This window comes from Anomalospiza imberbis, chromosome 8 (genome assembly GCF_031753505.1).
Source record: "Anomalospiza imberbis isolate Cuckoo-Finch-1a 21T00152 chromosome 8, ASM3175350v1, whole genome shotgun sequence".
Taxonomy (NCBI): Eukaryota; Metazoa; Chordata; class Aves; order Passeriformes; family Viduidae; genus Anomalospiza; species Anomalospiza imberbis.
The window spans coordinates 5,686,612-5,830,790 of record NC_089688.1 but is presented as its reverse complement, the minus strand read 5'-3'; the positions used below and the strand labels follow the sequence as shown (position 1 = coordinate 5,830,790).

At 42.3% G+C, this 144,179-nt stretch overlaps 3 protein-coding genes and 3 long non-coding RNA genes across 11 annotated transcripts; 3 read left to right on the top strand and 3 right to left on the bottom strand.

Moving 5' to 3' along the window:
• Window positions 1–45,747: 45,747 nt before the first annotated feature.
• Window positions 45,748–59,002, bottom strand: LOC137477848 (uncharacterized). Its single transcript, XR_011001214.1, has 3 exons — window positions 58,722–59,002; window positions 55,363–58,510; window positions 45,748–45,902 (listed from the first exon to the last, which is right to left on the bottom strand). It is a non-coding gene; the product is annotated as an uncharacterized lncRNA (long non-coding RNA).
• On the top strand, window positions 46,519–49,714 carry ADO (2-aminoethanethiol dioxygenase). Its single transcript, XM_068197105.1, has one exon. The coding sequence runs from the start codon at window positions 46,624–46,626 to the stop codon at window positions 47,362–47,364; it is 741 nt and encodes a 246-aa protein (XP_068053206.1). The 5' UTR covers window positions 46,519–46,623; the 3' UTR covers window positions 47,365–49,714.
• EGR2 (early growth response 2) lies at window positions 48,875–54,129 on the bottom strand. The gene is made up of 2 exons (XM_068197102.1): window positions 53,572–54,129; window positions 48,875–53,227 (listed from the first exon to the last, which is right to left on the bottom strand). Exons 1-2 carry the CDS (start codon window positions 53,747–53,749, stop codon window positions 52,020–52,022), a joined length of 1,386 nt encoding a protein of 461 aa, XP_068053203.1. The 5' UTR covers window positions 53,750–54,129; the 3' UTR covers window positions 48,875–52,019.
• A 2,907-nt stretch (window positions 59,003–61,909) lies between the features above and the next one.
• Window positions 61,910–135,865, bottom strand: LOC137477836 (uncharacterized). Of its 4 annotated transcripts, none has more exons than XR_011001206.1 (3): window positions 135,217–135,865; window positions 123,492–123,603; window positions 61,910–62,419 (listed from the first exon to the last, which is right to left on the bottom strand). It is a non-coding gene; the product is annotated as an uncharacterized lncRNA (long non-coding RNA). The 4 variants fall into 4 exon arrangements; XR_011001208.1 differs by having other exon boundaries at window positions 135,560–135,865; XR_011001207.1 differs by lacking the exon at window positions 135,217–135,865 and adding an exon at window positions 126,253–126,773.
• Window positions 111,431–123,664, top strand: LOC137477837 (uncharacterized). The gene is made up of 3 exons (XR_011001210.1): window positions 111,431–112,323; window positions 114,273–114,420; window positions 123,513–123,664. It is a non-coding gene; the product is annotated as an uncharacterized lncRNA (long non-coding RNA).
• NRBF2 (nuclear receptor binding factor 2) lies at window positions 127,739–142,389 on the top strand. Of its 3 annotated transcripts, none has more exons than XM_068197077.1 (4): window positions 127,739–127,901; window positions 138,251–138,335; window positions 139,737–139,777; window positions 140,850–142,389. In XM_068197077.1, the coding sequence occupies exons 1-4, from the start codon at window positions 127,848–127,850 to the stop codon at window positions 141,564–141,566; spliced, it is 897 nt and encodes a 298-aa protein (XP_068053178.1). In that variant the 5' UTR covers window positions 127,739–127,847; the 3' UTR covers window positions 141,567–142,389. The 3 variants fall into 3 exon arrangements, with proteins under 3 accessions (XP_068053178.1, XP_068053179.1, XP_068053181.1); XM_068197078.1 differs by lacking the exon at window positions 127,739–127,901 and adding an exon at window positions 135,866–135,896; XM_068197080.1 differs by lacking the exons at window positions 127,739–127,901; window positions 139,737–139,777 and adding an exon at window positions 137,197–137,356.
• The last annotated feature ends 1,790 nt before the right edge of the window (window positions 142,390–144,179 follow it).

Sequence of the window (144,179 nt, the reverse complement as noted above, 5' to 3'; positions counted from 1 at the left end):
GGATTATGCACTATCATTTTGTATAGATCTCTGCTCTTCTCCACTCCCACACTTTTTTTTTTTTTTTTTAATAAATGAAAACATACAAGAAAAGCTCAGTGTCTTCTTTCAAGACTTCTCTATTTCACTAACTTGTTCCAACCTCCGTCACAGCTCTTCCCCTTGTCAGCAACTGTACCACTGCGCTATACCTCTGCCCACGCACAAATGCACTGGTTGAAGGTATGAACTGGAATCTCTCCGTTAAAGGAACAAGCAGGCATCCCAGAGACTGACACAGCTGCTATTTGCATGTAAAAGAGGAAAAGAGGTGCATGACTGAGCCCAGATTAGCATGAGCAAAGCCTCCCACCGAATTTGCAAACTATAGCTTACACAGTGGTGCTAATAGAGGTGCACACTTTCCTCACAAAGAAGGATTTCTACCTCAGCCATAAGGAAACTTGTATAACAGTGGTCCACAGAATTTAGCATGAAATTTTAAATCCCTATTTTTCTGAAATATACAGAGTGCTAGAAAAAGAGAAAAACAGTAGATGCAGCGAAGTGTGGCTATATCGAGGTTTAATGTCATCCCCGCTTCGAGCTTGATTCCTGAAGCTGGCTACCTCAGAGATGTGTTTTGTAAGGCCTCCATCACTTCTGTACCCCTAGATTTCTGAATGTCCAGAAATATTTACAGGGCTCAGTGCACCTAAAAATGAAAATCAAAGTAAGCAGGGCAAATGCAGATCTAATGCACCATTTCCATCTTTTGAAAAAGGAGAACCATTCCTTTTCAATATCAGCTCTTTCAAAGGGATGCTCTTGGGATTAATTTATGTCTGCAAAGCCTTGCTGAAGACACACATTTCATAAACCATAAGATTTCCAGATTTTAACATAGTCTTTGTCTCTTTGGCTGCATACAGACATATCTAAGCATCCGTGTCTGTGCCTATACCTACTGAGTCACAAGAAGAGGATTAGATGTCTCCAGTAAACTGTTCAAGAAGTACAGTTTTACTGGTCCTCCAAACCAAACTGCACTTTGAGGTGTTGCTGCAGAGAAGTTATAGACTCTTTTTACTTTATCCTCGTATTTTCAAGGAAGCTGTTGGAACAATTCAGTGCCTCCACTATTTCTGCAGTAGGTTTAGCTCATCTGAGAAACTAGAAATAACAGTAAATGCAGACATTAATGGTAATAAAAATCAAAGCTAAGCCCTACATGAAGAGAACAAATTCCAAAATGAAAAATTTGATTACACAGTACCTGTCTCCTGTCTTGACTTCCTCATTATATGTAGAAATTAACCCTGTCATTAAGTACTTTGATCAGGCTGTACATAAACAGCTTATAACGGCATGAAATCTACCACAGCAAGCAGCAAATGAACAAGTGGAGAAATACTGACATTTGGGGCTGCTGTCAGACATCAAGTGCTCCTACTCCCTCAGGGCCAAACTGCTAGCGTAAATGGGGTTACTCTGAGGATTAATTGTTCCCTCCTGGTTTGCACTACTTCCAGAAAGTTTCGGCAATAATATCCAAGAGGCTATCATTTGGAGATCAGCAGTACTGCTCTAGGATCTCTGAGAGATTTATAAACTGGGCTTTGTGACTGCCCTTTAGGTTAAAATTTGATATAGAAATTCCCAGCCCACAATTGACCTGAGGCAGTATCCCTCCTTTTTAAAGTGTTCTGAGGTCAAAAGAGGAAAAGCAGCATTTAAAGTACGAACAGTAACTACCATCTATCTACTTAGAATTAAGGCATGAGAGGAGAGGTGCCCGTGGCCAAACTGGTCCAGGCTTGCATTGCTCAGAAATGAGGTATGGCACCATTTCACACACTCCAACTCCAAATATCTATCACTTATATTTGGAGAATACCCATGCGCTAATGCCCATTATAAGCAAGGCTTTTGGGCAATTGAGAAGTTTTTCTGGTTAGTTTGCTTGTTTGTCAGGATTTTGGAGCAGAAGTTGCTTTCTTCTGGGATGCATTTAATGCAATGTAACTTTACTTAGTTGTGATCCTATGTAAATGCCTTGCACACACAGACTGCTATGTGATCTGAGGCGGTCAGGCCAATGGGGTCTCTGTCCAGCTGTGCCCTGGTTTGCCATCAGTCCCTTGCCATCTCTGAGCCTTCTTTTCAAGCAGCTATGTTCCCTGCTGGCTCTTCCCACCTCTTTGCTCAGAAGACCCTCAGCATGGAGACAAGCAATGGGAGTGCCCAGGTACAACATCAGCCCCTGAGCACTACCTCGGGGCACTGCACTGAATTTCCAAAGTACAGCTCAGACGCTCTCTGCTTTCCTAGGTTAGCTGTGATGGAGTTCTGGTGATTTACCAAGTACAGTAGGCACAGACATAAGGGAGGAACTCTGATCCAAAAGAGACAAAGGCAGTTTTCCACTGTATTCAAGATGACCCAGATTTTACCTTTAACAACGTAACAAAAGCTTGGAAAAACACTAAGCAACCCCACAGATTATTTGTTTCTGGATGTATTGCTAAACATTTGCAGAGCAGACATTTTATTACTCCTAAAAGCACCAAAGTCCAGTATTTCCTTCACTTATCACAATCCATTCTTTCATCCCATTGCTACAATCAGCCCCAGGATGTTATTTCAATCCATTGTCCAACATGGCTATAACCACAGTTCAGACAAACTCAGCCACGGACCAAAACAGCTGAGCCAAAACAGCACAGGCACCACTGAGCTTCCCAGAATACTACTCTCAGTCTACAAAGCTGCATAGCTGTGCTTACTCATGCCCCACATACCAGTTGGGTGTCCACAAAAACACTTCTTTTCAGATCCCCAAACTCCGGCTCTCCCTTCTGTAGAGTAAAGCAAAGAGTGCAACCATGTCACACCAACACGGGTATACACAGAAGACACCACAGTAAGACCGCGTGCAAGAGATGGAGTTATCTGAAGGCAGCATTTTTTCATCTGGCTCTAACAAACCAGCCCAACTGCAGCACACGTGTAGTCCCTAGTAATAAAGCAAATAAGCCATTTATTTTGACTTTGCAATTCCTGTTCCAAATAATTTACTTAAATATTGCTGGGTATTTTGCCTACATTAAAAGTTGCAGTAAGTGTGTACCTAAAATTTCTAGCAAACCTAGAAGCACGTAACAATCCAGGCTGAAAATGCACATTCTGTATATCAACTACCATAGCATTATTTGATATTTTTACAATATGCCAGCTTCCCTGCTAAAAACAATTCACTATTAATATCAATTTAATGTAACTAGCAGCATGCCAGGGATTTCTCCCAGATCCCGTCCCTCAATAATCCCCAGAATTCAGTAAGGTGATCAAATCTCATATGTCAAGTCTTCCAGTGATTACTCTCTTCAATTCACCTCTTCAGTGCTCTGGAGTTTGCTTCTGCTCCCTCAGAGCATCCAGCCTTCCTGGCAAACTGCAGGATGCAGAGCAGATTAAGGGCTCCACTCCTGACTGAGCAAGACATTTTTAAGCATATCTTACCTGTAAGTGGATGTGTTGCTTTAATAATCAATGGCATCACCTACAAGTATAGTCAATCAAGTTGTTACTCACCTGTCTGAATAGCTGATGCTATAAACTAGAAAAATCCACTGGCACAGCTTTGGAGCTGCTCTACAGAAACTCACAAGTAATGCACTTAGGCACTGAAACGTATCAGTCAGGAAAAGTACAAACGAGGAGCATGAGCAGCTACAGTGGCACTGCTTTTCGAAACACACATGGCTAGGGGAAGGCAAGGCTGAGCCTTCTTTTAGGTTTAAAATTGAACCTGGGAAGGAAGGCTGCTGCTTAGGGTTGCAGATGAGTCACAGAAGAGATGTGAGAAGCTAGTCTACCTAAAATCTTTCAGAGGATGGTGAGAACTCTGGTCAAGGTTTTATTAAAGGTTTGTTTTCACTAAATCTTTGTTCCTGGTTTTACGTGAGATTTAAAGCAGTGTGGTAATTTTAGTCTATCAGTGACAAATCCCAGCCAATGAGAACAGCACATATTCCTGTGGCCCCCTGGGAGGTGAGCAGATGTAACCAGGATGCTCAGCACCCGCAGTGGCTGTTGAAGTTAATGGGAATTGCTGGTACTCAGCACCATCGATGCTTGGTCTCCAGAAGAGGGATTTGTGATTTATCATGAGTTTAATGATTACAGATGGAGACTGTCACAAAGACACATCCTTGAAAGGAATTGAAGTTTTCAGCCCTTGTGTAGATGTGCACCCATGGGTTTCTGCCTATAAAGTGATGTTTGAATTCCAGCCACACATCTGAGAAGTCGGTATCGCAGCACACATGCTGTGCGCTCAGCAGGGAAAATCTCCTCAAACAGCTGCAGTTAAACTCAGGTCACACAAGAGGACAGCCTTGCTTTGGTATGTCTCCAAGCCCTCCTGACAGTGGGCTGGGGCTTATGGGTGGAAGAACACAGGCCTGTGAAAAAGCATGCTATATGCAATTGCCTTCAGGACATGGCAGACGTCAGGAAGGCAGTACACAAAGCATCTCCAGACCTGAGTCAGAGAACACAAATGTGAAGTACAAGGTCTAACTCCATTTCATACTAACTCCTTAGTACAAGGTCTAACTCCATTTCATATCCACAGGCCGCAGAGGTGCTGTCAGGTAAAGAGCATGAGTCATGGTACCTACAATATCCCTTCTCAGCAGTCTTTATCCATCACTGCCATTGCTCCTCTGCTAAACAGCCAGAAAGTCATGGAGAAATATTTTGTCCACATTTTACCAGTACACACTTTACAGAGACTTAAGTCTAAAGAAAACAGAAAGGAAAATATAGCCACTTGCAGATGCCTGTCCCTGGGACAGACGTCCCCACTGCGTCATGAAAAGCATCATGGTGCACCTGCCACAGCTGCTTATGGGAATGCTTTTCAAGTAGTTGTTGAAACAGAGGTGCTCACTATTTTCTGAGGAAATATGTCAAAGTTAATCAAATAATTCCAGGAGCAGAAGAACGCTGCAGCCAGGTTCCTTATTCATCTGTGTCCAAAGGTTGGACTCTTCCTTGGTATGAAGAAGGCACAAGCCATGGCTGACATTTCCCTGCACCTGAGACTGTCATGACATCTCTCTCCCAAGTGCCTCTCTCTACAGCCTCTCCTCAGCCCATCTGTGTTTTCTTCCCCTTCCCCACATATATAATTTAATTGAATTTAGTCAAGATATTTTCGACCACCGGTCAAATTTGGATTACACTAGTCAGGATATCCAAAGTTATACTGGAGGAAAGACACAGCTGCACAGAGGTCAGATTTTAGCGGCTTGCTAAAATGTTCAGTACCTGCATTGATGGAAGCCTGAAGAAGAGCTTCATTACTCCTAAACAGTACTAAGTGATCTGAAGTGGGATCCCACAGAAAGGAGCACAGTCCTGGCAAATCCTGTGCCCTAGAGACTGCCTGAGCCCCAGCCCAGCACTCCAGAGTAGCTGTATACTCCCAGCTGCAGTTGAGGACTAAACACCCCTGGAATGGAGGCCCACCTCTCACTGCAGCAATGGGCTGAAAGCGAGGCACAGGGCACATTCACACAGACAAAGGTGGGGAAGGCAGTATGCAGAACCCACCTACCTGTGAGAAGATTAAATCCTATCCAACAGGCCACTTACTTCCTTCTGACAGTCAAGCTTCCACCACACAGCCAGCACAGTAAATGAGATTTCAGTGTGGGCAAGCAGGAGGCCAGACACAAGTCTAGAAGTAAGGGGGTTTATTTCTTACTGAGGAGCTTGATAGCAGAAGGGCCATGGTCATTCTTTCTAATTTCAGGGACCTTTTAAATAAAGTTCCACTCCAGAAGCCAAGCATGAAAGGAGAGGAATGAAAACTCTTTGATAGATAAGATATTACAAGAGACTGTCAGAAGCTTGCTAGGAGAATGAAGTAACACTCTGGATACTGTCATTGAAAACAATAATGAAAGAGTACACCATTTTCTTAACTGAACTACTATCAAATCTATGTTACTGCCACACAACATATTTTTCGTCCAAAAGTGCCAATTTCAAGCTATGACTATTGATCTCTATCTAACACTCAAAATTAACTGCACTGCTAAAGAAAAGTGGCTCCAAATCGTTTGAGAACATCAAACAGTAAAAAGCCAATGGGGTCAAATCAAGGTCAGAATTTGATGAGTAGGGTGTCAGAAATTTAATCCATTTTGTCTAAGATAATGTATAGCACCCGTATTGGGGCTTTTTTTTCCCTTTCTTTTCTGTAATTTTTTTATGCTAGCTTCTCTCAAGAATATCAAAAAAACAGACCTCAACTTTTTTTTTTATGAACTTTTTTTCCATGACTGGAGAGAGAAAAGATTAAATGGACTGCAACACAGATGGCAATTATGCCTCTGTTTATTTCCTAATGAGTCACAAGATTATTTTTTGCCTTCTGCCACATCATTTCAGAATACAAGAAAACCTTATCTCGAAGAAGACTTGAGGAGACAAAATAACACTGTTAAAAGTTCCAGTCCAGCTGAAATGTATTTAAGTAAGACTGAAGTGTATTTTTAAACAACCAAACAACCAAAAAAAAACCAAAAAACCACCCCACAACTTTAACCACAAGTAAAGTCCCATCACTTGAACTCAGAAATGATGGGTAAATCTGTTCCACCAGCTGGTGAATGTGGTGGCTATCGAGTTCATTAGTGGTCTCACGACAAACTATTCAACAGCTCTCACAGTGACACGTTGCGTGTACAACTCAGCATTTGGAGAAAGTTAATTCCTTAACTGTGGCTAGAGAAGGCTTCTCCTCTGCCCCCCACCAGAGCCATCTGTGCCCTTTAACTGCTTCCCATATCATCCCGCCTGCCCCGGATATTCCCCAGCCTCGCACAGCTGACAGAACCCATTTCCAGCCCGAGAGCCAAGCCCAGAGAGCCCACACTGGAGGCAGCACAGCTGTGAGCACACTGACCCAGCACTGCTGGGGCTTCAAACTTGCTTTTGAAACCCAGGCTGAGTAACCAATTTGATAGTGGCAACACTGTCTGCTTCTCATATCACAGCCTAGTAATTAGCATGCTCTTGAAAAGAAGCATGAGATATGTATTCAGCAGTTCAAACCCTTGTCTCTCACCTTCTCAAGAAATGCCTTAACCACAGGGCTTAGGATAGGGGGACTCCCCTCTAAACAAAAATTCAGGCTTTGATCCTAAGAGGGCTGACTCCTCAGCCTAGTGATCAGAACACATGGCTGAAAGAGAAAGATCCTTTATCTCAGAACTTTTCATATGTTTTAGGCAGTAACTGGGGGTGGATAATATGAATTTGGATCTTGTCAGGAAGAGTCTGAGTGTGACCTCCCACCTCCTACCAGAATACAAAATATGCAAAAGAGGATCCATTTTAAAGGGAGAGCAAGACATACACTCCTTTCTGGAACAGCACTACCTCCGTGCTGGAACACACTTGCTTTCTGCAGTAGTAGGTAAAGACATCCCTACTCAGGAGATGGCTGGTGCTTCAGAAACACCCACATCCTCAGGACATTTCGGTTTCCTGGCTCTAGAGGTTCTCCTTCAGTGTCTGGAGATTCCTGCTGCCTGTGGTGAGCCTCAGGCTTGTCTATCCCAAGGAAGTTCAAAGACAACACAACTGGTGTGGTAAAGACAGAGCACAGTTAGGTTGAATAATTTGTTACCTAAAAATGCTTCTGACAGATGGCAAGGCTGTTCTGGAACACTGTGAACATAACAGATTTTGGGACAGGGTGCTGAAGAGAACTGATTTTAGTGAAAAGTTGGATTTTTATCAAAATGACCTTTTCCACTCCAAGTGCCTGCTTTGCATAGAAAATTGCAAAGAAAACTCCAAAATTTGATAAGAAATTAAACATCCCAGTGACTTAACTGGAGTTCTGGTTTGGATGTCATTATCCTTCATGGTCCATTGGCTGCAACTGGGCTCCATGTCCAACATATGTCCTTTCCAAATGTTCCCATGATGTATCACAACAGCACAAGACAACAGAAAACCATCAGTCTCACTAAAAAAGCTCAGAGTTTAAGGAAGAGAATGGAACCATTTGCCCCGAATACTTGCAAATTCCTTACTCTGACATGGAAACCAGTTGCTTCTACCTTGCTTTCCCCTCCCACCCCCCCAAAGAAAACCTGCGATATTCACAATCCATTCTAATTACCAAGGCATTTTCTGGCTGCATTCCTAGAGATGTGAGGCTTAGTTGTTGGCACTATTCTCCTTTTATCTGTGCAATGGTCAGTTCTGTGTCCCTTCCCTTCCTGTCTCCTCACCGCCTTCAGAAACTACCCGACAGACAGGGAAGGGGGAAGGAGCTGTGAGTGCTGGGTGGGAAGAGTAGATATAAAAATCCTGAGTTCTGTTTTGATACTTTGCAACCACAGCACAGATCCACACAGCAGATCAGCAAGTCTCTGAGGTTTGAGAGGAAACACTGCCAAAAGATGGTATTTCTTTCCCCCTTAAAAAAAAAAGTTGAAACAGTTTATTACTAGGTGTTGTATCGCATCTAAAGCTTTCAGTTTCGGTACTTATGTGACGTATATTCCAAGTGCAGCGGGATCTTACTAAAACCTTCCAGGATGAAAACCCTCACACAAGCCAGTCTAGACATTCTCCAGCAAATACAAAAGTGGGATTAGATGGTGCTGCTATTCTCACCCCAAATAAAAATTAATATAAATTAAATAATAAAAATTAATTAAAATTAAAAAACCAACAAAATCAGGTGAACATTAGCTAAAACAAAGCTTAGTTGAGATGGTAAAATGCTACAATATAGCTTCGTGAGGTAAATCCATTAAAATACCAATACTTTCTAAAGCATGTATTGAAGTATATTTTTGTGTTATGATTATGCAAAAACTTTTGTAAGAAAGAACTTGATTTTCTAAATTAGAGTGGAAACAAACTCATTGGCTTCTATTTGGTACTCAGCTTTCTACATATCTAGCTATTAAATTAAGAACTTACTGGATTTTTAGTGTCTACTTAATTTCATTTTATTTTAGACTCCTCTCCTAAAATGTTTCATTCAAGTGAGATGAAATGTGTTGATTTCTGATACTTTACTACATATCTACGAAACAGAAGCATGGAGCATCAGGAGAAACTTTTTTTAAATTATACACACCTGTATCTCCAAGAAAAGGTTTTCTATTAGTGTTGGAATGAACTTTTTTCCAATACCTGGTAATTCTCCTGGTTTCTACATACATATTCCACAGAAGAGGCAAAGGTTACTGGTGTATAGCACTACTTCTATACGAAGCTGTGTGTTTTCAATTAGGCACTCCCACAATGATTTCCATATCTAGCCACTTGCTCTTCTTATTTCTTGATAAGTGATGGCCTTATCAGGAAGACGGGGGCGAGTCTGTTACTGCTTTGAGTAAACAGCCTAAAGGTCATTTTAGCTGTTGGCTTTGACACTCTTGGTTCACTAGACACCCACCATAGCTGTCACCAGTATGCTGAAGTTACCCTCATGGAAAAACAGCCTTTCAGTGGGTCCTGTTGCCTCTTCAAAAGAGACCACCAGTGGGCACTTAAGGATGAAATGAGGAAAATTCTATCAAATTCCCCTCAAAGATACCTGACGGAGGCATTTGGTCTGAGGTCAGAATCCAAGTGCTGGAGGTCTTGCTGAGGTCTGCTAAGGATAGGGGAAAAGTCCTCGTGTTAATGGAGTCTCTGAGTCCCTGTGCGTCCCAATGGGTGCCACAGTTCTAGCCGGTGCTCAAGGACCTGCTAAAGGAGGTTTCCCCAAGAAGTGACAGCAGCAGAAGACATCCCAGCTACATGGGCATGTAGGGAGCGCGGGACTCCAGGACGGTTTGGATGGATGAGAGATCTCTCAAGTCAGGTCTTAGAAGATGTGGTTTATTAAAAGGGGGGAAAGGCCCTGCTTGGAGTTGCCAGGTGCAACTTGTGGCAGGCCCAGGGAGAGAGGGAGAGGGAGAGAGAGGGAGCAAGGGTTCCAGGTGAGGGTCCCAGGGGAAGGTCCAAGAGAGCGTCTGGTCCCTCGGGCACACCTTATCAGGGGGCTTCAAGGTGGGCTGGAACAGGACTTGGGCCAATGGGGTCCCAGATACCTGATACTTCAGGGGAGGGTCACAGGTGTGGGATGAACCATACATTGGGGGTGAGACAGAGCATTCCATCTGACCTTTGGACCTATCTGCAGGTACAGGGCGTTGTTTAATCAGAAAGGGGATTGCTTTCAACCTGGCTATACTATTGTTTTCTAGTCATTCAGTAGTCAAGGTTTGTTATTTCAAATCTAGTTCTCATCTCAATGTCTGTATTTTCCAAATCTTTTGCCAGGCAATCATATTTATAAGGTTTTCCTATTTCATCTTCCCCAACATGGGCACAACTGACTTTAGCAGGTGTGGCTATGTACACTAGAATGAGAGGGGTAAAACCCATGGCGCCCCCACTTGGGGTGTCCATCTGCACAGCTGTCACACACCCCACTGCCCTACAATCCAGTAGGTATTTCTGCAAGTACCATTTCTCTCCTGCTCCGCAAGCTTGAGCAGTAGAACAGTAGAAGGCACAGCTTTGCTGAAATAGATGCATCCACTGCCAGAGTGTGTTGGCAGCACACACCACCACTGTGCCTCCATCAGTAAAAGGTCGTTCCAACACTATACTCCTGGCCACCTTCTCCCACACACTCTTGAGCATGAAAGCAGGAAGAACCCAGCAGACAGATCTAAAGATACCAACATCCTGCAAAAGAAGAGTTGCATGACTAAAGCTAAGATCCAGAGCAAAGGCCAAAGCACCCACAGGGCTGATAGAACAATATGCCTTGTATTGACAACTCTACAGACTGAGCAACACATATTCCACAAGGGATACCACCACCCGAGGCAGAATCCAAAGTTCACTGCAGAATAACTCCTGAAGTCCTTTCAGGAAACTTCCCACTAATAAAAGTAACTTTCTTGTCAAAAATAGGTACTTCAGGCTCCTTGGCTCTCATTTTAGGCACCTGAAGATAAAGTATTTCAAAAGACTATGAAACAGACGACTGTCACTGAAGTCCCATGTAAAGAGTTACTGTGGATTCAGTCTCCCAGGATGCTATTCTGGTACTGCCTGGTGCTTCATTCTCTCCCCTCACACCAGCATGCAGACAGCTTAGTAGCAAGACATCTCAGACACTTCTTCTCCCCACACTGAACTCAACACCTCCAGTAAGTGAGGTACAGTGTCAAATCATTCATCCTGCTGGAACATACTATCTGTGTCCACTTTACAGAAATGGAAAGGTACAGCACAATCTAACCCTCCTTGTCCAGCCAGACACAGGTCTGAGACTCTCCTAAATAGTGAGGGAATAGGTTATACTGATACATTATCTCCATTTTTCTGTAAAGAGAGCTAAATGCTAATATATATGCTGTTAAATTTCTATAGGAAGTGCACCTTTTATCATCTTTGCCTCACTTCTGTGCAGCTAAAAAAGAGAAGTGAGAAACCAGAACCATGATGAAAAGCCACAGAAGACAGCAAATACATGTGTGTTCTTCCAAGATGATGCTATCTTTTCAGAGCCAGACACTCAGGTTTACTGCTTCTACCAGCCCTTTTGCTTCAAGACACATATGACAGTACCTACAAGAACATCTTGTTCTTCTTTTCCACCATGCCTTTTGAAATCCAGCTGTAGCCATTGTGACCTCTGGCACTGCCCTCACAACCAACACGGGCTGTTCTGCTGCCCTTAGAGATGAAACTTCTGGTTTTTAGAAGACATTCCAGCACTCTTCACTCTGAATGGCATTATCATGAAGCTGCTAATAGATAAAAACCACTGAGGACACATCCCATTGCTCTTTCTCCCTCCCTTCACTCCATAGCAAATAAGGCTTCAGAGCTCAAGGCTTCAGAGACCTCTGCAAAAGCAGTCAAGCCCAACTTCCAAAAAAGCCCTGTATGGTATTGTATAGGCACAGTCAGAGCTGCTTTCTCCAGACACGGGGCTCCATTTTCCAGTACATAATTTTCACTTTGTGCTAAACAGACAACAGAGTGTGAAAACTCCCTTTTTTTGGGTTTGACATTATCGTACAGGCAAGAAAACCATCTGCAGTTTTCAGCTTCAGCTTTTGCTCCAAGTTGAGATCTTTCTGTTACTTTTCCCAATACATTTTCAAGCCCAGACACTAATTCAGTCTGCTCCCTACTTCAGCTGCTCTCCTACTCTGTGAGCAATGTCTGCTTTTTAGCAGCATGCAGGAGTTACCAAACAGCACCTGAGTGCTGAGAGCACCTGAGCACCTTGAATGCAGTACTTACCCAAGAGAAGGGCATGAGCTTGCCAGCTGCACAGCCCAGCAGTGCTCACTCACGAAGGATAGAATAGCACCGGTGGAACTTCACTGCAGTCCGATATCACAACCTGTCATATCTTCCTTGCTAAAGGAATCTGGGTAAAGAAAACACAAGCTGTATTTAAGCAATAATACCTTCTGGGAATGTCTAGCAACAAGTGCTCTGAGGAACAAGCTGTGCCTCTGGCCCTTACCCTCACCACTCAACATTCTCAGGCTGACTGAGTTAAAATAGCTGAGTTAAAAGTCATAATTGCTATTCTCAACAGTAAAATACCTTTTTTTTAAATGTACCTTTTAACATGCTGCAAAGTTAAACATGGCTTGCATGTTGCCATGGATATGATTTCACGTTTGTAAGACTGGTCTTTCCTGGCAGCTAAATGCCAGCATGGGAACAAATAGAAGAACAGGGCTTTGTTTGGCATTTTACTTTGTTTAGGATAGCAGCTAACTACTTTTCTTATTAACAAGCTTTTGATTTTACTGGAGTTTCTCTAGGAACAGAGCTCATCTCATTGGCATGAAACATATCACAACAAATCCTCCAGTCTGTGTGAGCAGAGCCCTGACCTCTGTGGCACCACTCATGAGAATCAGGGTATAGGGTCAAGCCTGAGTATGTTTACACATCTGCCATTGCTGATATCGGACAGGATACAGTGCATGAAAACATCCTTTATCTCTGCTTGCTTCATCTCTCAACACAGAGAGCAGGGGTTGAGCTAGAACTAACTTTTATTCAAAGTAAAAACATTATCAATTCTGGCTAACATAAGGTACTGAAGTTAGGTTTTCATTTGAGGAGAGAAGCAGTTTCATTCCATAGGGTCCCAGGAAGAATGTCCAAAATGGAATTGCTAAATTTGTGTCAACTTCAAATCAGCTGCATTCATGCAGAAAGGCTAATGGAGCAAGAATAAAACCCAGACTGGCAGGGAAGTGTTACCAGTTCAGATTACCAAGTCTAAATGCCTCCTTCACATCCACACCTAATGACTCGTGCCCACATCTATTTCAAAGACTCTGTGTGTACCTCCAGCCCTGCTGGATGACTTCTGTGGCAAAAGTCACCTGGTCTTCAGTGGGACAGCATGCCACCCCTCAGTGAATGAACCCAGGGATAACTTTTGCCATCTGGTTGGTTACATGTAGGATTGTATCAACTCAGCTGCTATCACTAGGAAATCTAAAAATAAGATGTAATTGCACAGACAAATCGGGGGATTACACCATGTCCCTCCAAATCATGCAGCCAGAGTGTTTACCTCTGTCTGTGTGTTGCTGTCATGAAAAATTCTGTACCTATTTCAGTGTCAGAGATACATATCAGTCAAACCTGACTCCAGCTTTTGAAGTGGGTGGAGAGCAACACCGCCCCTCTCCTGTGCTGGAGCCTGCAACTAAACTGCATTTTACTCACAAACATATCTGTAGTTCTGCTGTGCTCTGACTTTTAAAAAAAATCTCATTGGACAGACACCACCAGCAAGTTTCTCCACTCTGTGGAGTGTCTTCACAGTCCTCCCACATAGTGAAAATGACTCAGACTAAACTACTAAATTTAGAGCATTGGTATTCTATGTGTTACGCTGGTGTTCATACAAGTAATGCCTTAAACAGTAAATTTCTGAATTAAGCATTCAGGCATCTTTTCTGTGCTGCATTTGCCACTGAAACAGAACGGCAATGAAGGTGGGCTGAGGAGGAGGTTATTTGGATCATGATTTGGCTTGTGTTTTGGCTAGAGCTATATGGGAATTTGAATGAGGTTTGCATGCACTTTTAGAAGTATCTAATGACCCAATATCATGATGTTTAATCTCAAATGATGAGATCATGCAAGATTAGCTGCCCTTGGGAGATTCCCCTCATCTCAGGCAAGAGACGGCAGGCTTTGACTCACAGCTGGGGAGGATTTCTCTTGGGATGAATAGACCAATTCCCACTCCTCAGCATCCAACTCACCCATCTTTGTGATGCTCCCCTCCTGGAAGGATGGTTCATGAAGCAGCTGCTGAGATGCTGGTTGCAAATCCATGTAGTCTACTCGATCAGTACTTCTGTAACTCAACATAAAATACAGAGAACTATTGAAAGTTTTTAATTTGCAAATCAGACCCTGCTTCATGAGCAACAATCATCCGTGTAGCAAGGACAAGGTAGCCTGGAAGAAACCCAGGATGGCCATAAGGTTATGTGGATATCACCAGCAAGCCAGGGCTTTGCAGAGAGATTGGCCATGTGGTCACTACCCGGAAAAAAGGACAGCAAGTCCCTGGCCCTACAAAGAGCAGAAGAAGCAATGAGAGGGATGGAATGAGAAGAGGAAGGGGAGAAAGAGGAGTGCTAATGAACCATGTCAGTTGAGGCACTCTTTCCTCTCTGTTTGCTTAAAATCAGCAACAAATCAGTGTGAGCCTGAAGTCAGGCCAGAACCTGGCCAAGAGACACACTCTCCTTTAGTCTGACCACACCACCTGCTGAAGCCAGTGAGAGTTTATGTGGGTATCTCAGGCAAGGACATAGAAGCAATGACTCATCTGTTAATGAACTTTGGTTCTTTATCTGGTTGCCACGTGCCTCCAGAAAGGCACAGCTTTCCTAAATATTTGTGGGTTTTGAAACTGCTGAATAATTTTTACAAATTCAGTTCACGATCTGTTACCCAATTAAAACCATGTAATTGCTAGGAGCAATGTGAGCTGTTCGCACTACACATTTCCATCACATGCCCTTCCTTTGTTCTTCATCATTGGAGCACAACTCTTCAATAAAAATTATGTTAATGCAAAAACATTTTAACACTTTCACATAATCTGTTGTAGCTTCCAGGAATGCTTATACTGTCTGATGCACTGGGCATTCTTGTCTGAAGTTCTGCAGAGCAGGTAAAGAATAATTATTTTCAGTAAAACCCACAACTTTTTCTTGTATGACCATCTGCCCTGAGGAAAACTTCCACAGTACAATGTCTATCCTTGTCCTGACCCCACCTGAGAAGCAGTGATCTTAAAAGACCCCAAAGTGCCCACTTAAGAGAATCTTAAAAAAAACATGCCTAGAAGTGATCTGGAGAGATTATTTAATCTCTTTCCTTGCTCTAAAACAGAATAAATAATTTAGACCATCTCTGAAAAACTTTCATTACACTTTTTCTTGCAAAAATTCAGACAAGAATATGCCACTTTCTCCCTAAGTAATCTATGCCATGATTTTACTAGTCGTGCAATTAGAGAATGTTTTCCTAACACTTGAGCTGTGTTTCTTCACTTTATCACCTCTTATTTGTCCAAGCAGGCAATTTTGACTGGGTCAAATTACCCCATTTTATCACCCAGATTTTGACTGGTAGCAGAGTCAGAGAATATAATGAAGGAAAGATGTTGAAAGCCAAGATCAAGAGATACACCAAGAACAGAATATCTATATGATATCTATTGCATACTAGTTGCCCTGTAAACGGAGAAATTACATTAGTTAAATATTAATTACTCTTGGAAATTACGTTTTAAAATCATTGTAAAATTTAGGTCCATACAAACTGTCTGACAAATCTGTCCCACTATCTGTCCAGAAATCCAAATCTCTTTCTTGAGTGGATTCCCAACTTCATTAACACTTCCTTCTTTAGAATACTTAAAGAGGATTTGTGAGGAAGATAGGGACAAACTTTTTAGCAAAGCCTGTAGGCTAGGACAAGGTGTGATGTTTTTAAACTAAAAGAAGTCGAAATAAGACTGTATGTAAAGAAGTAATTACAACGAAGGTGGTAGAACAATGATACAGGTTGCTCAGAGAGGTGGTGGATGCTCCATCCCTGGAAACATTCAGGGTCAGGCTGGACTGGGCTCTGAGCAACCTGATTTAGTTGCAGATGTCCCTGCTCACTGCAGGGGGCTTGGACTAGACGGCCTTTAAAGGTCCCTTTCAACCCAAACCATTCTGTGATGCTGTGAACAAGTAAATCTTCCCTGGTAAAACTCAGTTAAAATATCTCCCTAATAAGTTCTACTTTGTGAAACAGAGTTCCCTCAATATATCCCACCATGGTGATACATTAAGGGGGTTTTGCCATATTACCTTTCCCAGCAATATCTACATAAAGTGAACCTTTGCCACTAATACGTGCTTCCAAGAGTAGCTCAAAAGCATCTTTCCACTTGTCCCAGGCAAGTGGCTTACATGATACCCACCTGTCAAAGAGGCTCTGCTCTTTCTCTTTCTATCCTCTCCCAGACAAGTCTGTCCTTCATTATTCCCCAACTTCAGGACAAGCATGGATAACACTTCTCCATTTCTCCAAGCTGCCTGTACAGAATGAGCTGTATGAATGTTCCAGTCCTGTAACTGATCCCAGCAAATTTCTAACATATCTATGAAATATTTAATTCGACTCTATTGCTACAATGTCTGGTCCTTTTCCCATATTTGTACTGATGTTGTCTTCTTAACCTTCCAAAGATGCTGCTGTAATATTAATTCTTTTAAACTTTTGCACTGATCTCTTTCAAACTGAGCATAAGTCCTTTCCTCACTAGGCTGGTGAAGGTTGCACTGTGATAGAGCCCTATTTCTTCATCACCTAAGAGAAATTCACATCCCTGCCTTCAAAGTACGACATTAGCAAGTGCCAAATATGTTATTTCCACACTTTTGATTTAAAAATTAAGTGGTTTGGTATTTCTGAATTGAAACAATTTCTGTGAGCTGACACAAAGTAAAATATTTTGATCCGACCCAGTTTGCCTTCAGTTTGTCTCATCTGTCTAAAGTGAGCCTCTCTGTCCAAGCTTTTTCCCATGATCCAGCACTACAGTAGGTAAGAGGAGAAATTGCAACACACCCTTGGTTAGATAATGCAGAGATGGGAGTGGCTGTAAGAAATAATCAGGATACAATGCTTCCTGTCCCAAAAATATCACAGCATTTCACACAAATGGCTCAGACTCAATATTAAGTAACACACAGCAACCCAGCTCAACAAACTGTTTTGAAATGGATAAAACTGACTCAAAGCAAAGTATTTCAGTAGTACCCTCCTGGCAAGTCTTCCTTAAATTTCAATCTCACAGAATTTTTGCATAAAAGTCACTTGAACATCAAGTATTTTTTAACGTAATATAATTAGCAACTGTAGAAATAGATCAGTCATCATGACTTGCTGCACAGGAAGATCAGAATACTGATTCATACATACTTTATATACATTGAATTGCTTCAGAAACCCAGTACTTTTACAGCTTCTTCATGCCATAACAGTTCAAATGGAGGTCTTTGCTCTGCAATGGTTTGCACATGATGAGAAGTGATGCTAATCATAAGAACCACCAGAAAATTCTTTAGAGCCAATTAGATGGCAACAGTCACAATTATATTAGTCATCCACTCCTCACTCTGAGGAGAAGGAACCAAAAATTGTCATTCATCTACTCCTGAAGCTGTGGAAGACATGAGGGAAGTGTACTATTTCCCATTCTTTTTGCAATCATTGTTACACAAAGTGACACAAGCTGTTATTTTCTGTTCCTTTTCTAGGAGAATGGCGGTTACTCTCTGTGCAGGTTACAAGGGAGACTTTGATCTCATTTAACTGTTTCATACTCCCTCTGCTCTTTCTTGATCGCCACATGACCCAGAAAGAAAATGGGACCAGAAAATGTCGCCATTAGCCTGATGCCATCAGTCTCTGCAGCCTGTATGGGCAAGATGAGTGAGATGTGACTGCTGGTTAACAGTGACAGAGGACAGAGTTGTCATACGTGGTGCCATGACCCAGCACACCAGTGAGAATAATTAGAAAAGCATGAGAAGTGGTAATCAACATGTGGAAAAGTGGACACTCAAGGAAAATCTTCCAAAAAGCTGATAGTGAAGCATCAGAAGATGCAAATTGCAGAGGGTTCAAAGTGGAGGACTGTAAGAACAGATCGAGGAATAACACTGCAGCAAAGACAGACTGCCCTGGAGCAGCCAGCCCAACAAACCACACCACTGAGATCAGTAAGTACCACCGATCTCAGCAAGCTGTGAGGTCCAGGAAGTCCAGGAGCAACTGATATGAGCAGAGGCTGATCAAACCCTACTTTTCCACAGCAGGATGGTCTGGGAATCCCAGAGATGCTGGTGTAGCAATCTATCACTTTCACCCCAGCCAGGAGACCAGCCTACCCAGCGGCCCTGGTGAGCACAGAGATCTCTCTAAGTGATGTTGTTCCAATGGCAGAGGCATATTTGAAGCACTCAACAGCTGCAAACATCTCTAGGGCACAAGCTGGCCAGCTCTGGAAATATCAACTCTTGAAATCCCTCCAACATTTTGTTTTTGAAAGATGGAGGTAGTGAAAAAGAGGATGAAAAATCAGAAATATCAACCTTTCTAACAGAGGGGTAAATAGAGCAAGTTAATAGCAAAGTAATATCCTTCAGAAGGCAAATAAAGATCTGTGGCTGAGAAGTCAAGACGCACCTAGCACATCTGGGGAAACTCTGCCAAGGTTTTCATGGCATCTGGTCCTCTGGAATGACATTTTGGCTCACTGCCCAGTTAGAATTTGCCCTTGAAGGATTTTATGGGCTAGATCCTCAGCTAGAAAAAACTGTGCTGCTGCTTTTTAGAAGCAGGACGATTTTGAGCAGGATCTCAGATAGGATGGTTTTCTCAGGGGAGCTACATCTGACAGCTTCACAATGAAAGGAAATGTTATCCATAGCATGAAACTCCAATTCAACAATCAAATTGGAAAATTACTCTACAAGTCATGTTAACAGATGGTGCCAAATCCAAGTAGCAAAGATCACAATTACTTCTTCACATTTTGCATTTTGTCTTTTGTGTGTGTGTGCATGTGTGTGTGTGTGTGTGTGTTTCAGCACCAGAGAAACAGATTATGACTCAAGAAGTGGAGCTAATTAAATTATAACATACTGGAAGGAGATTTGGCTGTGTTATATCTGGAGTGTGGTACAGCAAGATATTCCTCTGTAAACACTGAGATACCTCCCCAAGATTTCTCATAATTATGAAATAATTCAGAGTATCTCCAGAAGAAGTCTTAGATTTGAATGCCAACCCTAAAAACTAAAACAAGCCTGAACTAGATAAATCAGATAATCTAAGACCATATTTACATATCTATAAAAAGAAGATGAAGAAGGACAACTGGAATAGTAACTGCTCCCTGCCGTTGTTGCTAGGCCTCAGCTTTCTACAACCAGCTGCACTGAATCCAGATTCATTCTCTTTAAGAGATGGTATCTAAGACTCTCTGATTTGTTTTTCACACTCTCCAGTAGAAATAACTTAATCACAGTGAAATAAGACTCAGAGCAGCCCTATTCTTCTCAGAGAGAGATCTTCCAGACACTGTAAAGATACAACTTTAATTATATTCCGATGCACAATTATAACAAAAGCCCTTTTTGCCCCATGCTAGCAACATAAAAGGTCTCTAACTCTGAGGTGGCCTCTGCTTTGCCTGGTGAATGAGTGAAGCAACGCTGACCTAAGAGGTGTTGATGTATCCCCGAGGGAGGGGAACAAACTTTCAGTGCAGAGCATCTTCACACCAGTACACTTCTCTCTTCTCCAGCCTCTACCTGACCTAGACATAGTGCTGGCAAAAGAAAACTAGGAGTGAGGTTTCTAATAGATGAACTTTATTAGCACCTTCCACTAGGCTTTAAGATATGTCCAACCCAGTTGTCTATGCACATACTGCCAGAAGCTACAACTGCCCCTGCAGAGTCAGCAAAAGGGCACATCTCTCTGTGTCTCATCATACAAGAGATGCTCACTGAAGACATGGCAAAGAGGAGCTCTGGGCATATGCAGTATGCTCAAGCATCTGCAGCAAATCGATCTGTCTGTGGGCAACAGATGCCTTTGCAGACATGCAGCACTCCAGGCTCTTTTTATGCTCATATGCACTTAAATACTGCTAATTGGAACTCATACTTCCCTGAGCAAGAAAAGCATACCCCTTTAGCCTAGAGTTAATGCCTAGGCTTAGCTAATTGTCCTGGCTCTCTCCACCACCACCAGAGCCAGGCAGTGCTGCCGTATGATTCACTCTCCTAAATCCATAATGGATCACTCTGGCCACCTTCACTGAAGAGGAAGACACACAAGAGTACCCAAACGTGTTGTTTGGAATACAGACCTGGCCTCAAGACAGCTCCAGAAGGATAAGATATAGCCTACCTGAATGGTCTTTTCTTTTGAATGTACCCAGTGGTCAAGGCAAATAAAAAAGGAACTCGGACTGTAGCTTTTTGACACAATTACTTACAGAGATATAATGAAAGCAGTAATCCAAACACACTAGTATTAATTACAGTAACACAAGCAGCAGTTTCTGTAGAAGTCACAGCTGCTCCACATGAAACTCAAGTGTGCCACAGCCCGTGTGTAGATGTGTATCACACATCTGCCCAATATGAAGGCTACTGCCAATTCACATGCTGTGTATGTTTTCAGTCAGAAAAGAAATTAAGTGATTGATACAAGGGTCTGGAAACCAGGTCATGAGATTCCTTCTGCATGATCCTGGTGTCCTACATGAAACTTCCTGTCCAAACACCTGCAACCTCATGCTTTCACCATAGCTTTGATTTATATCCTTTGCTTGGCTTCTGCAGTACTTTTAAACCTTCCAGAGAGGGTCTTCTTGGGCCCAAGTTGCGCTTCTGGGGAAGTGGCAGGGAAGAACAAGGCTCAGCCAGTGGGAAAGCAGATAGACTCTCCTGCTGGTTTCAAAGCTTCTGCAGGGCACACCAGGCAGGGCAGGCTGCCAGGCTTCTCTCAGCAAGAGTTGCATTGCCAGAAATGACCCAAAAGATCCACTACATCATACAGAAGCACAATATTTACATGCACAGACCTTGTGCTCCAGCGTTCCCAGAGCAGCTGCCATTTCTGCAGTGAGGGTCCTGCCATGCCCATGAGAGGACTGTTCAAGGCCCATTGGGACAGGCCCAGGCACTGGATCAAGTCTGACCAGCTCTGGAACATCCAGCTGCGTGGTGTGACATGTCCCTTTATCTCCTGGAGGGAATGGGATTTTATGCATTTCCATTCTAAACACACAAAGCAGGTAGCTAGATGAAATACAGCACAGTCAGGCTCTGAAAAAACTTCTTGTAGGTATGAAGATTGCAAGTGACATACATCATTCCTCATTTAATATTTTGCTGATCTCTGACTTGTGGATTGTTCTCCCTCTGAAAAACCCTAACTATTCTTTTCACATGGGATTTTTGACCAGAGTCATTGAGATGTCTTTACACATAGATTTGGTATAGAGATTGCAATGGCAGTGAGATATTGATCTGGCTGGGCACAGCTTGTAGCTACCCTGTGGCTGAGGCAGAAGAGCAAATGTCTATGTCAGCTACATCTGGAAAGAAAAAGGGATTCTGTTTGAGGCAGCACACAGCATCAGGTAGCCAGGAACTGACTGGGCTCCTGATGCTTATGACAACATTCCTCATCAACCAGCTTTTGAAAGATCACACTGAAGTGTATGCCACCAACTGAAATATGCTTCTCAGGCAATATAAGCTGAATGCTTTGAGAGCACTACTTTGTCCTGTACAACTCCTTGTAGGATCCTACTTCCAAGGCTTATAAGCTAACCAGACTGTCTAGACCAAGTTCTGTATGTGCCGTGGATAGATACATCACAAACTAAGAGTAGCAGGAGACCAGTTTCTTCCCTGCAAGTGTATCATAAATAATACAAATCAGTCTATGAACGATGGGAGAAGACTATCAAGAGTATGCAACAGTCGTGACTTACACCTACCAGAAATGTGTGCCAACACATCACATCAATTGACTTTCTTGTCACTTGGTCTGCATCTGACCTTGCCATGTTCATTCCAGTAATAGAACAGCTTCAACCTCAAAGTTATCTTTCAAATAACATTTTTCAACTGATAACATGCTCCTACATTTAAATTAACCAAACTTTTTACTACGCTTCAATCTATTTTCTTCATACAGGTTTAATGTCAGAATAGTTGGGAAAATGAAAGAGTATCTTTTTAACAAAAATATGTGTTTTAGCAATTGACAGCGCGTGTCAAAGTCAACAATCAAACAGCGCAGGCAATGCAAGGTAATGCATGTTTTCATTCCAATTATTGTTTTCTTAATTTAGCAAATAGGATTTTGACTGCATTTAAAGAGGAAATCAGCAAATCAGTACTAAATTTTCTGTAGAAGAATAATAAAATAACTCAGGTTACCACAGAAACAAATTTAAGCAAACTGGTGCTACAAATCAAGTAATTAGGCAGAAAGAATAATTTAATGTCTTCAAAAATTAATGATTTATGATACTATGTCATGTTTGGGACATAAATATTTATGATCTTGCATTTTCTATTCCTTCAACCCTTTCCAATAAAGGGCAACTCAGCCAAGACCAAGTAGTGAACAGTAAGACAATACAATGTTATATTTGCCTCACCCTTGAGAAGCAGAAAGCACATTTTATGTCAAATTACTCCATGCACAGGGAGCAGTGCAATACTGTGTACCTACAGCCATCCATGGATTACAGGATTAGACTCCTGTGTATAGCCAGAAGCAGTCTAATAAATTTAAATTAACCTGCCATCAAGTAGACAGGGGCAGTCTTTTTGGCCTTGCCATACAGTATAGCAAGAAATGTACTGTGCTATGTATTCGCCTTATTACTTAGCTCTTTCTGCCAAGAAGCAAGTTTACCTAAACACCAGAAGCAGAGAGAGAACTTTAAGATTTAAATCCTTATGTTCTTTCAGCTGGACATCAGTAATATCCATTTCTTCAACAACTCACAGTGCAAAGGGTTGTTATTTTCCCTGCAGGACTCTAATCTGATAAGGAGCCAAGACTCGAGTTAAATCTCAGTAAAAAGAGAAAGAAAAAATATTCTGTCTTCCTCTTTTTTTTTCCCCTTGCTCACAAAACATTTCCAAATTGGCCTTTAGTATAAGTTCAGCTCACAGAAGTAATTCTTGAAAGGCCATTGGTGGAGAGTGCATTTCCTTCTCCTTTCAGGTTGAAAAGGAAACTTTCTGTGAGTTTACTGTAATGGAGTATTTGTCTGTATCAAAAACACCCTGACCTCTCGAGCCACAAGATTAAATACCAGCAGCCCACTCTGTCACTAGTTCACTATTAGGAAATTACATGGGAGGAAAGACACAACATAAAATTCACAGGGAGAAAAATAGAAAAAAAGACATCGGTAGTGGTGGGAGTGAATGAACAAGCTTAATAATGAAGCCAGTAAAAAGGAAAATACCCTCTGGCCAATTGATAATAAAAGGTTACTTGAGGCAAAGGGTCAGATCCTGAGCAGCGCAAACTGGCCCAGCTTCTCCAACCTCAGCAAAGCAACAGTGATTTACAGCAGCTGCAAAAAGCCCCAGGAGACAGAAAAACCCAGCTATAAAAATGGAACTGGAGGCCCACATTTTGAAAAGCTTCCACTCACTTTTAGCACCAGACTGAGGTACAGAGGTGACTCTGAGGGTTTGTTTCTGCGGGGGAGCTCCTGTGAAGTAAGCTGAAGTGTGAATTTACACTGCATTTATTCTGGGTCTTAAGTAGGCTGTAAATTCACACCCAACCTATTTTACAGGGATTTCCCCAAGTAGATAAACCCTAAATTTGCCTCCTAATCATGGAGGTATACAAAATAAATAGATGCTTTCAAAACTGCAGACCCACATAGGAATCTCTCTCTTGCTTGTAGGGGCAAGTGGGTATGAATAGTATATATTGTATTGTAGTCCTGAGAGTGCCTGGTGCCTTTCTTTCAACCACTGACCCCAAGGCCCCCTCCAGTCAATTCTCTCAATATCTTTTTAAACCCCTGGATCTGTCCCAGCTCATGGCAGACTTGCATACCTGGCCCCTGGCTTCTCCCTTCCCCATGGCAGTTCCACATATGGAGGTCCACATTTCTTTACCTACTCACCCCTGACCCTCAGGGGGAGCAGGAACTCCTCATCCTGGTGCAGAGGTGTTGTCTCCTACCAGTTTCCTACCCCTCAGCCAACCTAACCATGCTCTGATCATTCATGCCTCACTCACCCCCAGAAGCACTGCATCCCTGGGTTAATGCATGTCCTTTGAAACCTCCTTCAGAGTCATAAGGTTAACTCCATGCCAAGAAATGCCAGAAGCTGGGCAAGATTATTCACACTTTCTTGGCTGCAAGATGCTTTTACACACAGCCAAACGGGCACCCAGAGGCCTTTGCCAGGAGCCAAGAGAAAGCAGCTGGTATGGTCACAGCTTCAGCAGGGTCCTCAGGATGGGGATTTGGTCCTCAGCAGGCTAGGGTGACCAGCTGGAATCACACAAGGCCTGGGCTCTTTCCCTGGGAGCAGCAGTGAGGCTGTAATGGAGCACAGCATTTATGCCTTGACTAATGTGGGACAATGCACTGCTTGAACAGCTGCCTGTGCTGGCTCAGGTGTCACTTAAGTCCCACCTGTGGCCATACCACTCTAACACAGTGACAGCACTGTATCCTGAAGGATCCTTTTCAATAAGTCAATTTAGTAATATTCTCTGTCACCTGAAGCAAACACCTGCTTTCTCAAAAGCAGCCTGGAATGATTTCCTTCAGTGCAATGCATGATTTTGCAAAGCATGAAAGTCTGAAAGTCAGTAAATACATAGAAGTTTGAATTTTCAGGGTATAATTTATTTTATTTGTAGCTTTCCCAGGCTAGAGAGTCCATGTCTATTACCTCTCTCTTGGTGTTTAAAACTCCACAGCCAAGCTATTCTAAGTCCTTACTGAGCCTACCACTTATAAGGTAACAGGGATAACGACCAGCATATTCCCTAAACAGGGCACTCCAGAGAATTCAGTTACCAAAACACATCCAGGAAGGCAAAGGAACAGGGCCCTCCATGTTATTTTAACAACCTACTATCCCCTGAAATCACTGGCAATACTAATCCATTTATCCTGCAAGTAGACAAATGTACCTGATTTTCCCATGCAATAACACACTGATTAAACTTAGAGCATTTCAGGCAGATCGTATTTCTCAAATAAAAATCAGACCTTATTAACCCTCAAAGGAAACTCCACCTAAAAACACAGCACCAAAAAGCCAGGAGCATGTAAGAATTCAGTCTGCGTTTCAGTCAAAATTCAGTGATTCCTTTTAACTGCTTCAGTTGCAAAGTTTTCAGATGAACAGTGAGCTGTCCTTTGACAGCTAGCCAGTAGAAGGACCATGGTTCTCCTTACTCTGTCACATAGTAGGGAGGCCTTTATTCCCTGCTAAATGTAAAATATTTTAGAAAAACAAAACCAGGAAACAAACTGGGATTTGGTCAAGAGTTCATGCTGGCTGAATCACTGTGGTGTGGAAACCACCAGCTCTAAAGATGGAAAGTCCAGAGCCATCCATTACCTCAAAGAAAAAATAAAAGAAAAAAAAAGAGAAAAAAGACCCTCAAGACCATTTAGCTTCCTCCAACACCTATAACATAAAAAAGGCTACCTATCAACAGATGCCTTGATCTTTTTCCTCTTCATCTCTCCCAGAGCACAGCCAGCAATTTGATCTGCACCATAGTTTTTCATACTGGGTGCAGTGAGAATTGTTTAAATGTCACTCCCTGACTCAACATGCAGAAATGCTGTAGGGTCAGGGCACTGCTTCTTCCCTCCACATCCTGCACCTATTGCCCTCTTCAGCCTTCCCCCAAGGGAAAAAAAATCTACATACTTTACAGATTGAATATGGCCAGTTTCTAAGTAGAGATCCATTCAGACTTGTCTGGATTGACTCTACTTATCTGAGAGGTTCCAAGGAAATACTGCTCAAAAGCAATTAAAGTCAACTTGTCTTGGACAGATAATGGGCACATTTAGGGAGGCATCACAGCCATTTTGGAAGAGGCCTGGAAAATCTTAACATTGTTAAAATGTGTATTCACAGCTGCTGATAAGATCTAGAAACGATGTCTGTGTTGTGCCGGTGCATTTCATCACCTTTCACAAGCCAAAATCTTACCAGCAAATCATTTTAGCAAACTTTAAAGGCAGTGCTGTGCTCAGTGCTTGTAGCAAGAACAGTTCTTGACAAGCTCACCATACATTTTTTATTTTCCTTGTTTCCAAAGTACTGGCATACAGAAACACACTATACTTAGGCACTAAATACATTTGTCTCAGCTAACCATCACATTATTTGACATAATGCTGTCACTAAAGCCAAGAATTATATCAGCTTCCAGACTCACCTGAATGCTGTGCAGCCTTTTTGTCCATGCTGGATGGGGTGACCAAGAGCTGCAGCACAAAGGGGATGAACCTGTGCTGCAGAACAAGAGAGCTGGTCCAAAGGCTAAATATTGTAACATGAGGAAATTTAGGATCAGCAGTTCTGCAACATATTTCCTTACACAGACTTATCTCCATCATTTATTCTCTCTGTGCCCCCGCTCTGTAAAATGGTACTTTTACATAACAGTCTCTGTGAGAATATGGTATGAAGTGGCACATTGACAGGGAACATGGAAATACCTCTGAATCTAACTCCACATTACCAATCAGTCATCTTAAACACCCAAAAATGAATGATTCCAGAGAATGTTACAGTGGAAGTGACTCACAAAAGACTCAAGAATCAACACTCTCCTGAACTGAATTCAGTTTTGTGAGTGTAAGCTTTAAAAGGTTCATTTACCATAGTGATTCCATTCGGAAAGCAGTCTTTGAAAATTATAAGCATCTTTCTACAGAGTAAACTGCCAGCTAGCAGCAATGTTATTTCATAGCACTGGTGTCAATGACCATGGAAGCCTTCCAACTCAGCAAAGCATGTTCCAGGATGTCTTGAGAAAAAGATATATAAAAACTGCACAATCAAAAGCCTGGGACTCTTATGCATTAGTTTTGCACACTTAATGGAGCTGGTGCTACAAAGTGCTTCTAGCCCTATCAAAATTTCCCAGGCAATATGTCAGAAGGCAATCCATCCTAAAATACTAAATCACAGTAGATTTCAGATATGCACCAACTTTACCTACAGAGGCTTGCATCAACCAATGAATCATTCTCCCTTTCTCTTTCCTGCAGGGCTTATAAGGCATGACAGCTCCTGGTGACCTCCACTGGTGCCCTAGTCCTTTGGACTTTCACTGCTCTCAGCTCCACATGCTGCCAGCACCTGTAACATGAAACACTGCATTTTGAGTACTCCCTCTGCCCCCTCTCATTACACCAGTGTTCAAGTTTGGAGTAGCAGTGTGCTTCTGAAGCCAAAATGCCCCACTTACTGTGCAGCCCCCAAGCACAGACCAGACTCCTTTCAGATGGAACTAAGCTGGAAGAGGTACCCCAGCAGCACAGGCAAAGCTCACACGCCCCACACGGTGTGCAGGCCAGGGGAGCTCAGCAGAGCTGCAGCTCTCCAGGCCCACTCCTAGCTCCTACTACCATCACTTGTGCAGAAATTGCCTTGGAGTATCAGACATTCTTTCTACTCCAGGCAAACCTAACAAACCTTTTCTACTCTGTACAACGACCCAAAACTTACTTTGCCCTCCTCCAGCCTCCCTAAAAAACAGCTTGATGCCTGTCTTTTCAGACATTTACCCAGCCAATACCTCCAGTGAATCATAACACTTGAACTGTTATATTTTTGGACTAGTCATTAAAATTGTTATCATTTAGGTCCTTGCCCATCTGCCAGTATTGTCAGTCACCTCTTCCCTTTTACCTACTTCTACTCTTCCTTTTAGACTCACTTGTCCTTTTATTATGATTTTAGCTATGAATAAATCTCAAACTCATCGCTAACACCAAATTAATCTGAAGTAACACAATCTTCTGTGATTTCTTAGACTTCATGTGACTGAATTTCTATGTGAGTTCCACCAGCACAGTCTGAACCTTCACATTACCTATAGAGAAATCATGTCCTTTTCTCTCTCCATTAACTGCAGCATCTCTTTGTGGGCTAACCCAGGACACACAGAACTGAATGGAAGGACCTCAGCTGACTGCAAGAGGCAGTCCCCTAAATGCACTTAATGAAGTCATTCAAACAACTGATGCTATTTATGTTGAATTTCATGACTATAGGACATTCAGAGATAACCATGTATGTTCTGTGTCTTTAGCAAATATATTTTTCCTATTATACAATCTGAAAAAAATACTGGTTTTGTTCTAATGTAATTGTAAGAATCAAATTTATATACAAGACCTTTAGAAAACAGAGACCCACCTCTAAATGCAAAGAACAAACATTTGCATTACCTATTTATATTAAAATATGCAGAAATTTCCAAAGTATTCAGTCAACTTATAAATTTTTATAACTTCTTCGAATTGTTAACATTTTTTTAACACACAGCATTATTTCAGCTTTGTGGAAGGCTCAATAACAATCTTTCTGGTCTGGAAAAAAGGAAAGAACATTATAATAAAGAATGCAGAATAAATAAAAACAAAACAGTACAAGCCGTACATCCACGCATACAAAGACAACTTTCATGGTGAGCTATAAGCAAGTATAATAACACAATGTGCTGCATGTTGATTTCACCAGTGAAAAGAATTTCTCCAGTTATTGAAGACTTTCCTGGCAGAATTTCAGAAAAAAAAATTCTGACATTCTCCCAATCTGACTTCTGTGCAATGCAAGTCATGCACATTTTAAATACCGATGAATAATACTGCCTTTCTTCTGAGAACTGTTAACAGCTGTAGAAACTATTATAGCCTGCTTAAAATCATGTCTCTGTAGTCAATACTCTCCAGACACTTAGCAATACTAAAGCTATTCCTGGGACTAAACTAGAATTGCTATGTGAGTACAAAGTTTGATTTATGTTGAAATGAAACAACAAACATCTGATCTTTCCTTTTTTAAAATAGCCATTCACATAAACACAAGAATCAGCTGCATAACTAGAAAGTGATGTACCAAATTTACAGAAATTGGACAAAGGAAGACCACCCACACTTACCTTCAAAAAGAAAAGATTAGTGAAAGGGTGAAAGATGGCTGGTTAAGATACTTTGTACAGCCACGGCCACCCTAACGGCTTCATGGTGAGGCTGTGGTGCACAAGTGTTGTTTCATGAAGCTAGTTTTTCAAGTTTTCCGAAATACACAAAATTATCAGCAGCCCAGTCCAATATCTTGGCAATGCTCATCACCAGCTGCTCTCAGGCAGATCACAGGCACAGTGGACTGCATAATAAAATCATCCAGATGCATTCAAGAGGAAGTCAAGATCTCTGTGTACAAATATTATTTTTTCACATCACAGAGCACAGGTGGGAACAGGAAAAATGCTCTGTTGTGGCTACGCTGAAGTTTTTGAAATCACAATTGGAAAAAGAGAAAAACACATGAGGAACAAGTGCAAACTTCAAAAGGCATAAGATTTCAGATTATGTTCTATAGATTCATGTATATTACTAAGATTCTAGCAAACTGCCACCAAAGTTCCTTTTTTTTTACATATCTTCACCTTTCAAGAATTAAAAACACCTAAGTAAATATTATCAGATTTTTGAGGGTTTATGGTCTCTGACAAAGACAGCAATTAATTTGACCAGTAACAATAGTAAAGTGAGGATTAAGCTAATTTCAAATAAGAGTCTCTTCCTCCAGAAGAGTACCATAAATCAATCAAGAAGCCTTAAGCAGCTTCAAATTAATTCTCCAGCTTCTTCTAGATTAATTCTAAATCTTTAGCTCTTAAAGTATCTAGAAAGGTGAAAGATAAGCTCATTGTTCATCTCATTATTAGTTTTTCTTCAGTCAGTAAGTTACCTTATTTATAGCATCACACTTCATCTTCTAATCAGAGCTTTCACTGCAGTTTTGTTGTATTACCAGTATGGCACAGGGACACCTCCACCTTCTCCAGTAGACATGCATGTAGCAGAATAACCTGTGTGCCCTTCTGCTGCCCCAGGTGCCATCGAACACAGCTCTCCACACACACAGCCCCTGTGCTTGGCTGGGGAAAACATGACTGTGGTATCAGTGCTGCTTTCCAAAAAGCCACTGTTAGTTCCACCAGTAACATTTACCAGGCATGACTGGTGCAGGTGCCCAAGGATGGAAACTCACTGTCACTGAAACCTGGCTTGCCCACCCCCTGCTCTAATGGGACTGAGCAAGACCAAGCACTCCAGAAGCAACACAAAGCTTGAAATTCCAAATGCAGACCTAACACAGAGCAGAAATGCTGTCATCCTCTCTATTTTCAGGTCAAATTCAAGTTCTTGGGCTCAAGGTTTGCCTTTACAAAGTCCTATCTCAGGCTGCTCCCGACTCCTCTGCTTTTCTTCCTCCCTACTCACTCACTCTGCTTTTCTCACTCCTTTTGTCCTTGCGTGTCTCCTTTTCTCTTCTGTGCTCTCAGCCTTATCCCGTGCTGGTCTCTGGGCTAAGATCTCCCCCCCAGGAAGGCTTTGGATGTTCTATCTCAATAAATTTGGGATAACACTCAAATTCATTGTGAGTAAAGTTGACCCACATCATTGGGACTCTCTTGCCAAGCATCCCCTGTCCTTCCTCATGCCTCATCCTGTCTTTATTTAGCTTCTGTAACTCTTCCCTTCTTCTCCTTAGCTGTTGGCCTACACTTCATATTTGCCAATTTTGCCATACTCAGACTGAGAGTTCCTACAGGCAGAGTACCAAGTTGTTAGATTTCCTCTTACTTTGTCTATAAAACGATGTCTATTCAATGTTTTCCCATAACAATGAAAAGAGATGATCAATTTACAACACCAAAGGAAGGAAAAAGTGTGCACATAAGTGGGAAGAGGATACACTATTTTCTTAAATTGTAATAGGCAACTAAGGAACTACTTTTTTCGACATCACTGATCATATACAAGGCAAAAAGGCATTGTTTAGAAAAAAGTATAAGAAAGGCACCAAGGCTACTGGAAACTATCCTTTGGTCTGGGAATTTCAGCTGGGCTCTGGCTCTTAATTCAGCACAGTTACAAGGTAATTCTGCAAGTACAATCCTCTAAGGACTGCAAATGAAAATAAAAGTCATGGTCAAATCAACTGATTTCAAGGTCACGTATTTAAATCGAGGCAGCAGGGAACCAAAAAGTCTTGCAAAACTTACAAAATAAGCAGAAATCATGTAACGAGGAAATTCTCACAGATATAACACCAACCTGGATCTGCTAAACTCAGTGGTCAGTAGTTCCACTGAATATACTATGAAAAAATAGGCTGTAAGTTAGAAGAGCAGATAATTTGTAATGGGAGGCTAAAAGTGGACCATATGGAAAATTAAGTGGCTTGGAATGCAGACAAGCTTAGAAATAGGGTGAAGCAATGGCTGTTTTGAGAACCCCTATCAGGCACTGCTATAGAGTGCTAATAACATGTCAAATGCACTAACAGCTGCAACACAGGCAGAAGGAGTCAAATGACCTTACATAATGATGTAAAGTGATTTCATCCATCATAAAAAAGAAATGCAACAGAAAAATCTCTAGCATGTAGGCATAAGTGTGAGAACAGATCTTCCCAGCAATGGATCAGGAAGATGTGATCTTTGGCACTATTTCCAGAATGACAAAACTTTTAGATAGGTTACCTCTTTACCTGTCTGTGGGTAGCAAAGTCACTGATAACTGAAAAACTCTTAGGCAACCTTCTGTGCTGTTTCCTATTGCAATAATTGTACGTTGACTGCTCAGAACTGAATGGTGCCTGGTTTCATTTTTCCAAAACATGTAACTATCCATCCAGATATTTACACTGCGTCTCTCCTACTGCAGAGAGACTACAAACACGAACACACAGGGGCAAACAATACTATTAACACTTCCTGCTTTGGCTGGTACTGCTGTGTTAGGGCAGTCCACGGGCAGGTGCTGTCGTTTCTGACAAGCCTGTTGGTAACAGTGACAGGAATCTGTCAGATGCAGCCCACACACAGGATGTGTCCCGCACAGCGTGCTGACCTCCTCCAAAAAAAGTTTCATTTTAGAATTCTACGGAACATGTTACAAATACCAGCTGGCAATGTGCAATGCATCAGAGAGAGAAGGAAAGGCGCGAGGGGCAGTCCAAATAACAAGGAAACACCTCCGAGGGCAGCGGTGGGCTGCAGCAGGCTGTGTGCTTGCCTGGAGAACAGGCGGGATCTGTGTGACACAGGGACGCCTGGCCCAGCAAACAAGGAATGCGCAAAGGCACTTCGGTGCTTCTCGTGCAACTCCCTGACTCTGCCGTCGCCAGAAGATTAGCGCTGCCTTAAAGACAACAAAGAAGCTTCGGGTTTGGCCAAGAATAAACGTAGTAATAAAACCAATAATAAAGAATAAGTGCCCTTACCTTCACGGGATCATATTGACACCACAGGCAACTCCTTTTTCCCCAGGAAAAGGCCCTCGCCAGTGCACAAGATATAAAAGGCCTTGCATATTTGCCTCAATCTCACCGCCTTCTTCTTCCATCTCTTCCACAGCCGCCTTCTGCCATCTCTTCTTCCCAGGACAACGCAATTCTGAGGACCTACTTACTCCTGATTTCCACCTTCTTTACACCACTCGAGGTGCAAAGCTGATGGAGATGAACAACCAGTCACACCTCCTAGGCAGACAATAAAATATCAGAGGCTCCCAACTAGAAAAGCCTTTGCACACCCACCCACGACAGCTCAGAGTGCTTTTGCTCCCATGCAAAGATCTACAGGAGAGCTCCAAACTTTAATTATCAGACCATCCACCTGAGCCTGTGAGACAAATATGTGTCCTCTGTCTCCCACCTTGTTGCAAGCATGCTTCCCCACTACTGGAGAGAGATAGGTGGAATACCTTGAGTTACACAAACATCTTTGGGAGAGCATTTCAGCAGCATGCTGAGAGCTTGGGTTCAGTATGGTATGCAACAAATAACAGCAGTATTGTCTTTTTAACAAAAGGTTTAAAAAAAATGTCCCTGACATGAATTTGCTTTTGAAAATTGTCTTAAGACCAGTGCAGAAACTATTACCAAAGAAGAGATTTGTGAACACCAACAAAATAATTCACCAGTCCCTCAGTAGGAAGTGGTATCATTGCATCACATCTCTATGAGAATGGCAGAAGAGATGCATTGTTTCACAAGAAAGTGAAGTGCTGTATTTTCCAAAATAAAAGTATTAAATCTGCGAGTGTGTATGACAAATGAGAGGAGAAAAATTGTCTGGGCAGTGATGATCAGGCTTGTAAACACTATTGAACATTTACTATCTAATCTGGCATAGCTGAAAGTATATTGTTCAAATTATACCACAGTCCAACCAGATTCTTTTCTATATGATCCATCACTTCTTGCTTAATCCCTCAAGCCAAAACCAGTTAAATCCTTTCCTGCTCCTTGTTTAGCAGCCATATAGTGAGTATGTTCTCACATTCTCTTACCTAACTCTGTCCCACGCTCTCTGACCCACATCTCTGCATCTCAGAACAGGCACTCAGTCTTGCCAGGCATTTATACACCTCAGCAGTACACCTGCTCCTACAATTTGCCATGCCCAGCATCATTACCCAGGTGCTCCAATGCTTCTTAGGTCAAAAGGCACAGGACTGCTGCACAGCCAGGTGGCCTAGGGAACCCCAAAGCTCTCCCAACCCCTGTGTTGCATGGATTCTCACCTTGTGGCTCACATTAGGAGAAGCTGGATATACATATGAGACTGCTAGGGAGGCAGAGAGTAAGGAAGTTTTAGGTTTCAGCATGTACGCTACATGTCTTCAAGGATGACACACTGGGTAACAGGTTTTTTAGTTCTTAGAACCATACCTCATGTTGGACATGCTCTCTGCAGTTCAGCTGAGCAGTATTAGCTTGTCAGCACCTCAAAGCACTAAGCATTCTGCACTCTGCCCTACCTTTTAATTAATGATCTGCTCCTTGCACAGCAAGCAGCAGGAGGCTTGCAGCTACATAACTACCAAACTGACAATGACAAGCTGACATCACCCAGATTAAGAGGATTTTCTTTCTTTTAATCTTATTCCTTCTCCTCAGCCTGCTCTATGCTCCAAGGGGTCAAAGTACTGTCCCTCCACTTCACTTAAAAGTGATGCTTCTCCCTCACCTACAACTCTTCTCTCAAAAACCTACACTTAAAGCGCCCAACATCAGCAGCCCCAAGCACTGGAAAGACAATAAAACTTGTGTTGCTTTCCTCCCCACCCTGCTGCCCACCTGTGCCAGAGACGAGGGACACTTTGAATCCAGGGAATTGCCACAGAAGAGAATGGCGAATTTTTGACTCGCTGATTTTCTCCAAAATTCCTTTAACTCTCTGCAGGAAGACTGGCGAGTCTGTTGCTATGCAGATCTGGTGGCCCACAGCATGCCAGAGGCTGCTGTCAAATCAAGGCTTTAGGAGCAATCACAGAGCAGCAGGCACATCCAAACAGCACTGGAGAAGTCATCTGCAAGGAACAGCAAGTCCCATGCCATGTAACATGAAAGCAAGTTATAAGTATTTATTCTGCTATCACTCCTAAACTCCTGGGGACTGGGACTTTTTTATGCAACTCATATCCTCCAATCTAGTAACCTCAGTTCCCTGGAGACTGGCGCTGTAGGACACACAGACAGGGCTGAGAACTGAGAAGCTCTGGGATTTCTGATGTATCTAGCCACAGTCAGCGCCAGCCAGAGCGACGCAGGAGTCCTCACGCAATCCATCTGCTTCCCTGGCTTCACCTAGAAAAGCAAACCACCAGCCCTCCAGCTCAGCCCTCAGCTACATGAAGCAGCAGTGTGGAAGGAAAGCTGCTCTCTTTATTTCAGCAGTGCCCACAGGCTCTGGTGAGCTGACCAACAGCTCCTGTCCCACAGAGCCGCATCTAAAATAACAAACAGCCAAAGGGAGGAGACACACACCAACAGGAAACTTGACTGAGTGATTTTTCTGTGTGGTGGAGAATGAGTGACTGTATTCTTGATACAGTTGCAGGCAAGACCTCAGGGGTCTTGAAAAGCAAAATGGAAATGCCACTTGCTCTAGACAAACACATAAAGCACTGGGCCTGATTTTCCACTCGTGACCCTTACATAACATCCACATAACCCATACAATTTTCACATTTACTCCTCATACAACTAAAAAAGAAGATCATCTAATTTTATGTTTGGTTTGGAGAAGCTACTGCTGTTGGCATACAGAAGTATAAGTAACCTGTTAGCAAGCATTCTAGAGAACACCTCAGTTTGGTGAACATATTCCCTCAAGTTATTTCTATGATCTAAGTGAGCAGCAAGTGCTCTACTCATCTCTTTCAAAATTATCCACTATCATCAGTTAATGAGTCCTGCATTACAAATTCCATCCAAAAAGCCTCCTTGTTGTGCATGCACGGCACTTCACTAAAGTCATGGAGACATTCCCCAGACAGAGCAGATTGAAATAGATGAGACACCCATTCTGTAACAATTACCTGGAAAAATGAAAGTTTCCTTTCTTCTGTGTACTGTAAAACCTCATGTACCACAGGAACAGAAGCTTAAAGGCCACACAGTACTTTCACTTCATGTGTGCATCTTCCACTGATGTCAGCTGGAATGAGTGTGAGCACTTGATTCTCAGCCAGTGTAACTTCTGCCAGGAACTATTTTCAAACATACCCCATCAACTCTGGGCTCACACTTGTAGCCCAATAAAATTTCACATCTCTCCACACCATCAACACTTGTACTTAAAAGTGGCAATATTTAGCTTGTGAAAGTAAAACTTACTTTATCAAATACTGGAGGCTCTTTGAAAGCTGAAAGAATTGCAGATCCTGGCTCCAGGAAAAACATTCTCTACTCTCCAGAGTTTAAAATGGGATGGCCACATTTCTAAGCATAAGGACAGCTGATAACTTATGGTGAGATTACCACAGTTTAAGAATTTAACAAAATGAAGATGGCTTAGGCCATCTTCACCACACGACTTCTGATATAGAGCAGAGTTCCTAGAGTTCAGCTGGTTCCTGAAGCACAGCTGAAGAGTGACAGAGTGCTACACTACAGCATCATGGCTGCTTCTAATTGTCTCATATTCTAAGAGCTAAACTATCCTTGTTCCAAGGCATGCGTCAAAATACTGCAAGAAATGCAGCTCATGGAGTAAAAGAAAGGTTATTTTGAACTTCTTAGATTTCTCACAAAATTTTCAGTTTCTGAGAGCTAAACTATCCTTGTTCCAAGGCATGTGTCAAAATACTGCAAGAAATGCAGGTCATGGAGTAAAAGAAAGGTTATTTTGAACTTCTTAGATTTCTCACAAAATTTTCAGTTTCTGAGAGATAAACTATCCTTGTTCCAAGGCATGTGTCAAAATACTGCAAGAAATGCAGGTCATGGAGTAAAAGAAAGGTTATTTTGAACTTCTTAGATTTCTCACAAAATTTTCAGTTTCTGAGAGATAAACTATCCTTGTTCCAAGGCATGTGTCAAAATACTGCAAGAAATGCAGGTCATGGAGTAAAAGAAAGGTTATTTTGAACTTCTTGGATTTCTCACAAAATTTTCAGTTTCTGCAGATAGATTTAACCAATTCCACCATTTTGGTTACACCAGAACATCTTTATATCAGAACAACCGACTTTCTGTTATCATGCCCCTTTTTTTAAATTCTAGTTATAGGCTATTCTCTTGAACTCAAGTAGCTCAGATTCACACATAAAGATTGAGATGAGATAATGGAAACAAAAGATAATGAATCAAGTGGTTTTGTACACAAAATAAGCATCTGTAATTACAAAGCAGTCAACACACTGACTCTGACTTGAGTTACGTTACACACTGGCTCCTCGGGATCCCAGGACTTAAAATCACCTCTGCTCTCTCTGTCACAGGTCAAGTATAGCTCAGCCAAACCAGGAGATTTGTGCCAAACAGTTTGTATTTCCAACAATTAAATACTGAATTCTTCTTTTAAGAGTCATTCAGAAGTTATGCTTACACAATTATTTGCATACACAGCCACTTTATTTCAGCCTCCAATACAAAAAGCCATTAACAAGTGGCCAGATTCTGCTCTCATTTGTCCCAGTGCAAAACCACATCATTTTCATTAAGATCAGTGGAGCCAGAGTTTCATACCGTACATGGGAGAGCACCACTCCTTTTTCACTCAGGCAGCTCACTTCGCCAGTGAGTGGTGTGCCTGTGGCACATGTGACCTGAAGGTTTCTGTTCTGTGCCACAGGCCACCAGTTCTGCTCGCTGTTCTTCTAACTCTTCTGCAGCCTTACCATATTCCCCATGGCCTTAATTTTAAATGGACTTTGTTTCACTGACAGAGCAGAGCATGTTACTTATTCCCCTTAATTCACTGATTTACCAGAAGCACGCTAGCTGAGTACCACTGAACAAAAGGCAAACTTGTTTCTACAGTATATTTACACACAATAAAATGAACCAATCAAGCAAACAAACTGTACACAATGTTCCCTATTATGAACTGAAACCAGAAGAAACTCTCCTCAGTACTTCCAGTACTTATAAGAGCATGCTTATGTCCTATGTAACCCAGGGCTTACATTAATTACTTGGTCCCGAAAGCTTTGAGCCAAGTTTTCTCCACAGTATTTACTCCCTGGAACCCAAAGGAGTCAACAGATAACTGGTCTCCAATATTATTTCTCCAGTGCCCTCCACACTGAGGGCAAATATTGCTCATTCTTCCTGACTGACAGATCACTGTGGTTTAACTTCCTGGACCCCCTTTGCTATACATGTGACAGCCATGGGAACACTCCTGGTGTAACACCTGGCCAGCGAGGGACAGGCAGCTGGGTGCCAGTGGGCACCAGGGCGAGTGCACTGAGAAAGAAGCATGCTGCTGCCAGTCAGTCAATTACAACGAACACAACAGCATGCACAGCCAGCCTGAGAGAACAGAAATCTTAATTGCACTGCTCTGCATGCCCACAACAGCTGGGTTAGGAGTCACTGCTCTGCCTTATACAGACACAGTGTTTGGACGTGCATAACCATTGCTTTGTGCTTCTATTTTCTTCTGGTAATGTAATAATGCAGTTCCCAGTTATAAGAAATGTGAGCATTTGTGGCCATGATGAGGTTAATGAAGGTGCAACCCTTGCTATGCAACACACACAGGGCTGTGGCTGAACAAGCTCTTGCTCCTCCCATCAGGCAGTCTGACCTCAGACTGGAGGCACACACCACCCCATGCAGCACAGTCCCACAGGATTATGTGCCCTGCAGACAGTGTTCTGCCACCTTGTGTGACCACACAGCCTGAGAGGCAAAACTCCCCCAAATACTTCCCCTCGCATAAAGGGGAAAGTAACTTATCTCACAAACACAAGGCACACTGAATCGCCCCAGCCTGACTACTGATCCATGGCAAATAAATAGTGCTAGTTTCAAGGAGCTCCTTCTGACACCCTTCCACTGAATAATTTAATTGAAGGGGAAAACTTGACATGTCACAGCACAGTATCTCTGATGCTAATTCATATGTCTTTCCATGTCTTCTACATGGAAACAGAAGGTTGTCACATTTTTCAAGAAAAAATGCTAATAAGTGGGTTTTAACTCTCTGGTAAGCCTGGAAAACAGGGCAAGGGGACAGCCAGCTCCTCTGTGCACAATCCCCCAGTGACTCAACCAGAGCATACCTACATGAGGAAGGAACCAAGAAGAGAATCAGATAATTGTGTTCCAAGTGTGTACAGCCAGGTTTGTAAACCAATATGGTCATTGTGTTTGAAATGGAGTATTATCATCTCAATAAAGCAGCAGTATGAGACTATGCATTCAGCATTTTAATTCCCAGGTAAAGCTAGGGTAAAAGCACAGCAAGTTTACAAAACAGCTCTTAACTGCTTGGAAAGGACATCAGTCAGGCTGCTTGGACAACCCTACTTGCACCTTCTTGCATAGGGAATGAGTGACTGGATACTGTAATACAGTATTTGCCTAGAGTGTAAGTCTAGTAACAGCTTCAGAGCCTTCTGCTTCAAATCCCCACATGCTGACACAGCATCTATGGGTTACACATATGTTCTCTTTAGCATTATGTATACACCAACAAATACAGATGCAGATAACCTTGATAAATCATGTACTCGCGTGATTTGTTTTTAATATTCTCCCAAATATTTGTCACTGTTACTGCAATCCTTTCCAAAGGGAGCAGCACCAGTACAAGTCCAAAAAGTTACATGAATGAGGACCTCAATCCCACTGCACACCAGGAAGAACTTACACTGTAAAATAAGGACAAAGCTTTTAGCATAACTCAAAAGCCTCAAGGACCTACAGCCTACTACAGGAACACAGCAGAAGAGATCAGAGATTTGTTAGCTGAAAAGAAAGCAAAGTGTGCAAAGTTATGCAATTGTTTTGTGGACTTAAAATTGTATTGGCATCCTCATACAGTGTTGAAAACTTAAGTACACACATGAAGATACAAATACAGTTACAACACTGTCATGAGTTACATGCAAATAGTTCTATATGAACCATGTCAACTCCTGTGTGCAAGGCTCTCTGCAGGATCAGGACTGTAACCTATGTACAGAAATGCTGGTAAAATGTGTTTATGTAATATGTAAATAGATAAAGAAAAGTACATTCACACCAACTACTGAGGAAAGAAAACTAATCATTTTTCTACTGCTAAAAGTACTGAATCACTTACCATCTGGTTTGTGAGGGGAAAAAACTCAGTCCAATTCAGCTATGAAGAAAATCCTGTCTAAAAAAAGTAATCACATGCTAGATCCCCCGAAGTTTAATTTCCAATCATTTTAACACAAAGACATGGAGAATTTTGTTTTCCTGGAGATTAAAAAAAAAAAAACCCAAACCAACAGTAAGAAGGATGTGTGGCTTGTTAGGCCCCAATCCTTCTATGGGAAATAGTGGCAGCTAGTTTTCAGGGAAAAGTGGAGTTTCTGCATCTGTTTCTACTGGAATTCATTCTAATTTTCCAAGAAAAATCTACCATACTTCTGTTACCATGCTGTGAAATGCAAAAGTAAAATAAAGATATTTAGTATCTGAACTAACGTGCCATTATACCTTGACGACTTTGTGGGTTTTTCCTCAATCATTCTAAGTTATAAATATGCAGAAGTGGCATGTTACTGACAGGTATATTATTCCACCCTAAAAAGGGCATGTGGTCACATAAATACTCTGAGCATTAAACCACAACCAGCAAAGGTCATGTTTATGGCTCTGGCAAAGATTTGTCATTTCCAAACTTGTGACTTGTCACTTCGTCCTCAAACACACCACTACTATCTTAATTTTTAAAGAAATTTAATTTTTTATATCATCATTTCAATCCACTCTTCAAAACCCAGCCTACACATTGCACGGATCTTCCAAAGTCCTTTCTATGTCCCCTTTGACAGCTGTTCATCTGCAGCTGTATGTCATGGAATCAAACTTCCCTGTTCCCTCCTTGCCTCATTCCCTGCACCACGCCAACTCACCTCTTGGTGCTGCTTCTCTGGAACATCCCCCTGGCCTCACTCACTGCCAGTTCACGCACGCTAGCATCTCTTCCTTCTCTTTTTCCTTTATATTTTTCTCTACTAATTGCCAATGATTTCTACTTGATGTTCTTTGATTTGGAAGTAGTCAGACACTGGCTGTTCTCTCAAAGAGAGATCAGTGCTATGCATGGGTGGCTGTAACAGTTCTGCAGGTCTTGGCCTTTTTCTTCGGGTCCCCTCAGTCCACTTCACTTGCTTCAACACTTGAATAAAATTTCCTTCCTCCTCACAGAGGCATGGAGTCTAACACAGACCATTTACCTATAGGACAGAGAACGATTTTATTGGATTTGCCAATGAACCAAAACCTTACAAACATCTGAAAACACAAAGAAATTTCCATCCCACTAAATACCTTAGACACTAAGTTTTACCATTAACCTCTTTTGCTGCTGAATACTAAGTCTTTCCATGAAAAAAATGTATATATTATTTATTTAAAATTGAAAAATATTCATTGGCTGTTCTTTCCTTCTTAAATTTGTCATTGTTGATTAGCCCTATATAGATCTCCACTGGGATAAACTTGATCCCAAGTCATTAAGAAATTAGGTAGTTCTCTCTCTTGCTGAAAAATTATTCTTAAAATAATGTGTTACATGTATAACCAAAGACAATTAAGTTACTATGGCTTGACCTGCTGATACCCAGTCCTCACTCGTGATTGTGAGAAAGAAAGGCTTAGCATCAAGATACTCTGTGCTGAAGCATTTTTGGCAGTGAGGGAAGGCTATGAGTGAGCAAGTGTGACTCAGTGGCACAGCAGTAACTCTTTAAGCTACTGAAACAGATTAGTTTGGACCTTGCTAGCAAGGCTGTTCCAGAGTTGGTGTGTGACCACTACTTAGCATAGCACAAGCAGTGGCAGTCCCGCAGCTCGCACCCTCTGGGGTCCCAGAGTTAGTGACCAACCTACTGCTACCTACTGCTAATTCTCGGGCTCTGAGAGAGTGGAATCACACCCCAGCTAGGACAACAGTGCTCTTTTACTGCACCTACCACACAGCAGGTAAAAGTAAATATGGCACTGAGGTCAGTGATAATGAGCGAGCAGACATGCAGAGAGACACAGGGCTTTCCCTGCAAGGGAGCAGCTGCCCTCCTCCTCACACCCAGGGTTGGCCCTAGACAGTCAGCAAGTTCAGAAGGAGTGTGGCATGGCTAACTCACAGCACCCACCACCACAGGCTAACCTGGGCAGCACCAGAGACACCAGCACAGTGCTGATTCGCACCAGTGGAAAGCATGAAGTCGGTAGAGCTGAACTCAGATAATCAGAATAAGGCTCATTATTCCTGCAAATTCTCACACAGGGAGCTGCATGTTGCACAGCCTTTCCTACTCTGAGTCACTCCATCTCCTGCTCTAGGCTGTTCCGTAGCAAACTGTCAATAAAACCCATTAATGATGTGCTTTACATAGAAACAGTGCATTTAACTGAGGAGCTACAACACATGAGGAGTCAGCAAGGGGTGAATTATGTGGTTCATAGAACCACAGAATGGCCTGAGTAGGGACTGACCCTAAAGATCATCTACATCGAGTTCTAACTCCCCTGCCATGGGCAGACACACCTTGCACTACACCAGGATGTTCAGAGCCACTTCAGCCTGGCCTTGAACACCACCAGGGACGGAGCAGCCACTCAGGGCAATCTCCCAGGGCAAGCTGTGCAGGGCCTCAACACACCCAGAGTAAACATGTTTTTCATAATATTTACTCTAAATCTACTCTCTTTCAAACCGAATCCATTAGCCCTTGTCCTGTCACTACATGCCTCAGTGAAAAGTCCATCTCCATCCTCTTGTAGCCTCTCTTCGGGTACTGGAAGGCCACAATTAGGTCACCTCTAAGCCATCCATTGTCCAGGCTGAACAAACCCAATTCTCACAGCCTTTCCTTGCAGGAGAGTTGCTCTGTCCCTCTAATCATCTTGGCCTCCTCCGGACTCTCTCCAGCAGTTAATGGAATGCAGGATGCGTCTCAGTAAAGAAGTGGTAGAGGTGGGTGGGAGTCTTAATGTTGCATAGATCTGCTTGATGTTTGGTATATATATGAACCTAATTCCCCTTTTGATTTCAGTACAGTTATATCTAGCACTCCCCTGTGTTTCTCCTGATACATAAATTCTCTGATGAATAATTGATAACCAACTTTCTTTTACGTAAGCCATTACTGGAGAGCCAGCAAATATTACAGACATGTTGTTTGCCTTCTCTCTTTTTAGTCCTGTTCTCATTTGAGTCACGTTTGGCTAGCATTCCTATCTAGTTCCTCAATTGGTGGCAGCTATTAAAACAAAACAACAAAACACACCTTTGAAGATCCAGTGGCAGGAATATTGCAAAAAGATGCTCTTTGACAGAGATTTTTGGGTTTTGTCCTATGTACTGCCTGTCCAAACTCTGACTCTTTAAATCATTCTGGCGTTGTGACACAACATTTAGCAACAGGTAACCACTGACTTTTGACACAAGCAGCTGACATTTTCATCCACTACAGATGGTTACAGGGAATTCTAACTTCTCAAAAGAAATTGGGAGAATACGGGGAGCAACCCCTAAAAGAAAGCAAGAATTAACCAGGGTTTTTCACAAACTTGGAGGGAGATGTAATATGTAATAGCAACAAAGAAGCAAGAAATTGTTCAGTTTGGAATCCAGGTAGAAAGGGGAGGAGATTCAAAGTAGTGGGGTTGGGCAGGAGAAAAAACCTGTGACACTTCTCATTCTCTTTCAGTGTGTGTAGAAACAAAACAAACACAGGAGGAGACCAAAACCATAACCCAAACCTGACCTCCTGCTCACTGGCTGTATCATAAAACCTCCAAGCTGAACTTTAGTCATTGCATGACCAAGACAATGCAGTCCCAAAGCCGAGCCAAGCAGCTACAACACGATTGTTTTTCTCACACATGTTCAAGATAGTAGAGGCCAGCTAAGAATATGGCCTGTCAGAAGAAAAAACATGTCAATTTAATTGCCAGTTAGCTGGACAGTTTGCTTTTCTGTTGAGGTTGGTTTGTGGGTTTATTTGAATATTACTGCACTGAAAAAATGTGGGTGTGATATAGGATTTAACTGGAACATTAATATATTTTTGTCTGTACCTGTTAGAAATGGCAATCAATACAGGAGTTAAAAACATTGGCAATCGTAAGGTGATCGATTACATAAAATATAAACCTCATCACAAGTTTAACATGGTACCAGGATTGTCCACGTAAAGGTGTTCTTAAAATCTTAATAAACATCCTTGTACGTAGAACTTATGATTCATGGTTTACAGAGTGATAAGTAGTGAAAGGGTCAAGGAACTGACCTAATACCACTCAGCAAGGCAAGAGCAAGCTGAGTTCAGACTCAGGATCCTGCTTTTCCATGCTGATCTTTCCTTCAACTGCAAGTTACTCCAAGCACACAATGTACAACACATACCAAGCATTTGTTTCCACAAAAGATCTGATTTTTGTGCTGCATAGAAAAAGAACCAGTGCGTCCAAAAGTGAGCATTCTAGCACTCACTCGCAAGCAAAGTGCAATCGTTGGGGCAGGACACAAATAGGTGGCCAATAAAGAATTTATCGTTACCACTGATAACGGTACTGCCAAAAATTCCAGTGCACATCTTCACAATTAAATTGACTGCCCCTGTGAAGGGGCTGAATAGAAGAGCACACTGGACATGGAGCCTTCCAATCCCTCTGCTTCTGACAAAATGCCAGCTGCCACCCAATGCAACAGCGATGAGAGCGTCCTCAGCAGCTCATTCCCACGCAGGAAGGCTCACTGACCTTTAAAGACTCTCCCTCTCCACCTGGGATAATGCCCCCTCATCCTAAGCATCCTGCCACACAGACCTGTTCCTGCCAGGTACAGAACTGGCACGGGCAGACTTAACAAATCACTTAGCACTTAACAGACAGCTGAAGATTGCAGTGCTTTGTAGCTGCAGATGGAACTTGAAAGCAGCAAGTCAAATGAACATCCTTCTCTGTGGAGAGAGATGCAACTATGCCGTGACCTGAATTTGCATTCTGTGCACCAAATTTATTTATAGAGGGCAGGAAATAGTTTTGGAAAAAAAGGTCCAAGACACATCTTTGTCTACAGCATCTGTATTTCATCCTCTACTGGGCCATCACATGTCACAACACTTGTATTTCTGATTGATGTAGAGTATTTATCATTCACGTGAGGGTGGTGAGACACTTCAACAGGTTGCCCAGAGATCCTGTGGATGCCCCATCCCTGGCAGTGTTGAAAGCCAGGTTTAATGGGGTCCTGAGCAACCTGATATAGCAGGTGGCATCCCTGCCCATGGTGCTATGTTCCAAGAATCAGACGGTCCTTAAGGTCCCTTCCAACACAAACCATTCTATGATAAGGTGTAAGAATACTATAAAGCCATGTGTATCTTTCTTAAGCTTAATGCATATCTTACAACTAGAGTTTGCCTTTAATCAAGAAAATACATTGGTTTACCTGCTTTTAAAATGCAATTTTTAACCTGGCAAACTGCAGCCCCTGGAGTCATATTTGATTACATAATATCATTCAGCTGTTTCTCAGAACCTAGACCTACAATGGCACTTAAATGCTGCACACCCATGCAAGTAATTGAACTCAAGGTGGAATGAATCTGTACATTTCTGTGACCAGAGCCTAACCTTGTTTAAAAAATCCCAGCACTAACAGGTTAACGTCTGACTTCAAAAGAAAGGATTTTTAGGCATGATCTGCTACATACAGCCACACAAATTAGAAAGAAGGTAATAGGATCGTTGCCACAAATACATAAATTAAATAAAACCCTGGCAGAATAAATGCAGGACCCTTTTTGTACATTAGCCTGAAACAACCACATGCAGGCTCCACCAGGCTGGAGCTGAGCCAAAAGATTAGCCATCCTTTCTGTTACACATGGATTCTCTGAGGATCGGCATCCGGAACTCTGTGTGCTCGTCGGTGTTCACCTGTGGTTAAAGACAACGAATTCAGACACAAGCACTCTCAAAAGTGACCGTAAGGAGATGCATGAAGGACAGCACATGCTGGACAGCACGACCTCGACCCAATGCCGAAATGAGAGAGGCAGTGCCACAAAACCCAAACCCGGTAAGTTTGCCCAAATGGCGTGGTTAGGGTCAAGCTGTTAGTGATAAAAGATGAATTGTCTTTGGGCAGTTCGTGACACCGCGCTCGCACTACGTGGCTCCGTTCTACACGGCTGAACTACAAGCCAAGCAACAAGTTGCTCCTGCGCTTCCTCCGCCCCCCACAGTGGTGGGGAGGAAACACGAGCCCCGGGCAATTTACTGCCAAGGCTTCCCCGGCCCCGGCGCAGCACCTCGGGAAGCTGTGCCAGAGCCTCGGGGAGCGGGACCCCTCAGCCCCGGGGCAGCGGCCGCTCCCGCCGGCCCGTCTCCCCTCACGCCCGTCTCCCCTCACGCCCGTCTCCCCTCAGCGCTCAATGGCAGCCGCCCCAAGCTCCGGGAGCGGGCCGGCCCCGCGGCCCCCCGCGGCCCCTCACCTCTGCCGCCCTCCTTCGCCTTCCTCCGCGCTCCCCGGCGGGGCCCCAGCGCGGACTACGAGCCCCGTGGTGCCCGGCGGCGGCGCGGCTGCGCGGCGGGCGGGGGCGGGGGCGGAAGCGGCGCCGGGCCCCGCCCGCCGCGGCCGGGCCGGGCCGCCGCCGCCATGCCCCGGGACAACATGGCCTCCCTGATCCAGCGGGTGGCGCGGCAGGCGCGCGTCACCTTCCGCAGCCCGGCGGGCCCAGCCTTCGGGGAGAACCTGCACCGCCTGCAGCAGCTGCTGGACGAGGTGCGCGCCGAGGACTTGCACTTGGTGCCGCGGGGGCCGTCGGCCGCGGCGGCGGCGGCGGGCGGCGGTCCGCCCTGGGCCGGCGTGGTGCCTCCCGTCAGCTACATGCACATCTGCGAGACGGAGAGCTTCAGCATGGGCGTGTTCCTGCTGCGGAGCGGCGCCTGCATCCCGCTGCACGACCACCCGGGCATGAACGGCATGCTGAAGGTGCTGTACGGCACGCTGCGCATCGCCTGCATGGACACGCTGCCCTCCGGGGCGGCCGCCGCCCCGCCGCCCCCCGCTGCTGGCGGCGGGCCGTGCCTGCGCGCCCTGTTCCGCTCCCGCCAGCACTACACGCCCGCCTCGCCGCCCTGCCTGCTCTCGCCGCACACCGACAACCTCCACCAAATCGACGCCGTGGACGGGCCTGCCGCTTTTCTCGACATCCTGGCGCCGCCCTACGACCCCCAGCACGGCCGGGACTGCCACTACTACCGGCTGCTGGAGGGGCCGCCGGCGGGCGCGGAGCCGCCTGCGCTGCCGCGGGAGGTGTGGCTGGTGGAGACCCCGCAGGCCGCCGACTTCTGGTGCGGGGGCGAGCCCTACCCTGGGCCTCGCGTCTGCCTCTGAGTCGCCGCCGGCGGCCCGTGCCGGGCGGCGGCCGCTAGGGACGATGTGCGCTCGCCCCGCCGAGAGGGGAACCCGCCGCCCCCCGCCCGGCCGGCCCCCCGAGCCCGCCGGACAGCGGCACCGCGGGGACGCGGTGTCCCGTGCTGGCTGGAGCTGCGCGGGAGCGCCGTGCGTCAGAGCCTTCCTCTGATCGCGGGCTTCGTGAGTCGGGGAAATAAAGCGCCAGAACGTGTTTATGCCCTCGGGGCCGATGTGCGGGAACAGCACGATAAGCTGCTCAGCTGAAGGGCAGGGGAAATATTCCAGCATCCTGTGTAAATACTTAGGGCCACGCATCAGGGAAGGGGGGGGTTCAGGCTCCAAAGGGAGAGTAAATGCAATAAGAATTGTCACAGCCCCGGCTTTTCCTAGTGGGGCTCCCACTGCCAGAGCCAGCTGGCGCCACGGGACCAGGGGACTGTGCCCACTGAGTTTGGGAAGGGGGGCTGGTCTGGCTACAGCCTTTGGGGACTGGCTCCAGAGTGATTCTCAAGAAGACTTGTACCCTGCTAGTAAAAAACAAATCCAGAAGAACTCCTGAGCCAGGACATGCTTCTTCAGTAAATGCCAGTGATCAGTCCCCAGGGCTGGAGTTAAGGAAATTACTGCTCCGAATGGACACTGTCAGGTTCAGAGTTACTTTTCAACAGTTCTTTAAAGTGTCATATACAAGATCCCACTGTTGCAACTGAGATTACTGAGTGCATCTATGCATACTTCCTTCAGCAAGAAGGAGACAGCTGCTGATTAACCTCACTTGGAACCTGTAACACAGCAGTAGCAGAAGGTGGCAGAAACTGGGCATCATAAGAGAAAAAACAACTAACCACTGTTATGGAAGCTATTCTAGAAACACGTATTTGCAAACCCTCAGTATACAGCAGCGCATACCCTAGGTACTGATAAGATTTGACCTGATGTCTTCTCTTTAAAGCGTGGTCTGTGTTTTTATATGTGAACGCTTTGGGCTTTTGAAGCCTTGCAGTTTCCCTCTTTATACTATTTATAAAGACTACTTTTTCATAAGGCTTTTAAATAAATGTAGAGTAGAAGAGACACCATGAATTTCGCCTTGCTATGATGGAAGCGGTCTGGAGATGCAGTTTGCCCACAGCAGGGGATGCAAACTTTCTAACATGGCAGCAAGTTTTTCTACAGGTGAAGTGCCCCATCTGTGCTGCAGGGACTGGTCTTGTGCCTGTGCATCCGAACGCACACTTTGTACCACAAACCCAGGCCAGGGCAGCCTTGGCCGTCTTAGTCGTGATGTGAGAATTTGAGTAAGAAAACACAACTTAGCAACCTCCTAAGTGATGTACCAGCCTGCTCCAGAAATCATTTCACAACTGGCTTTACTTTTCTGTGTATTTATAAAAGCAGACTTGTTTTTCCTGTACAGTGGCTTGTATGTGTGAATTTTTAATTGATTGTGATATGGCATTGCTGCTTTTTTTTTTTTTTCCCTGGCCTGCGAAAGAATGAATGTAATATACAGGCAGCATTATGCATGCATGGATTAATTCTTTTGCAAGGAAAAATTGGTAGAAATTATTTCAGGTGATTTACATTTATTCTTTGAGCACTTAAAGGTGTCTGATATTTCTGCAGCTGGCTTACCTGTTTTTCTTGGAATTCCCCTGCAGCTTAACATTAGTTAATGTTTAACAATTCTTGATCGAATGTAGTCATTAATTATAAGGCAATGCCTCCCTGTGTTACAGCCTGTTTCTACCTCTCTCCAAGCCTAATGAAGACAGTTACCCTTTTTCAGAAGTCCACAAAGAAGATAGCACGGTGCATGCAAACAGCTGTACTGGAAAAACAAACTGCGACAGTGAGCGTTGTTTATCCTATCTGCTCTGTCCTCCCCTTAGGTCTTTCTGCTGAGTTTTTTATTTTTTTCCTCCATGTGTAAAACCGAGTCAAGATGTTTTGTGGGACAGTATTTAATGCATCTTTCTGAAGAGGACAGGTGCTGTTAACCATGGCAAAACATTGGTTTTCTTTTTTTTTTCCTTTTTTTCTGTTTTTTTTCTTTTTTTTTTTTACTTAATGTGTTAGTATCAAAGTATTTAAAGCTGGAAAATAGCAAAGAAAACCTGAGATTAGCATTTTTTTTAAAGTCTCTTTGTGTAACTTCTTGCTTACTCACTAATTGAAACTTACTTCCCATGTTCTGGATATCTGTAAGCGGAAGGTTTAAACTGTAATGTCATTCCTTCTCTCTGCAGTTTGGTTATTGTGTTTTCACAACAGCAAAATAACTGTTATTGCTGAAATGTAGAATAAATACAGGATATCTCACCAGTGACCAGTCATTAATTTCCTTCACAAGTATGACAGCCTTGAGCCAAGTACGGTACAGAGGTCTAGTTTCTTTTGCCTGTCAATCTGAACAGTGTGACCAGCTTTTCCTTGGGAGGCAATGCTTAGAAGTGGATTCTTAGCCCTGATCCTGCAGGCAATTCCAGGCACATGCACTATTGCTGCTTTTGAAGCTGGCTCTCGATGTAAGGCACAGACAGGAGTGTAGGACCATTGATACTGTGCCGTGTCAGGTGCTCTTGTAGCTGTACACTAGTCACCAGGAGTTTCCTTAGTTCACCGCTTCTACAATTTTGGTGTTGTTTAGATCATTTTTGCTTTTGATTTGGGTTTTAATTTTGTAGCATGGCTGGAGACAGTAGAGTGCAGGGGAAGCTTTGGATTGTGTGTCCGAGTAGCTGAGATACCAATTTTGTTCAAGATGATCTGGCTATGATCGAGTTGTGGTTATCCAAAGCTGTGGTGGTACCTGCAGAAGCCCAGCAGTCGAGGAGGCTGCAGCTTCTGTATGACATCCCTCCAGCTGCAGGCTCTGGTCTTTTGGGGGTCAGGACCACGTGGAATCAAGTGGCAAAACTGCAAACCAGGATGTCAAGGTTTACTTGTGCTGCTAAAGTGGATGGCGGGGCAGTGAGTGCGGCTTCTCCTGCACTGGCTGGTCCATGCCCAACTTTAAAAGCTGTCTTGATTCAGAACCAGACGTGTCATTTCAGCTCCCACTGAACAGCAGCTGCCCCAAAAGCCGGCATGAGTTCCAGAAGATGGGGAGCAGGGATTTCTATCAGACAGAAAAGGCAGGTGCTGCTGGGGCTTTGCACTATGGGACCTAACACCTGGGCAAGCAGAAGCTGGGAACCACCGAGAAAGGGCTTAAGCCCTTCACCCCGCTGTGCTGGGCTGTGGTGTTAGTGCTGTCCATCCTGCACAGCTCACTTCTGCAGTGCGGGCCGCACCAGGGATCTGTGGCAGAGGGGCAAGCCCGCGGGGCGCTTACGGCCCTGCACCGATGGCAGCATCCGAGGGTGGGCCGAGGCTGGGATAGCATTTAAAAAAACATTAACCAAAATAAGTTTACAAAAAAAAAAAAAAAAACGGCACGATATTGCGGCCATGTGGATTCAGCAAAAACAGTCCAGCTGTGCCGCGGGAGTGAGCGCCGCCGCCCCGGGCCGCTGCGGAGCCCCCGAGCGCGGGCGCGGCGCCGCCCGCGCAGCTCCGCGCCGCCGGGAGCCGCTTCCCCCGAGCGGCGGCCGTCGGGGCGGCGGTACTCACTGTTCCGGAGCCCACTCGCGGAGGTTGCCTGGGGCGGATTGTAACCGCGGAACAAAACAGAATGAGTCAAGAAAAACCCACCCCGCTCCCTGGTTAATATTATCCCGTCTCTCGTCTCCGAGGGAAATTCCCGTGCCCAAAAGCGAGTGTTTGTACGCTGGGGCCGAGGCCGCAGGTTTTCCACGCCGAGGCTTTGCGGGGCAGTGCGGTGCGCCCATCGGACCCGGGCCGGGCTGCCCCGCAGCCCTCTGCCGCCGGGACCCGGCGCGGGTCGGGGACGAGTGGGGGACAACCCCTCCCTGGGTCAGGCCAGGGAACCTACGGAAATAAAGATGTCAATTTAGCATAATTAAGAGATTTATTTGTCGTCTTTTATAAACTTTGTAAGCACCTACCCTATTGTCGAAAAGTTTATTTACAGAGTGGCCAGAAAGATACCCCCCCTCTCCTTCCAGCCCCCGTTAGTGGTTGTGCATTATTCATGTTACCTGCGGCGCACTGGGTCCCGGCCGACCACGGGCGCCGGTCCCAGCCCGAGTATTTACATCCTGTTCCAAGTCCTACTACAAACGGAACACTTTTAAGTCACCAAAAAGAAAAACAAAACCAAAACCCCAAACCAGTGCGTACAAAAATATAGTCTCTAAAAAACAAAATCCCAATATTAATAGGCAGAAATGTACAGCCATACTAAAACCAGGGAGGGAAAAACTTTCCGGTCTCGGTGTCGCCGCTGTCGTCGGAGCGGATCGGTAAGGCACCCCCCACATGCAGACAGGGGACCGGGCTCTACACCACACAAGGCACCAAGGACACCTCACCACGACGGCACTGCATGCATCCATCCTCTCGCCGCAGCCCCTATGTACACCCGCCGCTCCGGCCCGCTCCGGCCCGCCCCGGCCCGGGGAGCCCCGCGGCGCCGCCAGGTGCTCGTCGCGCCCCGCCGGGCCCCGCTCCGCTCCGCGCCCGCCGCGCTGGGCGACGGCTCCGCGCTGGGTCCTGCGCGTCCCGCGCCGTCAGGGCGTCCGCGTCCGCGCCGCGCAGGGGGCCAGGGCGGCGGTGCCGCTCCCGCCGCCGGGTTGCGGGCACCCGCCGGCGGCGGCGGCGGCTCCTTTTCGTTCCTTCTGGCGCAGGTGAATCTTGGTGTGCCGCTTCCTTTCGTCGGAGCGGGCGAACTTCCTGCCGCAGAAATCGCAGGCGAAGGGTTTCTCGCCGGTGTGCGTGCGAATGTGGGTGGTGAGGTGGTCGCTGCGGCTGAAGTTCCGCATGCAGATACGGCACTGGAAGGGCTTGTGGCCCGTGTGGATGCGGATGTGCCGGGTGAGCTCGTCGGAGCGGGAGAAGCGGCGGTCGCAGCCCTCGGCGGGGCACGGGTAGGGCCGTTCGTGGACCGGCGTCTTGCTGGGCCGGTTGGGGTACTTGCGGGGCCGCAGAATGGGCCGCAGCGGCAGGTGGTGCGGGCTGTAGGCGCCGGCGGGCAGCCGGGCGCCCGCACCCTCGCCCCCGCCACTGCCGGGAGCGCTGCCGGGGGCGGTGCCCGCCGGGGGCGCCCCCATCGTGAAGTTGCGGATGGTGGAAAGCGGCGTGAGGGGCGGCGGGACGCGGAGCGAGTCGAGGGGGCAGGGGAAGGGCTTGCGGTCGGGGCCGGCGTGGAGCTCCCGCTGGCACTGAGGCGGCGGGAAGAAGCCGCCGTACTCGGGGATCATGGTGAAGAGCCCGCCGTCGGCCGCCGCCGCCTTCGGTGAGGGGTAGGAGGGCGGCGGGGGAAAAGGCAGTGCCCCGCCGCCGGCGGCGGGCAGGAAAGCCGAGGAGGGGTCTTGCGGGTACAGGTCACCGCAGCCCGAGTAGGGCGGCGGCGGAGGCGAGTAGAGATGCTCCAGGTCGGCTGGCTGGCCCTGTGCCATGGTGCAGCCGAGGGCCCCGGCCAGCGGGTTGGGGGAGGTGGCGGAGGCGGCGGTGGCCGAGGAGGCGGCGGAGGAGGCGGAGGAGGCGGCGGAGGAGGCGGCGGAGGAGGGCGTGCTGACCCCCTGCAGGATCCCCGCGCTCACGATGTTGATGATGCCCTCGGGGTAGCAACCGGCGCCAGGGTACTGCGGGTCGATGGAGAATTTGCCCATGTAGGTGAAGGTCTGATTGCGAGAAGCCGGGGCATTGGGCGCGAAGCCGCCGCCGTAGGGCAGGTCCAGGGCCCGCTTGTCGCCCATGTCCACGTTGATCATGCCGTCTGGGAGGACAAGGAACAGGTCAGCCCTCCGCGCCGCCACCCGCCGGACGACCGGCACCGGTCCCAGCCACCGCCCGCCCCGGCCCAGCGCGGGGCTGCGGCGCGCACATGTTGCGCTCCGGATGCAGGGGGGTTCCGCGCCGACTGCAACTTTCCCCCCTGAGCTGGGTGCGGAGGTAGGGCTGCCGCGAAGGGGCGGCGGGGACCCGGCCGGGTGGCGGGAGAGCCCTGGAGAGGGTCCCGGCGCCCCGTCCCAGTCCGACCCCCACCCGCCGCCCCGAGTCTCCGTCGCCCCGCCGCTCTCCGCGGGCGGCCTGGCTCGCACCTGCGAGGACTCCGCTTACCTCCTGCCACACCGCTCATCTGGTCGAACGGCCCTGCCAGGTCGGCATTGGGGAAGATCGCGACCGAAGTTGGCAGCGCGGCGGAGATGTCATCCGCGGGGTAAATGCCCTCGGGGAGCTGGTGCACGAACCCACCGAGGGTCACCGGGATCTTGTCCACCGCCTTGGCGGTCATCATGGGGGCAGCGGGGCGGCCGGGGGAGCGGTGCTCCCGGCCGGCGGTGGGCACTCGGGGCGGGGAGGGAGAGGAGGGGGCGCTTCCCCCTGCCTCCCACTACCAGCGCGGGGGGACCGCGGGGAGCCGGCGCGGCATGTGCGGGCGGGCGGCCGCCCCGTCGCGGCGGTGCGGTGCCCGCGGTGCCCCGGGAGCGCCGCGCTCCCGCCGCAGCTCGCGCTGGAGGACAAGTCTGGCTGTAACTATTTATGGGGGCCCCCTGAATGCCCGGGACGTCACTGCCCATATAAGGACTGAGGAACGGGGCCCGGCGGTCACGTGGGAGCCCGCGTGCGGGACCCGCCGGCCCGCGCCCGCCCCGGCCCCCCCCCCCTGCGCACCCTCCGCGCCCCGCGGGGGCGGCCCCGACCCGCCCGGCCCCGCCCGGCCCCGCTCGGCCCCCGCCGCCGCCCGCCGCGCCGCCCAGGGGGGTATTCCGGTGGCGGGGCCCGTGTCCTAAAAAGGCGAGGATCCGGCCCCGCCCCGCCTGCCCTATTAGGGCTTGTTCCGGAAAATTTTTAAATGGTTCGGAAAAGCAGAGGAGGTCCCGGGGCCGCCCCGCCAGACCCCGCTCACTTTCTCAGCAGCCTGTAACCGCAAACCGGCGGCGGGTCAGGAAACAGCCGCATTCACGGAATAGAGCTTCTCGTTTGTCAAAGAAAAAGTAATTTTGAATAATAATTTTTTTTTTTTTTTAATTACGGGTGGAAAGAGCCGCCGAACAGAACGACTCGGCGGCGCTGCTTGTTTTGGAAAGTGTCTGATCTATATATACCGTCGCGAAAACGGAACCGCCTGCTCCGCCGTCGCTGGGTTGTTATTGTATCGACGGGCACAAGCGAGGACGGGACCGGGAGGAGTGGCGGGGGGACGGGAGTGCCCCCCCCGCCGCCCCACCCCGTTCCGTTCTGACCCTACCGCTCCCGCTTTGCTCAGTTCAACCTCTTGCTCCCACAGTTTCCATCCTCAGTAACATTTCCACTGCCGCTTTTGCTTTATTTCTCCATGATCTCCTCCATAACGAGGGTATCAAACCAAACAGTGCTTAAATTCTGGCTTTTTTTTTTTTTTTTTCCTCCAAAGTACTAAAAATAACCTCCCTTGTGCCTCCCTTCCCAGGAGAAGCCAATCTTTCATATGCTGTTCCCAAGCTTAGAGCTTGCAGCCCCTACATCTTCTTGCTGATGAGGGTGTCAGATGTAATTATTTTTGAAAGCTGTATCCCGTGTCACTAATCTCATTACTTGGGATATTTCATCTCGTGGCTGTTTATTACTGCGTTTAGGAAAGCAACTCTCACATATGGTCTGTAGCGTGTGAGGCCCCTTTTCAATAGTCTGCAGTGAAAAAAACAACCCATTGACAACCCAAGCAGCAGCAAGACATGGCAACATATGAGAGATAATATGACAGTGCATTCCTGTTCCAAAGCAACAAGCCGGAGAATACATAGGAAGGCTAAAAACTCTTCACTTTCATTTTTGACTGCAGATACCAATATCTACAGGTCTAATGCAGTAGAGCCTGTGCCACAGAAGAGGGGTGTGCTCAGGCATCCCTGTGGTGTATGGACTTACCTTCTGCCTTGGCTCCCAAGCACTGTCACAGTGTCTCTCAGGACCCTCTTTATCAATGCCACACCTCACACCCCAGCTGAGAAAGGCTCTTTCAGTTCCTCCAGGTCATGGCCTTTGGTGATGCCCCAGGTTCATTACTTGTTCAGGCACCATGGAGTCCAGACTAGACAGCAGCATCCCCTGAAAAGTAAAGGGTTTAGGGGCATTTGCTACGGAATAGTAGACACAAAGCTAGATGTTTGCCTTTATGAGAGATCAGGGAAGTATGCACAGCAATTAGTAAAAATGTAACAGTGGTTTTTAACATAGATTTTTGTAACCAGTCCTCTCTAGCACTTAATGTACAGCCAATACAGTTTGACATATGAGATTTAGTTGAAAGCAAGCCTTCAGTGGGATTCTAGATATTTTCATTTAAAAAACCATCTCAATTTAAAAGTAAAATTTAAAACTGTGACAGAGAGACAGGTTCTGGGAAATTTGACTGAGAAGTAGGAGCAATTGTGTTGTACCATTCCGTTACAGCTGAGCTATAATTGGTCTAATCGCTACTATGAAAGAACAAAATATTGGAATCTGTTGTGCAGGGGGGTGAGTTACTTTACATGAATTTGAGAAACAGTAACTCTAGTGCAGTATCCTCCTTACTGCAAAACATTGCAGATATCTCAGATTTAGGGCTTGTGGATATTCTACATCATCTTGTATTAATTCAAAATACCATATGCCCACTGAAGACACTAAATCATAATGCACACAGAAGAAAGGAGAACCAAGGTTTCACACCGCACCTTAACCCCCCCATGAATCAACTCTAGCTTTCAACTAACTTGGCTAATTTAGTGTTCTTCCACTATGGAAAAGGATTCAATGAAAAACTGACACAAATAAAATTTAACTTCACCTGTGGAATACTATTGTAGTTGACTTGGCTGGTTAATTTTAAAAGGCTTCTTAAGAATGGAATAAATTGTGTCTGATTTCCAGCTTTTCCAGGGACAATCAAATCACTCGACATCTTTCAATAGGGGCTTTGTCTCAATGGCAGCGGGATCTGGCGTGGGGCAAGATGGAAGTATACTTAATGTTCAGTTTCAGGAAGTTGTTGACAGATTAAACTCAAATGTTTCTGGGTCCTTTTCAGATATCCTTGCCGTATTGCTTTGCATGTGCTTTGTATCTTTGATCCCTGTTTGGCTGATTACAGCAGACTCTGAAGGTTGGACTGTCCAGCTGCCACTGACATCAATGGTCCTTACATATAGAAATAGCCTACTGATTTCTGTGGTTCCTATAAGCCATGTGGCTTCATATGACAGACAGCTTGTGGGTGCAAATTGCAAAATCCCCAATCACACCAAGAGCCTTGAATATGCATGACCTCTTAGTGGATATAGCAGTGATTGAGGATGGTTCAGAGCTGAAAGGCAGAACTTCTCTCCTATTCCTAACTTCTTTGAAACCGGGCAACTTTGGATTTACTGTATTTGCTCTTTTAGCAAGCTGCTAACTGACATTGCACTGGGGGTGTATTTTCCTGCATTCATTCTCTACCACCAATACCTGAGATGGGAGTTGTAGAAATAAAATCATCTTTGCCTTCATACCTGAGTTGAGAGTGGCTAAGGAAGAAAAGACAGTTTATCATCTGTAGAGCTGGCAACACATTTAACCAGCTTAGCACCACACATTTGAGTCATCTCTCCAGGGGGTTACTATGCTTTTGCAGCAAACTCACCCGACCCCTGTGCTAACAGGCCTGCATGGGAAACACACCCTGCAGCTTCCACTCTGCATCCTGCTGCTTTCAGGAGGGTTAAGGTGGCCCCAGCTCGGCAGGTGCCCTAGGGAGTAGGAACTCATTTGGGAATAGGGAGTTGTTTACAGATTGGAGATGAATGACCCTGACAACGGCAAAGAATGTCTCTCCTAAGACTGGGCTAGATTCATGTTGGGGTTGGTGGGTTTTTAATGTTTCATGTAAAAGAGAAAATCTTCTCTCCAAAGCTGGAGTTCAGAGTTTCCTAAATTTGCCCCCTTTCACTGGGGTTAGAAAGACTTGTCATGTCCTTACAGGAAGAAATGCTTGTTTACTACTTCACCTTCTGTTTTGGCCAGGGGTGTTTGCTGGATTTCCCAGGCTGCTGGCAAAAGCCACTTCCCTTCAGTCTGCCCTGCCTGCCCCTCAAAGGCCTGATATAGGCTCTTAGTCTGCACTGGCAAGTCACCAAAACCTGGAATCCAGCCAGGGAAACCTGCTGTAAACATGAACTTACAGAAAACATCTGACTGACTGCTGGCATGCTAGGGGAAGGGGATGGTTAAGGAGCAGAGAAGGCATCCCAGTCTGCCCTTAATTACAGTACCTTGAAACCACTCTGTGGTTTTCAGCCAAGGCTGCTTGTCTTAGGGTGAGTGCCTGTAAATTTAAAATAAGTAAATAACTTTATTGTGAGACCCTGGCTTAGGATAGCAGTAGCAGCATTCTGAAGGGTTATTTAAATGTCAATAAATTTTTCTAATTCGAGCTATAGGAATTAAATAAACCCATGTGGAATCAATAAACTACTAGTTTAAGTTTGTGTGGCTGTGAACAAGTATGTGTGACAGAGAAAACTTCCAGTCAAATAAAAGCAACAACAAACTTGTTTGCTCAAAACTTATTCTCGTTATTAAACACACAGAACATTTCCTGGATGTTCCTGTACACGGTTTCTAGCATATATATAAAATCCATAGTCCTACTTCCACTCACCCCATGAGTTTCCCACGAACACCCGAGGGAACGGATGCTCCCGCCGCTGTCGGGAGGGGAGCGGGGAGCGTGTGCGGGCTCCACTGCCCTCTCCTGGGGAAAGGCGTTCCCGGGAGCCAGCGAGGACAAAGCAGCTGAGCAAAGAGCGATGCGTTGGGCTGAGTTCTGCTGGTGTTTCACCGTGTAACAGCACCCCTAAAGGTTTTCATCGCATTCATGCGTTCAACTGAGAGACTCTAGCCCTGTTGAGTCAGAGATCCCGGGCACAGCCTGTGATCCCCACAACCCCAGCAGTGTTGATGGGGGATCATGTACTGCAGTGAAGTGTTGAGAGCAAGCCGCAGAGGGGCTTCCCTGCTGAAAGGCTAAAATATCAGCTCTGCATGCTGCTTGCTGGGGGGGACAAAGAAAAGAAGAAAAAAAAAAAAAAAAAAAAAAAAAAAAAAAAAAAAAAAAGTTGCTTCTCAACTGTGAAAATTACTGGGATACACATGTCATTCATGAGACAAGACTCAAAATAATGACAACTTTGCTTCTAAATAGTGATAGTCTGCCTGCCAAGCTTTACTTTCCAGTCCTTTCTTCTGAAACTAGTATCACTTACCCTTGTATTTTCTGCTGTAACGTGCCTCCTGTGTTTTGTGTAAATACTGCCTTGTCCCATGGCTGGGCCTTCAGTCCAGAGAGACACTAATCAAGCACATGCCTTCATGATGCAAGTGGCCTTCCTTGGAGGACTGAAATAAAAGAAGCGTAGCAAGAGTCACATTTTCAGTTCTCTTGGTCCCATTTCCTAGCGTTTGAGTGCACAGAAAGCCTGTCAGAAGGGTTTCTGGATACATTCAGTTAATAGGAAACAGTGTCTTCAGAACTGGGCATAGCTTTTTATCCTCAAGTGATGAGTAAAGTCAGATATAACATCTCTCTCCAGCAAACCAGGAGGGAAAGCAAAACTCTAACACTATTAGACAAGAGAAGACAAGCAGTCTTATCTTGGGAAGAGATGGAGAAGAGTTCTGTGGGGTGTTTCCCAGAAACTTTCCATCCCTCCAAGGAAGCTGGAGCCACTTACAGGACTTCTAAATTTCCAAGCACTTGTTTGCATTTGCTCTGTGTGCCACTTCTCAGAACCCGTTTCCATTTATGTCTCATTTCTTTGTGTTTTGCTTTTAAAGAAGTCTGTCTTCAGCCTTGAAAATGCTCAGCTCTTTGCTCTGGGTAAGTCAATTTGTATGTGGTTCTGGCTTTCCTTAGTTTTTATCAGCATTTATTTTCTGCTCCTGAGGGTATGTCTACATGCTCCAGTTTCACCAGAAGACCATCCTGACTGTGAATTCTTTAGGACAAGGGGATTCAGATTCATTTTCATCAAAGTTACCCAATGGATGGCTTTCTGTCAGAACATACAGCAAATTTTATTGCAGCAGAGAATTAAATAAACAAACAAACACCCGCCCTCCCACACCCCCCAAGAGATTAAAATAAGCAACATGTTTTGTTTTAAAATTTCTAGTGCCAGATCTTTAAGCAGCATAAGTTAGCTTGAGTTTTCTGATCATGTAATCCCTACAATCTGAGTGAACAAAAAAATTGGACATGATTTTATTTACAGCTTGGTTACTTTTCAAGGCTAAAACTCCAGGTTCTCCTGAGGGCAGGCATGGTCCTTTTCATCCTATATTTGGGCTGCTTCCACCTGTTTCACAGGAGTTTGTTGCTATCTTTGATTTGTTTTCTCTGCTGTGATGTACTGTCCTTGTTCTTTCACCTCCCTTCTCATTCTGTCTCTCTCTATACTCCCTTGTCCAGCCTTTTCAGCTCTCTTTTCTCCTCTTCCTCCTCCTGTCTTTCCTCTTCCTTGGTAGTTCCTTTCCTTCCCCCTTATCTAAGCAATTGCTGCCAACGTCTATATTTGGAATAGAGTGGGAACAAGCTATTCTTGTGACTTTACTTTGAAATAACTGAGAGGAGCAGATGATTTTCTTTGAATAAATAGAGGATACATTGAGAAGACAGGCTAGTAAAATCAAAACAGTGTCATTAGGGAATACCTGCCCAGCAGGTTCATTTTTCCCAACTCTCAGGATAACTTAATCAGGTGTTAGTTCTTGTTTGCTCTGTTGTAGCTTTAAATCCTCCTTTTGTGCATAGTTCCTCTCTCCAGGTCAGTAACCTGAGGTGCTAACAGAGATCCAGCTCATCACCACAATGTCTGGCTCTCAGACATCAAGAGGAATGACTGCCACCATCTAAAATCTCAGATGCTAAAATTAGATGAACCTGGTTATATATTTGTTTAACACCTGGACTCAGTGCCATTGCACCTCCTGATGTAGTCACAGGGTACTGTTATAGAGTCCCACCAATATGGGCTAGCACAGAAATATTTTGGTAAGAACAATTTCCTATTGTGCAATATGATTTCTTCGTGTCTTCTCACATTAACTCCTTCTCATCACCAACTGTTCATCATCCCCCCTGCCATTTAAACTGCTGTAAGCAACACATTAACAAAGCCAGCAAGAAACAGAGCTACCCTAACAGGACAGCACAGAATGTATTTCTCCCAGTCTCCCATATTTCTGTGTTTATACAATTAACTCCCACACTGGCAGATCAAACAAGAAATTAGGCCAAATAAGAAAACCAGCATCATGGCTTAGCTTGTGCCACAGGAAGACCCAAGTCTATTTGTCTACTCCCAAGTGAAGCTGGTTCTATTAGAACACTACTCCTGTAATGTGTTATTGTGTCAAGCAGCTTCATAGAGGGGAAGATACATGAAAATACATGCAGAAAAGTACAAAGATAAGATCTTTCCTTACAAGTTAAGCATTCAGAGGAGATGGCTATTAATGTTAGACAAGAAACTAGAAAAAAGCAATTCTTTTACCCATTGATGATTTCCTGCCATTTTATAAATGTTCCAGCTAACAGAAATGGTCATTCTGACACAGTACTTCAACAGTTGTTTCTGCAATAATTGTTAATAAGCTCAGTTTTCCTACAGAATACAAGTCAATACCAGTATCTTAGGAGGGCAAGGCTGACAGAACTCTAACGCTTTTCTATCAGACTAATATAAAAACAGATCAGTCTTCAAGCAAACAGATTCTTTTCCATGTTTACGCTACTACTACTGCCACCACACTGCAGATCTTGAATGTGCAGTGTAGATCAACAACAAACAGCCTAAGCTAAGGGAAAAATGAATGACCCAGGCTAAAATGCAACATCTACTCTCAGCATTAGCAGCAATTCCCAGGAGGATTGCCAAGTGTCTCCAGGCTTCTGTCCCTTAAAACTGAGCACAAGGGAATTTGGTGCATGTAGACTTAAGAGTGTAATAACATTTCGTACTAAATTAAGTGCATGTGCAATGGTTAAGTGCATTTGATTGGTATCAGATGAGTTTTTGTAATTTTGTGCTGTCACAGAAAAGACATATATTTTATTTATGTGTTCCCAATCCGAGGACAACAGACAAATGAGCTTTGGCATATTTAGAGAGCACTGCTAAAAATGGTGAACTCAGAATACTCTCCCATTACCTCTCATCCCCTGTCCCATCCGTGCTATGCTGGCAACTTGCAGCTTTCCTCTCACTCCCCTTGCTTCCACATGCTCCATGCAGCTGTATAGAAACTGCAAAGAGCATCTGAAAAATAGCCTTTAGTTTAAGGCTCACAGGGCTTTAAGGGCACAGAGCTGGGTAGAGGTAGTTAGCCCACAGCTGTACAGGTACAAACAAGTCTGCATTCACTGGCCCAGGACCAGAAACTGCTTCCCAGTCTCTCAGGAGTGCCAGCGTGTCTTTGATTTTTATTATCGAGCAGATATATGACTGTGGCTTGGTTGTAGCTAAGCCATAACTAAACCCCACTGAGATGTGCACCCCAGTCTCCCTGGTCTGGACAAGCTGAGAAAATGAGCATTTTCTGAGTCTTTCTAGCACCACTCAGAATGGAGGGAATTTTTGTACCCAGAGTTAGAGTCCTTGCCCATAGTATGTGATGTGCTGGATTCAATCCTCTTTTCTGCTTAAAAGCATCTCAGCCCATTTCTCTAGTCTTAGAGGATAGCACCCAAAACCATGTTTCAGAGTCACTCTCATTGCCTCCCCATGTCTTTATGATTAAGGCTTTGGGCTTTATGTGAAGTGAGCCAGCTGCACTGCCTTCATATTGGGGGTCAGGGTACTTGCCTGGAGAAGAGCTGAGATCCAACAGGAAGACAGAGCTTGTGTTCCAATTTCTGCACTCCAGTGTTGTGCAGGTCGTGAGGAGCCAACAGGCTGTGCATCTGTAGAAAGGTGAATGAGAAAACCCTAAGTGCTGCATTACAAGTAGTTTAAACCACAACCTGCAAGCACTCTCCAGGCATCCAAGGATGGACAATCACTGTTGCCATACCCACCCCAGAGCCTCCAAAAAGACATGGGAAAAGAAGGTGTGAAGAAAGAGCTGCTCCACACAGATGCTGTTTTTCACCTGAACTCATGAGATATATCAAGGAACAGGAAGTGTTCACCCTGGGATGTAAAACAGAATCTCCTTAAATCTTGGCTGAATAATCATAGAATGACAGAATCAAGGAATCAACTAGGTTGGAAAAGACCTTGGAGATGATCAAGTCCAACCTACAATAATAACCTATGCTCATAACCACACCATATTCCATGCTGCAATTGAGGACAGCACTTGTGCTGGAGCACACTAAAAACAACATCTCTGCCACTTGCCTGGACAGCCTGGCCAGGCCTGCCATGGACTTTGCAGACTTTTTGATAAGCACAATTATTGAAACACAATTTAAAGTTGACAACGTGTCTAAAAACACACACAATGTCAGAGGAGGAATGAAATGTTGCTTCCCCCTCCTTCCCCAATCTCATTACAGGCTAAGGAAAAATAATATATGGAGAATAATACTTCACCATCTAAAGAGTTTTTCTGGTTTCTAAATCTAGTGAAGAGTCATTGTATATTTTGACAGAAAAATGGATCAAAATAATAAAGTGAATACAAAATTATATTGCTGTCAATAATTTAATTTACACAAAATAGCACTGTGACATGGTAATTGTTATATATGATGCAGTATTCAGTATAATATTTGGAGAATGCATTATAGAAAGTCAACATTTAACTACTAAAATCAACTTACATAATCAAAGCTGTCAGAGAATCTTTACAGTTTTATATTAATTTGAATGTAATTTACTATAGAGGTGTCATTCTTAGAGGTGCTTACAATAGTTAATGATCTCTGCATTTCCATTATAAAATCCTATTTTCAAAGGTTCATCACTTGGTCTTAAGAATACTGAACCCTCCGGCACATTTTCCTTTTCCTTACAAAAACTCTGTTAGACAGTTTAAACTTTTCTCTCAGAGCAGAGAGTGTGGATGCTTTCCAAATTAATTTTGAGGATTTGCTAATTTGCTGCTTGCCACCCCGGGATCTCAGAAAAATAAGCGTACTTTACCAAGAAAGTCATTACAGTTACATTTTCTTCTTCCATTCTCCTGAGCATGTTACCCCTCAGACCATTTTTCTTGCTGAAATGTGTAAGTGTCTTCCAATATTGCATCCAAGCCTTCTCCATAATTCCTTCCCTCTTTCCTGTTTTGCTGCCTTTTAAGCTTTCTTCCAGGTCCTTCTCCTCATCTCAGACTTTGACTCCCAGCTCTGTTCTGTGTCTTCTCACAGATGTCCACATTTATGCTGGCAACTGCTACTTGCAGGGCATCTGTCAGTCCATGGGCTCTCCTGGCTGCAGTCTGTCAGCCTCACAACTTTTTTCAAGCTGCAACCATAATTCACTTTTCCAGCTCATTATAAGTCAAACAATTAGCTTTTCTCTAACAAGTACATTTCTCTCCCTAATCTTTCAGGCTTGATTCCTATCAGACATTAGCCACCAACCCTCCCAGACCTGCTCTGGGTTGGCCGGTTGGTGATTTCCAGTTTGCCAGCCATAGGAACTATGCAGCCCTGAGGCATTAAAGTTGTTTTTCCCTGCCCCAGGCTTTCTGCCCAGGGGGTAGGACATTGCAAATCAACTGCCCACAAATACCTTGTGCAGGTCATTTCCAAAACCAGAATTTGAAAGGCAGATTGTCAAAACAAAGCTATTACCCACAGTAAAACTAAAACCAATAACTACCTTACTTTGGTAGACCTGCTCCAGTTTATGGGTCTAGTTTTCCCAAATCCTGCTCAAATTCACTTGTTTTTCATCCATGTCACCTAGCTGTCATAGATCCCTTAGCTTTCTGCAACCTCAGTGTTATTAGACCAGACTCAACATGCACAACTGCATCCAAAATCTAAATTGTTATTACCACATAAGCATTTAGATTTACATGGATGTAGTTTTGTCACTGATCCAGGATCTCTTTATTTTCTCTACAAGGAGAAGAGCTTTTTAAAATATTTGGGATGTTCTATTCTAGCCATTCAATCTTTTTATGGCCACTTTTGTCCATTGCCAACACTTACCCAAAACACTTCCTTTTTTCCATCCATGTCATTTTTGTGTTTGAAAAAATGAATATATTACTTTCTAATAATTCAGTGATGGAAGAAGATGGAAATCTCCTTTCCATTACACACACTGGAAACAAGATTAGCAGTTTCAGACCAAAAAATCTGTGGCTTACCTATCATGTTACTGAAGGTGAAAAGAGAAACGGTTTCATCGATGTCATGTTGTGATGATGGACTTGATTCAAGGGAAATGTGCTCATATTTTGATTGGACAGCACTGGTGGCTGACTCAGCAAGATAGCTTAACTAGGACAGATAACAATGATAACACTGGGAGTATTCTATTTGATCTTTCAAATTCATAATTTAGTGATACAAAGAAACTCTAGAAATTACTTTTATTTTTCCCAGTGGATATCCAGCTGGACACAGGAAAAATTAGTGTCTGAATAAATTATATTTTATAGAGGCATTTGACACACTTCAGATTTTTATTCTGGTTTTGGAAAAAAACCCTAGAAGACTGACGATAGCATGGACTACTGGCTGAAAGCTCTGGATGTTATTTCATCATTCTTTCTGTTGAGGAAACAGAACTGGAAGATAAAACTTTAATACTGTCAGAAAAGTCAGCAACTGTATGGATCTCTTCTCTGCGGGATGAATGGGATCTGACAAACATGGGAGCTTAGAGGATGATCTTCCAGACTGGATGATAATTCTTCCATTTTCACTGTCCCTCAGACAGTGAATCTACCAAACCCGTTTATCTTCATTCAATATTTTTACTCCTTGAATCTCAATGAAGAGGTTTTCCTCTGATGTAGGTAGTCTGTTACCAAATGCCTGCTCTCCCGAGGTTGACGCCCACTTCATTCAAGTATTCCTGGTGCAGCGGGGATGTTAGTGGCTACTGGCTTGCAGCCAACATCCCACACGTTTCCTCCGCAGCAAAAATGCCTTAATTCTGACCCGCTGCCTTTCAAGTAGATAGTGAAAAAAAAAAAAAACAACCAGTCACAAAGAGCTTTGCTTTTATCTGTATTTCCCCTTCAAAAAGATCTGAAAAAAAACTTCAGATATTGTTCTTTTCTTCTTCAAGGTCCACGGTCAGCAAGGGTGAGGCTTGGTGCTGCTGTTGGAGCTTGAGCCACAAAAGAAGCTAAAGGCACTCAGAGAGTGTGTTTGTGGATTTGGGTAGAGGGGTTTTTAGCAGGGTAACTGCCGAGGGGCTGGATCAGTGCCTGCCGTTGCACCAGAGGCTGCATCCAGCACCTCTCCTGAACACCATTCCTTCTGAAACTGTCACCTACTGTGGGAGCTTGTTTTTCTCAGGCAGGGCACTGAAAAAAGAACAGAAGGGACAGTAGTTTTTGGCTCTCAGCTGAAGTTTTCCATCCTCATCACAGATAGGAAGAACACTGCTGACCTTAGGTGAAGCTGGGGCAGTGTGTGCTGAGCCTAGCGTGTGAATGAGCAAGAGGAGCTTGTACTTGCTCACAAACCGGGCACACTGCAGGCCTGGCATGGCCACCACCAGTGGCTCTGAGATGTGAACAATTATGCAATGCACACCCATTCTTAGACCCACAAAAGCCAAACACGCAAATGGTTTTAACACCAGGGCATGGAAAATGGGATATCGTGAAACAAAGCTGTCCATTTCCTATCTCCGTTGCACATAATCCTAAGGAAAATAACACAAACACATCTTATACTTGGAAATCTGGCCAAGCAGAGGTGAGGAGAGGTCCAGCAATGCTTACAGGGGAATGTGGAACCCAAAATTACAACACGAGGAGTGCTGGAATCAGAAAGCAGGGAGAAAAAGGTTGGCAAACCATTGAGCTCGTTTTCAATGGTGTTGTCAGGATGCAAGAAAGATAAACTACTCCCCAAGTTAATGTTATGTAGTGAGAAATATCTGAGGAAAGACGTTAAGAAATAGATATACATCAAAAAGATACCACGAAATAAATCCCCAAAGACAGCTACAATCTGGGAAAAATCACCAAGTGGAAGGCAGATGGCCAAATCTTGTGATACAGATATAATCTACTTGATTCAAAAGAACAAGAAAGTCAGGATGGCTAGAAAGAAGAGAGAGAATTAAATGGAGAGAAAGGAACTAATTAAAGAAATCATTAATGCTGACCTTGCATAAATGAAGTTTCAAAGATTGCACACATGCTAATTTGAGGAGCAGGATGGCTAGAGGTATGGAGACAATTAAAAATATTCACTCCTCTATACCAGGGATAATGGTAGAATCTGAATGGACATTAAAAGTATTTGGCACTGTTCCAGTGGATTATGATCTTGGAAAAATAACGTGAAAACAGATGTGGCAATATACTGAATTTTGGGATAATTGCAAAATGTACAGATGAACTCAAGGAACAAAACTAAAACAGTAAAATGAGCATAGGTTAAAACACAAGCTGCAGAAAACTGACAGCAGGTATGATTTCAGGAAAAAAAACCCTAGTATAGGTAAATTGCATAAAACAGAGGGAATGCTGGCAGCCATCATCACCATGAGGCATTACATCTCACTTCCAAATGCAGAGTCCAATCTGGGAGAAGGCAAGAAGCAGAATATGCTCTTTATAAGGGGAAAAAAAGGCTTCTTTCTTTTGTAAGTTCCTGTGTCAGTAGCCATTTTATAGGGCTGCCAATCATGGCATATCAACTGAAAAACCAGATCATTTTCTAAAGCATCCACCTTCCCAGAGAAAGATTTTCAAGTTGACTGTGTACAATCCAGCTGCTGCTTTTAATCTTTCCCTGACAACAGTAGTTGTTTTATTACTTTGACAGTCATTTTCAGCCCATGAATGGTACCACAGTCCTTGTAAGATAGGAAAACTCTTTTGATCTATAATTTCATAAGGTTTAGCAATGGACAAAGGATTTTTCCGGTACACTTGATCACACACTTGCTGAAATTTAGGCCTAGAGCCAATAAAAGTGCACTGAGCTACCCTTTTGGAGATACACAAAAATCTTTCACAATTCATCACAATTTTTGATGAATGATGACTGCCAGAAAAAAACCCCAAAAAACTAATTATAAAAATATTGTCTATTAATAGAAAATTAAAAACCAGGTTACTCCTGAAATAACTTTGATACATTGCCATGATCACTTTTAACTGCCATACTGTTTTAATATATTATGATCTATAGGATAGAAAATACGGATACAAGATAGGCATAAGTGCAAAAAAGGAAGGTATTTCAAGCTGTCTGTAGTAGCTAGGAGAAACTAGGAGAAAACTCAGGCAGACAGAGTAGTTTTCCAATATAATGACTTGTTGTCTGCTCTACAACTAAGAACTGTATATTTTGTGCAGTCTGAAATTCTGTATAAACTCTAAAAGAAAATGTATTTCCAAACAAGACTAGAAAGCCATTCAACAACCATTCAGAGCGAAAAAGCAATTGAAAATTTTAAAATCTGTAATTTTTATTAGTACAGGCTGCAGTACTTTGAGCACTTAAACATATGTTAAACTTCTCACACATGTGCATCCCATTTTCTTGTTCTATTCCTATTGGAACACATTCCGCTTTTCCTGATGTATAAGGAATTAAACCAGAAAATGTTTCTGATATTCTGAAGTGTAAGGACAGTGTTTCCAGGAGAGCCATTAATTTAGCAGCAGTCAGCTGAATATGTAGCTACCTGTGGGGAATATTTAGATAAGGTGCTGCATTGAAGTCTAACTTCTTTGAATTCCCTCCTTCAAAAATTCTACGTCCATTGGCATAGCCAATTTCCATAGAGACATTCCTTTCCAAAAATCCACACCAGGCTTAAAATTTAAAGAGGAAAAAGAAACAAATCTCTTTTTTTGCTGGGTGCAGTTAGAAATCAGTCATCTTGAAACTTAGATTGATCAGAAGGAAATTAAGGAGGATTAAAGGATAAACAGGAGTTACTCTTCTACTCCCTGCACTGTTCAATTGTTGATGTCTGTAGTATTCCTCAAGTAACTATATTTCAGTTGACAAAAACATTGGATTTCATACCTTTTGCTAGTCAGCTTCTGTTTATAATCTCTTGAAATTTCCACAGAATTCCCCAAAATCACATTTTCTGGCAAAATACCAACCTAACTCCTACAGTCTAAGATTCAAAACACAAATACTTTGCTTCAGTGTTTTCAGATAAACCACTTAATTTGGTTCCATTAAATTATTTTAACAAAATACTGAGATGCCTCTGTGCAATTATTTAAAAAACTGTAAGTTCTTCACGATCAGCTAAAACTGACCCCAATGTCATTGACCTCAAGAAATCAGCTCTCAGTGCAAGCAGAGATCTTAACTTCTGTTTCTGCTGTTTGTCAGATCTCTAAATGAAAGGCTCTTTAAAGGGTTATCTTTCTCTAAACACTTTAAGTTGTATTTTTAGCCCCACTGTTTTGGAATAATGCACAGCTCTTCTGAGCTTTGCAGATGCAAGATTCTTCTTTCCATTCTTTCTTTCAGATTAGGAAGACTCAGAGGAAAGAAATTGGCCACTGTTTGCTAATTATGTTAAGAAGTGCCTACAGTACACCAACCTCTTGCATCAGACCACGCTTGGAATTACAACTTTCTCAGCATTTGCTCACTCAGTTTTGAGTAACTGAATTATTCCCAGCCATTATCAATTCTTGAACTTTCCCTTTGAGACCTCAGTCCACTACAGTGGGGAAGATAGACTTACCGCAGGAAACATGGCCACATGTTTCTGCATCCTTCCTGCCACATCTTGTAAAATGCTTAAGACATTGTGCAACAAAAATGAATGAAAATTTGAAAGCACAAGCAGAGCTGTTCTCTGATAATCCATGCAAACTCCAGTTCATGTAGGTGTCAGCTCTGAGTCCTGTAAATAACTAAGAGGTCTGTCTGGCTCTGAGCCCTGCTGAAGGCAGGAGCAGTTCCTCCCCTCAACGTAAGGTGCAGGTATTGACTGCTCCCAGCACAGCAATGCCTGGGGAGTTTCTGCTGCCCCAGACTGCCATGGTGCAGCAGATCATTGCAAGTACAAGGCAGCAGCTCTACGAGCCTGCAAGAACTTTGTGCAAATGGGACTGGTTATGTTTCAGGGGGCACAGAATACCCCACCAGGACCATTTTGTTGTCTGTAATCATGGCTATTGAACTGATGATCTACGTCTGCAAAAGCATCAACTTCACAACCAATTACTCATCAAAAACTTACCTCCATGCTTTCTGTTTCCAACACTGACTTTCAGGATATTTCATCTAATAAATCTGAAGAAGACATGAATAAACAAACATGGCATGTTAATTCTGCATCAAGGTACATGATGTTAGAAGTACACCCAGTACTGGAGCTCATGGAAGATGAGCATGCAAAAAAGGAAAGATTATTATATTCATGATCAGAAACCTCAATTTGTTTTAGCTTCATCTGTTTTGGATGTTTTGACTGAAAATTGTATTAATAATTTCAAAGCTGTGACTAACTGATTTAAAATAAGAAGCCTCCATATGATATTTCAACATTCTGCACACTGTACCTAAGAACAATCAGACTGAAGTCTTTCTAGTGCAGTATTGTGTCTCTGTTAATTTGTAAAATACAACTATTCTCTCATCATTCTGTGTGGGACAAGAGAAATACTAAAGAGCTTTTTGCCTTAGAAGACAAAGAAAGAAAGAAAACAGGGAAGTTTCCTTTGCAACAGCAAATAAAGGACCCAATCTCTTGGCATCAGTTCACTGATTCAAATCATCTCTTGGAGAAGGAGACAAATGCTGTCCTCTGAATTACAGTCCAAGTAGAAACTTTTCTGCATAGTGAAGCAAATCAGAAACATAAGGCCCTCATTAGCAGAAGCAGCTTTTCCAGGAACAGAATAGTGACTGGGAAATCATCTGATTCCTGGACATCCAGCATTTCAGCCATCAGCCCCAAAACAAAAGGAAGGGGGAGGCCAAGGGCTCTGGCACAAAGCTGTGCTCATAAGGACTCTGCTGCAAAACCTTTTCCAGGCACTTGTAAGACAGTATCTGCTTTCATTTGGGCTCAGCACCCTTACAACTCCTCACCCTCCTCCTTGATGTGAGGGCAACTTCTGCAGTAAGCACATTCCCACACCTCTTCCTGAGGAGGAAGGATACTTGTCTTCTCCTGGCTTCAGTGTCTGAAGTATCTGCCAACATTGGTGGATGATGGCACTGCTGCTGTGGCAAAATGCAGGTCGGTGTTCTCTCCATTTCCCGATAATCTCAGAAATTGTACTGCCGAAAAGAAAAAGTTTAAACAACCAAATAATGGCTTGCACAGAAAACAACACCCTTCTGCCTCAATCTCTGACATTCTTCCAGCAATCAGTCCTGGGCAGGGTGTTGCAGCACCATTCCAACTTTTGGCGTGAGCACTGACAATTGCCCTTCCTCCCAGTTCCTATCTTTTCCATCAAATCAGAAAATGCTTTGTGTTATTAGAGACAAGGAAGCATCCTCCTCTGGATAGAGATGCTCTAAGTATACAAGGAAAAGAATGAAGAATAAAAATATGTCTAGCACTTGTATAGGTCATACATACATACACACACACACACATAGATATGTAATTTTATGGATCTAGCCTCTTACCCAAAATTTCTTACATGTAAATAAGAGAGCATTTAGATTGTGGTTTGGGGTAGATGTCTTCTCATGCAAACATATAAGGCTGCATAACAGCTACAAATGTTTATTTTGAGCACTTAACACTATAAAAGTATGAAACTATCTGGGCAAGCCTTTTACAGGTGATGTTCTTAAGCCTTGAGTTAGTTTATTAATGTTGCTAAACCAAATGGACTGAAGCAGTTAAACCTAATGCATTTTCTATGAGCAGTTTGTAAACAGAAAAAATTATTGTCCCTGAGAAACTGAGTATCAATATGAAGCAAAACCAAGTGTTCAGAAAATTTTCAGCAAATGAGGTAATAGTGTGACACATATTATGACCTCTCAGAAAGGAGAGTATACATATAGGTAACAAGCTTCCAAAGCAAACTGGATATGTAGGGCTGACGGATTTTTTTTTTCATCAATAAATTGTGGAGGAAATTGCAGAATCGATATTAATCTTGCCCTTTGGCACTTCTTGCTGTGAGATTTCATTTCATAAATATTCCTTGAAAAAAGAGGTTTTAAAAACCGGAATGACCTGGATCCCCAGTGGTGAAAGGTGAAGTGGGCTGTATTTGGAATCGCCTCTGCAGAAAGGGAACACCTCAATAACTGCTCTGCGTGACTGGCTCTGACAGAGGGTTGTGTATCTGCCAGTGGAACCTACATTTTTTATGCTAGTACAAGTAAGAATAAATATTATCTGCCCTCATGTGACAGACCTTTGATAAAGCAGAATTGGCCTGGTTGATTAGGAGTATGTGTCAAACACAGATAATGGGGGAATCCCTTTCAGCAGCAGCACAGCACCTCAGCAACCATAACAAGGCCAATTTAACGAGCCTTCTGTTTTTCAAGAGATATTAATTGCAGTCCTGTCACATAAGATACAATTCAAGATAAAATACGTAAAAAGGGGGGGAAATTGGATTTCATTCCATTTTTGTCATGATTATAAATTTTCTTGCAGGACCATGAATCTTACCACTGCTGATCTGAATACCCTAGATGGCTGGCACACTGCAGTAGAACAACATTTATTGTTCCGAGTTCTGTGGGACACCAGAAGAATGTCAGGTTTTCTGCTGAATCTTTCTACCACTATGATTTTTATTCTACCCAACACATTTTGTTTGCTTGTTTCTTTTCTAAAAACACAAAAAGCAGGCACCCAATCACGTCTCCAACAACAAGGATGCTTCCTCATCTCTCACCAGTACTATTAAGATTTTATAAATGGTTCTGCAAATGTCCCATTTGATACTTTCTCTGGGATGTTCCCAGGCTTACAGATAAATATCCATCCAAGGGTTGTGCTGGATTGATGTACAAATTATCTTCAAGCAAGTAAATCAGAATTCCCAGTTCAGTGTTTCAACAGTTGAATCTCCACTCAATCACTTGTCAAAATTGAATAAATGTTCTTCGTTTGTGTATTACATAAACTTTGTACTGCCAATGCACGTGCTCTCAGGCCAGGCTCCAGTGAAGGGAGAAGGTGGACCTGCCATATGCTGGATGCTGCTGCCTGGCAGCAAGGATGCTCTGCCACATTGCATTTTCACCTGAGTCAGAGCAGCTCCAGGCTGACCCCCTGGATGTGGCACATGCTGAACAGTGGGTGCTGCCTGCATGTGTGTTGTGGCCCTAAACAGGTCTCAGCCACCAAGCTGCTCATCTTCTTGTGTTGAGGATTTTCCATTAAAATTAATTCTAACAAATACATTGTCATTTTCATGGATACAATAGGCTTCTGAATGAGATCTAAGTTGTCTTCTAACAGTGAATACCTTTGTGATGAAACACTGACTGCAAAGTTCCAATGGCAATATATTCAACCCTAAATATTCCCAAATTATATCAAAATGTGAGAAAGTTAGAGAAATTTAATCCTTAATCCTAATCCCAACATGAGGCTAGAATAGTTCAGTTTCTTTAAAGATACTGCAACAGCAGCTTTGCAGAGATTTTTTTTTTTGCTAAATAGAGGAACCTTGAAGCTGTTCATAATCCTAAATCTCTTGTACTGGCAGTGCCAAGAACTCCAAAACCATAACATGTATCACAGGTAAACATACCTTGGTCATCAAAAGGTTGATTTTCTTCTCATGGGTGAGAAGGAAATAGATGGGGAAAAAACCAAAGATGGGCTAATTTTTCTATAAAATATGTTAATGACATTATTTTATTTTTTTCAGCAAGAAGCAAGGATGCCTACAAAGATAGACTCTGGGGAATGTTTAGCATTTATATAGGTCTTTACATGTGAGTCTGAGAGATTACCTCGGACTGTATAGGACATGAAAAACACAGAGTCTAAAGCTGCTTGCTTATGAAGTTCAGGCAAGCCCAGGCTCACCAGCAGAGTGGTTACTTTAAGGGACTTTGGGTGACACATCAGGCAGCTTGTAATAAAACCTTCCTTTCATACATTGGTGCTAGCAGTAAGGTTCACCATTTTCTGCTCAGAGCCTGCGAATTCAGGAAACATGGAACTGAAATTCAGCCAGGCATACACATTCCCCAGAACTGAAAGCATGGTCTGTCAGCCAAATGACACAAAACACTAAAACACACGTTTTAAAGTCTGGTCTTACTCAGCAAAATATTTGCATGTTTTTGGACATATGTCCAAATGACAGCATTTCCTAAATGCTATCCTCAAGAAGTGAGGCCTCATTTGGCCTCAAGATGCAATGTACTAACCTGAATTCTCAGAAGTATATGGGAGTCCCAATTCATATTTTAAAAGTCCTAGCTGGAGATTATCTGCATTTCAGGAACCACAATAACTGTACAAATCCTGTCCAAGGAGTTTAATTTGCTTCTGAAAAGAGGTGCTTTAAAGATTATAAATATACAATTGACAGTAATAGAACCTCAGCATGTAATCCAGTACCTGTTGGTTCACAAAGCGAGTCTGACACTAAAATGAGCAGCTCTTTGCTGCTTGTATGGAAATGCTGAGATCATTCCAGGTGACCCTGTGCAAAGATAAAAGGACCAACAGAGTTTTTATATGCACTATTTTCTGATTGTAAGAAAAAAACCCTAACTACACAGATGTGAGAAAATTAACTGGTAAAATTACTGAATAATCATATGATTGGGGGGGGGTGGCTGTTGCTGTTTTTAAAGATTTCCTTTAAAAACAAGTATTGATATTGTAGGATGGTGCAATGTATCATTTCATACTATGCACCCTGAAATATCCTGAGATTATTCAGTTCATTTTTCTGAAAACTACTACATATATATAAGCGACTTAATTAAATACAGGAAGTTATCTTCTAGCAACCCCCTTCCACATTCTGAACATGAAAGAGTACGCTAGAATATTGATAGCCTATCCAATATTTTAATTTTGGAAAAGATATTCGTTTTCAGCAATGACAGGGAGTCATCAAGAAAAAAGAAAAAAATAAAAGAATGAATATATGAACTAAGTTTGATTCTCTTTTGTACTGTCACATGGTGAGCTAATAAGAGCCTCACGTATGTGAAAGCAGCATTTGCTCTCTCTTGCAGGGAGATCACTTACCCCCAAGCTGCGATGGGCTCTCTGCTGTGACCTTTGTGAAGCCGCCCCCGCTGCCCCGAAGTTAACACGTTCTGAAGACCCTCCTTTGTCTCTGTGCCTCTGGTCACATACTAGCAGCAGGCTCTGCTACAGTGGAATTAATTAAACAAACTGCTCTAAGCTTTAATCTTCTATACAGCAGCCAGTGCAACAGAAACTATCCCATGAGTCACATATTTGTACACATCCAGCAGACAAAATACGTGTGTGAATGTGATCTACATGCCAATTGATATTTTCACCCTGTTCCAGGATAGCTGCTTCCTAAGCCAACCAACCATGAGTAAAAAAAAAAATAATAGCAAGGACAGATCTGTCCTCTTATATTGAATTTCAATGATCATGATAAAACCCACAACAACGCAGAAAACAAATCTCCCAGTATACAGAAAATTTCAAAATCACCAGCACAGAACTACCAGACAAACATCTTGACTTCTCTAGATCAGGGTTAAAATGCCACAAATTGGTGTTCTCCCACCCCACAACCTGGGCAAGGAATGTGAGATGGCATCAGATGAAACCTAGCATTTTTATGTGGGCTTTCCAGGACATCTGAAACCCCTCAGGTAAGCACATGTTTTGACATTCTCTTGGCCCTTCAGTTTGCTCTCCCTTAATGGCACCAGCTCTTTGGGCCTCTACAAACAGCAAAAACTCACAGGAGCACCTGGTGCAAGGTGGCAGCTGCAACAGATAACATCTTGTTATTGGTTTATACACTCCAGCCTTCTAGCAAAAATCTCCAGTTATCAGTTCAGGCCAAACCCTTCCTTCCTTCCTAAAGTAAGAGGTTAGTGTGCAGATCAGCACTGAAGAACAGCTCTGGTACCCTGGGGTATGAGATTTTACATGAGTTGGGGAGTGAGTGGGGAAAGTGTTAGTGAGTCTCCTCTCTACCGTTCAAGGAAGGCACTTATTATTGCCAGAGAAATTAGAATACTTTAAGCCGACTAAGTACTTAAAATGCAACTACTTCAAAAAGACAAACTACAACTGAAGTTTTCAGCAGTGGCTTTCTGAACCCCACCCTCAGCAAAGCAGAAAGAAAAGAAATGGGAGCTCAGCACTTCTCACAAAATAGGGCTGTGTAAAACCCCCAGGCCAAAAATCCTCTTCAGAGATCCTCGGAGAACATAAAAGATCAAAACTTCAACCTCAGCCCTGTGTATCTGAATTGCTAATAGATGCTTGGTACTGTCTCCATCTGCAGTATCACACAATGAGGATTAGAGGTAATCATGTTTTTAAGGAAAGGGAGTGTTTCACATTGCCAGAAGCATCTTCAAAACTCAGATTCAGAATTATGATGTAGCATTTTCTGTCTTGCCCTGAACAAGATTTTCAATGACCAGTTTATGAACAGCTGCACCAATACTGCGCTCTTATGTGCTAAAGAACACTGGGACATTGCAAAACTACAAAGGCTTGTCCTGTCCATTTAACCAGCATGTCACATGGAAACAAAGCATAATGCAGCTCTGTGAAAAGTCCACCCACAAACTTCATTTCACACTATAAGAATGAGGCACTTGAGTTCTCTGTCTTCCTTCTCTCACAGGAGTTCACATGACAGCAACTTAAATATTTTGGAGACTCAAGAATACAGGCTTTCAAAAAGTTACCTGCTTAAAAAAAGTAGTCATAAAAGATATTTTGGTATTTCTTTCTTGTTCAAAACCTTTGTATTCAGTTTGTTTTAAAATGTAGATCAGTACTGAACAATAAAATAGAGTAGTTGTCATTGAAGAGAAAAGCTGTATCATCTTATTAAAACCTAACTCTATAGAATTGGAATCCACAGCACTTTGAAGTGAACTACAATGCTATCACTAGAAATACTTTTTTTTTTTAATTAATGAAACATAGTGTCTTAAATTGCAAGCTAAAGTATAAAAAACACTGCAGTATTTGTTATCAAAGAGGAGACATTTATTTTATCAATTAAACCCATAACAAAACCCCCATTATACTGACACAGCAGTACCAAAAAGGACAACCCCCTTTCCTGCATACACACTCTTGCACACATACAAACACACACTCCTTTTACCCAAAGCTGGCAGAAAAGACCCACAGATCCAAAGGGAGGGGCTACAGCAGCAACAAACCCCAAATATCAACTGTCAGAAAAAGACATCCCTCAGCAAAGCTGTGTTTGGAAGACAGCGTTGTGTTGTTAACATGCTGTGTTCATGGAACTACACAATCACGTAGCAAAAAGAAATTAAAAGCGAAGGTTCAAAACTATTATTTTAGGACTCTATTTTCCCTAAGCAGAGATGTAGGAAATAGTGAGGACTGTAGTAAAGAGATCAAATATTCCTGGAAGAAGTTCTTTATATAAACTATTGAATAGTTTCTATTTGGTTTTATACAGATTTTATAAGCCCCAAAATAACCCTTTTAAGCATTTAATTTCATAACTAATTAATTCTCTGCAGTGGGGAACTACAACAAACTTGGAACAATTTTCTTAGATGAAGAGACAGCTGATGGCTCAGGTTTACCAACACCACTCAGCCTCAGGATTCACTGACAGACTTTGCTACTGATGTCCCCATGTAGCAATCTCAGAAAGGTCAACCACCTGCATTTACTTTGAAAAAATGGAAAATATCCTTCTGCAAGGCAAAGGGAGGTCAACAGCTTTACGGTAATACCAGCAATTAGTACCATCCTATCACACTTGCCATAAACTCAAGATGCTGGCAGGGTGGATTCAAGGACACAGATTAGGAACTTTTGTCTAAATTCACTTCTTCTGGATGTTACTTCAACAATAGTTACACCCAGAAACCTCTTTAGCTATGCAAAATTAGCACAAAATGTGGCAATAACAGTGTGAAGAATACTGATATCAGTTAGTGGTCCTGCTAAGTCACCTGTACAGATGCTAAGAGCCCTGCTTTGGTCACTTAGTTTAAGCACAGGCACTGCTCTTTTGATTGTACAAGGATATTTGCCAGATGAAAACCTGCAGGAGTCAACAGACATGCATGCTGATTTGGCACAGCCTGGTTTTTGGTAGTGGGGGCCTGCAGAGGTAGCTTCTGTAAGAAGCTGCTAGAAGGTCCCACCATGTCCGACAGAGCCGATTCTTGATGGCTCTGAAGATGGATACACTGCTGGCCCAATTAGAGAGGTTGGTAATGGCCCTGTGATGACATATTTAAGAAGAAAATCAAAGCAGCACATGCACAGTTTCTTCCCCAGAGGTGGGAAGGCACTGTGGCCACCATCACGGCCACCACCAAAGCAGCGTGGCCCATGGCAATATGCCGCCATGGTGTGGCCGCCACTGCCCGCTCAGCGGCCGACAGCGGAAACACGGCGAGCGATTCCCCGGCACGGAACCTGGACGAGATCAACTTCTCAGTGCTGCGGGGTCCTGCAGCAACCTTGGAAGTAGGAGAACTTGTTGGCAATGGTACCTACGAGCAGCAGTTTTTCTTCTAGTCAGAGAAGAGGAGGAAGTGAGGAAACAAGAGAGAAAACATGGAGGCACCAAGGTCAATGGAAAAGAAAGAAAGGGAGGAGGTGCTCCAAGCATTGGAGGCAAGATTCCTCTGCAAGCTGTGGTGAGGACTATGGTGAAACAAACTGACCCCTGTGATGCGTGAAGTCCATGGGGATGCAGAGATCCACTCATAGCCTGTGGGAAAAGTGCTCATGCCAGAGCAGGTGGATGCCAGAGAAAGCTGTGATCTAGTGGGAGACCCGAATGGAGAGAGAGGGCCCCTGCTTCCAGAGACAGAGAAAGAGGGCCCTTGCTTCCAAACTAGAGCAGCCTATCCTTAAAAGATTACATCCCATGGACAAGTGACCCACGCCACAACCGTTTTGGGATGATTGCTTGCCCATGGGAGAGACCCCACAGCACAGCAGAAAAAAGACTCTTCTCCCTGAGCAGACAGAAGATGATCTCCAGTGGCAAACTGACCAAAACCCCCATGCCCTGTCTCCCTGCACTGTCAGTGGGAAGGAGGGAGGGGCTGGGGGGAAAACAGGTGTTTAAAAGGCTTGTTTTACTTCTCATTATCCTCTTCTGACTCTGTTAATAATAAATTTACTTCATACCTTTAAATTTGAACCTGTTTTGCCTTTAGAATGCTTTTCTCCCAGTCCTTAACTCATGAGCCCTTCATTAATTTTCTTCCCTCTCCTCTGCCCAACTGTAGCAGGAGAGGGTGAGTGAACAACTTTCACGGATGTCTGGCATTTGGCCAGTATCAAACCACAGCAGTATGCCAGTCCTCATAGTCAGGAAGAAGAACCCATTTAAATGTCAGGACTACATGAGGCCCTTTAAAACCCATCTCTATGACATGAAGGTGAGCACAATGAAGTTACGGTAACAAACCTTGCACAGATGCAGCTGGAGCAGGGTATGGCCATTGGAGCCAGCTGAAATCTGCAGACAGCCAGATGGGAGATCCTCCAGATAGGATAATCCCACTCTCAAGAAAAAAAAAAAAAAAATTGGCATTACCAGGTGCAGCTTTAAGCAGGTGCCAGTCTTCCTCAGCTGAAGTAATTGAACAGAACTTCAGGAATGAAAAACGGCTTACCCAGGTACTTCTGAAAAATTAAGCTAGAAGACTGTGATGGGAACAGGATAAATGACAGCTCTGTTGCCTTCTTAGGAATTCTTTTGGAAAACAAACCAGTGTAAAAAATTAACAAATTAATCACCACTGAGCTATTTTCCTCATGACTACATAACCTACACAATTCAAGGAGGGAAAGTATTTCTTTGCAGCCAGACTGTTGAGAAAGTACCCTGCAAATAAGAACACTCTCTCTTCATTGCAACAGGTCTTGACATTGACTTTGTCATGTTAATTAGCCAAATTCAATCCCAGTATTTGCTTGAATCAAAGCAGCAAAGACATATGAACATCAACCAGCAGGTAAGTCCATGAAGCACAAATGCTTTGATGGTCAATGGTACTCCCTGTACCAGTTACCTTCTTGTTTTGGAAAAAAAAAATGAGGAACCTTTGGAGAAAGAAAAAACACCACTGAATCATTTGACAGAACATATTTCTCAAATACAGCAAGCTCTAGTTTTATCACAGCCAAAGAAAACTGGCAGAGGATTTGGCTGTAGCAAAGACACTTGTCTAAGTATGAAGTTTCCCATACTGTGAGTTCTGAGATACTGGGTATCACTGTACCCCTATTTGTGAAGGGTTTTGGAGCAGGGGAGCAGAAGAAATGAGAGCAGCCTATAAATGGGAGCCAACATGCTTACAAGGATTATATGCTGCACATTAGTGTCTGCAGAAGATGCATGGAAGCAGACTGAATGGGTACACAGGAACATCTGCCAAGCCAAGCACAGAAATAACAGAAAAATAAAAAAATCCAATATTGAATTCTGTGCGTTTTTTATAAGCACCTTGATGATAGAGGCGCCAAAGACAGGAAGAAGCTGTGTCACTTTATAAACATGATTTTGATGCCTTTGGAAGACACTGGAGTGGTCCAAAAAGCTTGGGGGGGGGGGGCTTTCACCTACCTTATTTTACCTCTGTCTTTCTCACATACACACTCAGTCTCATACTGCTTTACAGCCAGCTGCTTATGTGCCATGTTTGAGTAGATATGTAATAGAACAGGACTGTTCCAAAGAGAGAAGGAACACACATGAAGATAAAAAAGGGGGCTGCAGGGAATGGGCATGAAGTACTCTGTGCAGGCTTGCCTTAGCTCCTGGGCTGCACTTTCTCTCAGAAGCTGGAGGCCTGCTTTTTCTTCCTACAGCTCAGGGTGCTGAACTTCCAGCAGGAATACAGCATTAGGCTGCTGTTTTCCAGAACACCACTGGTGCCCCACCTCCTTTCCTGAGGTAAGATATGCTTTTGCTACTGACTAATTGATTCCTAAGAGCATGAGAACTGAACAATATATACATTTACACAAACTATACTACATAGTGTGTGAAAGCAAAGCTTTGGTTGAACCCAAGGCAGCAGCCTCTGAAGGAACCAGAGGGGGCCACAAATAGGTGGAAATTACCAGCTCACAGAGATACAGTAGAATTCAGCATCACAGTGTGCATCTCTGACGAAGTCCACAAAACACTATCTCAAGATAACAAGGGTTTATGAAAGTAAAACCATCAACAGCACAGCAATGGGCAAGAAATTTGATTGTAACCTGTAAATCTAACATCAAAGGTCTTACAAGGCCACTGATGGCAGGTGGACACTTAACATAAATGTGATATTGTATGCCTAATATAAACAGCTCTCTTAATCTCTTCTTTCACATGCATAAGTAACTCACACTGCATGTAAATGTCATATATCTAGTAAACAATTCATTTAAAATCATTTATGAAGAGCATAAAATGTATTTTAATTGTATTTTTCTAAAGGTCAGATAACACAAAGAAGAACAGATAAAAAGGATACAAAAGCTTACCCAGGTGATAATTTGAGTATCCTACTGATAACTTATGTAACATAATGGTGTTTATAAAAAAAAAAAAAAAGCAGTATATAAGTGAGAAACGATAAGTACTGTGACAGGATCAAAATTAAAACTCAGGAAATTCCCACTAAGGCAGTTCATCCCAAGTTTACCATTGTATAAAACAGCATAAGAGAGTTTACTCTTGGGTATACAGTACACAAGTACATCAAACTATTATAACATAAAAGTATAATAGTCCCTTTCCAGTACAGATGTGTTAAACCATTGGCTTTGGCTCCAGATCTGATTTCACTCCCACCAGACTCTGGGAAAGGCCACATCCTGTGTTTTGAACATGTCATTTCAGGACATAAAATGAGAACTAGTTATGAAATTCACTTTCCAAAACCTGCAGTACCCAGCATAAGAGCAATTCTGAATTTACAACACTACCTCTATTCTATAGCTTGTCCGGCAAGCTTGACTTCAAAAGTTGAAGGTCAGGCCAGGACAAGCAGGGCTTTCTGATGTACATGTGACAGTGTCTGGTGTCACAAGTAGCCTTATGCCTTATACAGGCCACACTTTCAAAAACTGCTTGCATTTTCCCTCCACCCCTAGAGAGCATATTAAATGCACACACACCATGGCCAATTCAGCTTAGCAATAGAAGCTAACAAAGCATGAAAAGTTATTACTGGTAAGCCCCTAACAGGAAAAATACCATCTTCCCCTGGCCCTCTTAATGCCATGCTGGTGTATACACATGGACATATATGTAAGATAGTTTAGAACAATTTAAAAACAAATGTTTGCCTCTACTTTTTATTTGTTAGCATGTTTGTGACCTATATTACAGGACTGATAATTTGAATAATCCAAGAGGATCTTTGGGGAGGGAAGAGCAAGATGTGCTAAATACAGTGTATATTTACTACCTGCATAGGGGCTTCTCACACCTTGTAAGATCTTCCTTCTCATTTCTCATTTGACACTGTCTCTATGATCTCAGGTTGTTGGAGTAGGTAAGAGCCACAGCAAACAGCTCCTGTAATTATTGACACGTTGATGCATCCCCAGAAACTACTATTCCCCCAGATTTCCAAGAACATTCCTGAAAAGTTTAGTCTGAAAACCAGATAAAACATTTTAAACAAAAAGAAAAATGTTTGTTGCCTCCTTGTAGCCTGGGAAGGCTCTAAAACACTTGGAGATTTTGTATTCCTGCCCAATAGTCCCCCTCAAGGGCAAATGGGTTTGACATGTATCTGACAGTAGAAGCAGAAGGTTCCTACCTTCTGCTCTGACACCCCAGCCTTGTACAAGTGCAGGGTCAATGTCTCTTGGCAAATAGCTGTGCTTGGGCCTGCTGATGGAAAGGTGTTCTCTGGCTGGTGCTTGGTCCCTGGCAGCCTGAGGAATGACTCAATGATGCCATGTCCTGGTCCAAATGTCTTCAGAATTGCTGCAGATATGTGGCACAGCAAAACAACATTGTGTTTCTCCCACCTTACAAACTGTAACTGAACTATTCAAGTTACTCTTTTTAGCCTTCAGAGCAATCCATCAAATCAGAAACTTATGGATGGTAAGGTTTTTGTCCAGGGAAGAGAACTGGAAAGAAACACTGGAGTTGGAAAGGCATTTTCCCCAGGCTAAGCTTACTTTTCCCCTTTTTATGCTATCTACTACCACTGCAGTACCTAGGACATTTCTGTGGCTCTAGTTCAGTGGCTTTTGATCTTTTACACTAATGATCTATATTTCATAAGATGGCGCTAGAAAGTTTCATCCCTTTGGAAAATAAAAGGAAGCTAGATGGATATTTTGTGGACCAGTCCAAAATACTAGCACTTGGCAAGCTTGTTGGCCTAAAATGACACATAATTATATAATTTTTAAAATGTTACACTAAAGGAGAAAACATACTTTCAAAGAACAGTCTCAGATACTACAGGGAGAGAAAGACAAGTATACAAGCAAGGAGAAAGATATAGAACCTGAAAAGCCACTTGAGTAAATTTACTCACAGGATCAGTTCCACAAACCAGTTCCACAACTGCCTATTTGTGGATCACATGCAGAGTACCTGGGAAACACAGATAGCAGCTAAAATATTCTTCCCCAAAACTGGTCAAGGATCTTTGTCTCCTGGATGAGGTTTAAGCTTGTGCTGAGCTCTTTAAAATTACAGTGATTATTTTCAACAAAAGAATTATCTGAAGAACAAAAATTAAAGGTAGAAGGAAGCTCCCACATGCCTGTAATTCCAGATGTAAAATCATTTTCTTCTAGAAAGGATTCGTGTTACAAAAACAGTTTTATTTGCTTTGCTATTACATGGTTTAATGTTTCTTACTTTTTTTTCACTCACCTTCTGAAGAAAGAAAAAGTAAATGAAAACAAAAAGTTGATAGCGAAATACATTATGAAATATGAAGAATCATGGGACCAACTGACCACTCCAGTGATTAGGAAAACTGTAAACTATTTAAAGAGAGCAGTTTTCACTGCTCTTCATTAGAGTCTGATTACCTCAGCCATTAACATTTGTCTCTTATTATGATGATTGTGAAATACTGTTCACACTAATGGACAAAAGAAAGTCGACATGGCTATCTTGATTAACTCATCAATAATAATTTGGAATAATTTTTCTTCATTCACTGGATGAATCATTCACATGTGCTTTAATAATGCACATTGTTGTATAGTAAATTAGCATGAAGATTACTCACCTCTGGGAGCTACACTGTACTTCAAAGTATTGCTCAAAAATATTTCAAATTTGAATTTTACTTTAGAAAAAGCAAATATCAGAAACAATGACTTCTTTTTAACTGTTCACTACATCAAGACACAGCCCTCAAGTTATGTAACTGAGCTCAACCTTTAAGCCACCAGATACTCAATACGTAAAAAACACACTCCCCACCTATTTGCATTCTTCTTCAGAGACTAAAGCAAAACTCTTGTTCTTCATAAGACAAATATAAACTTGAATAACAAACTGACTAAAAAGAAGTAATCCTTTCCTAAACAGATAAGAATATAACCAAAGTCCACCAGGCTCTTTGTGGATCCAGCCTTGCAAACCTCCACTCACATGAGGTTTCACAGGTAATGTGACTGTGAACTCAAACCCCACTCATGGAGGTCAGTCCTATCTCCATGCAAAAAGCCCTGACAAGTCAGCTTCTTGCTGAAGATTGTCTGTGCAGAATAGGAGGTGAGGCGCTCCTGGCTCTAAGCCATGCATGCCATGGTCCCCATGGCAGGTGATGACCCACCTCAGCTCTTTGCAGCAGCAATATTCACATGCCTCAAACAGGTAACTCTGTGAAAATGCAGTGCCACACACCTTCTTGCAAAAGGCAACATCAATAGTTCAGATGATTCTCAACATTCTCAGTTCCCTTCTCACCGTACCTTACTCCTCTTCTCCCAGAATCACCACTTCATTTCTGAAATGCATCAGTTTTCTTACCTTTTAGCTCTTTGCTACCTGTTGTAATTGGACCTCCAGAGCTCTGATGAAAGGCAACCTGCTTCTTTCACCTTCCTGGCTGTACCCATCACCTGCCAGCAGCAACCACCCGGAGTCAGGTGTTAACAATCCTGTGCCCCTGCCACAGCCAGTGGCAGAGGGTCAGAAAGAAGGTAAGAAAGGGTAGATGTCTATATAGCAGCTTCCTAAGCCAGGCAGGGCACCCTTGCACTTAGTAGATGGATTTTCTTCCACTGATTTTTCTAATTGTTTTTAAAACATGTAAGCCTGTAACAATCCACAGCATCCCATTCCAGAGTTTAACTGCACACTGTGGGAAGAAGTTACTTCTTTTGCTTGTTTTCAGTCTCCTGCCTGAGGGTTTTTTTAAATAGCTCCTGGGAGTTGTATAGGAGACAAGGAACAGTAATTCCCAATTCAATTTTTTCATGGATTTTGCAGCTTTCTATAATCCCTTCCTCAATTCCCTCTCTTCTGTGCAGAGAAGTGCTAGCCATTCGATTGAACTCACGGTTAACTGCAATGATCAAATGGTTTTTCTACCTTGTTTCCTGCTCTTTTCCTAATTTTGTGTGGGTTTTGCCTGCTACTGAGCACCGATTAAATGTTTTCAAGAGCTGTGATAATGCCATCATGACAGTAAGCAGTTCAGAACCCATTACTGTGCATGCAGCATCAGGTGTTTTCCCTGTGTACCTTGATTTAATTTAATCTGTACTGAATGTCATCCACCTTGTTAATTTCCTAGACATTCTATAGGATGAAACTGTTCTATATATAATTTAAAACCTTCATTCTTTCAACTTCTTTAGTTAACTGCCCTAAAAATGCCACATCAGTGAATACTCTCACTACACCACCACTCATTACTCAAGTGATTATGAAGATGTAGAACAGCCCAGAACTAGCACTTGTTTCCAAAGGACTCTCCTGTGATGTCTCTTCATTGAGCAACCTAATAATTTATTCTTGTTCCTTGTTTTCTACCTTTAATTAACTCCTTTATCCACCTGAAGTACTTCTGTCTTTCACAGTTCAGCTTCTTTAGGAAGCTTTGGGGAGGAGCCACACTAAAAGTCTAAAACTGGGGAAGAGAAGAAAAGAGCAATAACAAACCACTTCCATGACTTTATCTCCCATTTCCCCTCTTTCAGACATGCATCTCTGTTATAATCTGCCAGAAAAGCAATCTTTTTGAAGACTGTTGTATTTTGTCTTTTTGTAAATGGTCATTCTTAAATAGCAAGGTTCCCAGCAGCTGTTATACAAGATATATATGGCAACTAAATCACCTAATATAATTTCATTAATTCACCCATTGCAAAACTGTTTCACAGGATGGAAGTTACTACTGGGAGTGGAGAAGGAGAATAACATTTGTTTGACAATAAAGATTAATTGGAAAATGAACTGTGTAATGGATGCTTGTGGAGGAATAACTAACATAATGGAATATTTGGGGTATTTTCCTCTTTATGTACAGTAAATAATCTATATAAATCCCCCACTCATAGAGATGAGCATAAATCCTACGTAAATATTCAAATACCTTTTATAGTTACAATGGGAAACACATCTTCCTGTTGTTTCCAGCTGAAATAGTGCTTATGTGCTCTTTTCTCTTAGAGCTTTCTGTGGCAGCTATTTCAGCAGGGCGAAAGTGCTGCAGAGCCAGGAGGGCAGCTGTTCATCTGGTGCACATTCCCAGCACAACGGCTCCAGCAGGAACATTCACACCTCCAGCCAACGCGATTGGCATCGATGCTGCCAGCAGGATCTGGGAGATTTCCGCTCTTTCGTACACCTATCATATGACAATGCTTGAATCGTGTAGGTTTGTCATTTCAGGAGACACAATTCTACATCTCTGGAGTGTGTTCTCTAAGCTCAGAAAGAATATAAGCGAAGGAAATGACATGTGGTTTTATGATCATTGCTATTAAACATTTTATCAGCTGAGGGACAGTATGTCAAGCTGCAATATATATTCATATGAATAATTCTTAATTAACTGGGTAATTCTCTCAATTTTATTAGATTTTATTTATTCTAGATTTTAACCATTCCAGGTCAGTCCAGTTTGGGTAGGGATCTTGCCTAGAAGCTGAATATTGAGCCTAGAGAGGCAAAAATACTTTTTTTACTGCCATCACCCTCTACGATTTGCAGAAAGAGAAATAATTTCATTTTCTCTGTCTTTTTTACTCAAGTCTGAGGAGACAGGTACACTGAAAACTCATTACAGAGGGAAGGGAGAAAAGTAGTGAAATTAAGACTACAAACCTAAGGCATTGAAATCCTTACACTTAATTAAAATTTCCCACCAAAATTTGCAGCCTTTACACAAGGAAATTATAATTCTATTTTCTATTTGGATATAGTTTTGACTGAAAAGCTTTAATCAGTTTTACTGGGCCAGTCATTGTGTGTGTTTCCCTTTTCATCATTATAGGAAGAAGTATTTATGGGATTGCATGAGGACTAGTTCTATGTAGCAGAAGTATTTCTATTTCTATATTTCTATTTTAATATTCTAGTATTTTATTATGTAGAAATAGACCTCATGCAGTTCAATGTCTTCCATGGGCTCAGCTAAATACACTTCCTTTTCTTCACAAATAAGCACATTTGCAAATCTTTTCTGGGACACATTTTTTGTACATACATTTATGTTGCATTGTTCTCTTGTTCCCAGAAAGTAACAAGTTAACAAGCCTTGTACTTTTATCCATATCAAACTTCTATTAAAAATTCCAGTATCATATAGTTAACAATACTTAGTGAACCAATTGTTTTCCTTCATTATTTTGAGAAACCAAAAATTGTACTTGCCATCATCACCAGAGTCAAAATTGCATCAACGGGGAGAACACATAAGTATAAACTTTGAGAACAGTGAGATTGTAAGAATGAATAAAGACAACCAACATTATCTGCCTGCTCCAACCCACAAAAATGTTCTGAATACTACATACAGTAGAAGCTATTTATATACTGATGCACACAGTACACATTAATGAGCTCTCTTGGGGGTTTATGATCATAAAGGATATTGCTAGAAACAATGAAAATAACTGGGGGAAAATTATCCTCGATGTAAAATATTAATAAATTATTTCTTTTTTCAGTGTATTGATTGAGATGTTCCCACTTGTGACAAATTCAGTGCCATTTACAATGTATCATTTGGTGGAGAGTAAGAGATGAGAGGATTATGTACTCTCAGCTCTTCCATAATGTAGCTGCACTGTTGAACCACTGCCACAAAAAGTCAACTCATGAGGTCTATCTGGACAAAAACAGTTAAACCCTCTTTCCAAAAAGATATAATTTTCAAAAAGCACATCACTATAAGGAAGGATAGGATATAATTTGGATGCTACTATTTGGCTCCTAATATCTAAGAAACACCCACCAGACTGACAAAAACACATAAAAATATTCTTCTATATATTATAGATGCATGTGTGTGTGTGAAACAATTTTGTTTAATCATGTTTAAAAATTGAGGAGACTAGGATCCATGGCTTTTCTTCCATTTTGAAGTATGACACTCCTTTACTATTCCCGTATCCTTCAGATCACATGTGACCAGATCAGTTCAGATTTCATCTGAGACAAGTCTTGGGCTCTGCATTGTAGGAAATATCCAACCACCAAAAATAGCTGCTTGAACTAGAATTAACCACAGCGTCAAACCCCGTTCCCCGAATGGCTTCAGTGACAGGAGGTCTGAGGAAAAGCACCTAATAGATGGATCAGAGTGCATATTTGATTTGTGTAAAAATAGGATACTATGTTACCTGCAGCTATATGTTAATTTAGTATAGTTCTTACATTGAGGGGGCTGTGCTATTATCAATAGGGGAGAGCTCACTGTATGATACCAGGCATATTAACAGCATTAATCAATTAACAAAAACATCAAAAACAAAACCAGAAACTTTTGAAATCCATCAGTATGTACAGGTTCTCCAACATAAGCCAAGAGTATATTTTATTTTGTGTATTTAATTTTAATAATAATTTTCTATTTTTTAAGTTAGTATCTGCTGCCTGTAGTCAGCTTGCTTTGTTGATCTCTCTTTCCCTGGTACCTCATTTCTATGTTTTTAAGAGGTTTTCTTTTAAATCAGGCCTTTAAAGAGTTCCACAGCATCATCTTCAATCAGAAACATAACGTTATTTTTCAAATGAAACCTTGTCAAACCCTTTATGGACAACACACCAACTTAAGTGGCATGTTTTTAAAATCAACCTACCTTTCACTGGAAAATTTAAAACCTCTGCTTGCATACAAAGTTCACCTGATGGTGTAGCTTGGTTAAAAGACAATAATCATTACAATAGCGTGAAGGCATATTCACATTGTTTTATGACGCACTAAGTAGAATTTGAGTAAACAAAAATAATCATAAAAGGAAATTCTTAATGTTATAAAGTATCCAAGACAAAAACATTACTCAGCCATTGTTTTCCTGCCAGCTCCTGAGGCTGCAGGGACCGTCTGGTCCTGGGGTGGAGGCATCACTCCTGGCCCTGGGGAGTCCCCACTACCCCACCAAGCACAGAACTAGGTGCAGTGGAAGAGGATGCACCCCGTGCTGACAGGCTGATGGTGACCCCAACAGCCAGGATGACTTTTGGCTACACCTCCTGGAGGCTCCTGCCTTTGGAGAGAAAGAGAAGATGCCTGCTGCTCCAAAGAGGAAAGGTCCCTTGTATCCCCAATGTCCCTGGCTCCTGCCTTTTGCTGACCACTTCTCCTCCGTGCTGGCCCTGGGATGACAAGGGAGGGGAAGTACCAGAAGAGTGAGGGGTCCTGTAATAGCTGCCCCATGCCACCATCTTTGTCATTTCCTTATGTTTCATGAAAAACAAACTGCAGCCAATTTTGTGAAATTTAGCTGAAGGACCCACATGTGCTCTAAAAGAGCAAATCAATTCTTTTCTATAGCACTTTATTCTGAGTAAATCCCTATGAAGTTTTGTTACTGTCCAGGCCTATTTACTGATTTTTATTAATTTGTGTACTACAATAAACAACAGTTGCAAAAGAGTCTAAAACAGCTGGGGTATAGCACAAGTCAATTATTAACTGGCAAAACATGAATACTATGACCGACAAGTGTTTTATAGATGGGTTTTTCTGATAATGCAAAATGCAAAGAAGGCCCAAGCCTAGACCTGCCAAAGAAGGCTCCTTCTGCATGTGACTCAGGCAACTCCTGCAAGAAAAGTATCACTTATTGTCAAGACCTGACTCTCAAGACTTCCTCCTGCTTGACTTTTAGTCCAAAGCTCCTGTTTTGGGCTGAACAATTATGTGGGTTTGCAAAAGCCAAAGGGTTGCCATTAGCATATGCACAATCCCCGTCTGTGGAGGTACCCTGGGAGTGCTTCACGGACACAAACTCTTGAAGGGCTTTGCCTATGCAACCAGGTGAGTGAGCCCTCTCACAGCAATAGCTAATAGTATTATCAGGTCTTGTATTGATGTCAAAAGCCATGTGGATTTTGGTGCTTTACCACAAGGTGCTGTTCCCTCTTAGAGGCAATTGGTTCTGGAAAAGTCCATTTCCTTTTTTTTTTTATTCTGCTAGGTAGCAAATTTAGCCTTGGTGAGAAATATTAGCTACTTCTCAGAAGTATGAGCAAATAAACAAAAAGATTTATTTCAAAATCTTAATGATTTTTAAGATTGCTTTTTCATTTTTCCCCCTTCATTTGACTCACTCTTTAAGAGTTGCTGGTGCAGCTTGGAGAAGCAGTTGTTGGCACATTACCTACCACCCATGCCCACATACTTGGTGTGGACACGGGACCACGTACAGACTTACACATGCGACTGCTGGCCCGTCTTATCCCTCCTCCCTCCCCCGAAATGTCCTAGCTTAGGCCTTGGGACAATAAAGGGCATGCAGGCTGCTTTTTTACTCTTTGAAACACCCCCGGAGAATCATTCCCAGGCAGAGGAATGCTCACTATGGCTGTACCCAGTAGAGCTAGAATAGCAGGTCTGCATGACAAAACTCTTCTCAAAGCTATCCCATTCACCACTGCTATTTGCTTGTCTTGGATTTCTTGCCTCTCACTTCCTACATATGGAGAAGGGGTGGAGCAGAGCCCTTGTGAGTCACATAGTGATTTGGTCAAACACACCAAAAGAAGGCCTTTTCTTTGCACAAAAATTGAGAATGCTTTTAGTTAAACATACAACCACCTAAGCTACCAACTGCATCTTCTTCAGGTTTCAGTAAGTCTAGCTGCACAGCCCTTCAAGCCTTTTCCACCCACAGCTACCCACCCATCCACCCTTTCTTACGCATATAATAAAACAAACAGTAAACATGCAAATCCAGAATCCTTTCACCATGTCACTCAGAGCTACCCCACGACATTCACTAGTCTGCTTGTCAGAATACAGCTGCTGCATTTACCTGAATGCTCAGTTTGTCATTTCATGACTGGAGGCTGTGAATTACAAATAATGCAAGTACTAAAATCATAGCCCAGTGCCAGCTGCCTTGTGGGAGGGACTATAAACTCTGCAGCCAGAGTAAACAGCAGGATACTTTGAGTGACCACTGCTTCATCCTCCCACACGTATCTTATTCATCTTGTCTCCTTTTGATGGCATTAAAAGCTGCTGCAGCATAAAAAGAAATATTAATCTGTAAGAGAAATATGAAGAGCAATTCAATACTCAGGCAAGCTAACTGATCTGGAACCATGGCATAGCTGTTACTGTCATCAACCATTCTAACTGAGCATAAGTTTCAGTAAGTTATGATTGTCAAGGAATACAGAAGTAGAGAGAATACATGGAATTTATATGACTTTTCATGTGACCCAAAGAGGTGCAAAATTAACTATGCTTTATTAGATGGGAAAAGAGTTGCGTTTAGGCCATTGTGCAGAAGACATAAGCAAAGCTTAAAAGAGCTCCCTTGTTTTCCACAGTTTTGAACATTGTTATTCTCACTTCTCAAAGGTTATTGAAAATTATCATTACTTGATTTCATCAAATAGTTGAAAGGAAGGAAGCATGAGAAGCTAAATTGCCCTCATCTTCCAGGCAACATTTTATCCTTTATGCACAAAGCAGCCAGGCAGGTGTTTCTGAATGAATAGTGAAAAGCTCTGCTTATAAATCTGTAACAGGGTTAGTCTGGACATAGAGCAAGGGACTCCTTACAAAAACCCTCTAGCAATCTCTGCAAAAGAGCTGATTCCTCTGTTGGAGTGACACAAATCCACTGAGCCTAACAGGCCTACTTCTCAGCATTCACCAGTGGGACACCCAAGGCAGGCCCGCAGTAACCAGCCCAGTTAGATTCTGGTAAGGAAAAACCCCATGCAACCTTCAGAAGAAGCCGAAACAAAGGCTCAGCAGCCAGCCATTGTAGCTTTAACTAATCAGAGAGAAACCACCTGCAGGAATACCCCCTTTTCTGTTTACTCCCTGCAGAACCTTCCAAATGATGATTAATCACTGAATAAACTGAACAACTGACAATGACATGATGACAAAGGGAAGGCAGAGAGGGGCAGCAGCACTGGTGGACGTGGCTCGAGCATGGGTGGGTGGAATGGCCAAAGAAGATGGATGGCCTGAAAACGCTTGACACTTGAGTATCTCCTGTGTAGCAGGAGAACGTCTGTGCTGAAGCGAGCTGCCATCTTCAAGCAAATAATGCTCTGCACAACAAGCTGACACACTTCCTTCAGCTGTCAGCAGCAATGCAGAGGGGCAGCTTCCTCAAGAATGAACTAATGAAGCTTTTAATTGGGATATGAAGCCCTGATAATAGCAGGAAAAAAGAGATACCGTAAATGACAGGATAATCCATTACAATGGAAAGCATTGTAAATGTTTTACTGATTATACCCACATATTATCCTACCTATGTCCCTACTAATTTGAAAAATGATGAATCATAGGGCTTAAACAGGACTCAGATGAGTCAATTAACTAACTAGTGATATCAAAAGCTCATATTTTTTGTACTTAGGAATCAAGCATGTTTTGCCTAACAACAAACTAAAATGAGCTGTGTTTCACACTCTCAGTTGACCAAGTCATTAGCAACGTGCAAGAATGTTTCTTTAAATTTTCCATATTTTTAGATGCTCTTGCCCCCACGGAGTCCTTTCTGGCAGATGTTTATTAGCTGAAAAAACATTTTCAAGAAATGAAATATTGTCTTAGAGCTTTCTGCTGATTCCACTTCTAATTTTATCAGTCCAGGGTTACTTTAGGTGTTTCAGTGAGTATCCACATAACGAGAAAACTTTGACTGCTATTAGCCAAACTCTGCACATTCAGTATCCAGCCCAAAACTGAGCTCCAGTGTACAACTGAGACATCACTTTTTCTTATAGCACTTGTATTGCAAGTGCTTTAAGATTAAGCCTTAGGGACAAATTATCTATTAATCATGGTTTGGGCAGTTATTTACAGTAATGCAGAATGATTAGGTAAATCTTCACACCTGCCAGGAGATAGAGGGATATTAAGCACCTTACTGCCTTTGAAACCACGGCTGATACGCCACCTGATTCGAAAGGTGCTTTTTCCTGAACAGAGATGGTCTGGCTCAGTCTTCTGCCAGTTTTGTTTTGGAAGAAACAAGGAGCAAAGTTCAAATGTCAGTAGGAGTAAAAGCTTTTCCATTTACTTTGTGAATATTTTTAATTGTAGGAATCTAGCACAGGTACAAAAGAAGATTTGAAATAAACTAAATTTTAAACATGTTTTGATGGTTTGGTTTTCTGCTTTTGGGATTTTCCTCCCTGCCCTGCCCCCCCACCACCCCCATATTAGTGAAAAAAGAGGAGAAGGGGAATTACTGGGGTAAATAAAATCCCAGATGCTTTTATTTTAGCTTCAGATTCATTTAGAACATTTTCCATTTTGAATTATTCTACTGAAAGCGGGAATGTATCTGAAAACGGCTGTGAATATTTTCTCTATCTCGAAAGGCATTTTTGTAGGGGAAAACATTCATAAAACACTTCAGCTACACAGAATATAAATTAACTCTGATTTCATGGCAATTTGCATTTTTTCTCTGATTTAACAGAAACAGACAATTAAGATGAAAGTTATTGCAAGGATACATCTGCACTTCCAGACTTCAGCCTATGTCAGTAATTTTATAGCGTACTTCCTTGGCCCATGGTTTAGTAAAATTTAGCATTCCATTTTCCATGGAAAAATTTTCTATAAAAGGTCTCAAATATAGCTTTAGAAATATCTTCACTTTGAAAAAAAAAATAGAAATAGACATTTGAGGACTGAGACATTTAAATAAATCCAAAGTAATTTCTTGGGGGCAGAAACATCCAGGAACTTCCATCATTATAGAACTGAGAGCTTGTCAAAGTGCCCAGAGAATGACTTGCTCAGAGTGCCTTTCAGCAACAAACAATGCAGAGACTATTCCTTCTGTACCCTCCTTCTCAGCACCTGAGGTGCATTTGGTGATTTTGGTGTAATAATGTGCACGTCCATGACTGCAGTTGCCAAATGGTTAAAATGTGTTCAGCTGCATCTGAGAAGCCTCTATCACCCCACCTCCTCAGCAATAAAGGCAATTTCCAGCTTTCCTATTTAAGGGGCTTTACAAAAGGGGCCAGAGAAAAGCACACATCTAAGCTATAGTACAACGCCTAGAGTAAGGCTTGGAGCCCAGCCCCTGCTCAAGGACAGTTGTGTACTCTATATATGACATCCTGATTTCAGCTCAGACAACACAGATCCTTCTGTGGCCTAAACCCTTTTTGAAGTCAGAATTTGGTTCCCAGCCACACTCACAAACTTTCAGAACTTTTATCTGCCTGGACTGCTGGTATTTCCTAGGAGCACTGGTACAAAAGTGTGCACAGTTACAATTCTTATACTTCTATCCTGCCATATTTGTTTCATTCCTCCACCACATCAAACAGTTCCTTGTGACAACTACCTGTACACTGTCCCCAGGAATCTGCAAAAGTTTTATCCTAACTCATTTTACCCATTAGGATTAAACCATTAAACCATTCTGTTAAAATTCCCATCACTCACAATAGGTGCTCAAAGTCTTCCACTCAAAACCATTCCTACACTTCCACTGGTACAGTCAATACTAATTCTCAACAAAGTCTACCCATGTCAATTGGGTGCTCATCCCAAGCCTTCCAAAATTTCCAATTACTCTGAGGACTCCTAACTCTTAACAGGAATTGAGCTTCCTATCAAAATCATCTGAGTCTTGAGAACCAATATTGTATATTCCAGTTGCTTAGCACAGTTCCTTGTCCAGGGTCAATGCATACATTTGAGGAGATCATTTATTCTAAAGGTGCAACCTTTTCTGGAGAAAGGAAAATTTCATTTGCAGCTCTATTTCAGTATCTATTGCCAAATTTGCTAAATATTTTTTCTCTACACTGACATCTTTCTGTTACAGCACAGACTTTTCCACAGACTTTTGGAATACCATTCTGTGATCTCTGCTGTCCTCACTCAGAGAAGATTGTTATTCACAACCTCAGTAGCAGTAGCTTCTTGGTGCTGTTTTTCCTCACATTCCTGCTTCTACATCTGTATTGTTTATCAACTCTCCCCATCCTTTTTTAATGTATATTCCCAACAAATATTTTGCTTATTTCCTTTAGATTTTGCATATGTGTTTCTTCTGATCCAGACAGGAGAAGAAGATAAAATGCTTTGAGGAAAAGCTTTCTTCCTGTATTTATTCCTACTTTTATTTTGCATGACTCTCTTCATCAACTCTTTGGAAAGAAGTCCTGGTGACCCTTGAAATGCAGGATAAGATCATTTTAGAAGGCTCAGCCATAGACAAGGTTAGAAAATCTGTGAACAGGCAGGGAAGAGCAGAGAACTTGCTTTGTCATTGTTCCTTCATTTTCTTTATGATACTCCTTTTCTGAATTCTTATAAAAACATACATCCCAGTGAGCAAGGAAGTAGTAGACAAGAAATAGGAAAGTACAGACAGTGCATTTTGCCTTCAAAATGTTTAAAACATCTTGTGCTCTTTCTTTGCAACAGTGAAGATTGATGTCTTTTTTAGGATAATGCTTCAAGGAGCTACTTTACAAAAAATACCAGCTTCCTTTCAGCAAGTTCTCTGCATGTGGCAGGATATTGGTGAAAATCAGCAAATTCTGGGATGTTAATGTTCAACCAGGTACAGTGAAGGGTGCAAAGCACTTAAAGACAGATCAGCTTGACAGATTCTGTACTCCAGCCTATTTATTCAGGCATGTACTTTAGTTGTAGTTGCCTTGTTTAATTAGCTACCGAGGTGTTTCATCTTCATCCCTAGTGCCTCATGTCTCATAGGACGCAGAAGCAATCACTGCTTGGGACTAAGACAGAGCAAGGCTTGATTGTTCTACAAGATGTCCCATGGATGGGGACCAGACACCATTGATTAACCATTAACTTTGCAGTTCTTAACATCAGGGTTTTTTTCCTCCAGTGATGCTAAGATAGACACTTTGCAAAGATCTGAAATGCCATGTAGAAGATGACAGATTGCTTTGTGTATTTTAAAAAGGGCTGATTACACAGGCTCTACCTCCTGAGCAACTTAAGAATAAGAAAAGCATAGGAAGAGATGGTGGAATTTTGATGAGAATTTTTTAAAAGTGCATACTCGCACACAAAAGCACACTTGAGATGTGTGTAGAGATGTCTCTATTGAGTATATTTCTAATAAAATACATAAACAGGATTAAAGCAAACCTTGCTGAAAATTCATGCATAACCAGTTTCTAGCAATAAGCAAAATTCTTCAGTCCACAGGTTTATTTGACTTTTGCAGAGGGAAGAAGAGACACTTGTGGAAGAAAAGGTGGACTGGACTGAGTAGCAGAGAACTGTCTGGAGAAGCCACACTGAACTAAGTTTGCTGCTTAAAATATGTATTTTCAATGTGCTGTGTTCACTGCAGAACCACTTGAAATCTTCTTTACCACTGACTCTTTCCATCCTGAAATATCATCACAATTTACTTCTCAGATGCTTCAGAAGGATTCATAGGTGCTCTGCTATGGAATATTTTATGCATTTAAGTTCCTTTAGGTTATTAGATCATTAGCAGTCTAGACTTTTATACTCACTACTTGCTCCCAACTCCAAACAACCATATAAGTAAGAAATTTTCATTAGTGCCCATGAAAAACAAACCTAGTCTAGTGCTGGCTATTACAGTATTCACAGTATGCATCAGTTTTAATTGTTCAAATTAATCAGCCAGTTCTTCTGACCTCTGAGCTTCCTTTTCCCATCCCTCCAAGAAAGCAGTGCAGAGAAGGTCACAGCAATCAAGGCTTGATATTGCCTGTATGCCTTCAAATTTGTTCAGCCATTTCAAATTGTGGTTGGATTACCCACGACCACAGAAGAGCACAGACCTTGGGTGGTGATCTGCACTTAGTGCTGGGCAGAGGTCCAAGCTCCATGATCCCAGTTGCATGAGTTTGCAGGATAGTGGAACTGACATCTTGACTTACAACAGCCCAAGTGAGATTAAGTCACAGCAGAGCTGACCAAGTGGCCAAGGTGACATTTTGACCAGGCCAGGTAGTGTGTCCAGACATCCCACAGAGCAGAGAAATGAAATGACAGTACTGAAAGAGCACTCATCTACCTAGGGAGAGTCAGCTGAACTTTCTTGACTTAGTATATCTCTCCATTCCTTTAGGAAGACAGGGATATTGCTCTACTTCCTCTCAGACATGTCAATAATTTCCCAAACAGCAGAGATAAAACCACTGCCATCTCCAGCTTTCCATCACACACCTCTGGGAGTGGGCACAGCACCAGCCCTGTGGCTGCCCAGCTCACACCCCAAGTGCAAACCTACCAAACAGCACCTCACCTGCTCCCTTTGCCCCAAAGACCAGCAGCTTCACAAGCTTAGCAGCAGCTGTAGGAGACTCAAGAAGCTCCTGTCTGGCCAAGGCACGTGGCCCCTGCCATGCACGCACTGCCCACCTGGTACGTGGCACACACAGCCCTGTAACTGCCTAAGGATCTGAGGTCACAGACTCTGTCTGAGTGAGGAGACCCCATTCCCCCCACTCTTTCCTCATGCTTCCCTAGTCAACAATGGCTTGCATGTACTGAATTTCAGGACACACTGAAGAATCCTGCCATTTACCAAGTCCTCATACATGCAAGTTTAAGAAAGTTCTTGAAAGTTTTTGCTTTTTTGCCTTTTTGCCCCCCAGTCCTTTAACTGACACAGAGTAAAAGTTGTGTGATTTACATGTGCCTGGAAAGGATGGAAACAGCTATTTTTAACTGTATCACTTGTTTTTAATTCCATCATTCAATTAGACATATATTTTTAGTTTCAGGAAACTTTCTTTTCAAGAGGTGAAATGCCAGCACAGTACACTAGCAGAACCATTAGCTGTCAAAATAAAAAAGGCTTCACATTCACAGAACAACAAGATCAACTACATGCAACAGAAATAAGATGGCAGTGGATTTTTACTTTTCAGCAGCTAGAGCAGTGTTTTCTGTATTAAATTTAATAGGCATTTTACATGGGATGTCAGATATTTTTGTCTCTGCAAATAGGGTTCTTTCCTTTTAAAAAAAGGAAAAAAAAAAAAGAAAGAAAAAACCCTCTAAGTTTCCTGCTGCTTATATAGGGAAAACAGCACAGAAATTGCAGTCTTACACTAGCAATGACTAGGTAGTCATCATTTTTAAAAACAATGTCACAAAAGCTATTTCGACGCTGTCACTCTTAAGAATAATTAGTTTCCATCAAAGCAACAGATTATCTGTTCATGTTGTCCACTGGGTCATTACAATGGGCAACCAATACAGATAAATGGTATCTAATCTTTTCTGCTCTTCTATTGGACTGATTGATGGTTATAACTTCTCCGATATTATAAGGCAGAAAAATTATGCTGACATTTAGAAGCAAAAGCACAGGAAGATAAAACTAAGCACAAAGCACATCCAACACCATTAAAAAAAAAAAAGAAAAGAAAGAAAGAAAAAAAGCTAAAGACAAATCAAACAGAAAAACAAATGACAATTAGGCCAAAAGAGAATATAGAGGGGAACAACTATACATTGTGGGTGGCAAGGAGCTCAATTAATTATAGAACATGAAGGGAAATCCAGGCATTTCCATTAGATGTTATTAAAAGACATATTGACTGAGCTTTCTTTACATGTTATGCCTTAGAAGAAGACAAAAGGATTTCCCTGGTATTGATTTGTTCCTGGAATTGGTCGACTTTAGGACATGAAGAATAACATAATGAGAGGTGGCTGGGTAGCAAACAAGAAAGAACAAATTGCTGCCACTGACACTCACATTTGTGAGCTTCCATATATTATTGCCTTTTTCAATTTAGCATTTTTTCACACTGCTTGTCAGAAACCATTACACCGTAAAATATGCTCTAAACTTAAAACAGCAAGCCTCTCAGTTATTCATTTACTGTTAAAATAATCAGCATTTTCAGCAGACCTGCTCAAAAATATTAGCAATATTAACTAGCTGGCTGGATTTGCAATGTTCCTGTGAGGGACTAAATGCGCCGAATAGCTCCCAGGGATAAGGTAAATATTCTGTTTTTTGAAGAAGCAGTCTTATTTCCTCTAGCAATAAAGATGCCCATCCCATGTTCATCTGCTGTTTTACAGCTGCTGTAGGATGACCACAAGCCCAACCCTCCAGTCAGAGAGGCAAGATGAGGATGAGGTTGACTGCCAGCATGACAGCCTGTGGGCTGAGGGGCTTCTAAGCATCTTCTTGCTGGTGAAGATAAACAAAAGTCTCTGCTTTCCTGCGATGGCCTAATCCTGTCCATGACAGACTCTTATATAACAGAGTTGTGTGGGGACCGTCCATTTGGGAGTTGGAGGAAAGAGGGTTGGCATTGCTACCCACCATGTAGGCAAATCATCAAAAGAAATTAAAAGGCAGAGTACTTCTCATGGGTATTATTTGTATTGATATGAGAAAAGTGAGCCATTCCATACTAATCATTAGCACTACACTACAGCTGGCTTCTCTCCACGAGAACAAAGGCTTGTGAACTTAAGTGTCTGCCCTTATGTATGTGCTTAGCAATTCTCCTCAGAGTTAGGATTCTTCAAGCAGTTTTGTACTGTGTTAACAGTTTGACTACAAAATAATTTTCTGCTACAGTGAATGTATATCCACAGCGGGCAAAAACTCCTCAATCTGTAGATCCACTCAGACAACTACCTTCAGAATTATACTATGAGTTACACTTCTTCTCATACTCTGGTATTTACCTTTGGCTTTATCAACAACTGTGCTCAGTTTCACTTCAGAAATTTTGTGCAGGAGCTGATTTTGCCATTTCTCTCAGGCTCATATGATCATTTCAGGTAACAGAATACTTTTCTATGTAAGCATTATTTGGAAAAATAGCTTAGAAAACATGAAGAGCAGCAATGGATAAGTGGTAAGCCTCAAGCAGGTGCGAGCCAAATAGCTTCTCCACTACACAGTGGGTCAGAGATGAATGCCCAGATAAAGAACTGTATTTATGTTTGCTGTCTCTAATATTTCTTAAGTTTTCACTCTTAGACTCATCCACTAAGTCAATGCCTCTGGGAAGGATAAATCACAGAGCTACCCTCACTACCTTTATAATTTCTACCTAGAATAAAATGTTTTCTCCATTTTGTGAGAATATAAGATTTTAAAACAGTTTCTGTCTCAAATGAAAGCAAAATGCCAAAATTTTGACATATTTTTTGAATGAAAACAAATTCAATCACGAAATTTGCAATACTTCATTTCCAAAATGTATATCTTACGCTTTTTACTTCGCATTTGGTTTTGAATAGAATATTTTTGTTTCAAACAGCACAGTTTTTTAACTGTAAAAACATTGCTACTAATATTGATTTATAAAAGGCAAGGATTGAAATCGGAAGTTCTAGTGCATTTGTCAAAGTTAAATTAATATGATACTTCAAAATGGTGATCCTTAGCTACATTTTTTTAACCTAGGCTATCACATAACTTTGGGGTTAGGCTAACTATGACTGGGATGGATAAAATAGATTCATGTTTAACTTAGCCCATAGGAAACAATAAAGCTTATCCCACTTCTTAAGAGCAAATCCAAATCTGCTAACCTGGGAAGCTAATGGAAGAGCTCTTAAAAATAGAAAAATTTTGAGGTAGCACTGGCTGAAAGGGGTTTGTGACTAAACAAGGAAATTATCTTCTGACTCTTTGATCTCTTCTTTTCTCAGTGAATTTCCCTATATACATAACCCAAGACTTTTTTAGCCAACTACACCTATGAACTAGATAGAACTTGTGCAAAATCTTAATTTTTTTTGCTACCTGTTCAAGTAAATGGGGTAATATAATTTCAAGTGAGAGTATTAACTCTTCCTCTCAATGGCTCAAATTATAATACTCAAGTTTCTTCAATATGCCCTCTATTTTTAGAAAATAATGGAATCAGAATAAAAAGATTAAACTTTCCACAAATGGAGATCCAGATACAACACTGATTAAGTCAATCAAAATCCTTCAAGATTTTTTTAAACATTTCACTTTGATTTTTTAAAATCAATTCAAATTCCTAAATTAAAAGTCACTTGGACTAAAAATTTACTTTAAAAAAAATCCAGAGAATTATTTCCATAGTTTCAAGGCTTTTATTAAATTTTTTTTAACAAATACTGTGCTAAAAATCATCCTGAAAACAAAAACAAACCCCAAACCAAGCAAACCATCTCTGATTTATACTCTCATTTCTGGGGGAAAATGTTGAAATAATGCTGACTGCCTCTACTAACCTTTAAAGCTGTAATGGTTACTGGGCAGGATGAGAGTCCTCTCTCCTCAGGCTCTGTGACGTTTGCACAATTATGTACATGAAGGGAGATCAACTTGTCACTCTTCTTGAGCGATAAGTAAGTTTCAAGAGACGAGAATGCTCTGATGTTACATGTGATATGGCTGAGTGAATGAATGTAAAGTAGGAGGAGAAGAAACTGTTTTATCTAGTTTTTTCTTCCCTTCTGTTGTCTGTTTATGCTGTGACATTTTCTTGTTTTAGCTCTCTTCTGCTTCTTTGGAAATTAAATGAGATCCAGTATCTCAGAGACTACTGGCACTTATGGATTAGTGAGACTAACGTAAAAGCAATTAGTGAGGGGAAAAAAAAAGAAACTAGTTGCATGAATTTGATTTAATGCGATTTTTTTTAAATCCTGCAATAAAAAATTGCAGCAAAGGTGAGGTTTGATAAAACCACTCCTGACATACTCAAGTGAAGGTGCATGCAAAGCAAGTCTCTTGAATTACAGAAATCAGAAAAATTGATGAAGGAATTGTGGAGCTGCAATGACACTGCAAGAGCAGAAGCCTCATGTATTCAGCCTCACCAGCAATCTGCCAGCTGGCACCAACATTTTCTAAACATACCCAGGATACTCAGAACAAGATGTTAAAAGTAATGTATTGTACTTGGTTTCTACCAGGGAACCACAGACACATTCCACCTGGATGACAGAAGAGTTAAGTCTCGTGTGTTGTACATGGGAAGACTATATTTTGAAATCCATTCTGACAGCTATATTTAAGTTGTTGACTGCCTAAACTCAGCTTTTAATGGTTTGGACAAGAATGAGTCTATCTAAACCTCATAAAAAGGAATAGGGTATTTGTGCTGTGATGTCCCTTTGCCAGCACCTATTCATGTTTATTACACAGGTACACAGACTCTGAAAGTTGAGATGCTATCAGAGAAAATAACCACAAGGATAGCTATGTACTTTCCTATGCAAGTCATTAAAATAATCTCAAAGTCTAGCTCGTGACTTGCTTTCCAAAGAGCTCTATATAAGTCTGTGATTCGCTGTAGACTTTGATGAAAGAATTTTAGTCCAACTTCTACTCAGAATGCACTACTCCATATCTTACTCTGCATTGTTCAAGTTTAAAAGGTCATTTTGCTGTTTTATCTTAAGGGGTACAAAGAAGCAACATTTAAAAATGCACCAAAAGCACAAAACACTTCTATTCCTTTTATACAGAATTAGATAATCAAACCAAAGTCAGCAAATCATACCAAACTCTCGAAGCTGGTCAAAAACTCCTAACTGCTAAGGAAAATGCTGTGTAACTAATTAGAGTCAAAATTTTGCTATTCTGCATCCGATAAGGTAGGCAAAACAGTCCTGTTTGGGCAGCAGTTCTGATGACTGCATACCTGGGAAAGACAGAGATGCAGGGACAGCAAACTTCACAAGTCTCAGTCCTGTTGTTCCCTGGCAGAGCTGATGAAAGACAGCACAGAGTATTTGTGTGAGTATCCATGCAGTGGATCATCTAGGCAGTCTTGCTCACAGGCTTAGAAAGCATTAGTTTCCTACCATCCAGGCTTTCAGATTAGTATACAAAATACAGACAGAGGATGCATACAGACTGTCTAATTTTAAGCATCTGACTTAAATGCCATAAATCGTACTCTGAGGGCATCTTTCTCCAGCTGCATATGCAGAGAATTTGCCTGTCTGGGCTCAAATCTAGGATGTAAGTGGTGTGTGCATGCTCTCCTGAGTACCCCTAAAGAAAGACAAAGTCCCACCTAGAACTGTTAGCTGCTTGAATAGGCAAAGTCACATCTCTTCTTCCTTGAGACTCAGCTAGGACAATGGGTCACAGGCAGCACTGCCATGCCCAAGCATGGGGGAAGGGGGTTAGCAGTACTTCTTTCTCCTTAAAAGGACCAGCTCTGAGTGCTTTATATAGAGACCTTTAATGGCCCAGGTTTCTCTCTAACCCACGTACTTCACAAGCACACAGATACCCAGACAGCCCAGGTGAAACCCAGGCTGGCCTCATGTGGCTCCAACTAGAAGTGCTCTGAACGACATATGAAGTGAATGCCTGCAGCAGATGATGTGGATCACAGCCTGCAATGATTTTGTCACCTGTCAGAACCGTGCAAAACCTGCAAAGAGTGTAACTTCATCAACTCCAGCACATAAGTTTACAGGGAAGGTGGTTCAAGCACAGAGCACCCAGTATCTCATTGTTTCAGCTTTCTGTAGGCCTTGGCTGAGCAGAGGGCATAAAGAGCCAGTTCTATGATTTTTGTGAACAAATAGCCCTCTCAAGATTATCATTCCTATCTTCAGGCTGCACTGAAGGTACTGCCATTTAAAAATGGTCAAACTAGATTCACCTGTGAATAATACAAGGAGTAGTTTGAGTTTTATATTTACTGACATATTTCAAAGCAAGCACTAAGGACACTGTAAACATAACTCTTACCATCAAACTAATTCCATAACTTGTGGTTACAGAAAAAAATTAAAGTTCCTCATTTGAGACCAGATGCATTTTCAAGAGCTCTTCTACCTGATTTTGTGCCCACAGACTTCAGAGGTATTTGTTACATGTGGAGAATAGCATACATGTTCCAGTCACAGGGGAAAGAGTAACTGGGCTCGGAATTAACAGACACCAAGCAAAACTTGACTTTTCAGCTATGAAGGACATAAATATTTCTGAGATAGGAAACTAAGTGCTTGACTACAAGAACAAAGTGAGGCAAATGCAGACTCATTAGTAATCTAAGTTTGCATTAGACATGCCTAACTCCATGTACAATTAGAAAATTTTGAAAAACATATCCATTTTGATTTAAATTGGCCTATTTGAAAAGAAAGATGGTTTTGACCAACCTCTTTAAGCTTAAGATAGAAACCTCCAACATGACTGCTAAACCAGAAAGAGTAGACTTGAACAGCTAAGGAACTTTGCCTGACCAACAAAATTCAAAGAAGTAAGTGCTCAAATGAGGATTGCCAGGAGAAAAAAAAAAACTGGAAACACTTATTACTTTATCTTTTATTACACTGTGACAACTTTCTTTACTGAAGCAAACTGCTCTCTTTGCAAGCAGAAGTATCAGCTATGATGTCTTCTAGCCTAGCAATACTTCTGTGGGTGACAGACTTTTGTTTCTTACCCAGGAATGCATCCTAGTTCCACAGTGCTTCTAAGTGCAATTCATACTGGTCTCTGGGACGTTGAAAGTGCAGTGGAAGAATGAGAAAATTTGCAATATAAGACTGCAATGAGATTTTTTTTTTTTGAGGAAATAAGATTCAGGTCTAATATTTTAATACTGAATTAGTAGTCTTTAGACCTCTTAAAAAGATTTTGTTGGTTTGTGATTGACAGACACAGAGATCAAGTGGAACAACTTCATGTGCAGATGCAAAATGTTTCACATAAATTGCCACTTAGGCACAGGCAGGGCAATAAGCAGGTATTCCAAAGCAAAGTCTATATCCTTGCCTTTCAATAACTAAAATCCTACCTATTTAAGTATCTTAACATGAAGGAAGTAATTACATTTCTCAGGAGTTCCCCAAGTAAATGCTGTAAGAGTTTTGTTAGCAATTATTTTTGCAGTGCTACCATCGGAATTTCACAAACACAAGACACAACCAATCTATGTTGCACATTAGTTAAAACAAGCTGTAACATGTTCCAGTGCAATCTACACAGAAAAGACAAAAGGCTATGTCAAAACATTTCATCATTGTTCCCCCAAGTAACAATATAATTCTGTATGTCCCAGAGCATGTTTGTAACAATACATCTACACAGAGAGTTTAGCCCACGCTTAATCTCAAACTTTTCTTCACACACCCTGCATGAAAGCTTTAAGTCTTAATTCACAGAGCTCACTCTCTTGCCTGCTGGGAATACCGAACCAAAATTTAGCACTGGGGCTCTTTGGTGTTCCACATCACGGAAGGTGAATGCAAAAAGCAGCCAGACTTGAATCCCAAGCAGGAATTTCTGCTCATATTTGCTCATTTGAAAATCAGCTCTAAAAGCAAAACCTACCTAATTAACCATTCTTACTGTCCATCCTCTTCCTCTGTCTGACACTAACAGCTAACAAACTCCAGCCTTTTATTTCAGAAGTTCACTGGAGTCTAGTAGATTGCCTCCCTCTTTACATTCACTGACAGTTTCCTTTATTTCACTCAATTATTTCAAGTTGTCCAGAATGTCTTGCCAGACATCCATTTATTGCAAGAAAAGTAAAAGCAGAACTACACAGTGACACATAGCATGTTGTAGTAGAGAGAGTATATGGAGAATCTCACAATTAAATATGAGAAAGATCTAGGAAGAAGCAGAATTCGACAATTGCCTTTTTTGTCAAAGCATCATATTTGAGAAGACAGTGTCCCTGGCAATGGGAAATCTGTCCTTCCAGCCAAGAAGGAATTGTAACTTTCCTATCCTACCACTGAAGTTCTACTGTCACCTCCTCACACCCATGCTGCTCTCTGTAAAAACTAGGAATTATTTATGATGGAAAGGGCATTGTTGGAATATACCTCAGATCTACCCAGCAGTGCCTGGGCTAAGTAACTAACCTTGAGGATGGAGAATATAGGGAAGTCCATCCTGGAAAGGCCCAAGATCTCTCTCCTGTGACAACTCTGTGCTGCCTTGGTACATTCTGTTATCTGGAGACAGGGGTTGCAGGAGAACCCCTGAGGAAAAGAGTGCTGCTGTGGCTACATGCAACCTATTCTTCTATAACAGGGTATCCTCAGAGCCCCGAGGAAAGACAGTTTGTAGCTCTGCAGTTGCTTTCCCTGTCCAGCAGCACTGACTTTCTCCTTGCTCCCTACCCTTGGAGGAGGGACAATGTGTATGGATCATAGCTTTTGAAGGGGCCTCAGCCTTGCAGAAAGGTAAGAGAAAAGGCAGGTCTATGGTATCTGCTATCTTCCTCCAGTTTTCTTATACAAAAGAAAGAAACAGAACTAAAAGCTTCCCCCTCTATGATTTTGAGTACATAGGCGAGATAGTTGACGGGACTTTCTGAACATGAGCAAGAAGTAGTACCAGATACATGTAAACACATAGACCACAGTGGCCCTTTGGCCTCACTGTTTCCTGCAGGGCCACATGTATCACCTAGGCCAAAGGAAAATGTGTAACTATACACAAGTGTGTGATTATACCTGAAGCCAACACCCAGCTTGAGTTTGGAACAAGGACGGGGCTTCAGTCAGGAGACCCTCGTCTCTTGGTCTTACATGCACACTTTAAAGTAGTATTGGCTCTCAGCAGTCAAACACATACACATCGAAAATATCAGAACAGATCGGATGCTCACAAACTAATAGTAAGTTGAAAACCCTGCAGTTTTTCCAGATGGAAGCCTAGTATTGTGTAACAGCTTGAACTGCTTTTAGGGCAAAATATCTACTGTTTTATAGTCATTTCAGTTACAATGAAGGGTATTTTTCACTCTATTCTCTTTAACTGTCGCTATACAAAGTGCCACAGCTTGTCTTAAACCTGCTATTTACCGAAGTGAAAAGATTTCCCCATGTGAGGAAAATGCAGTATTATCTGTTCTAGATCAAAAAATAATGCTTGTGATTTTTATTTTTGCATGTGTAAATCTATATATTGTCTAGTATTGTTTCACCATTGTCTCATCATCAAGACTAATGTTAAATCAAACAATGAATAATTCATGAGGTGTAAATAAATGGCATTAGCCTCTCTAGCATTCACTCTGTAAATCACATCTTCTGGATAAATGCCCCTTTTTTGCCTTTTTTTTTTTTTTTATGTCTGAACACCAGAAATAATGACCTGGCTTGCAGCCTTGCTACATTAGCTCTTGTTAGGGTGATATTTTTAGATGAACATAGATCTCATCAACCAAGAGATGTCAGGCCTGCTATCATTCCTGTCAGCTTCCTAACTTCCAACAATTTCCATCTCCATCCCTAAACTCTGCCCTCACCCCTAGTAGCCATGGTACCTGGAGCTCAGATGATTTGTTGAGCTTGACTCATTATCTACTGAGTTGTAACAGCAGTTAGAAACTGAATGACATTCAATTAAAATGATATTAGCAGCTCAGGAGTGATTTTGTTTAATTTACTCCTACTCAGATGTAAAAACATTAGTGACTTTTTTAATTGGACCTCATAATGTCTAACTCCTACTCAAATGCAATGAAATTAAAGACTTTGGTGGCTAAATACCGCTTAATTTACTCCTACCCATCTATAATGACATTAAAGATGCTTTAGGGTAGATATTGTTTCCAATCATTTATATTCAAAAGAAATCCGAGCTTATAGGTACTATTATTGAGCATATAATAAAATCATACAAGAAATTTATCTATACGGTAGGGGATAGTTGGCTACAAGTAATATTAAAAAGTAATCATTCATTTTTAATGCAAGGATATTAAAAAGTAATGTTAAACACAAGAATTTGTGAAGTTTTCTGTTCTTCACAGCCTCTTCAAGGACATAAACCTTTTCTTTTTCAGTTCAGTGTGTGGTTTTAGATAGAACATTTCTATTACATCGCACGTGGTTTTCTTAAGCGGTATTTATATGATAAATCCAAGGCTGACTTGTGTCACTACTGAGACAGACAGCCAAGACACTGTTCAGTAATGAAGTTCCCTTTGCCCTGTAACTGTGTATTATAGTTTAATGTAGTCTCCTGAAGTTCAAACTAGAGAAACTTCTGAAGTTCAAACATTTATGAGGAGTATGTGGTTCTGTCACATTTACACTATTTCCCCTTAAAAAATTACTTGATCTTTACTGAGTTAATGCTGTTTGCATCTACTACAAGCACCTGCCCCCATGTTTTGTAACATCGATAAGGCTGAGCCATCAAATCCTTCCTGTCTCTTTTACTCACAGAAAAATTCCACCCATTTGGTCTCTGGCATATTCCCCTCTTCCCCTTCCCAGCCTTAAAAAGCAAAATTATTAAAAATGTCTTCCTTCACTTACATAAGTTTTCACTTATAGAAAGGAAAAGCATTTACAAAATTTCACTTATGCTTGTATTATGAAAACAAGCTGTGCAGATGGCAGATTGTCTCTTGAGATAGAAGAAAAATATTTCTGCTTTAATCTTGTGCTCTCATCTAGTGGCTATGGAGATGTTCAAATGGAAGATCCTGTTCCAGGTAAGCACCATAAACCACTGCCAAGGGAGAGAGAAGAGATTTCTCTTCTTCCATCTTGGCAATACACAGCCAGGAATCCTTGTCCTGCTGAGTGGTGGGTGGTTCAATGCTTGCCTTTTCAAGTGAGGGTACCTGATATCAGCTTCTTCCCAATTCAAATGGAACATGGTCCTTGAGCTTTAACAGCAAAGCCCTTCAGAAACCATGATTCATTTGCTGATTCTGAAGCAAGAGCCATTGCGTTACTTCTGTTTGCAAACTAGTTTAAAATAATGTATTAGTTTATAATAGTCACTTTATAATAATTGTAAGGCTTCACTGTAAAAATCCGTTTTAATCCAAAACATTTGCATGCAATTTTGTAATTCTTTCCACTCAAATCTGGAATTTGGACATGGGAGATTTAGAATAATTTTTCCCTGGGCATGGGTTTGCAAGGGGTTAGTTAAGCAATATGGGCTTGAAATACTAAGGAGTTTCAAGGTTATTTTGGAGTATTCATAGCAACGTTAGTATCTACATAAGCACTTAAACACCAGCAAATGCAGACTCTCTGTTTTGACCTGCAGTGGGTCATTTCCAGGTCACACAATAAAAGGGACTGTCCTGTTCCTCTGGAACTGGGAAGTGTATTCCCTTACACAGTTCCTCTGGATACTGCACCCTGCCATAGCATCATGCCACACTGTCTCCTGATCTATCTGCAGAGCTGCAAGGCAGAAACACTCCAGGAATTTATGCTCTATGAACTACAGCCCTTCAGAACATGAGCTGGAGACACGAGCCCCCTGTGAGGTCTTGGCCTCGGAGCATGACATACAGCAAGACCAGCATAGGTATTTTGCCAGAGTCTTCAATGCTTTATGCCCTATATGTTTACGGCACACACGTGCAAGGGCGGCACCACGAATCAGTAATTTGGCAAGAGCTGGGAGAAACTCTACAGGAACCCTCTGGTGCCCTCCCTCACCTCCCAGCCCAGAGACTGTCAAGTCCTCCCAATGAAACACAATTTTTGTGCCTTGGCCTGGCACAGGTGGGAGTATCTGGAGCTGGGTAGGGTCTGCAACTGTTCAGGGAGCAATGGTTACCCAGCTGAGTGTGCCACCATGTCCTGTGTTACAGCTGCATTTCTCTGCACCTGCACATCTATTTCAGTACCACAGCTACTCTTATTTTACCTTTTGTCCAAAAACCTGTCTGGATTGACATTGGATGCACAGTGTTAATGTTGTGGAGGGAAAAGGGGCACCCTAGGTACAAGAGAAGCTTTCAGAATAACAAGGTTATTACTATACATTTGGACACAGCTCAGCTATCAACAGATAGTTATAGCAATTTTATAATTTTAACATACTACTGCTTTTTAGCATATTTACTATAGATATGATTATTGCAATTTTCTCTATTAAAGTGGTCAAGAGGGACCACTGAGCAGTGATCTTTCTCCCCCTTCTTTATTCTGGCATTTCCTTCCCTAAAGCATTCTCCAATGGGTGCCAAACAAGTGTGAGGAAGCAACAATTATAGTATGGTGAGTAATCTGAATTTCAATGGATAATGTCTGCAATAGGAAACACTGTAACAACTGAGACTCAGGCTCAGACTGGCAGGGAATCTGAACTGCTTATTCAAAGAAACAAGCTGGGTTTAGACACTTCTTCAAGACACAGTATTTCCCTGTATGGGAAGTCTCACTAAGTGACCTGTCACGTATCGCCATGTCAGCGACAGCTTTCCTCATGTCCCTATAGGGGTGATCTCCTGCTATTCAGGGGTCTGTCAGGTTCCACAGGCTCTTCTCCGTAGGGCTCTGCCATGTGGCACCTCCTCCCCCCCAGAATCAGGCAGAGACAAACTTCTCTGTACTGCCATGGAGTTCTGTAGGCATGTTCCACAGCCTGTAGCTCAATTCTCTTCTATCTCTCCCCACAGAACACCAATAAAGCACTATAAAAAAGAAGGAGGATATAAAACAGTGATTAACTGACCAAATTGTGCCATTCCAGGATCAGTGATGTCTCAAACATACAAAAAAACACACAAGGACTTCTAATTGACTTCAATGTCGCAAATGTGAAAGGAATCATTAACAGAATACATTTCTAAATACCTTGCATGTATAGTGAAAACAACTCAATATCATCAATTCAGGTGTGAAATTACAAATTTCAAGATATATAGCCAAGTACAAATTTGTCTGCACAGGAAACATCTCAGGGTGCAGCACAGTAAAGCACAGACTCAGCTTTTTTTTGTATTTTTTTGTGTACTTCCCCCAAAGCCAGAAGCATTTTTGAAGTCAAGGACACTCTGACAGGATGAAGTTCTTCAATGGGTTGACACTTAGATACCTACACCGTGCAGAGGTGCTTTATATTAAGATATTTAATATCAAAAAGAACAAGAGAGATCATACATACTCATCAGGAGGGAAAAAAACCCCAAACAACAAACCATATCACTTTCTTTTTCTAAGATGGGCACCTAAGATGGTCAAATCCCAAATGTCAACTCATGTCCATCTAATTCCCCTACTCCAGTAGAATGGCCTACAAGCAGAGCACTTCCCATGGAAGTCAACCCTTACCAACCACGGGAAAGCAAAGTCCAGAGTGGGTTTAAGAACATCAACTCCCTGTTACCATCCTGCTGATTGGGCAATTCCATTTAACCTTGATGCTGTGACTGCCACGCATTTACAAGGCATCCTAATTCTCTTTATGGGTTCTTGACCCATTATATAGAGCACTTAACAAGCCTGTATCCTTTTCTACCTAACCTCCTAAAGCCACTATTTAACAGATGCACTAACAAGCCTCATATATTTTCCAGTTTTCTGGAAAAAAAAAAATCCCACTTTATTTACTGTCTCTAACATCTATTTCTGTCACCTCAGCTAAAAGAAATGTTTCTTTTGCAATTAGTCCAGAATTGTTTTGGGAAAGAGGAAGATACTGTCTAATTTCCATGGTGGAAATTTTAATAAACAGCACCCTCAAGAGGATTAGAACTCACTTCCTTTACTGTTTGGTTAAAAAAAAAAAAAAAAAAAAAAACCCAAAAAAATCCCACAGTTGCTAAGCTACCACTTTTTAATACAGCCAGAATAATTTCCAAGGGTTATTTAAGGTGTTTAACTATAGAGCAGATACTGTGCAGGAATGCAGGTATACACTAATATCCTCTCATCACCCGTGCTTCTGTGGTGGCCCCTGAGGCATCTGCGTGGTTTAGTGTGAAACTGAGGCTCACCAAGATCAAACAGGCAATCAGTCCCCATTATGAGGTGATCCTTTAAGGAGGTGACTTTGGAAAGGGATGAGGAGACAGGCTGCTTCAGGGCTCCCTGTTGCTCTGCACATTTGGCAAAGTCGTTGTGAGAAAAGCTATGTAAAAATGTAAAGAGAGTTCCCATGTTTTGATCTGAGGGTGAGGAGTCCCACGGCCATTCTGTTTGTGGGCTGAAGGCATGAGAGCACACCTGGATTATTTCCTTACACTACACTGGTTTGAGACCAGGCACACATTGTGGACATTTGGGAAGGAAGCATAAAAACTATACCTCACTTTGGATAATGGGAGGGCTGCCTGGAAAGGCACATTGCTAGTGCCCTTCTTCCTCAGGACAGACAGGAGGTCACTAGCTGGGGGCAGCTGCCAGGAAGATTACAGCCCCCAGCTGATTGACCCCTGTAACGCTCATCCTAAGCCAAGTCATCTTCAGAATCTTGAAGGACAGCAACCTTCTGTGGAATGTCTGGATCTAGTAGTGAAGAGATCTTAAAAATCATGTCTCAGAACAGAAATTGAATGTACTGAGGACAATCACAATTTGCATAGCATCAGAAAAGTCACTCTAGTGCTTCATTCTGCCTTATGATGGATGGTATATATTTTCTTTGCAGAAGTAACACCATCCAGATGTCTCTTCCTCTTCCACTCATTCTTTCCACTGAACACATATCAACACCACTAAAACTGATTTGCTGGCATTTTTGTTCTAAATTCACTGAAAAGGAAGACTTCCAAGAATACCAGAACACTCAATATTAAATACAGCTGTAATTTACAGAGTGAATAAATTTGATTCCCCTTAGGATATTTCTCTCCAATGTGTTTGCCAATGCTCAGGTACCAGAAATTAGATCCTTGTCTGTAGGTTTTAAAAAAATCTTGCAACAATAAAACAAAACCTTAAGAATGAAAAAACAATTAGATAATTCAGAATACTTATTTTGCACTTAATTTAGTAGACCAACTTTCCAGAGGTATGTGTTGGGTTCTCACTCTGCTGCAAACGTATTGGCAAATGCTGTTATTTTTCCTTTTTGTTTTAATAGTTAACATTTTCTATGTGCTTATCAATTTTTAGGAGAATACTTATGCATTAAAAAAAATCCTTACTTTTTAAAAACTCACTGATCTAAGGAAGCCTAAGCAAGGATAGCCTTCTGACAAGCAGCCAGATTCACGCCTAATGCTGTTTTCAAAGAGCGTAAATTCCTAGAGATGGAGTTCCCAGCCAGATACAGATGTAACTAGGAGAGAGCACATTTAATCCATATGCCAAACAGAAGCTGCTTTTTCAATTCAGAAGTGTTTTTGCAGTTGCACTTTGGTATGAAGAACTATTTTAAAATCACTTTCAAAAGGCATTTTTACTATTTTTTTATCTAGACGTTTTTTCTAAAGCCAGACATGAGATGATAAGTATATGCTGAAGAAAACTTGGGCAGAAATAACACACATCTGATCATTATTCTCTGGAACAACAATAAACAGCTACTTATCTGTGATTATCCTATTTGGCTGTAGTATTAACGTAGACATAAAAACTTCCAAGCTCCACAAATTATCTGTTATACAGACATGAATGGTCGTGGTCCCAGTATTCTGAGATAATTCATTTTCTCCTCTTTTCACAAATTTCACTGCCTTTGTTAGCATGTCTGGCCAATTTTCTGACATGAAAGCCTTACTCAAACATACTGATTGTTTACTTACCATGTACAGCAATTCTGGTTAATTATTTTAAAATCCATATATATACACATCTCTATATATAGGGCCCACATGAATAATGCAGGCTAACATATAGAAATTAACTCTATCTTCTAATTGCTTTACTAATTCGATTTGATATAAGGTGGGGAGGGAATTTTTGCATAGCTATTAATTAAGATTTCTTTTTCACCCTCCCTGTGTAGTATAATATACTGGGGTAGAAATAGCTTAACCTACATTCCACACTCAACTATATTCCTTTTTATGCTGTAGTTACAAAGGTGTTCATGAATCAGCTGAAAATCTCAGTTTGTAGTTGGATGACACTTTTCTACAACTAACAACAATCCTCAGTTACAAATGCCAAACAGGAAGAGCACATCTGTGAAAAACAAGCCTCTTAAACTGAACGAATGAGTAACAATGATGTGTGGGTTGTGCTTTCTATGCAGCAAACTCTGGGAAGACCTTTCTGTGAAGAGCTATCTGAGAACAATTGGAGACACTTTGGTGTTCCTACTCGCCTCCCACAGCCCTTTGTATCAGCAGCTCAGCAGAGGGAGTCTGACAGCAAGATTCTTTTGTCATTTGAAATCTCAGGTACTGTAACTCAGCTCAGTGCTGCACAAACGAATCTCTACTGAGTGGCTGTGTGTTTCTACAGAAGAGAGAAATTTCTCAATGGCTGGCTCCCAGTGTGCAGCATGAGTTGTTATCTACCAGGTATCCCAACTAAATCATCACTCTCTGCTAAGAAACCTTCCATCACCTTGGTCTCCCTGATTTACAGAGAGCAGCACCCTCATTTCCACATAAACAAACAAAAGCTCTACAGCACCTACCTAAAACCCTACCTATTCTGTGCACAAGGACCTACGACGCATGCAGTTCCTTCCAGTTAGTTGCAAGGCTGAGGAGAACCTGTGCTTAAAGCACCACTAGATTCTCCAATACTATGCTGAAAAGGTGTAAGTCCACAGAAATGGAAATTCCAAACTCAGAATTCAACTTCATGTTCAAATCTTAGTGTAAGATTTCCCCATCATTCTCGTAAGCCCACCAGAGAGACACTGGATATGAATATAAAAATACAGAAGCATGAAGACAAGCAAATGATTCTGAACTTCCAAGATGCAGTCAGCTGCAAACAATCCCCCCTCCCTTTTTTGCACCCATAATATAAAGGAGTAACTAAAAGTATTTGCAATACTTCAGCCATCGTATCAGAGACAGCTGCAGAAAGACAGGGCAAGGACATTAGCACTGGCAAACTCACATTGCTCTTTCTCCTCAAGTCCCACATCAATATTTACATAATTCAGCAACATAAACTCAAGGAACTGTCAGAGTTCATTCCTGAAAAAAAAACTCCTCTAACTGCTAGAGGCAGACCTCCCTAGGCCAGAAGAGCAGATTGAAGTCATGCAAATCTTACATCAAGAACAGGGCTACACATTTTAGATAGATGTAACAAACACTTTAATTTTGCAGAAGGTTCTCTCCCATCTCAGCAGAAGGCAAGTCCTCAAACACTTCAATGACATGAGAAACAGGCTCTGATCTGCTCACTTTCCTTCTTGCCAAAGCAGACTACAATTTTCCAAATATGTAAGACCATTTTTTCCCCAACCACATAAAATCCCAGTCACTGGAATCAGAGTCTGACAACAGTTAATTTATTTGGACTCCTTCTACCTCATCAACATGCTAGAGCTTCAGGCTGTAGCATAATCTCAGCATTTTTCTCTCCTGAAAAACAGATGCCACTAGGAGGAAATAACTTTGTGCACTGCAGCAATTGTCACATTCCCAAAGACAACTTCTTCTCATGCCTTTCATCAAAAAGAATTATCAAAATAGAATCTTTTTACAGACTCTTAGGAGTTCCCATCCATGGCTTTCGATACCTACACTTAACACCATTTGCCCAGCTATAACTAAAGATGAAAAGAAGAAACACTGTTTAAAATCACCAAATCTCTGATGGGTTTTCTCTTCCATGAAATCTGTGAATGTGTAGGAAAAAAGCCTGCTTTGCTGAAAAGATTGGGAATGCATGTTATATTCAATGTGCTGTTTCAGTGATGAACTGCAGCGTCTAAAAGTCAACCACAGGTCTCTGGGGTACAACCCCCTGTTCTGTTACTGCTACCTGTACAAGGGACACTTGTATCCTGTATTTCTGATTTTCCCACCTAAAAAGAGTGAACAAATAACTGCTTAACATAGATGTTTCAACATCCATTGCCTTAGCATTTGCAAGCCTTGACAGGCCCTAGGCTAGAGAGCACTCAACAAAAGCTGAAAGTAATATTAGTTTAGATCATATTTTCCGTATTTTTTTCCTACTGTTCTTAATTTTGAAGGACAACTGCAATTGCACTTCATCCATTTAGGCTGATCCTAAAGTCATTATTTGTTATGATGCTGTTCCTGCCTTCAACTACAAAGAAAATGACTATCCCTACCCCCTCACAAGCAGGATTAACAGCCACAGAAAATGAGTTATGGTTACTCTGGCTGACAGGCGCTCAGAAACAAATTCCTTTTCAAAAGTCCACCTAAGCCCAAGAAAGAATTCTGCACCCTGTGTCTTCCTAATTCTTCTTCACAGGTACATAATGAAAGTATACAATGCATTTTTCTTCATCACCAGTCTGCACAGTCAAGATTTAAGATGAGACCTATTGGTGCCAAAGGCTGCATGTGAACTAGGTGGTGTAAAATAAGTAATGCAACACAATACAGAGTCTGTACACTCATATCAATTTTTTTTTATAAAGCATGTATTAAGAATATTGCCAGCACAGGTGGATCATTTTATATTTAGATGGAATAACAATTATTTTACTTATGTCTCTGTGAATCTCCAAGCAAGCAGGCTCTGTATAGCATCCAGTCAGACTGTTTACAAATACTAAATTGGTAGTAATCAGCTACAACTTTTCCTTCAATTCATAGGTTCACATTTCTTAGCAGAACAGGTACCAGATGCAGCTACATAGGTCTATTTTGGCTGAATTTAGTTTAGAAGAGCCATAGATTCTGGCCTGACTTTTTTTAATGCCCATTATCAGTAGATTGATGGGCACTCATCTGCCTTGCTCAGAACTAAGCTGTTACCCAAGTACCCAAACACTGCTATCAGCTTTTGCCCACTATACACTACTGAAGAAAACATCCTTAAATCAGCTGAAGACAAGACATTGTGGGATAAAAATATAAACTGGATGCCAATGTACTGCATGGTGATTATACAGATCAACACCACACAAGAGAGATCACCAAGCAGACTTCAAAAGAGGCAATATTTCAATTTAGAGATCAGCATAAAGCTTCTAACCGAACATACTTCAAAATCACTGGCCATGTTAAAAGATGAATGGCAACACTGTTGTGAAACTATTCTGAAGAGATCTGTTCTCTGAAGTTGTTTTAATGTAAATATGTACTTAGCTACCTGTAGCTGCAGTGAAAAAAATGATTGTGCTCTCTATGATTCACAGTAATCAATATATGAAAACTAAATAAATTGAATTCTCACCAAAAGTGAGAGAAGATGTGAGACAAATATCAGATGTATAACAGCTGCAGCTTTTCAACAGGTACCTCCAGGACACCCTGCAAGCATGCTCCGTGATGTATACAATGAGGGGCACGTACATTGCGAGCCATTGGGAGCATTCAGCATTGTTACCAATGAAGCCTGTGTGCGCTGATCTGTTCTGTGTTCAGCCCTGAGTGCAAGAACACACATGACTCAAGAGCCATGGATGCACTCCTGCCATGACAAACAGCCCTGTTAAGATCCATTGCACAACAAAGAACCTCCTACATGGATCCAGGCTGTAGGATTATTGCTTTAACTGTTCCTTTTCACAAATAGCAAGAAAACAATGACAAATTTCTCAAAATTTACCTGGAGAACATGTCATAATCCTGCTTCATGAGTTGAAGCCTTAGGATTTCAACTTTGGTTTGGATTTTGGTTTTTTTTTATCTAGAAAGTCTTCATATGTTTAACAAAATACTTACAAGTATGAACTCAGGTGTTACTGTTATCAATATCTCCTCTATCAAACTGGAGTAGACGCTTTGCTAGATTAGATCATATATAACTTTGCATATTAAAAAAGTAGATGGAAATACCAACTTACATTTATTTCAATAAGATTGTGTAATTTGAAGTTTATAGAGCCATGCATAAAGCATTTGTTATTCCACCTTTAACAAAATTGATCCATTAACTCTGACCATATTTTTAGTACATAGTTTGCTACAAAAGCATTAAGACACATTATGAATCATTCTGGCATTATGAGAGTTAATAGAATACTATATATTTTTCAGGATTATTAATATTTAGTGTCATTCAGTAAATTAAAAAATCAAGTTTAACTAAGGTTAAAAATATCTGATGATACAGTACATAGATGATTGTAAATGTATATTAATGAAGCTTTACACAATTGACTGGGTATCTTTTCGTTAATCACTCACAAACCCATGCCAAACATATATCAAAGACTTCAGCTCCTTTTTCATCCAATCTTCCGACATTTCATTATTATGGTTACCTGATTAATGGATGCAATAATATATGTGGCATGATATGATATGTTCACATTAAATTTTAATCAAATATTACTAAATTCAGAAAACATTAAGTAAATCATGACTGATGAGGCAATATTGCTGTACTGTCGTATTGATGGTTAGAGAAACTCACTATGGAGTTACAGATTAAGGAGGAGAAGTAAATCTTATGAGGAAATAGAAGTATCTCAAGTTTAACTAGTTGGTTCTTTTAAAATTGCCTTCCAGCCAAAGGCTGAATATTAGATCCATCAAAAGTATTCCGGTGTCTGTAACTGATATGAATGCTTTGGGTTTTTATACTGCAAGTCGTCTCATTCTTTAAAATGCATGGATTAACATATACTCTGCACAAGGGCCTTTACCAAAAGATGATGGGAAAAGAAACATTATTCCCCACTACAGTTGGGAAAAATTAGCCCAGTTTTTTTAAAACCTTGCTCTGATTTGAGCAGGTGGGTGTCAGGCACATGGAATGCACTTGGTCTGTTCATTTTTACCTAAAATACACTTTTGTGGCTTTGCAGGAAGTGTGCAGAGAGACAAACAGGGGTTCATGTTCACAGCCTAGATCTACAAATGTAAGATGGTTTCACTCTGGAACACCAGAGAATGTGCCTCTACTGCTGCAGACAGAAGCTTTCTTTTCAGCTTTACACCGGTAGTTAACATGTTCATATGAAAATCTGGTAGTTGTATTTGGCCATAATTCTATATGGCACTTTTAACTGACAGACAGGAAATAAAACACTGAACTGCCTTTTCATTGCTGTGTTTGAAGCTGAGAGAGACCTAATTGTATTCATCCAAGTAGATACATTTCCCATTCTAGTAAAATTTCAGATGGGATCTGCTTATGTTGTCCTATGTCTGCCGTGAACATCCATGTTCCCACTCCCTTAACTGAAAATTCAAGTTATCATTTTGAGCATTACTCTTTATAACAAACAAGTTATTTACCCAGAGGAAAACTCCACCTCATGAGAGCCAGATGACCCTTTGGAAGCTAAATGATGAATTTTAAAAACCAGTACTGGAAGGAGTACTAGCTAAAAGACTGCAACAAAACATTTCAAGTATTAAAAATATTAACCTGTCCTGAAAAAACTTATTCCAAAGAATTTAGAGCTCCTAAAAATAGATAGTCTGAGGTGCTAATTCAAAACTTTCAGTGAATTAATCTATGACTATTCTTGTGTAGAATTTCAGTCCCATAGCACAGACTAAACAGGTCTCTTCTTTCATTTGTTTGTACCTTATACATAAAAATAAAAGGGAGACAGTCTTGTCATATTACCATCTTTTTGGTAGATTCTTATGCCAAGATATCAGATGCTACTGGATCTAATTTTGGTTATGTGAAGTAGCATACAAGTCCTGCTTAACTGAATAATTAATTGTATTCACAAATGAATGCATTGCATAGTACTTGCCACAAGACCTTTCCAAAATGCTGTTGGCTTCTTCATGTCCTGGTTTCACTTTCGATCCCATTTTCTTGTTTTGAAAGATTATGAGGGGTGTAAGATTGCCTTGTATTATGTTTACCAGCATGGGAAATCTCAGTGCTACTGCACTGCAAATACTACTCAATTCTGCAGCTATACTCTGAATAGTAAGAGCAATACATATTTAGCATGCTTAGCTGGATTTTTTTTTTTGATAACTTGCTTTTTTGCTAGAAGTCATTCCATATAAAGGATTTCAAAGACAAGCATACAGATTATAAAGGCAGAAAAAGAAATTAAAAGGTTTAAATGGATACAATGAAAATAAGGACCAACTGGGAAGAAGCACGCAGTACTGATGTATCTTGGTAGCTCAGCTGAGCTACTGGTTTATTACTGGTTAGATGTATGGCACAAAAATTTCAGTTAAACATTTTCTTGCTATAAAAGTGGGTCTGGAATTTTTTAAGTGTAACTAGTTCATAAAATCTAATGTGACCAGTTATGAGAATAATTAAAGCAATTCACTAAGTTATCTTCCTCCTTACCCAGATAAGTTTTGTACAGTTACAAGATTAAAAAGCACAAAATTCCTGTGAGTGTAAGGCTTAATAAAAATGGAAGAATACATCCAAACCCACAGCTCTTACCTCAGGCAAACTCCCACTGGTGTTGGCACCTCATGCGATACAGAGAAGAGTGCAGACACTTCAAACAAAATTGCCTGGAAAGGTTTGATTCACTCTCACTTGATTAATTGAGTGAGTATATATAAGTCAGTCTTGCAGTTCTTGCTTTTCTCAGGAATGGAAACATACCAAAAAAAAAAAGGTAACTCAAGGTTCTCAGTAAATTTTAGATTAGAGTATGATGTTATGGCTCAGGCCTTCAAAATTCTGCAGGCTTCCACTAGAATGTTAACAAGATCCAGCATTTAATGACCCAATATACCTTTGTAGTCTACAGGGCTGTGTCAAATACCAGACCTTTTGTCAAAAAGTCAACTTCAAATGAGCCTATTTCTTTGCATTACAGTCTCAGAGAGGAAAAACAAAAGAACCCAGAAAATTTTGGCTGAGCACTCTGGATATGTGATGTTCATTGTATGTTGAAAATGTGTGGATTTCTAAGGGCAAGGAAAGCAATAATATACTGTCCAGAGAAACACAGCTGTGGAGCGAGGACAAGAGAGCCAGTTTAGAGAAAGAGATACAGAATCAGTGCTAGTGATGCAAGAATAGAACCTGCATATCCTTTAGCAAAGTAAAGCTGCTAAACAAACCTACTTTTGTCCAAGTTTTTAAATCCCAAAAACCAAAGCTGAAAGGGTCTTTTACGTTTGTGGATAGGGCCAGCTGAGAGAAGCATTATTTAGCTGCCTGTGCAGTGTTTAGGAAGGCAGTAACAGAAGCACGGATGCAGCACAGGCTGTTTCAAAGATGAGCATGAGTGGAGCAGCAGGTCTGAGTTGAGGAAATAGAGGCAGGTCTGTGGGTTGTAGGTGAGAGGGGATTTGTGGCAAGAGTGGGAAAGTGATGAAAGGGAGGGTGGTGGCTTTACAACAGTGCTGTGTGAGAGAAAATGTATTAAGAAATATTAGGAAGAGAGTTGGGGCAATGAGCATACGGGAAAAACATGGAAATCCTCACATTTTGACTTCTCATCACTTTCAGATGAGAAGTTCTTTTTGACCCTATTTCTTATGCCAAAAATATATCAGCCCTACTCAATATAAAAGAAAAAGTCAGTATATCAATTGCTCATCACTATGCTCTCACAAAATACTGAAAACAGGAAGGCTGCTGCTCAGCTTAATACTGAGGGCTTATGAACACAAAGACAGTTTTCCTGGTGTCTTGCACCTGGACAAAGAAATGCAACGGAATACTACTTAACCTTTCACCATTCCCACCAACTCCTTTAACTAAATTAGTTGTTCTGAGCAAAGAAATCACACTATAAATATAATTAGTTACTTGGAACCTGATCTAACGCCTAATGAAATCAGCATAAGGCTTACAGAGAGAATGAGCTATAAAGAAAATATTAGTTTGATTGCTGTGGGCAAAACTACTTTCAGATCTAAGCAGAGGATTTAACTATTTTATTCTGCAAGCAATGAGAAAATATCTTCTAGATTCTAAAACTGAAATAAGAGATCTAATTAATTCTAGAACACCACAGCCATATACATTACTTCTTAGTATGCATGAATCCAATAGTTTATTTTTTAAACAGGAATATTTAAGAGGCATTTAAGTGGTTGTGGATCCTCATTTCAGTAAACACATGTGAAGGCATTCGTTGTGCTTAAATATAATAAATACAGCTAAAATCATGCATCTGGGTCAATCCTCTGCATGTAATCAGGATTATGAAAATTTAGTTTCTTATCTTTCTCAATAAATGGTCTATGTACAGATGACTGGAAATTTATTCAGACATGGTCTTGCTATGTTCTTGTTTTTTAACTCACCAGTTTTTTCCTCCCTACAAATTTGACTGATTTCAAATTCTGTCAGTTGCTCTGGTAGCTAAGAAAAGTGCCAAACTCTGGTCGCTGATTTCTAAGCTGTGCTCAAGTTCTTTCAGAGACAAAATTTTCATGCCAAGGCACTGTAATTGCAAGTTTTCAGCACATTTTAATGACTCACTCTTTTGGTTCTTACTGCTGACCACATGTCATTATAAAGGAAAAGGTCACTGAAGACCTTGAGAAGGCAAAATCCAAATAGACACAAAAGGGGTAAAGGCGACTGGAAAAGGTTTTGATTTAGTTTACACCTTCTCCAAGATTTCACTGTCCTGAACCTCCCAGTCCTCTGACTGAGGTTCCTTCAGCCCCGGTTGTCAAAGCCCTCCTTCAGCCACTGCCTTGCCCACAGCTCCTCTCAGGCATTGCCCAGAGGCAACCCAAAGAGACACAGCACATCCAGGGGGAAATCCTAAAATCTGGTTATTCTGCAAAATCTGACAAATGGAAGGAGGCCCATCAGTTTGATGGCTCTGTACATGTGTGGTGGGAAAAAAAATTGTCAGAGGCATAGGGGAATCCCTTTTGTTTCAAAAGTGCTTCTTCAAAGAAACAGACATCCCTATCTCTCTTTGAGGAAGGCACTGTGTGGGAGGCTCTGTGGGCCCTCCTACAATGCCATGACTGAGAAGCCTGTCTTTAACTGGAGCTTCACTGAAAATGCACAGTCCAGATAAAATGCAAAGACACAAAGAGTAAATAAAGAAGTAGTCAATGCTAAGAAAAGTGTGGGCCGAGGAATTCTGCCTCCTAAGGAGGTGACAGTCAAATGAAGCTAGCTCATCATGTGTGTCAAAAGCAGCATCAGACAGGTAAATAGCAATTCTACACTTCCCTCCTACTCTAAAATTCCACCCTTAAAACAAAGGGTATTTTAGGAAGCTTCCTGCTGACAGGCACATCCTGCCCAGGATTACATTTTAATAGTTCTTCTTTTGCACAAACATTTAATTTATACTTATAGTCAACATGCTATTCCCATGCAGTCCCTCGGGAGGAGCAAAACATGCAAAACACAGAAAGGGTGGTAATGAAAAGGAACAATCAATCTGCATTCATTGATAAATTTGCAGATAATGTAGTAGACTACTTACTATGGTTCTGTTTTTTTCCAGAGGGCAACTTTTTATCTTTTGGATCAACTCTGTAGACTGACAGAAAACAGTCGCCATTTTCAGTCCAGTGCCGCTGAGGCTGGCACATCATCTGAAATGAATATGTGACATTGAGCACTCCACGACCATGGTATTTTGGACAAAAATCCACAAAATGCCCCAAGACTATTTTCTAAGGAAAGAAAAACTTCCATATGAATTTAGATTTTTTGAAGTAGCAATAACATCATTATATCACATTAAAGCCAATTTCACAAAGATGAGGTTACAGGTTTTACTTGCTTTCTGCAGCCACTTCAGGACATTACAACATGATGCTTCTTGAAGGACCAGGGGACAATTAGATTTTCATTATGCTAAAGCCAAAAAGTACTACCTATCCACACACTGGCTTGACTCAGCAACACAGCCCTTAACAGCTTTATTCTGTTGATACAATATCCCTTAGTCCTCTAGATCCCATTCCACAAGTGGTAAATTGGCCCAGCATCTTACTCCTTTTCCCATGGAAGATAATGTGTCTTGAAATGAATGTTGACTGTCTCTTAAAACCCAAGAAATTAAATTGTCTTTCCTCAGCCAGCAGCAGGAGTAATGGAAAACATTTCTCAGAACTAGTTTGTTTAATTTCTACAAAAGCGTTTGACCTAATGATCTGTTTTAGCAAATTGGTATGACTTACTGATAAGCATACAGCAAAAACCAGCTGTGCAATTACCTGTCACAAGTCAGATATTTTATACAAAATTAAAAATTATACACAAACAGATCAGGAATACAGTTTGAATAAATAAATTAATTAAAATCTCCAGTTCCATCACAATAGATGAAAAAAAGGTAGTAAAGGTGCTAGAAATAACAGCTTGACAGTATGCAATTTAACTGCCAGGGTATTGAAAATCTCATCCTACATAGTATTTAACAAGATCATCAACATCTGCCTCTGGATTAATGCAGTATGGAAAAGGATAATCAGCTAGCCAAGCATAAGATCTGACGTTTAGATGCAAGAAAATCAGTAAATTGTGATACGTTAAATTCAGCATAACTTCATTAACAACTGAGAAACCAAATTTTGTGTTCAAATGTAAAGACCTTTGGCAAACTTTTTCCTTTGTAGCACTACCAGAAGAGAGAAGAAAAGGCCAGTCTGCAGAGGGCTAAGGATTAGAGAAGGGCTTGTCACTGTGAAGAGGTACAGTGACCAAGAGGGATGGTCAAAATGGGTACCATACTGCCACAGATAACAGCTAAATATTACTTTTTCATGAGAGTGTGTCCATGAGCTAAAAGGAAGGGAAACACAATGGTTCAGTACAATGAAACAATTCAATTTTATGTCTTGTGTCGGAGTGTAAGCGCTGACAGTGAAGTACCAACTACCCTTTCCCCCTCGCCCAGGCCAACCTACACCTGTAACAACTGATACAGGACAACTTCACTTATCTCCTAATCAATAGGCTCTAGATCAAAACCCCTCTGGACTACGCGGGATCTGACTTGCTGAAACAAAGTGATAAATAAAGTCTTGCAAATGAAAATGGGAACTAGCAAGGTGTCTTTGGGAAGCTCCTTGCCAGAAGAGACTATCTTGTCTAACCACATGTGTTAGAAGGAAAACCCCCCCAGCACTCCCATGTTGCAGAGCTAGTCCCTACAGCACAGGCATAGTTGAGAGCTATGGCATCTCAGGCCATGTGGGCTCCCTCACAGACCCACAGACGCCACTCACGTCTGAGGATTGCAGCTACAAAGGGCACAAAGGGAACTCTGGATTTTCTTTGCTTGCTGCTAATTAGCTTTTTCACTATTCTTCTGCATGTCTCAGCTTCAGTCCTACCTTCTTTTATCTCTCCCCATTTTTTCTTGCCTTCTTTCCCCTTTCAGACTATTATATGAACTCATGCCACCCTTTGTTCCGCCTGACAAAGTTGCGCACAATCCCTCTATCACACTTTTCTTATCTGGTCTTCACAAAGCATAAAGTTGTGAGTACCATGTTCCATGCCCTGCTTCACTGGTCCCTTTCAAGGCAGTGTATTTTGAATAATTACTCACAGAATCCTTTAGGCTGGAAAAGATCAAGTCCAACCATTAACCTAAAACTGCCAGGTCCACCACTAAACCCTAAGTACCACATCTACAAGTTTTATGAATGCTTCCAGGGACTGCTATTCCATCAGTGCCCTGGGCAGCTTGTACCAAATGCCTGACAACCCTTCCAGTGAATAAAGTTTTCTTATATATCAAATCTAAACCTCCCTGGGTGCAATTTGAGGCCATTTCCTCTTGTTCTATCACTTGTTACTTAGGAGAATTGACACTACTGTGCTGTTAGCACATACATGGTGATATGGCAATTTTAGTACCACTGCCATTGTCACCTGTTGCCATGCACTCCAATTGCTGCAATGAAAAGCCAAGAGGAGCCCTTGCACTTTTACTGCTTCATGACTCTGCTGGGGGAACTTTTCCCCACTCACTCCTCATTACAACCCTTGGTGTCTGTCCCTTAAGCCTCTGCCTAGAACTTATGAAGTGTATTTTGAGCTTCCATGGGATAGAAGCATTTAGTAGCATAGCCTTTTTTGTTACCTCACATTTTGCTCTATTCCCCTCAATAAGCATTCTCTGGAAGAGAGAGCTATAATTGTAACTTGAAGTCAGAGAAAAATAGTGAGGCTATAGCCAAAAGTTTAGCAATATAGTTCTCTTTTTAAAGTATTTCAATTAAACTCACCCGGTGCTGGTCTTCATGCTAGTTTTAAAGGTTCTGTGTGGCAGTGACTGGGTGCAGAGCTTTAGAGGTCTCAGATTGACAGCATAGCAGCTAGCTTCTGGTGTCCACGTACAGCTACGCACAAATTTTACATGCCAGTTCCAGCCTTATATTGGCTTACAGACATTATTTTGAATTATATCCTCCTGGTATTTATTAAAGACCTGGGAATGCTGACCTGATACTGCCCAGAATATGATACCACTCAAACACAACTATTTCTTAGTCTTTGAGAGCCACGTCACTTATTCCCAGGCAAGGTTTTGACCAGACATTCATATTTTCCATGCATGTTTCTATACATCCTCTCCATGCTGCACTGTAAAAGGCACTTATTTAACTGGTGTTGCACTAAGAACCTCTATGGGCCATGCTGGGGGCACTTTTCTCCACAGACACCCCTTCACCCCAGCAAGCTCATTATCAGTATTCCATGCAGGAGGGTGGTGCAAGACATTAAGTAATAATACCAATAATGAAGGCACTTAATAATGGACCCAGTATCATATCTTAGGGTATGTCACTAGTCAGTGGACAATAGTGGAACTCAACCACGGTTCGTAACGAAAGCAAGCCCTCTGAGCCTGGCAGCTCGGCCAGTTTTCAGTCCATCTCTGTGTATGGTTATCTAGATCATACCTCATCACTTCCTATACACTGATGTTGCAGGGGATTGTCAAAAACCATACTAAAGTTGAGATAGACATGCATATCCACAAACTTGGATTAGAAATCTCTCTGTAAGACTAATCATCCTTACAGAACAACCATTAGTGCTGAAATACTTTAAATCGAGATCATCAGCAGCAATGCCCAAGGAGTGGCTGAGGCCGCTTGGTTTGTTTAGCCTGGAGGAGACTGAGGGGAGCCCTCATTGCAATCTGCAGAATCCTTATGAGAGGAAACGGAAGAGCAGGCATTCTTCTCTTCACTCTTATGAGCGCTGACAGGACTCGAGAAAACAGCATCCAGCTGAGTCAGGGCAGGTTGAGGTTGGATGTCAGGAAAAGGTTCTTTACCCAGGGGGTGGTCGGGCACTGGAACAGCTCCCCAGGGCAGTGCTCACAGCCCCAAGGCTGGCAGCGCTCGAGGAGCATTTGGACAACGCTCTGGGGCACATGGTGCGCAGGGCCGGGAATTGGACTCCATGGTGCTTGTGGATCCCTTCCAACCCAGCCTATCCTACGATTCTAAGATTTTCTTTTCTTTTTTTCTTCGCCATTTTAGGGCTTAACTGCTCCGAGGAGCAAGGAACGTGACGCGTCCCTTTATCTTTCTTCCCGCCGGCTGACGGGCACACCCTCATGGGAAGGGTGAACGAATCCCTCTCCCTTCCCCGTTTCCCCTCACATTTCCCACAGACGCCTCCTCCTGCCCTCGGGGCGGGAGGCGCGCGCGGCGCCCGTTGCCCCGGCGACGCGGCGCCCAAGTCTCGCGAGGCGGCGCGCCGCTCTCGCGGGCAGGGCGGAAGCGGCCGCCGTGTTTACAGCCCGCGCCGGGGCCGGGGCCGGGACGCGCCGGGCCGGGCCGGGGGCACCGGCGAGCGCCCCTCGCCCATGTGCCCGCAGCCCCCGCCGCCCATGGAAGTGATGGAGGGGCCCCTCAACCTGGTGAGCGCGGGAAGTGGAGGGGAAGGTGGGGGTGCGTCGGGTCGGCCGGTGCCGCCGCTCAGCCAGCGGGGAGAGGGTGACACCCCTCGGCTCCTACCCCCCGGTAACCAGGCGGAGAGGCGCGACCTGAACAGAAAAAGGGGCTCCTGCCGCCCTTCTTTCCCCCCACGCACCTGTTCAGGTCTCGTGTCAGGCCCTGCCCGGACGGGAGCGGGGCCCAGCGGCCGTCCCGGGCCGGAGGCGGTTCTGGGGAGGGAGGGCGTGCGCTCGTCCGCTGCCGCCGGGGACGGCCCTGCTCCGTGCCCCGGGGACGGCCCTGCTCCGTACCGGGGACGGCCCTGCTCCGTGCCCCGGGGACGGCCCTGCTCCGTGCCCCGGGGACGGCCCTGCTCCGTGCCGGGGACGGCGCTGCTCCCTGTGCAGGGGACGGCCCTGCTCCGTGCCCCGGGGACGGCGCTGCTCCCTGCCCCGGGGACGGCCCTGCTCCGTGCCCCGGGGGCGGCCCTGCTCCCTGCCCCGGGGGCGGCCCTGCTCCCTGCCCCGGGGGCGGCCCTGCTCCCTGCCCCGGGGGCGGCCCTGCTCCCTGCCCCGGGGAGCGCGGCGAGAGGGGCAGCGCCCGGGGGCGGTGTCGTGGCGTGTTTAGATTGCAGGGGTCTGTGGGGACATCGCGTTGCAAAAGCGAGGGACAACAGTTCAGGAAGGAAGCGTCTAGAGGAAACGTTTAGATGACACAGGCCACATCCATGAGAGTTTCAAGAGTTCTAGAAGCTTGTCAGGGCCTAGTACTGGCTAAGTGCTTCCTTTAATTGCGGAAGGTGAAATGCTTTAAAACCTTAAATCAGTAATTGTTCTGCTTAAAGTAAATTTCTAAGGAACCTGAACTGAAACAGACAGTCTAAAAAATGCTTCTTCACAAAAGCTAATCAGATGTTAAACGGTCTAAATTGGCAGGTCTCTGTCCCATAGACAAGATTCAGGTCAAGAAGAGTTAATTCTCTGCTGCCTTGTGGGTTTTACCAAGGCTGTATCTTGGCTATGTGGTGATACACAGAGCATGCCCTTGGAAAACAAGTTTTGGTCCAGCAGTCCAGTTAGCCAGAGGCAGCGCACTGAGAACACAGCTGTATTGCTTCCAGGAATGAGTTTGAGCCAGGAATTGTTTAGACATTGCCATGCAAACCTCAGAGACTTGTTTCAGTTTAGGTTTTAATCAAAGCTTATTTATGCCAGGATGGTGTCAGCCCTGACAAGTCATCGCCTACAGAGCCAATCAGGTATTTCTAGGTTGCTCTCCCTAGTTTCAGAAAGACTCATACAACTGTCACTGCAGACCACCTATGGAATTAGGGCTGACATTGTACTAGGAAGACGGTCTATTTACATCTGTAGGTATCTAAATAGATATGGGTATGTCAGCATCATCCTGTCTCACTTCTTACTCTGTCTACCGAAAGACTAATTGAAATAAGGAACAGCAGGAAATAGGAAAGCTCTTGTAACCTGTTGATATCACGGGGTAAAGTCAGGCAAACTTAAAGCATAGTAAAACAGGAGGGCTAAACTATATGTATCTCACAGACATTGTAAAAACCTTTTTAAAAAGCAGATCTAGCACATAAGATTCTAAAGAGAAAATTATAATTGTTTATTCACTAGTAAATGTCTGAAAGTAGCAACTTTTTTGGCAATATCACCAGTCAGTAATATTTCTTACTGAGGCCATTTAGAGATTGTAGGAGTGACAAAAGCTTGGTTTATGACCTTGCAACCACAATAGAAGTGTACAGTCTAGCCTGTCTAGCTCCAGGCTGACAATAAGGTCAAGACACTTCTGTGTAATGGATGATACAGGAAAAAGAGTTGCTTTACATGCTTTCATACACAAAATTATGAATTTGCCTGTGTATATGTTTCTGCTGCCAGAGTGTCTTGAAATACAAAAACTTTTCTTGAAGCTGCGGTGCAGTATAGTCATGGATCATCATATACAGGAGAGTGCCACATCCATTGAGGCTGGGTCAGCAGCATGGAAACTCCTCATGATAAGAGGGCTGAATGGGTACAGTACCATGGTTAGAACATGCCTGCGTTTTTACAAGGACACAAACAGGAAGGAGTAACTACAATTCTGCAAAGCTCTTCTGTTCATAGCCCTTCTCTGCTGTGGAGCTTCAGATTGACAACATCATTCAGGGAAGGTGCCAACCTCCAAAATAAGAATGTTCATTCAAGTTTTTGATACTATCTAGTGTTACCTATTGCACTCTTTTCCCATAAATTTCTTCTCTTACCTAACTCTAGTTCCAGTGAATTGGAAAAGCACAACTTTTTCCAAATGTGCCAATGAGGAAAATAAAGCTACCAAAAGAAAAGGAAAACCAATCAAAGCTACCAAATCACCCAACACCTAAACTACAAAGTGATTTTGGGTACAGTAATCATTAGTCTTATTTAACTGCTATCAGTGGTTTAAATACAAGATATTTTCCCTCTTCCAATACATCATGCCTTGACAATTTTTACAAAACTGATTTTTCATCAGTTCAGGCTATTCATTAGAATTTACCACAGTACTTGAATCCTGCTTTGTCTTGTAAAATTTGTTCATTAATAGTGGATCATCTAGTCTTAGTTACTGGAAAGCATGGATACTGTCCTGATTTTCCTGGCCACAAAAAACCCCAAACAAACACAACAACAACAAACAATAACAACAACCAAACAAACAAAAAAATCACACCCCACCCCTTACACTTTAATGCCATATCTTATATTCTTCTGGCTTCAATTATGCTCTTTTCCTGAAACTTCTGAAAGATACATTTCCCTAAAATAATATTTTATCTTTATGGAACTGAGTCTTCTTCAGCCTCACATGAAACATTTTTAGGTTATGCCGTGGAACTTTAAACCAGCGTGAAGTAAGTGGGGTCCCTGCACCAGCAGGCAGCCATACAGCAGGTACCTAGCCCAGCTGTTTACTTATTTCACACAAAACATCTCAACAGTCTTTTTACAAATTAAAACCTACACTGTAAAAGCATAAAGAGAAGTCTTCTATGAACACTGCATGTATTTACAGAGCATCTTGAGGGCTTCTCTGTGCTGCTTGCTGTAGGGGCACTTCCTACTGCCACCTGATTTAGGCAAAGAATTTTGCTCTCACATCCAGCCATAATTTTACCCTTAGGTGTAGGAGCAAAAGTTGCAAGTTAAGAAGCACAATTACACACTGCTGACAGAAGCTTGGAAGTAACACAGTAAAAGTGAGGCAAATAGTGTTAACCTCAGGAAGAGACTAGAAATTGCTCCATAAACAGAGTTTGACACCCAGGACTTCATAATTCTTCAAATTCTACTTTCACAGCTCAGTGTTGTCCTGTAGCTGAGGAGCCATGCCACCTCTACCTTGTATTCTTCTTACAAGGTAGTAGTATTTGTATGGTTTATAATAAAATACAGTCCAAAATCTGATTGATATCTATCACCTCTTAAGTTTCCTGAAGCATAAAGGACTCAGCTTGAAGAGCTGCTGTTTTAATGAAAACCAGAAAGCACAGACCAATAGCTGGAGTGAGAATAGCACAAAGTGTGTATTCCAAGAATCTCTTATAATGAAAGCTTTTAATATTAATGCTGCTAGCCATCAGTAGCAGCCATTCCAGTGCAAGCCAATCAATGGTTTACTTTAATGAATTATTTCAAAGTGAAGTAATACTACATCCACACAAAGGTAAAGTAACAAGCAGAATAAATATGCAATATGGGAGTGTAGAAGGAGAAAATAGAAAACATCTACAGAAGTTCACTAGAGACCAGAGAATTTAAACCACACATGTTAATGTGTTTGAGACTTAATAGCAGCCTGCACTTCTGTCATTTTCATTGGAAAACCAGGAATATTATGTTAATCTACAGAAACATCCATGGAACCCTATTTGTTTTCTTTTTTTTTTCAGTCTTAACCTGACAGCTGCTATACTTAGTCTTACAGTGTAAAATGAAACCAAAAAAAGGCAGATGCACTTCAATTCTGAAGTCCAGTTACAGAGAGCAAGCCTGTAAGGTAACAAACGGGGAAGTATCACTAGATTGACATGCTTAACACAAAGTCTGTTTTATCACAGTGGTGGAAGAACCAAAAGGTGTGAATCCACAGAGGCAGCAGCATATCTGAGCAAAGTGGCTGGAGGTGCATCAGATACTCAGCTGAACAGCCAGATCTGTAATAGCCACCTTGGAAAAGCTGGACAAAGTTGTGTGCAGGCATGTAACTGCTGTAAGAGCACAACACAAAACTGTTCCTTGTGGCACATGAAACAACTTGCAGCAGCTCCCAGTCAAGAACATAATTAGCTAAGCAATGGGTGGCTGACAGGTGTTATTTCCTCACTGTACCTGTGCTGTTTGGGTACCTACCAGCAGTGCCTTTCTGCTGTGTCACACTGGCATTACACGCCTGTCATCAAGCCACAGAGTTCAGCTCTGAGTAAGCACGACCAGCAGTTTAAGGACCCGAATGAAGCCATCTCAGAGAAGCTTGGTGAGACAGACTGAAGGCACGGCTGAAGCCTTTCTGCCCCAGTTGTTTTGAAATTGTTGCTCTTGGAAGCTTGTTTACTGGACAGTTGTTTGTAATGGTTCAGATGCTCTTATTGAGAGGTAGCTCCGTTGCTGTAACAGCTTGAGCCTTGTGGTTTAGGGCTACATACAGAAGCCCAGACTGGTTTTGTTTATCGGGGCAGTGGAACGGTTCTCACTTATCTTGTAACCTTGAGTTAGCAAGACTTGTGTAGTACCAGCTGTGACACATTATATATGAGGACAAGAAGAACATAGCCAAAGCAGCTGAGAACTGTAGGCACACGAAATGCCCTGGGGAGGTGGTGGAGTCACTGTCCCTGGATAAGGAAAGACCAGACATGACATTCAGTGCTGTGGTCTAGTTGACACAGTGGTGTTCAGTCACAGGCTGAACTCAATCTCACCGTCTTTTCCAACCTAATTCATTCTGTGAGTCTGAAAATGGCTCTGAAAAACAAGTAGAAGCATTTAATGCTTTTATCATACTGAATGGGTGAAAGGGAATCGAATGAGGTTCATTTGACTATGCAGTAGGTAAAAGGATACCACACCTTAATGAACGTAAAGGGAGAGGGCTTAATCAGGGAAAGGGCTGCAGCTCTGCCTTTGAAGACTCCACCTAACCAGAGCAGTATGAATGCAAGCTGGGTTCATTCCAGATCTTCTAATTGCATTTGCATGGTGAGGAACTCAGAATAACCATTTTATCTGAAACTTGGAATAGGTTGGGAACACATGCATAGTCAATTAGAGCTATTCAGTCAATTAATGAGGGTTGCCTGAACAACTGCCTGCTTGTCTGCCCATATATTTAAAGTCTAATACTATTGCTTACATGGAAGGTGAACTTTAACATCTTTACAATTCAATACAAAGTGAGTGAAGGGTCTGTATTTTCAACATTAACATTCTCATGATAGTGTCACATACTTGTTTTGCTCTATAGGAACACTAAACTATAATTTACACAGTTGAGTCATTGGTCTGTCAACCTTGCTAAATACAGGCTTTCAAAAACAGAAAATTGAGCTAACACATGACTAGTGGTCTTGGTTGGACATCCACAATGGGTTCTGCAATTTTTTGTTGATCTTTAGTCATCTTTCTCTACGCAATACAAGTATTTAAAAATGGGGGCTTTCTTCTTTTGGTAAAGCTACAGCATTACCATTTCTTTAGTTTTACTGCAAATATAATCTCATTTTTTAGCTTCAGTTACAGTACAACTCCTTATTATTTTTACTTTTAGTGCAACTGCCAGTAAATATGCCATTTTGCATAGTCACCCTGATCAAGGTTGCACTTTTTTAAATAAATGAATGGCCATAGTTTATTCTTGGACCTCTCAGATCAAGTTTTGAACTTGTATTCTCTCTTCATTACATTCTTTCACTGCATATGAGGACATACATGTTCAAATCTTTCAAAATTCACTATTTCCTGGTAAGAATGGGTTTGAAAGAGGCCTCTGTAGGTGTAGCCTCTGGCAGAGTGTGTGTGGGGTGGGGAGAGCCATGGTGCACCACCTTGTCCTACCCTTTGTGGCCTGCTGCTGTAAACACCCACATGGAAAACACTTAGCACTCTTCTGGATAACAGAGAGGCAATGCAGTGTACACTTTGACTGTTCAAAATAGAAATCAGACTTATATCCTAAAGGAAGCAACTCCTAAAGTAGATCCCTCATCTCTTAAAAAAAACCCTTCCCCCTTGTTTTCAGCAATGGAGAGCACAGGTGTTAATCTTTTCTGGCAAGAATAACTGATATGCATAGTCCATAACATAAAATAGATGATAGCAGCATCAAACAGTGGTTTCACTTAAAGCATTTACAAACAGAAACTTCTCTGCAATTAAACTTTCATCAGGCCCCATCATTCTAGCAGCTGGGTTTTTCCTGCCTGTGTCATTTTAAGCAAAGTGCTGTAATCTGTGCTCCATAATCCCATTAAAATAGATCATTTTCTCCTGAGTCCTTTGTAACATACTAGGAAGGCTGTAAGCTTAACACCTTGTGCAAGGCTTTGTCCAGTGAACAGCTGTTCCCATTAGCGGAACAGGGAAAAACAAAACATACCTGTCTCAGCTGCAGGAGCACTGTTGCACATGGCTGCTCTTAGGAGAGGGTGGTAGGCCTACACTACTTGAAAATGTGTACTGCATCTGCCCTTTTTTAAAACATTATTTTTATACTGTTGAATCAAACAGGGTTTTTTCCTGTTATTCTCCTTTCCACAATAGCTAGCCATCAGCTAGAATTGTGTGAGAAGAGTAGCAGCTTTCCCTCCTTATCCCCACAACCTAAGCCAGGATCATTCTGTGGTAGTCCTTTAAACTGTAAGATTATGCTGTGATTAGAAAGAAAACATTGTTATTTTTTCCTTTGAGGAAACAGCAATAGATCTGGCAAGTGGGCCTCATGGCTTCATTTCTCACAGCCTGCAGCCACATCATTATCTAGCCTATAGTGGGAAAAAAATCACAAATAAGTGGAATGTTATATTTTGGTTAAAGCTATAAGTAAAGAGGACACTCTCATTGCTGTTCTAGAGGATTGTTTGATTGGGCTTTATTCTGCTGTTCAGAGATTACATAGGCAGTGATTTGGGCTAGTTGAGTGGAAAGATCAAATAAGAACACTTCCCTAGAATATCAGTACAAACTTCCTAAAGCAAGCATCATCCCTCAGCATCTCAACTATATTTATAAAGAGTGTGGAAAAATGTCTCACCTTCTGCAGTTAGTCCAGAGTGCTGCAAGTCACACAGTAAGGCTACCCAGCTCCCTTAAGAGCCAATTATAGTAGGGCAAGGTGAGGAAGCTTTTTAGCTTGGCCATCCTTCACTCACACCTGCTTCCTTTTACAAGAGTCAAGTTGTTACACCTGTCCATTTGCCTACTGGGAATTCCTGCTCATCAGGATTGGGAGGGACATCTGAAAGTAGTTGTCAACCTGCTTCCCCTTTTCAGTTCTAGAGCTTCTTAATAAATTATAATTATTCTACACCCCATCCTACATTAATTTCCAGCACTGCAAGTGGAAGAGGAAAGAGAAATCAGATCTCTAAACCTACCACAGCCAAGCAGCAGGTGTTTCTGTAATCACAGCAGCAAGACCAAAGTCAAAGCAATCCTGCTTGAATCTGCTGGGAACCAGCCTTGAAGCTCCAGAGCTGTTATGTAAATACCTTCCTCTATCATGACATCAGACCAGGGATAAACTTGAGAGTAATCTTCTCTTTATGACAGAGGACCAGTTCTTCCATTGCCAATTTTATAATGGGATACAGGCCAGGTTGAGTTCAAAATAGATGTGCTAACAGTGGTTGGAAGCTGCATGACTGAGGGTAACTGAGCACTAAGAATAAACCATCAGAGTAGACAAGATGTAGAAGCTCATCCATGATAATGGCTAGTAAGCATCCAGATACTTCTGTTGTATTCATCACTTGCTGCTAGGAAAAAGCACCACTAATTTCTTCAAATTGCTTATTGATAAATAAGCTGCCATGAAAGTGGCAAAAATTCCTTGGTCTTTCCATAATCAACTAATTGGAACAAACATGGGTTAGAATAAACAAGCGGGTATTTTCTTGTCAACCTGTCAGGAAAAGACAGGAAAATAGGAATTCCTTGCCCATGACTGACTGCAAAACAGCTAGTTTTTCCACGCAGGGCTGTGCTTAAAACTGATGGTTTTTTTCGGGTGTGGCTCCTGTTGTTTCCGTTGGGAATTCTGTTGCATCAGAGTAAGATGGCCTGACATGTATATTTTGATATAAGAGCAAGAAAGGCATTGTGACCTTGTCATCAGAGGATCCTAGGTTTTGTTTTTGCCAGCATCTATGGACTATTGTTTTCCTAATTTTATTCACAGTTCAGCCCAACTTCTTCAGACTCTCTTCAGTTTCACTGGAAGTTAATTGAGAATGGAAATAATTTAATTGCTCAGTCAAATAAGAACTGAATGTCCTGAGATGTTCTGCATGTGCTTAAGTGATCTGAGTAAGATCACACTCCAGCAGTTTAAAACATACATGAATAATGTTTGAAAACAATGGGACTCAAATTCTTATATGTAAAAACTAGTAAATGGAGCTTGTCCTCTGACTTGTTGAATTGCTGTCTTAGCTCTTTGGTTTCTGGCTATTCTATTTCCTCTTTCCCTGTTTTTTTTAGACCTGCCCATGCAGTTTGCAGAAGCAGCTGTATCAATACTAATTTACTGAAAAATTGTTTTGCAAAGAGCTAGCTCAGGTGTTTTTATATCCATGACATAGCTAATTTGTAATGGGACAAGCTGCCAGGAATAACCAAGGAGATGGCTCTATCTGTGCCGATACTGTTTGTTCATGTCAAAGGGAAATAAGTTTATCTTTCTGGCATATGTCGTTTGTAGGAGTCCATAGAAAAAGGCCATAAACAGATGATTTTCCAATAGGAAAACACTTCCTCTTCTGAGATTATTTAACCTCAGGGTAGAAGAAATGGGAAATGCTAACAATGCTCTGAGGATTCAGTGAAGGTGAGGAAGAAGAATGTAACAAAGACTATTTCTTGTGAAGAGTCAAGGAGCTGTGTTTTAGGTTTTTAAGAACACACCATATTAGCATATGAAATCAGTTTTAGGAAAGCCAAATGTCTTCATGGAGTGATGTAACTGCCAGGGATTGCTTAAGAACAGCTGTTGCCCAAACAGATGTTTTCTGTACAAGTCATTCTCTTCTGTGGTGTCAGAGCTGCTAAGATTCTGGTAGAACACTGAACTTACTGTAATACTGTAGGGCATAACTCCACTTGGCAGCCAAAAATGACAAACTGACCTGCATTTTGAGACTTGTACTTTAAATGGATGTTAATATCAGTGTCATGTAAGTATCAGTACCTGATGTCTGTTTACTTCAAGCTCAACATGTAGTAAAGCAGTCCTGAACAGTGTGTGTACCTGACAGTCTCACCAGCTAGTGCTTGTAGCCTTTCACATTACACAGCTTGTCTTGGAGGAAGGGCCATAAAATCCATGTCTTGTAGTAATGACAAAAAAGACTCGCTTTCATGAATGTTGCAGTGCTGGTTATGCAATAGTTTCTCACTAAACATATGCAAATACCTGCATCAAATGTTTGCTTTCAGCAACGACCTAGTCTGTGTTGGTGGTTTACATTAGTGGTTTACAAATACTAGTATAGATTTAATTGTTGTACAGCAACAACGTGACTTTGATACTTTTAACTATGGCTGTGCTGCAACCATTAATTGGTGTAAGCTGCAGACAAAAAAAAAAAAGGCAAGTTATTCACCCAAGAGGCAAAATGTCTTGGGTATGGGGCAGCAGAAAATGTCAAATCAGCTGTAAGGTGTAACATACTTCAAATATACTGCATTCTTCCAGATAGATTGATCCAAAATACTTACAACTTCTCATAACTTCCTTTGCCCTAATGTTCTTTTTACATGACTATGGTAAGTGCCTGCTTAGAAAGGGGAACATGTGCTTTCTGAGGAACAGCTTCAAAAGTATTTTGTTGTCTACACACCAGTTTTGCTGCATTAACAAACTTCAGTTTTTACCAGTTCAGACTCTTCTAAGGTAGTATTAAAGAAGTCCAATTACAAAGCTTGGAAGGGAGTGAAGATCTGAGCCTAAAAGCCTGACAATTGGAATCAGTACAGGTTTTTCAGATGTATTGGTTACTTTAAAGACAGGTATAACCATTTGTCCATTTACCCTCATTTATGTCGTGTTCTTTTTTTTTAATTTTAAGGCTCACCAGCAAAGCAGAAAAGCAGACCGCTTGTTGGCAGCAGGGAAATATGAAGAAGCAATTTCTTGTCACAAAAAAGCTGCTGGTGAGTAGCTTATTTCTCACATTTCAGCTCTTAAAATCAGTTTTTAGATTTGCATGCACCAAGCCTGTCTTGAGTTCAAGAAGTGTTAGGACAATGTTCTTGGGCACCTGGGATTCTTGGGGTGTCCTGTACAGAGCCAGGAGTTGGCCTTGATGGTCCTGCTGGGTCCCTTCCAACTCAGCAGATTCTATGATTCTGTGTAAGTAGAATGTCTAGTTACTTGCAAAATTTTTATTTTTAAAATGTTTGTTTTTCAGTCCAGATCAAGAATCCTTTTGAAAACATTTTTTCTCATATGAGCAGCTAAAGTCAGACATTTCCAAAATTGTTTAGACTGGGGGTGGTTATCACTGTGAAGGCAGTTCTTGACTGAAGATGAAGCCAACACCTTGTGGTATGCACAGACTGAAGTTGTGTACCTGCTCTAAGCCAGTCTCACTTTATACTTTGCATTTTCTTTACTGCTTTCCTAGGCGAGGTCACAGTGCTTTCTCTGTTGGTAAAGGACAGATGTTTGCTTACAAACCTTCCCTTTCCTAATGTCTGCATCAAGGCAGCCAAGAACAGGTGATGAGCTCCCCAGAACTCGAGCAAAACAGCAGCTTGCATTACAGACCTCACCACTGCAGGGACAGCCTCTTCTCCGTGAGATCTTGTGCATTTACCTGTCCATTTAAATAGTCCTGCTTAATTTTTTGTGTTGGAGTCCCTCAGCTCTCTGACAGTGTGCAGCTACTTGGCAGAAGAAGAAAGGAGGTCTTAACTGGTGCAACAAGTAGGACATTTTCAGTGACAGGGCTTGTGTGAAGACAAAGTAAGTGGCTGCTCTGAACATGGTAACCTAGATACCAGGCGTTCTGGCTCTATTCATAAATACTAGAAAACCCCATAAAGTGAGAAACAAATAGTTTCTTTGGTATTTATGAATTCTCAGAGTGATGAGAGATTGCACTTATTCTAAAATGCATACTTTTTGTTTTCTTTCGCTTCACGTACCAAGATAAAACCCAAAAATACACTGAATGTTTCTTGCTTTTGTCTTGCATCATTCCAAATTCAGTTGAGAATTTCTCATACATTGTCATTTTCAGCACTAGTAAGATATGCTCGAAGTTTTTCTGGAAATCGCTGCTGCTCTAAAAACAAACTGGAGTGACCCAAGCCAACAGGATACCATGGGAAGGGTGTAGTGTGTATTACAAGGTTTTACACTCGTTTTCTCAGACTTCTGAAAAACAGCAGGTGTTTCCAGCCACTGTAACTTGGTAAATACTTTCCCTCTAGACTGCTGCCTTTATGTGGGGATTGAGCACACAGGTCTGAAGGCCTTCCTTAGCTTTCCTGGAAGCGTTCAGGTTTCTCAGCCGTGCCATAAGTGCTGATGGATGTTCTGTCCCACAGGGTACCTTACAGATGCGATGAAGCTGACCCAGTCGGAGCAGGTGAGACCAGAGCGCGGCAGATGCCAGAACCAGCCACAGCCCCGTGGTGTGCCCGTGGGTCCCATTGTGTCTGATCACACCCCTCCTGGGCATTAGCCTCTGCAAAATTTTCTGAACCCTTGGCAATTGCACCAGGAGTTTCACAAGTGTGCTAATACTGATCTTCCTAGAGAGATTTTCCAAGGACAAGAGAAACCTTAACCCATCCAAGGGGTCTCCAACTTTCTAGTCTGCCAGACATCTTCAAGTAGGTGTAAGAACTAGTGTCATGTTTAACTTTATCTGTGAGGCACTTGGTACTTTGCTGAGATAAAAAGCCAAGCATCTTATCTACAGTGTGTCATTTTGGTTTAATGCATCCTGATTGAAGGATCTCTAGAACAACAGCCCTGACACTCTTTCTTATTCATTGCACAAGTTCATCTGTGAATGTAGTAGGCTGCTCAGCACTTTTGTACCAGCAGGCTTTGACTTTAGCCAGTATTATGAAATCAAATAACCCTTGGGAGATCAGACATCTGTCTTTGCTCCAATGGGTCATTTTTGTAGAAAAATGGTCTTTCACCCAGGTGAGTTAATAACTGCTGTGCCACCTCCTTCATTAAATATGGCTGAATCATTTGGGTCCATAGCTGGCCTTAGAGCAATTTGCTGCTTCATTTTGGGTGTTACTGATACGACTACTCAGATACCATCACAGAAGCATACAAAAAGTTTGCATTGTTTAGCCAGAGTGTGGCCGTGCATGCCGAGTGAATCTCTTCCTTCGTGGTGTTGGTCATAGGTCAGCTAAACTCCGAATGCCTCTGCCCAGAGATATTGTAGCCTGGTCAGTGACTTACTAACAAAAAGACCGGTAGTTATGCTAAATTTGACATATCTGAATCTGTTGCACTCTACAAGCAGAGATCACTTCCTGTTGGACTTAATGTCTGAATAACAAAAGCTCCCCCCCTTGGGCATGTAGTGATGCTGGTATGGAAATAGTTACACACATGTAATTCAATGTTTGTGAATATTTGGGTGGCATTAGGGATCATCATCTAAATTGTTTAATCTTGTTCTTACTCAGGCTCAGCTATCACTGGAATTACAAAGGGATAGTCATATGAAACAGTTACTGCTCATCCAGGAGAGGTGGAAAAGGGCAAAGAGGGAGGAAAAGCTGAAAGCCCAGCAGAGTGCTGACAAGGAAGCAGCCACACATCTTCAGACTTCTTACAAACCATCTGCTGAAGACTCTGATGATCAAAATGTACTGGTTCCTGTTGCTCAGAAATACAGCTCTTCCACAGAGAAACATTCACAGGATATTCGGGGTGTCTTTGACAGGGACCCAGATACACTTTTATTTCTGCTTCAGAAAAAAAAGGAGCCAGTGGAAGCATGTATTGGGAGTAAAGCGCCAAAAGATGACAAAACAATAATAGAAGAGCAGGCAACCAAAATTGCAGATTTGAAGCAGCTCATAGAATCTCTTGTAGCTGAAAACGAGAGATTAAGGAGAGAGAATAAGCAGTTAAAAGCAGAAAGAGCTAGACTCCAAAAATCTCCAGTGGACAAGGAGTTGGATGTAGACACTGACTTTGTCGAGAAGTCAGAGCTGTGGGGTCTGCAGCAGCACTCGGAATCTGCTTCTTCAGCTGCAACTTGGCAGAAGTTTGCAACAACTGCTGGGAAGGCAAAGGACATTCCAATACCCAACCTTCCCCCCCTGGACATCCCGTCTCCTGAACTCCCGCTGCTGGAACTCTCTGACGATATACTGAAAGGACTGATGAATAGTTAAAAACCAGGAAAAGTGCTCAGTGCAGTTACCCAAACTTGAGAAAAGGGAAAGCCACCAGGACAGTGGTGATCTGAGGGCAGAAACATTTACTACAATCCTACTGTTGGAGAAAAGGCATTAAGCAACTTTGTTACTGTGAAATACACATCATATCTGATTTACTTCATGGAAGTTAAAGGTACCATAGTTGGTATAAGATGGTGATCTCTTTAGTCTTTCTCCCAGTGTTTCAAACCAAATGACTGCCTGGAGAATGTTTCAAGTAACACAATCCTTCAGGGTTTTTAAGTATGCTATATGTAATAGTTATCTATAATGCCATAAATGATGGTGCAGAACCTAACTGTTATGGTTGCCAGTTGGCTGCCACTTCATATTGAAAAATGCTTTCTAGCATGAATTTAAACTGTGCATTTCATTATGCATAACTTTGTTAATTCAGATACAGTGCAATTTATACACCTCCTAGATGGATTTATGTGCCACACTCTGTATTCCTGACCATGTTAACCTCAAGTCAGGAGAGGTTTTAATTTCCATTCTATGAAGGAACCAACTTACTCGTTCTGTCGATGTGGGTTTTTTTGGGGGGTTATCTGTTTACATAACTAATCAGGGTGCATTGAATCTAGCTATATTGGTTTCTGTATAAAGTGACATGGTTTAAAATGAAAAATCTATACTTAAGGTAAAATACCCTTTTTGTTTTCAGTGATGCATGAATGGAAGTAATTCTAGCTGGCAGTATTTGATTGAAAAAGAAATTGTTTACAGCTTAACCTGATTCAAAAAGGATAGGAAAATAAAAACCAAGGTGTTTTGACACTGTCTGTTACATCTGTACAAACGTTGCTGATTATAAAGGACAAATTAGTACTTGTACTGAGTGTTAGGATGCACTTACAGCTGAGCTTCCACGTTCATCGTCCAGCAAATTCAAGAAAGCTGGGATGAATTCAGAGGGCCTTGCCCACCTGTGGAGTGACCTGGCTGACAGCCAGGTTCCAGCCCTGCAGAGCACTGGAGCATCAGCAGAGCAGCTCTGTGGATTTGCTGGGGCACAGCCCAGCAGGAGCTGTAGGAACAGTGCTGAGGGTGCTGGGTCTGAGCAGGGCTGTGCACACCCCTGAGGGTGCTGGGTCTGAGCAGGGCTGTGCAGCCTCCTCACACCCATCCCCTCCAGCACGGCTCAGCCCCTGCCCTGGAGCCCAGCTGGGGCTTTCCCAAGGGGTGTTTTAGTGTGTGGTGGAGGCATTAATTACCTGCAGCTGTTACTGATTAGTAACCTCTTCGGTATTGCAACCTATGGCATTTGAAGTTATTCTTATGCTGTAAAAAGGTAAGTTTGCTTTCTAAGAGTGCATTTTTCTTCCAGAATAGACTTGGAAGTGCAGCAAGAACACCTTACTGCTGTGCAGATTCTCCCCTTACCTCTGTATAGCTGGCATCTTCTGTGCTTGAAGGAGCATAGGGACTGGAGGTTAGAAAAAGTCTGGAGAAACAGAGGTAAGACAGGTTCATTAGAGGAGGTGCCTTGTGCTGAATTGTAGCTGGAATCTAATCTTGCTGGGGAAATAAAAAAGTTATTTTTCAGTTGGAGCAGTTTCGCAAATAGCCCTGTCTAGCTGTGATGAGGTGACCTGTTCCAGGTCAGACCCAGCTCACTGCTCCCACCAAAGGGCAAGTCCCAGTCTCTGCTGGCCCCTGCCTGGCTGACTATTCCAGGTAACAAGGCAGAGAGGCATGCTGTTTCTGGGCATGTAAGTAAAGCAAAGAAAATAGCATGTGCTCACAAGATGGAGATAAAATTATTTAAGCACCTACCTCATGCCACTGCTGGGGTGGTGGCTCTGGGTTGTTAACTACAGGACAGACATGTCCGTGGTGTCTGCAAATGGCAGCTAGAGGAGAAGGGAAGCAATTTTTAGGTTTGTTGAAGTCAGAGTTCTTCAGAGGTGGGAGTGTGGGAATTGCAAGCTCCATCTTCTTGATTTTAACACTAAACTGTCCCTTTATGTGTAGCTGCATAAACAACAAAACACCAGATCTGAAAGAAGCTGCTTCTCTGTGGGAAGGATGGCCAAGCAGGGGCAAAACTCCATCCTGCCACTTTTGGAAGGGGCGGTAAGACTTCTCTCTGTCCTGCAAAGCCAATGTTTGTTTGATCTTGCAGTCTGCCTACTCAACATGACTGCTGCTGAATCCCAACTCCAGGCAGTAAGGCAGAGCACGGGCGTGTTCCACTCTCCTGAGTGACACTGAATGTTTTAAAGTAAGAATTCTTCAGTCTGAGTCCAGAGCTAAGCAATTACTCGGTGCATTGGAAGGAAGGTGTGTTGTACCGAGAATACTCACCACTAGAGGACAGGTTTTACAGATTCATAGCAATAAACCTCGGGAAATCCTTCTCCCATTGCTGTCAGCAATTAATTTGTGTCACAACAATTTAGAACAGTTTTAAGTGATTAAATTGAGAGCGGGGTGTGGCCGGGCGCGGTGCTCCAGCCGGTGTCCGGTGTCCGGTGTCCGGCCGGATCCCGCTCTGCTCGCCACGGCCACCGGCCGCCACCTGGTGGGAGCCCGGAGCCCGGCTCGGGCCCTGCCGAGCCGCGG

Coding starts and splice junctions, on each gene's coding strand:
- ADO (XM_068197105.1), top strand. CDS start 46,624: ATGCCCCGGGACAACATGGCCTCCCTGATCCAGCGGGTGGCGCGGCAG.
- NRBF2 (XM_068197077.1), top strand. CDS start 127,848: ATGTGCCCGCAGCCCCCGCCGCCCATGGAAGTGATGGAGGGGCCCCTC. Junction 127,902..138,250: donor TGGAGGGGCCCCTCAACCTG/GTGAGCGCGGGA, acceptor TTTAATTTTAAG/GCTCACCAGCAAAGCAGAAA. Junction 138,336..139,736: donor TTGTCACAAAAAAGCTGCTG/GTGAGTAGCTTA, acceptor TCTGTCCCACAG/GGTACCTTACAGATGCGATG.
- EGR2 (XM_068197102.1), bottom strand. CDS start 53,749: ATGATGACCGCCAAGGCGGTGGACAAGATCCCGGTGACCCTCGGTGGG. Junction 53,228..53,571: donor GATGAGCGGTGTGGCAGGAG/GTAAGCGGAGTC, acceptor TTGTCCTCCCAG/ACGGCATGATCAACGTGGAC.